The 141417-nt window shown below is 52.8% G+C and overlaps 1 protein-coding gene and 1 long non-coding RNA gene across 5 annotated transcripts; one reads left to right on the forward strand and one right to left on the reverse strand.

Annotated features, from left to right (window-relative positions):
• Positions 1 to 813: 813 nt before the first annotated feature.
• On the reverse strand, positions 814 to 52208 carry FOXP4 (forkhead box P4). Of its 4 annotated transcripts, none has more exons than XM_074332903.2 (17): positions 51696 to 52208; positions 34311 to 34539; positions 21731 to 21826; positions 15543 to 15665; positions 14966 to 15052; positions 13267 to 13414; positions 12910 to 13120; positions 12544 to 12648; positions 11674 to 11761; positions 10550 to 10633; positions 10231 to 10402; positions 10075 to 10151; positions 9217 to 9318; positions 5587 to 5708; positions 3998 to 4064; positions 3247 to 3416; positions 814 to 2736 (listed from the first exon to the last, which is right to left on the reverse strand). In XM_074332903.2, the coding sequence occupies exons 2-17, from the start codon at positions 34521 to 34523 to the stop codon at positions 2589 to 2591; spliced, it is 2013 nt and encodes a 670-aa protein (XP_074189004.2). In that variant the 5' UTR covers positions 34524 to 34539; positions 51696 to 52208; the 3' UTR covers positions 814 to 2588. The 4 variants fall into 4 exon arrangements, with proteins under 4 accessions (XP_074189004.2, XP_074189002.2, XP_074189003.2 ...); XM_074332901.2 differs by having other exon boundaries at positions 10231 to 10438; XM_074332902.2 differs by having other exon boundaries at positions 12910 to 13123; positions 51696 to 52207.
• Positions 52209 to 59890: 7682 nt separating this feature from the next.
• On the forward strand, positions 59891 to 71164 carry LOC109438805 (uncharacterized). Its single transcript, XR_016020323.1, has 4 exons — positions 59891 to 60453; positions 67648 to 67766; positions 68789 to 69819; positions 70309 to 71164. It is a non-coding gene; the product is annotated as an uncharacterized LOC109438805 (long non-coding RNA).
• The last annotated feature ends 70253 nt before the right edge of the window (positions 71165 to 141417 follow it).

A 141417-nucleotide genomic window follows, 5' to 3' on the forward strand; every position in this document is an offset into this window, starting at 1 on the left:
ATTGTGCTGGGGTCAGTACCCTAAACCCCCCATTGTTCAAGGGTCAACTGTACAGTACACACTTTCCTGGGCCTTGCTTGAGCATAGAGGCCTGGAGGCCCCTACCCTCAGAGGCGCCAGGACTCACCTTTGGTTTCAACAGCTTGGACAGACTCCTTTCCTTCTCTCCAACTATCCAGGTCCCCATGTCTGGGTTAGAATAACCCCTTTACTGGCCCTAAGCCCCAGTACCGACAGTACACACGTGGGCATGCATGCAGCCATCAACAGTCCTACCCGAGCAGCTCCATGCCATCCCACACATGCACGCACACACACCCCTAAGGTAGGAAGGTAGCCCCCACGGAGACATAGGTGATGGGCCCAGGGCATCTGGGAGAATGTCTCCAATGGGGGTGGCCAAGGTAAAAGTGCCCTGCAGCAGGACTCCTCATCTGGGGAGGCAAGCTACTCCCTGCTGAGAACGCGCGGCAGGACCTTGTATTTCAAACCCGGGCAGGAACTGGGGCAAGTTGTGACTTCGGGAGAAAACAGAATGATGGAGCGACCTGGCCTGAAAGAAAATACCAGAGAATGCCCAGGTGATGAATGGAAGAGGGGGACAGGGAGAGCAGAAGAAAGCCCTGGAGGTAAGCCTGGTGGCTGATGCTACCCCCTTCTTCTTACAAGCCCACACACTCAGCCCACTCACACTCGCATAAAGCACCCCTCCAGGGGCCCCCACTGTGCGGCTTGTGCCTCCTGCCCCCCAGCTCCCCAGAGAAATCTTTCCGCATTTAATCCCTCCCCCCTCACCTAGTGACAAACGCAGGGCCCGGTGTATAGAGGACGTTTAATATTTCTGTGCTGGTCAAACGGAACACAGGTGGGGAGTACACAGGGGAGGGGGCGAGGGCCCCCTGCCTCTCGGGAGGGGTGGCTTGTGAAGGGGTGTTATGTGGGGGTTTCTTGGGAAATAGTCCAAGGATTCTTCTCAGCAAAGGGGCCTGGCCTGGTGTGTCACGAGCACCCAGCACACCCAGGCCTTGGCCTCAAGTTGGGGTCCCCCATAGGGGGTCTGTGGAGAGGCTCACTTTGTCCAGCTTCTTTGCTGGAATCCACACTCCCAGCGTGATGGGGAATTGGTCCTAGAGAGGGGTCTGGAGAGCCCCCAGGAAGCAGCCCAGGGTTGGGAGTAGGGCTCACATGCCCACTGCCTGCGGGGATGTGGGAGCTGAGCCCACTCCTCTCCCTGCCCTGTTTCCTTCTCCCAGGCTGGGCAAGAGCAAAGAGGAGGCGAGCAGGGCCCCAGCCCCTACTGAGTCTCAGGGTCCTCAGGGTGCGGTGGAGAAGGGGTGGAGAGAGAGGGTCTTGGCCACCAACAGACACTGTAAACTTTGGTTTAAAACAATAACTTAAGTGGAGGGAGGGCTTCCAGCCTGGGGCGAGGGTAGGGAGCAGGAGCAGCGGGTGTAGGAGGCAATAAAGGAAAAAGCCAACAAAAAGTTTTGGTTTTTGCTTCCGGCATAAGAAAGGTCTTTGGTCATCCGTTTAACTGGGGGGACAGGGAAGGGAGGGTGAGGAGGACTGCAATAGGGGACCTATAGGCTGGGGGCGGGGGTCACCTGTTGGGTCACATCAGCCGCCAAATGAATCCCTCACCCGCCCCTCAAACCTGCTTTCAGCCTGGCCTTTATCCTTCTGTGACTGAGGCAGGCTGCTTCGGGCAGTCCTGGCACCACCTCTGCCCCACCTCTAGCCTCCAGGGTAGCTGGGCTCCCTTCAGTGGCTCCAGCTCCATTAGTCCGCCTAGCACAGACCTCTGTGGAGGGGGCGGGCACTGGGCCTCTTCCTGTGCTCCCTGGAGTTCAGGGCAGCCAGAGGGGCGTCCAGCAAATGGGGTGGAGGCCCAGTTCAGCCTGGGTCCCATCTTAGGTCGGGAGCAGGGCTGGAGCCGGGTGGCCCGGCTCCCATGGACACCACAGGGCACACAGCTTGTGCCACCCCAGCTGTGGATTTCGGGTGGGCACAGCGGCGGGGAATCCTTTCTTCTGGGGATGGTTGGAAACTTCAGTTCCTCCACCCAGGCCAGGGCAGGGGTAGGAGTCAAGGGTGGAGAATTATTTCTTCACAGTATGGAAAAGAAGGTGGAAGGAGCACAAATTAGGGAAGTGGGGCCTCTGGCCAGAAAAACACTGCCAGAGCCAGGTGCGAGGGGCCCTGGGTTTGAGAGGGGTGGCTTAGCCCCGCCTGCGGGTCTCCATGGCGCTGAGGGGCCCTGTAGGGGAGAGCTGGTGGGGGAGGAGGGCCCTGCTGCTGCTGGTGGCCTCGGAGGAGAGCGGGGTTCAGAAGTAGGGAGGGTCTGAGGAGGGGCCTAGGCCCTCGGTGTCCTCTGCTGGTCCCAGACCAGGGGTTGTGTCCCCTTGGGGGCGGAACCATCCCTGCCCCAAGCGTCTGTCAGTCTGGTCACATTGGGAGTTGATGGCCCAGCCCCCCCATCTGAGTCCTGGAAGTGCCTTGAGGTTTGGGCGGGGCTGTGGAGTGGGGGGTGTATGGGGCCTGGGTTCCAGGAGGGGTCTCACCCCTGCCCTGCCTGCCCCTAGAGGCCCTTAGGAGAGTTCCTCTCCTGGCAGCTCCTCCTCCAGGTCCCGGTCTTCCGCAGGCCCTGTGGTTCCGGGGTTGGGGGGCCCCAGGGCGGGGCCGGGCCGCCTGTCTTCCTCTGCCTCGGCTGGCTCCTCTTTCACCTGCACCTGGTGGCTGTGACAGAAGGGAACACATGGGCACCCTGGCGGCTTTTCCCTGTTCCCTTTGAACACTCATTCAGAATTCTGGGGCACAGCGGGGTGTCCACTGCTTGCTTCCCCAGGATCCCATCATCCCTAAGCCACTGGGGCCTATGTCTTAGGGAGATTGATCTCCCCCAGGGATCTCTTCAAAGGAAAGGGTGTGTTGGGATGGACAGAGATTGTCTTTGGTTGGGAAGAGAGAAGACAGAGAGGAGGGGAGATGAGAGAGAATGGAGGAAGGAGGAGGAAAACGAGAGGAGAAGGGAAACAAAAAGAAGGGGGAGAGAAGAGAAAAAGGCAGACAGGAGTGAGAAGAGAGACAGGAAGAGAAGATGTAGGGAGAAGTGGGGAGGTAAAGGCAGGAGGGGAGGACCAATGAGAAAGAAGAGGTGTTGGGGGTGACCAGATGGGGTCCCCCTGCAGTGCGATCTCCCTCCCTGGTCTATGGGCACTACGGGGGTCCATGCTGTGTGCTGCTCACCTGTACTGGGGTGGGGAGAGGCGAGGTGGGCTGCTACTGCCGTTGCTGGGGAGAGGCTCCCCGGGGGCGCCCACGTCATCATGGCTGAGGGGCAGGAGGCTGCTGGCAGAGCCAGGGTTCAGCATGCCAGGGCTGTTGAGGAGGGGGAAGCTGCTCTCGGCCAGGGCGGCCTGGAGGACACAGAGGCAGTCCTGTCAGGGGGGCTGCACCCAGTCAGGTGCTGTCCCTTCCCCACCCCTACAGAGCCTCCTGTGCGTCCTGTGTAGGTGCTGGCCCCAGGGGCCCATTTTTCTTGGCACCCCCCCCCCCGCCCCCGCTGCCACCCCCGAGCCCAGACTCAGCCTTCTGGAAAACCACAGCCCCTCCCAAGGCCAGGGTTCTGACCCAGACCTCCTCCCTCCCAGCTTTCCTGGGAATCGGGCCCTGATTTATCCCTTCCTAGGGGACAGAGGACTCCCAGATTGACAAGCCAGGGAAGGGGACCTGTTGGTTACGCCAACCTCTCTCCTCTCTGCCCTGTCATGCCCAAGCCTAGTACTGAAAGCACAGTCGCCCTCCCCAGCTGGGGTCAGGCTGAGGGTTGGGGTTTGGGCCTCCCAGAATAGTCCTTCCCCCTCCCCCTCCTCCTAAAGATGGGCCCTCTGCAGGGCGGGTGGGGGAAGGTCTCTTGTACGGGCCAGTTGTGTGTGGAAGGGAAATAAAGCGGAAGGGAAGGGGACTGGCTGGCGGGCTCTGAGCAAGGCCTGGTCACCTGGTAGCTGGCGTTAAGTGCTCCGTAGCTGAGGCCGGAGATCATGTTCTTCACAAGGGTGGGGCTCCTGGAAGAGAGAGAAGGCAGTTTGTTCGGTTCATTCATTGACTTACTCCTCACTCATGCCTGGACCCTGACAAAGGGGCGGCTTTGTGCCAAGGGTTGTCCTGGCACATTCTCCTGAGGAGCCAGGGCAGGGCTGGTCATCATCTGCTGAGCCTTGTGTGTGCCTCATCTTATTCAATCCTCACGCTGACCTGGCACGTCAGGTACCAGCAGCCCCCTTCCCAGGTGAGGTGCTGGGGCTCTGGTTCGCGTCCAACATCTCAGAGCTGGTTAACTGGGAATAGCAGCCCCTCCCAACGTGTCTTCACATTGTGCTGCTCCAGCACTTTCTCTCCAGTCCAGATTTCCCAATATTCAGCAAGATCCGAGCTACAGCCTTGACAGTCGCGTATTTGCAAAATCCACACTTTCTTGCCATCCCAATTTTGGGACATCTAATATGCTATGTGCTCAGCCAGTCACCACGTTTCATACCTAAGGCTTTTCTGCATAGGAAGGTGTTCTGGAGTTGGGTCAGGAAAAGCAATGGTTCAAGGCTGTTCCTCTTCCACAGGGATTACGCCCAGCTTATAGAGCGTCTCAGAGAGGTTAAGAAACTGATACAAGGTCACAGAGCTGGTGAGAAGGAATTTGAACCCAGGTCTTCTGATTCCAAGTTGGTAATGAGACATGATACCAAACGTAACTGGCATGTGGGAACACTTAGAAGGGGATGGCTTTCTGTCCCTTTTCCTGGTCCAGACCCTGCCCCAGTCCCCACAAATGCCTGAGGATGGAGAGGCTCTTATCTGGGGAGAGGGAATCTTTGACAGGAACTGGTAACCACAGAGCTATCCATCTAACTTGCCTCAGACTTCGTGCTCCCTTCCCTGAGGCCTCAGGGCCAAGAGGCACAGGCAAAGGGTGGTCTGTGTGTGGGGTGTTTGGGGCGAAGGGCACTGGTGCTGGGAGGGAAGCCCAAAAAGGAGGTTTTGACCCTCCTGCAGGTTCCTCAGTTTCCCCTGAAAATGCTGCGTGGTTAAGCAGAACACAAAAATTGGCAAGTCAGAGAACCAGCTCTGCCACAAATCTGCTCTGCCCTCCCTGCAGCCCCTGGCCCTCCGGGCCTCCTCTTCCTGTAAAATGAAGAGGTGGCGCCTGGGGATCTCAGAGGTTGGTTCATCCCATGATAAAATGGGGGAGAGTGGCCCTAGGGAAGGCAGCTCCTTCACCAATAACCACAATGGCTGGCATTTGCCCATGTCCCAGCTCTGGCCATGGCTACTTTGGGCCTCTGTCTCCTTCTAGTGCCAGGTCCCCTTCAGCTGTTTCCCTCTGTCAGGACAGAACAAGACATAAATGTCCTTTTTCCAATCTGTCACTTCCAGGTTCCAGTCTGCCTTGTGTCCCTCCACTCCTTTTCTCCCTGCCTCACCCCCAAAGTGGGAAGGATTTGGTGCACAGGAGTGCCCTGGAGAGGCAAGCGGGTGACCCGGCCCACATCCCGGTGGGTGCACCCCACCCAGGGCTGGCCCCACACCTACCCCGTCATCTTTGGCGGTCTCCGCTTCTGATACTCCCGCTCGTCCACAGTCCACACAGCACCTTTGACGTTCTCCACACGCACGAAGCACTTGTGCAGGCTGAGGTTGTGCCGCACGGCATTCTGGAGGTGCAGTGACAAGCGGCAGACGCTCAGAGGCAGCCTGCTCGGCCCCTCCTCTGCTCAGGTGAGCACACACAGGAAAGTCCCACCTTGTCCCACTTTCCCCCACCCAGGGACCAGCAGAGGAGGGGCCGGCCCTGAGAAGACCCTGCCACGGGGAATGGAAGGCCCTTCTCCAGCCCTTGGAGTCAGGGGCTCCCAGCACCTTCATCACTGACAGCCCATTTTATTATCTGCCCTCCTTCCTGCCACATTCTGGAGAACTCCATGTACCAACTACATGATATGTAGTTAGTAATACTTTGTTTTTCTATCATCATTAATCAGATGTGCAGCTGGTATTCAGGGCTTCTGATTGGCCTGAAGTCACACTCAGGCCTTGGGACTTCAGTGAGCCTGGGACACTTTATCTTAGGTGCTCATAGAATTCCCATCAAGCTTTGAAAAGTTTTGGGGATAACGCCGGAACTCACTGCAACCGCCCTCCACGTCTAGGAGTGTGGAAGCCATGGCTTTGAGCTGTGCCTCAGAACAGGCAGCTGAGAGCATGAGGTATACAGTAGAGGCCTAATACATACTTATTGAAATAAAGTGGGAGAAAGGAGAGCGTGGGCTTAGTAGCAGTAAGGCAGGAAGAGAAAAAAGAGGAAAAGTCACCTTGTCGCTCCCACCTCCTCCTGGCAGGATAACTGCAGGAATTGAGGCCATCTGGTTTGTAGGACATTTGGGTGAGGGTGGGGTGCGTGGCCCAATTCATGCCCCCAAGGAGCCTGAGCTAGGGCCCCAATCCCCTCCCTCCCCCCACCACGTCCCTCAGTCCTGTCCCTGCACTCGTCTCTCTAAGCTTCACCCACCCAGCTGTCCCTGTCCCTGTTACCTGTCCTCCCTCTGCCTCCCCCTTCTTGTCCCCATCTTGTCTCCTCTTTACATTTCTAAATGGGGAAGAAAGCAGGCAGGGCGGGCAGCCCGTGCCCCTAGAGATCCCCTCTCCCTCTCTCCCTTCCAACTCTTGCCACTTGCAACTGGCCCGATTTCATTACCAATTTTAATTTGCCTCTAATTAAATCCTGTGTATTTTTCCGACTCGCTTGCTAATCCACGAGGGAGGCGGGCGGCTGGAGTGGAATCTCTTGGAGCGATAATTACAAAGGGCCTAATCACGCCGGGGCTCCTGCCTCGGAATAAATTTGCCCGCATTACGGGGCTCCGATCCTCCGCTTTGCAAATGAGAATGACCCCAATTTCCGAGGATGGCCTCACCGGGGCTTTTTTCCCTCATTTCGAAGCCTGATTCGTGATGAGAGACTAATTCGTTACGCTGAAACATTAACGGCAATTTAAGGGGTCTGGCGGGGGCTTCGTAAACAAAAGGAAGGGCCCACAACACAGGCCCTGGAAGGGGATGGACAGGGGGAGGGCTAGTGAGGACCATCGGCTCGGCAGATGGCGGTTCTGTCCCCTGGATGAACAGCAGCTGGCCTGCCCCACACTGGCTCCGGACCCTTCTGCCCTCGTCTGGAGTGGACAGCATCTCAGGGTAGGGGCCAGAGGGGTGAAAGAGGAGAGAGGAAATAGTTGAGCAGAGGAAGGACTTCAATGGAAGATAAATGAGTGAAAAGCGGAGATCGGAGGGAAACAGTTCGGTGTAGACAAGGTGCATTTCCCAAGTAACATGAAAGAAGCTGCAAAACTCCTGAAGGTCAAAGGGGACCTCTAGCTGGGATGGAGTCTGCTATGGCACAGCGAGGGCACAGGCAGTGAACCCAAGTGCTGGAAGCGGCAGCAAAGCACTGCTAACTGGAAAGGCCACCCACTCAGTCATCCAGCCGGCTTCCCAGTGGGACTTAGGCTACGTGAGGGGAGATGAAGGTGAAGACCCCAGAGCCAGAGACACGCCACCGAGACGACCAAGGGTGGGCAACCAGTCGAAGGAGGCATGGAAGGCCAAGGGAGTGGGGCTGGGGGTGGCTTCATGACAATCACCAAGGGGTTTAAGGGGTTAAGTCACTTAAACCAGCTCCTCCTGATCTCAAGAAAGAAGAGTAAAAATTGCAGTGAGGTGGTATAGTTAAGTGAGAACAGGAAAGGAGGGTGGGTGGTGAATGGCACTCTGCCCCCCAGGAGACTGTCTTATGGACCTGAGGCTCTACAACGTCACCCCTAAAAGCAGAGGATTAATATGCAATATTAAAGTAAACATAAGATAACAATCGTAATGATCTATATAGGACTCCATTGTTTACAGGACTCTATTGTTTACAAAACCTGCTATCTAAACTGGCCTGGAGGTTGGAGACGGGACCAGGTGGCCCCAGGAAGGCCCTGCTGGCTCAGAGAGAGGGCAGGACTGTGGTTGGCAGGAAATGACATCACTCACAGCCAATCAGAGCAGCTGTCCCAGCCTCATAGCCTCTCCCCCAAGCTTTAGGAATTGGGCATGGGGATATAGAAGATCACGGAACAGTCTCTACTACTGCACTGAGCACACTCCCAGAGCAGAGAGGGCAGGGCCCCGTGCACACCTCACTGGGTCCTGGACTCTTGCGGGGAGGGGGCTTCAGTGACACTTGTTGAAACCTGGTGGGATGTGGGGGAAGTTAGCCTGTTTAACTGCAGTTTCTGCACTGGCCAGCAGGGGGACTCAAGAGCCAGGCTTCCAAGTAAGGTTCTGAGACAGGGACTCCTCAGGTGTCTAACGTTCCCCACTGGGCCCAACACTCCCTTCTCCTACCCCCACCTCCCAATTTTGATAACCACTTTCCCACTCCACTGCAAAGACCCTAATAGTTTCACCCATCAGACAGACAGATACACACAGGTGACATACAGACCATCTTGGCTATAGAGAAACAAATGGTTTAGCAACTCAGCCCACATATCTGTGTCCCATTTTTCTAGAGTCCCTCCCTTGCCTGCCTCTGGTCCCCCAGGAAAACTCTTATGGGATGAAGGCGTTGAAATGACTAATTGGATGGAGACAATTATCTTCCTGCCGCCGATGGCAGAGTTGGGGAGAGTGTGTGACTCCCTTGTTTGGGCCCCAGTGCCTCAGTCCATCCACATGTCTGGGCCTGCACCCCCCACCCCAACCCTGGGTTTCACAATGTGTGCCTTTAGTCAAGGTATCCAGACCCTTAGGGTCTCTGGTGAACGTAACCCAAGCCTCCCTACCAGGCTCAGGCATTCCAGCTCTTGGGGGCCCTACTTCACAGGGCTGGAGTCTTTGGGCGCCCATGAAGAAGCATTCGAGAGGGTGTCTTCCCAGAAAAGAAGGCAGCATGAGGCTAGAAGGCAGGGGTCTTTAAGAGGCACTTAATGAACATCCCATGGCCCCTGCAGAGGTGGGGGTGGAGGGGCACATGGCCCAGCCTGAGCTCCGGTGGGCAGGTGGGGCCATGTCTGCAGGACCACCTCTCCGAGAGGGATAATTGTTAGGCATCCTTAGTCTCAAAGGGATGTGACGTCCAAGTGTGACTGGGGCCCGGGGCTGGTGGGAGGCATGCCTCACCTTCCAGGTGGCAGTGTTTCTCCGGAAATAGGCGAACATCCTGGTGAACCAGTTGTAGATCTCGTTCAGGGTCAGCTGCCTGTCAGGAGTTTCCAGAATGGCCTGTGGGCAAGGAAGCAGCAAAGGGACCCTCAGCTTGGACCTCACAGGGTCCCAGGCCTGTGTTCTCTCCCCCAGGATCTCTCTCTTCTGCCTGGCCCCCAGCTCACCCCGTGAGCAGAGGAGACCCCTGCACATAAGCATGTGGATAAGGACCCGTGGTGCTTGCTGGTCCCGAGAAGGGCAGGCTGGTCACAGCCCAGTCAGAGACCAAGGGGAACACAAACCTCAAGGGCTATGTGCTTGTGCAAAGAGCACACGAATTTTTCTGGAGGAAAAACAGCTCCAAGGACCCGTACCCTAGAGTGGGAATGAAAGCAGTATTCTTAGGAGAGAGCTATGTCTAGGACGTGGGGGCTGTTAGGAATTTATCCAAATTTTGGCAAAGTCCCGGTCCCCACTTATGAGATGGTGTTTGGGTGTGTGGGAGACAGAAGGAGGCCAACTAACAGTGACCGTAAGTCTATTAGAAAATAGTCTCATGGGTGTGTGTGCACATGGAAATGAGAGAATGACGACACAGTGGGTATGAATAGCAAAAAGAAGTGTGTGTGCTCCCAGAGAAATGTCTGCGTGACCAGATGAAGCCTGTATGAGACCTACAGCTGAGCAGGGGCACTTCAGCGAGCAGGAGGGGACAACCGTGAGAGGGGAAGTTATGTTCCCTGTTCCAGGATCCTCCTGCAGGCTGGGACCCTGAGGCAGGGCTGCAGCCTGTGTGCCATTTCCCACACCCCTCTGGCTACCTTCCATGCTCACCTGGCGGATGAGGGAGGCGTAGGTGAAGGGGGGCCTGACGTCCGCATTCTTGTAAAACTCATGATTCTGGGCCAGCTCTGGGGGAGACAGGCAGATGAGGTAGCCATTTGGACGGCCCAGCTTGGGAAAAAATAATGCCCCTCCCACGGCCCTTACCTGAGGAGATGGGGGAGCAGAACTTGTCACTGCTCCTCCGGCGGGCGGGGCCCCCGCTGTGCAGGGAGGCAGAGCCCAGGCCTGGAGGCCTTAGAGGGGTGACAGGGGCTGCAGCCGAGGTGGGCGGGTGCACCAGGCCATCTGGGAACGAGTCTGCTGCGGAGATGGTCACCTTGGAGAATGAGGAGGAGCCGGGGACCGGGTTCAGCTGTGAGCAATGGGGAGGGCACTGAGACCAGCTGGGTGGGTGGGGGTCCGGAGGGTCCAGGGAGTTGTGGAGGGGTGGTGGGAGGGCCACAAGGAGGGGAGAGGCACTCACTGGCTGGCTGAAGGGCTTGGGCTCGGAGGGCCGCATGTGCAGGTGGGCCATCATGGCCTGCAGCCGCTCGCTCTCCTTGGCGAGCTGCAGAGAGGGTGGAGAGGCTGGACGTGAGCAGGGGCTGTGCCCGGAGGCAGCCAGGTCTTCTTCCTCTTCCATATCCCAGCAGACACCCCAGAAAGGCCCTATTCCCACCACCACATGCCCTCCAGCCTTGACATCCCAGTTCCCTCTGTCTCCTGCCCTCTGGCCCCTCACGTCAAGGTCAGGGCAGGGACTGCCTGCTCCGTGAAGCCCTCCCCACTTCTCCTTCAGGCTGTGTGTCCCAGGCTCAGCTTCGTCATGGTCAGGGGCCCTCTTTCTAACAGCACAACCTTTTCTCCCCATCAAGGGCAGAGGCTGTGGTTGAACAACACCCAAGTCCAGTGGCACTTGCGTGTAAGAAGGTCCTCAGGCACTCAATGGAGACACAGGAATAGATGAATGATTCAGTCACCCACATTCATCAATTCAAGAGATCTTTCACAACCACTGCCTCAAAGCAGGGCGCTCTGCTAGGTGCCAGAGGGCGGTGGGGAAATATCGACCAGCTGCCTGGCCGCCTCTCCTGAGGAGCCTCCTGAGTACTCTGTTACAGAGCTTAGACTCAGGAGCCAGACTGCCTAGGTTCTCCCTCCAGCTCTGCCACCTGCTAGCTGAGTGACCAGAACCAAGTTACTTCACCTCTCTGTGCCTGTTCTCTGTAAGATGGGGGATAGTAATAGTACCCACCACACAAGGTTGTTCAGAGGGCTACTTGAGTTACATATAGGTGAAGTATTTAGGACAGCACAAGTAAGTGCTCAGGGCATTAGCTATGAATATTATTTTTGTTGTTTGTATTAGCATGAGTCTCTTCTCTGGCCCTCTCAGCAGACACGACCCTGACCCTGGTTTACACCCTTCAAAGTCCAGCTGCCCTCACCTCAAAAGCATGGTAACTAGGCCCTAGAAAATACAAGATGCTGATTTTGGACCCTCTGGACCCCCACCCACCCAGCTGGTCTCAGACTCCCCACACCCCTGGGGCAGGGGCAGGGGATGCAGCCCTGGGGCACCTCCCCCTCTGCAGCCTCAGGCCACACCTGGATCTCCAGCTGCTGCACCACCTGCATCTGGACGCGGCACTGCGCGGTGCTCCGGTCATCCAGGGCGTGCTCTGTGTTGAGGTGTCTTTAGGGGGAGGAGGGGGCGGAGAAGAGAAAGTTGGGCCCGGCTTTCCTGCTGTTACCACCCTCCCACCCCATCCTCGAAGCCCACCCAAAGGCCTCGAAAGCAGACAGACCAAGAAATACAAAGAAGGGAAAGGGGAGGGTAAAAAGAAGAAAACAAAAAAAAACCGGGGCCAAGGAGGAAGCTGCGTTCTCGTCACCCTCCTTTGATGTCTTTGCTAAAAATCCCAGCTACAGAGAGATCTAATTGCAAATGAACTAATTAAGTAAACCTCTGACGAAGCGTGAAAACAATTTGTTTGACCCTGATGCTGCAAGGGTCTGAGAGACAGCAGAGTTAATCAGTCAGTGACAGAGCCTGGCACGGCTGTGGCAGCTGGCCGCCTGCTGCCAGCCGCCTGTCTGCCTCCCGCCCTGCCTGTCCACCAGCCAGGCCTGTCACTAGGCCATCACTCTTGGGGGCTGAGTCTGGGGGGAGGAGAATGTGGGGAGTCCTCTCCCTTCCCTCACACCCCCACCCCACTGGGCTGTGCATTCTGGGAATGGGGTGGGGAGGCTCCCGGTCTGGGGAATATATGCTGGGCAGGTGGGTAGGAGTGATGGGGAGTTGATTAGGGCAGAGAAGGAACTAGGTACCCGGGGGGCGGGAGACAGCAGGACAGCTGGTTGCTGAAGGCCCAAGAAGGGGCAAGCTAGGTGGCAGGCTGGGGGTGAGGGGCCCTGTGGAAAGGCTGCTGCTGGTAGGGAAGGCTGAGGGCAAAGGACAACGGGGGTGACACCTACTTGATAAACTGGCCCAGGTCTTCACACAGGGTCTCACAGCCAGGCCACTTGCACTCTCCGTGTCCATAGAGGGGGTGGGAGCCGGGTGTCTCCTCGTGGGAGGAGCTAGGAGGAGAGGGCGGTGGTAGTCAGGGAAGCTGAAGACCCCAGCAGCCCTGGGTCCAGCCCAGCCCAGGTTCCTGCAGATGCCGTTTCTGTCCCTAACACAGGTTTCCCAGAGGCCTAGCACCATTTGGTGTGCCCTGGGAGAGGTAAGCTTCACCCCACCCTCCCAGCCCCCACCATGTGTGTCATCCCTAGGGGCCCAGGTGTGCCCCTGGGCAGGTCTGCAGTGCCCCCACCCCCACCCCAGCCTGGGCCCCGTACCTGTCTCTCCGAGGTGTGAGCACAGTGGGCTGTCCATTGGGCAAGGTGTGGTGGGAGAGCGGGGGTGAGACTTTGGGGGGGGCGGCAAACGAGGTAGCGGTGGTGGCCGTGCCAGTGAGGTCCAGCCCCTCCTGCTTGACGCTGTCCTCGGCAGGCTGCCCGGGAGCACCCTCACCCTTCCACAGCTGAGGCAGGTCCGTGGGACACACGGCTGCTGTGGCGGAAAGAGGCGAGAGGCTGGCAGAGTCTCAGGAACGTAGGGGGCCTCCCCAACTCACCCCTGGGGCAGGAGTGTGCCAGCCCTTGGGCACAGTGAGGGCTGTGGGGCTGGGCTGGGGGGTGGGGGTAGCTACTCACCTTGTGGGAGGGTCTGGAGGGGCCCGGAGGCTTGGCTGGGCTGCAGGCTGACCAGCCCCTGTCTCTGCAGGTTGAGCAGGTGTTGCTGCTGTAGCTGTTGCATTTGTAGAAGCTGCTGCTGGAAGGCCAGCTGCTTATTCCCCAGTGCCTGGTGGGGGCCCCGAGGGGGTGGGCAGAGAGATGTGCCATCAGCCTCAGGTGTGCCATCTGGCCCCCACCCTGCAGTCACCCCTTCCCAGGGCCTCTCAGCCCCCGGAGCTGTCGGTGCAGTGTCCGAAGCTGCAGCTTCTCTGCTCCCGGCCCAGCTTCCATAGGGCTGCATGCCTCCTCGCAGTAAACACACGCATGCACGCACGCACGCGCGCAACACACAGCCAGACCCAGACACGCAGCACGACGCCTCCCGCCTCCCTGCTCCCGCCTCCCTCCTGCTGCTGCTTAGCGCCTGCTCTAGCTCCCCGCACCGCAGCTGTGCAGGCCTGGGAGGGGGGGAGCTCTCATCACAATGATCGATGAGCCTGTCAGACTCCGGGGGCCACTCCCGCCTGGCAGGCACCCTTCCCACATGCCCGGGGTGCCCCCCTTCTGCTCTGAGGAGGGGGCCTTCTCCCCTCCAGCTCCTCTCCTCTCTTTCTTAGATACAGAGAATCAAGGAGTCTGACGGGACTTTAAAAGATCAGCATCAGCGGGTCATCCCTGGCTCAGGGACAGTCACATCCATACTGCTGGGGGGCACTCACACTGTTCAGTCACTAGCTCTAGGTCGCACACATGCAAGCGTTCTCTTACTCTCTTGGTCCACCACCCCCCCGCGCCCCCACCCACTCCAGGAGTCAGTTCTTTACACAGGCACTGACAAGTCAGCCTGTCAGCAAGTCTCTTCTGAGCCCCAGGATCCAAGCCTGTCCTGGGTGCTCGGGAGTCAGGGACGTCTCTGCCTGCCTGCCTGCTTGCCCTGGGGGTGGGGTGGGTAGGGGCTAACTAGTCAATAAACCCAGCCTAGAGATAATGCAGAGAATGCAGCAATTACCAGACCCTTGTGGGGGAGGCTGAGGAGCTGGGGAATGACTGGGAAGAGGCAACTCAGAGCTTGGTTGTGGTTTGGCAAGCAGGAGGGAGGCACGTGTCTGGGACAAGAGGGACAGGGTAGCAGGGCCTGGTATGGAAGCTCAGGAGATACTGTGGCCCAGATGGGGCAGGTGGTGTAGGTTGGAGAGTTCTCTGGATAGGGCAGGGCTGATGACTGTCAGGGACAGAAGTTGGGGCAGCTGGGGGGCAGAGCAAGTGGTTTGCTGAGCAACTAAAAGGTTCTCAGGACCAGAGTGGAGGACTGAGGAGCTGGGTCACTAAGAGACAAGCAGGTAGGAAGAGCGCATGAGAGCGAGGCAGCTGGTTATGAGCGGGGACCATCCAACATTCATATACATGTCTACAGGCACGTGCACAGAGACAACACAGGGCTCCATCTTCTGGCTCTCATTAACCCAACAACACAAGGCAAGGAGAGGAGGTCTGAAGGGGGATGAGAGGAGATGGAGAAATGTGAGCCCCCACCGCCACCTCCTCCATGCTCCCTGTTCCCCTCCCTCAGCCTTTTCTTGGCTTTGCCACTACTCCCACAAGGCCATTCTCTCCGACCACCTTGGGACACCCCGGCTCTGGCCAGGTGATGGGACGGGGCCCTGCACGAGCCCCTTACCTCTTTGGGTTGCTGCTTCCCAGCCTGCTGTTGGGTGAGGAGCTGCAAATGGAGCTGCTCTTGCTGCTTCTTGTAATATTCCTGCAGCTGGGGGTGGGGGTGGCAGGAGGCAGGGATAGGAGTGGGAGTAGGTTACCTCTGGCAGCGGACTGCTCACCCCAAGCAACCCCAGCCCTGTGGTGACTGGGCTCTTGGATGCAGCAGTGGGGAGTCTTACTGGGCAGTGGGATGGAGGGCCCCACAGGGAGATGTGTGCTCTGAGAGGATGCCTGAACGGTCTGCACCAGGAAGGAGTGGAGAAGGGAGAGGGGAGTTACACTCTACACTTCCCAGCCCTCTTGGTAGGTCCCCTGATTAGGTCGAGATGCCAGGAGCCAGGGTGTTGTAGTACTTTGCCCTTCCCTGGGGTTCTGGAGATAGAGGTGGGGCCTCCGGGGAGTGTGAGGGGGCTGCTGTGGGAGAAGCCTGACCTCTGACCTCGCCCAGCTGCCCTGGAGGAACTAAATAGGCTGGGAGCTGGGAGGCCAGTGCCTACCACCACCACCCCCCTTCCCAGCTGCCCCAGGGCCAGACTCACCTGCTGGAGCATGAGTGCTTGCTGCTGCTGGAGCAAGGCCTGCAGCTGTGGGGGCGACAGGATCTGCTGCATCTGTTGTGGGGTAAGCATCTGCGGCGACATCATGGCCACTGACACGGGCACCTGTGGGATTCGGCCGTTAGCCTGCTGGCCTCGCCCCCACCCCAGGGAGGGCATGCACCCAAGGCCCCACCTACAATATGGCGGCGTGGCTCCAGAGTGGAGACTGCCGGGTTCAAATTCTGGCTCTGCCACCTACTAGCATGGTGTCTTTGGACAAGTGACTTGCCTCCCTGTTCTGTTTTCTTTTCTCTGACATGAAAGCAGCAACAGTGCCTACCTCTTAAGGTTGTCATGGGGACTAACGAGTTAATCCTTAGAACAGCATCCGGCATACAGCAAGTGCTCATAAGGCTGCCTATCGTTTGGGATGCGCTCTCTCAAGTACAGGAAGATTAGACTCTAGTGGCACCAGTTGGGAGAACCCTAGCAGCACGTCCAGCACACAGCAGGCACTCACTGTGTTTGCTCTGGTGGGGTCTTCCCATCCAGGAAGGCAGCAGCCAAGCCATTCCCAACTCTTGCTCTGTCTCTTCTGAGACAGTCTGTGAGGTGGGCCTGGCCAGGAAGGCAGCCTGCAGCCATGGGGAGGATTCAACACCGTGGGCAGGAGGCCCTGGACTTTGGCCCCGTCACATACACATCACATTCTGCAGCACACCTGTCCAGATGGCATACACAGAGGCCCAGAGAGCACTGAGCGGCCATCCTTCGTGGGTATGTGTGTAGGTACAGCTAAGTGGCCAGCAGGGTGGAGAGAGCCCCAGGCAGGGAGTTAGGAGGCAGGCTTCTCTTCCTAGCTCTGCACTGAACTCGCTGTGTGACCCCCAGCAAGTCACTTGCCCTCTCTGGAGTGTCAGTTTCCTCAACCATCAAAGAGAGAGAGGATTCTAAGAGATGGCTCCTTCCAGCTGGAACATGCAGGATTCTCAAAGTAGAACCGCTTTCTGTCCCCTGTCCTGGGTTTGACCTCCACAGGAGGCTCTGAGAATCTAGCTATAGGTAAAAGGTACAGGGAAAAGCAGTAACATCATTTTTTTCCCAGCCCCACCCCCCCTGAAATGCCCAGGCTTGTGCAGTCATAGCCAGGGAGGCCCAAGGCACAGCACTGTCTTATCCCCTTCTGGCAGGACAGGTGCCCTGACCGGGCTACCTGCCACTCCCACTACGCTGAGAGCACAGACTCTTCTCTCCTCTTCTTCTCACTCCCAGGCCCTAAGATGTGCCCAGCACACAGCAGGTACTCACTACGTTTGCTCCCCTGAGCTGAAATACCTTTCCCAGTGGATCGGAGGCCCCTCTGCCAGCCCTAGGGCATGGAGGGAGGGGTGCAGGGCGGCCCAGTCAGGGAGACATGTCCTGCAGGGACTTGTCTTGTGCAGGATGTGACAGGTTAGGTCCCCAGGGGACGCATGGCCCCTGTCATCTCCCCCCAACCCCATGGGTGGGGCAGCGGAGGAGGAGTTGGTTCCTTTTGGGATCCTTGGCAGAGGCAGGCCGCAGCCTCAAGCCGCCAATTAGGGAATCCCCAGGTAAAGGAGCAGTGAATCCAGGGACACGGGAAGTTCCACTGCCCCCAGCTCTTCTCACCCAGCTAGTGGCTGAGCCCAGCCCTGGGCTTTCCCCCTTCCCCTAGCGTCTCTGTGCCCACATCCCTGGGAGGGGCAACCCCTGGTTCTTTAGCCATGGACATCCCTGGGAAGGAAGGCTCCAAGGGGCCTCTGCAGAGGAGCCGGAAGCGGCAGGGTTGGGATTCAAGGCCAGGTCTGTGTCCTCCATGGTTCCTGGCGTTTCCACATCTCACAATGCCTGCCCCACCCTGGAGCAGGTCTTGAGAAGGGTTTCGGAGAGTGTGTGGACACTAAACCATCCAGGGAGCTGAAGAGTGGATGGGGCTGCAGATCCCAAAGGCCAACCGCCCTCTTTCCACTGTGTCGGAGGACACTCCGGAAAGCCAGGCTGCAAGGGTGTTCTGGTCCCTCTCAGAGGGACCTCGGGGACGGGGTGGGCAGTGGCACAGACCCACTCCCCCTGAAGAGAGAGCTGCCCGAGTCCTTTGTTGGGTAACCCAGGCAGGTGGGCTGCTCAACTGTCCTTTCTTTCCTCCTCCCGTGAGGATGCCCAGAGTGGGGGTACAGAGGTCAGAGCCCTGGATTTCTGACTCAGGTGACCTAAGTTCTTGTCCCCGACATTGACCATTCTTTGAAATCACCAAGCCTTACTTTCTCTATCTGCTCACCGGGGTTTGGCACACCTGCCTGCCCCACCTCACAGGGCAAAAGGCTGTGGATTATGTGCCAGGCAGTTGGCTGGCCCTTAATGAGTATGATCTCCCTGAATCTTCACAGCAACGCTGGGAGGAGGGTATCATCACTGTTACCATTTTACAGATGAGAAAACTGAGGCCTAGAAGTTAAACAATCTTCCCTACCCTCAAAGGGACAAGGGGAGAAGAGGTAAGTGAAAGTGATTTGTACGCCATTAAATTCTTTACAAATGTGTAACAACATACTTTTAAAAACATTTTGGATTTTCCTTTTCTCCTCTTTTCTAGTCTCCTCCTTTCCCTCTCCCTTCTCCACTGTTAGGTGCTCCAAGGGCCCCAGAGGGCACTGGGTGGCCAAGGTCACTTAGAAGAAAGGCAGTGGGCCTCCCACTCTCCACACAGCGAGAGCTACACCAGAGAGGCACTCAGCCCACAGCAGGTAAGACAGAGACCAGACACCCAGATCTTTCCAGGTACTAGGAGTGAGTCACTGCAAGTGGCATGCAAGAAAGGATGTGGCATTTCCTTCCTTGGGGCTTTCCTACTTGGAGGCAGGGGAATGGAGGAGATGACCTTGGAACACCTCCCTGGCCCCACTGTTCCAGCCAAGTGGCCAAACAGCTGGCTGGAGAGGCGGCTACAGAGGTAGATCTGGATGGATTCCCTTGTGTGTACTTGTCTCTAAGGTGGCCCTGTGGGGTCAATAAAGGTCAGCAAGGTGGCTGCCACATGCTGATCTCCTGGGCTGGCTGACCCATCTACTACCCCCAACGCCCCTTGGGGTTCCGAGCATTGAGCTGGAGCTCCCCTGGTGTCCCCACTGACCCCTCACCGGGCCGGGATGTGTTGGATGGACACTGCTGACTACTCAGCTCAGCAAAGCCCGCAGCTCACCACCTGGAGCGCGGCCAGGGCAGCCACATGCTCAGTAAGGGCTCGGCAGTGTGAGCTCTGGGCTAAACGCTGACAGCTGCCTCCAGGCCCTCCCCCAGGGGCCCTGCTCGGGCCTGGACCCCTCCATCCACCATGAATACAGTGTGCTGGGCTCCATGGCCGGACTGGGAACAGCGATGGTGCCCAACATAGAGGGAGCTTGTTTGGGGGCTGAGGATTGGGATGGATATAATTTGGTGCCAGTCAAGGACCTAAACTCAACCTCTGAAGTATGGGGTCTGGGGTCCCTGGACTAGGCCAGAGCTCAGTTTAGGTTAAACTCCCTGCATATCACCAGGAGTCCTTAGACTGCTGCTGGGCTGGAGCTACTACAGCAATAATGATCGTGGTGGGACACTAAGAAGAACTTCTAGAAATGCCAAAAGAGGAAGCCTCAGGGGGGCTAAGGAGATGAGACAAAGGCTGGGCAGAGCTAAGGGGTCTGGCCTTAGCACCCCTCTGCCTAAAGCCCCAGCTACTTGTGCCGTCTTCTGTAACTATCCCCTCCCTACCTGGGGTCCAGGCCTGAGCACAAACCAGGCAACCCCTAGGCTGCAGCTGGAGACCTAACACGGTTTTAGAAACTCTTCTGAAGCTGGCTCTATGGAAGGGATGGTGAACATGGCTGCGAGGTGAGTGGGCAGGCAATCCTACCTAGAGTTGGGGAGCAGAGTAGTGTCCTGTGGGGGCCACTGGGAAAGGGGCTGCCATTGATCTCCCTTCATTACCCATTTCACTTAAGCTCCAAATCAATAAAATGCACTTTTCTACTTGCTCTCCCGTATTCCCCATCAGCCTCGAGCTCACAGAAAAAGCTGTCTCTGGCCTTGGACCCCATTTGGGGACAGAACCCCACCTCCTTGGAGATTGTGAACTTGAAGGTGGGAATAAAAGGCAAGGAAGGTACCGAGGGTTCGAAGAGAAGAAAGGTCAACAGTCAGGGCTCCAGGCTCCTGGGGAAAAGTTCAGACGTGGCCCCAAAAACCCCCACCACTCTGAGCCCAGGGCTCTGTTCCTATGGACTGCTAGTGTTCTTCACTACTGTGCCAGGCACACAGCCAGTGAGAGTGCTGGAGCTAGTTGTTTGGGTTCAAATCCTGGCTCTGCCCCTTATTAGCTGTGTGACTTTGGACAAGTTACTTCACCTCTCTGGGCCTCAGTAGCCTCATCTGCAACATGAGGCTAATAATAGTATCTACCTTATAGGACTGTGAGGATAAAATGAGATGATATTTGTAAAGCACTTAGTGTCTGCCCCATGATAAGCACTCTGTAAATATCAATTGTTAGTTTAAGAAGTACTGATTGAGTCCTTATTGAAAGAGTGAATGAACGAATTATTGGGAGGTGGAGACAAGAAGAGTGAAAGCCTGAGAAAAGAATCATTTTATCCCTTCCTCCGACCTAAACCTCTGCCTCTCATTCTAGGCCATCCAGGGACCTCATTCGTTTTAGAGGAGGGCGTCTCCTAAGGCAGATGCCATAGCCTCTCTCCCTCGCGCATCACTTCAGACCTCCGACCCCTCACAGCCAGCCACAAAGTGCGTCCTGATGCCTGATCTCCGTCCCTCCAAGCCCCATCAAGCTCCTTTCTCACTCGGGGTCAAGCAGGCTCTTTCTGGGTTGGGGGCAACATTCCTGCTCCCCAGCCTACCTCTTAGGCTGGGGAAGGTTAAGAGCAGTAGCCTGAGGATCACTTTTCAGACCCAGGGAGTATGTGTGTGTGTGTGGGGGGGGGGTCCCTTTAATTCAAAGAGCCCCAGTCCTGACACCAAGTGGGTGTGAGAACTTTCTCTTCTTCCCATTAGTGGCTTCCCAGACTTTGTCCTCCCCTCCCCCACGCAGGCCACCACCCCTCTCAGCCCAACTCCCTCCCCTTGAGGGCTGTTTCATCAGGTTTGAGACTAAAGAGATGGCTACTATTAAGGCCCAACTAACTGATGGGCACCTTGAATTTCTTCAAAGTGCTTTCTGAACATAAGCTTGTTTTACATAAAAACTGGGTACTTCTCTGACACGCTGCACCCCATTCTGCCCTCTTCTTCACTTCCCTCAGCACCCAGCCCCCCAGACTCCAGAGCTGCATGCTCAGGATCGTGTTCAGCCTTCCTCCCTTAGATAAACTTCCTTTCAAAGCCCAGCTTAATCCTCTCCCCAATTTCAAGCCTCCCCACTGCTATGGTGGGGGGAAGCTAGGAAGTTTGGCTGCTGGGCCAAGGGGGAGGAGAGCAGGGAGGACAGCGGGCTCCGGAGCTGTGACCCACCCCGACTCAGACTCCAGATTCTCCCAAGTTCTTTGTGACACAAAAGGTAAACAGAAGGCCTGGCTTACTCCCGCCCACCCCCCACAGATCTCCCCTCCCCCAGCCAGCCAGATGGGCCAGCAGGCTGGGGGGAAGAGGGGGGGAAAGGGCAGATTGTGCAAAGGAAAACAAAAGAGACAGAGAGACATCAAGAGACAGGAAACACCAGGAGACAGAGAGAATTAGTGGGTGAGAGATAAGGGAGGGAAGCATGGTGACCTCAGCAACTGGGAGAGCCTGGGAGGGGAGTAGAGAGAGCGACAGGCGGGCTGACCACACGGGGATGGAGAAACAGAAACCTGAGAAGTGACCCTGAGGCCAAGGAAGAGGAAGCCAGCAGAGGGACAGAGACAGAGAGAGCCCAGCGTAGACTCAAACTTAGAGACAAAGAGGCCAAGCAGAGGAAGGCCTGAGGGATCAGGTGGAAATGAGAGAGAAAGTAGAAGTTTCTTCACCCCACCCCTGCACTGAGTGCATTTCTCTCTGGACAGCTGCCCATTTTCTGGTAGTGGGGAGGGGCCAGAGCAATTCTCCCACTGGCCCTTCCCCTCCCTTGGTTTGCTAAGCCCACCCTGCAACCAGGCCCCAGCCCAGCCAGCCCCCAACCTGCCAGGTGCCCTCCTCACCTGCACCGCAGAGGCTGCCTGCTTGCTGTCATTGTTCCCTGGGGAGCTCAGGCCAGAGGCCTGCTGTAGCAGGAACTGCCGGGCCACCTGGAGAGCCTGCAAGACAGGGTGAGTCAGTGGGCCTGTCCCAGCAACTGGGGGCTGCAAGGCAGAGCAGTGAGTGTGGACCCAGGATTCGGGGAGTTTGGGGCATTATAGGGGAGGAGATCAGGGTAAGGCAGAAGGTCTTGGGGGTGAGGCTCCTGGGGTCCACTTGGGCTTGGGGGTAAGGAGAAAGGTAGGAGCTGGTAGGGTTTGGGGAGTCCGAGCCTGTAGGGACTCACTCGAGACCTGGTGAGGTTTGCTGCGCTCCATGGGGTTAGCAAATGGAAGGGTCCGTGGTGAAACAAGGGGGTGGACTCAGGGCATTAATCATAGGTACTATCTGTCAAGCATCTATGTGTCAGGCAGGAAAAACTACCCTCTTCCCTTCAAGTTCTTCTGGCTGGACAAATAATCAAATTAACACAAGACTGATGAGCAGGAGAAAAACATGTAAAACTGAGTAACACCAATACTGCCTGCATACATGGGAGAGACCCAGGAACAGAGTAACTCGCCAAAATGGAGGAAGCCATCACTTAAATACTTCCTTTAGTTAAAGACAAAAGATGACTTTGGGAGTGTCGAGTAAGTTCCCGGAGGTGACTAGGAAAAGCACAGTAAGTAAGGGGAAGGTTGTTATGCAGATTTAAGCCCAAGCCTTCTCCAAGGATAGTGAAGGCAGGCCAGGTACAGTGAGGGAAGCACCCTTACAGATGGAGAGCTCCCTCACAAACGTAAATGTCTTTTACAAAGGGTACCTTCTGCTTGGTTTTCAGAGCTTCTCCCTGGTTTGCCCTTTCTTAAAATCAAACAGCCTACAATAATCAATACCCCAAAGCAACATGTTTTCGGGTGGCAAACTGTTCCCTGTCACAGGCAAGATCTCATTTCATCCTTTCCTGGGAGGCTGGGAGGTAGGGATTAGCAGCCCCATTTCACAGCTGAGGGAACGGTCTCCAGGAGGTTAAGTAACATGTCCAAGATCACACAGCCAGGTTTCAGAGGCAGGATTTGAGCCCAGGAAGCTGGGCTCCAAGGCCATGTGCCTTACTAGATGGTGGGTCTGGGGGCCAAGGGTACCCCTCACTCGGAATCCAGAATCCGAGCACACAGCTGGGGGGCGGGGGCGGGGCGGAGTCCCAGGGTCTGGGTGCTGGCTTTCTGAGTCCTGGGGGTCTAGGTGCAGGGCTCTGTGGCACTGGGGGAATGTCATCAAGTCCTGAAGGCGGTGTGTGAACTATCACTTGAGCTACACTGACCTTGGTGGTCTGGACTCGGATGTCATGGTGGCTGGGACGCGACTCTGAGCCGGGGTCACAGGAGTAAGACGTGTGTGGCATTTGAAGGAAGAGTGGGTTAGGGTTAGGGTAAGAGCAGGCTCTAGCCAGACAGGAGGCCTGGGAAGTGGGCGGATAGGCTGGGAGAGATGGCAAGGAGAGTGAGGGGTCAGGAAAGAAAGTAATTCTTCATAAGCTCAGCTAAGCCCTGCATCCCCCCCCACTCCAGGGCCAGTGGAGGGCTCAGAGGCAGGGGATGTGGAGACCTGTCCCCAATCCACATTCTAGGAGCACAAAACCTGCCTGCCTCCAGGTTCCTCACAGACCTCCTTGGGAGCCAGAAGAGTTGTGTCCAGGCCTTTGAAAGGGGCTCTGGCATCAGGCAGACACGGGTTTGAATCCCAGTAGGATTACCAAGCGGTGTGACGTTGGATTAGCTGTTCCATCTCTGCGTTTCAGTCTCCTGATCTGAAAAACGGTACACTACCCATTTCTGAAATACTAGGTGAATTAAAGGACCAATGTCTGGCACTTATATGGCGTTCATGAAGTGGCTGTCCCTTCTCTTCTCATACATCTCTCAACAGTTCTCCCCTTATCTCCTTCAGCCTCTCCCAACACAGCTTCCTGCCCAGTGCACCTATTAAATGGCTCGTGCCTGCCTGTGGCTCACCTGCCTTTGTCCACACACACCTGCTTGTCCCAGATGGACTTCTAACTCTCCTATGCCACCACAAGCACCATCAGACAACACCTTGTACGATGGAATACAGACACACTCAGACCCACTGCCCCTCAGCAAACACTCCGGAAGCATCCACTGTGTACCAAGAATATATACACCCCCCACTTCCCAGCCCTTTCCTCACCAGCATCGAGCAGCTGAGCCTCCTGAGGCGGAAACCTAGTTTACCTTAGAATGGTATCTAAACACACATGGTGCATCTATGGGGACATGTCCCCCAGCAAACCTGATGTTCAGCTGAACATGCTCCTCACCAGCCCCCCAGACCCTAGGCCTCCCCTACACCCCACTTTTCCCCTGGACCTCACACCCTGGAGCAGTGGCCTGGGGTTTCTTCTCTTCAAGATTCACTTCAGAAAGTAGAGTCTGACCTTTCCTGTGGAAAGGGGTGGCAGGGTGGGGAGAAGGGAGGTGGGCCAGGTGGTCATCAGAAAGGACCCCCGTCTGTCTGCTTGCTTTTAGCGACCTCCCTCCAGGTCTAATGACATGGGTTGGACAACTATTCTTTGTCTTCCAAAGGTGGAGGAGGATAGAGGGGTCAGAGGTCAGGGGGCAAGGTGAGGAAGAGGATGGCTCAGCAGAGCTGGCCAGCACAGGCCAAAGGGGACACTGGTCAGGGTGGGGAGGTAAAGCACTTAGTTCCCTGGTGAGGAGAGGGGAGCTGAAGGGAGGGGTTTCCAGGGGAAATTGGGGAGAGCCCCATGCAGTCTCCTGGTAGTGGCAGTGGCTGGGGAGTTGGATTTACTCCCCACTGACTCTCTTACTTTATGGTCCCCTGGAGCATGAAATTACAAGATTTACAGGGAAAAAATGACATGGGTTTGCAATCTTATTCCTGTGAGACCTCCCTGTGACAAGCCCTTCACTTCCCCTCCTCCCACTCTGAGCCTCTCCCCCCCCCCCACCCTCCCCTTTAGGCCAGATGAGAGAGTCAAGTAAGATCCTAGGCTGGGCCAGTCCCCTCTTCTTACTTCCCACACTTCCCCACTCACTCTTGCTTCATGTTTACTGAGCGCTTGCTGTGTGCCAGGGACCATACATGCCAGGTGCTAGGGATAGAGAGGGAAACCGCACATGGCCCTGCCGAGGGCTCACAGCTTGGGTGCTTTCATGACAATTGCCTGTTGCAGACTGAAATGGAGGTGGGCACCAGGTACCAGAGCCTAGAGAAGAGCCTCCCTACCTGTGGAAATCTGGGAAGGCCTCCCAGAGGAGGTGGCATTATTGACTGGGGTCCTGAAGGGGGAGTTCCCCAGGTGGATGAGGAGGGTAAGAGTGTTCCAGGCACAGCACCCCCAGAGGAGTGACACAGCCCAGAGAGTCCAGGGATCTTGAAACTATTCCCAGGGCAGAAAATTGAGTTGTGTGGGGGGTAGTCGTAGGGAAGGCTAGAGGAGTCCACAGGGGCTCTCAGGTCTTCAGAGTCTGAACTCCTCCAGGCACTTCATTTATTCTTTCTTTCCTTCATTCATTCATGGCCACCCATCACTCACAAGCCCTGCGCTTAGAGGAGATGGGGTGGTGACAGTAGATAACACAAGGTCATTTTGCGTAATCTGCTCACAGCCCAGCCTTGAACCCATTTAGGGTGATTTGGGTACCACCTAAAAATCACCCTGTAGGTGTCCCGGGGTGGAGATGATGGGGAGACCCTAGACTTGGGGTCCAAGCTCCCCTCCCAGGATGACCTGAACATGTCACTGAAAGCTCAGTGCACTGCAGTGCTGTTCTAGAATCCACTCCCCATCCCCATCATCTGTCCATACATCCAGACTCCCAGCCAGGGACGGCGCTCCGGGACCCGGGGGTCTCTCTGGCCCAGGATGCCTTCTTCTAGGTGGTCACCCAAGGAATCAGGTAGGTCTGAGGCTTCCTAACACCCCCCTTGAGGCACATCCAACCCCGTGAAGTACTAGGTGTCAGTGTCTACACTGGTGCTGGCACTGGACTGATGTCTCACTGGACTGCCCAGCTCCGAGGTGATGGCCCCGCACCCTGACAGATCCAGCCCCATTTGCTCTGATGACGCCAACCAGGCCATAGCCTCCTTGAAACACAGATGTCACATCTGTAAGCCCCCGCCCCAGCCACCCACACACAGCAAACACGCCCGGGAAAGTCACTTTAGTCTAGGCTGAACATAGGAGGCAGGAGCCTTTGGATAGTGCCTGGCAGTTTTCAAAGTGCTTCTATAAACATTTAGTTGAAGCTTGAGCTAAGCAGGGGAAGCGTCACTGTCTCCATTATACAGACAAGGAAACTGAGACCCAATGTCCCACGGCCTAGGAGTCCAGGCACGACTGACTGACTGCCCAGCCCCCTCCTCCCCAGAAGGGCCGCTGTGAACTCATGCACAGTCTGGTAAGGCCTGTGAATCTGCCTCCCAAGTCTTGTGTATCTTCGGTGGTCTGGGTGTGAAAGGAAGGTGAAGCTGGTTGAGGTGGGAGAAGACCAAGAAAGGAGTTTAGAAGAAAGGTGGGTTCAGTTTCCCTTCCCTAGGGGCCCACAGATACCCACATACAGCCTTGGGTGGGAAAAGGCATTTAGAATCCCACAGGGGGAGGCCACCCGGGAAAACCTGGGAGGAGGGAGGGGGAGGGAGGTAGTTCAGGGCAGACTGGAAAACTGAAAGCCCTTTGGCCTCTTAAACCTTATTTTATCCCTCCCTGCACCTCTTGGACTGAAATCCAAAGGCCCAGCTCTGTGGTTTGAAGAATAAGGTCTAGTTTTCCTCTAAGGGAAGCAGTACTGGTCTGTTCAGTGCACAGACCCTGGTCAAAGAGATCCGGATCCAAATCCTGGCTCCACCATATACTGAGTGACCTTGGGTGAGTCACTTCACCTCTCTGAGCCCCCGTTTGTTCCTCTGCAAAACAGGAATAACCCTGTGCTTCACTCGCAGGGTTGTTGAGAGGAGTCTGCAGGACAATGCACATGGAGGGCTTAGCACAGTGCCTGCAGGTCCCGGATGGATATTAACTATTGTCATTTAATTCAGTACTCTTTCACCCTCCCAAGCAGCTCCCGGTTATCTGTCCTATGACACCAAGAAGCACTGGCTAACCAAACCCTCTTCCAGCCTATACCCACCCCCATTCCCCCCCCAAGCCTAAGAACTCAGTCTTGCTAATGAAGCTGAACTCTCCTCCCCCCATCACCCATTCAGAAGTCATTAGCAGGATCTCCACAATTAGGAACAAATGGCTTATAACGGATGGCACCCAGGGAGGGTGGTTGGGATGGTAGGGAATAGGAATGGAGGGGAATGAAGCTGGAGCTTTGAGGGCAACAGGGAGCTGCTATGAAAAGAACAAGTCTTGGGTCGGTAAGGCCTGTCATCTCCAGTGAGACCACCCCCTCATTTCTGTTTGAGAATTCAGAGGGAGAGGCAGGCATCCTCTGTATGAAAGCCAGGTGCCGGCTGTTGACCTGCCCTTCCCCAGGCTGGAGGATTCCAGGTCTGTGCTGGGTCCCAGGCTTACTGTGTGCGGGCGTGCACGCACAGTGGAGGGGGGGCTGGGGGGGGACCTGGTTGGTGGTGCTCAGGGAGACAAGTTTGAAGGGCTGAGCTCTGAGAATGGAGAAGCAGACTCACACAGACCACAGGCCTGGTGAGCCAGCACTGTTACAGGGAATCCAGTCTAGTGTTTTCCAAACTGCTGGTCAAGATCTAATGCTGGGTCATATTGTCAACTGAGTCAAAAAAATAAGAAAAAATATATATATACATACACATATATTTTAAAAATTTAGAGTTACTGGGTAAACCTAAGTATCGTTTCACGAAACTGTGTGTGCCGGGGCTCCAGGTAAAGTATATTTCTTCCCGTAGAGCTCAAGCGGAAAGGTTTATGAAGAGCTGATCTGGTTCCCTTTATAGATGAGGAAACGGAGGGCCAGGGGCAGGGATGCCCAAAGTCGCAGTGGCAGAGCAGAAGCTGAGTCCCCGGAGCTTGACATGGGACTGTGCACAGGGAAGAGGAGCCAGGAGCTGGCCAGGCAGGATGGAGGAACCCCTAGAAACTTCTGGTTTAATTGGTGAGGAGCAGCCAAAATAAATAAACTCCAAACTTCTTTGTCTTCCTCTAACTAACTTTGGCAACATTGGGATCTAAATTGTCTTGATAATTTCAACTGGGGGCTGGCTAGATTTAGGGGAAGGGGCACTAGGAGGGTGTTTGGGAGTGCTGGCCCATCCCAAGCCTGAAAAGCACTCCCAGGAAAGCCCATCACCTGTTCCCCAGGGCCACAGTATGGCTTTCTGTTCATTTATCAATAATTCAGCAAGTGTTTATGAAGCCTCACGGCATCAGTGCTGTCCTAGACATTGGGGACACAGTGACGTGCTTTAACGGGGCTCACCATCTCATGAGATGAGGCAGACACTGAAACAAAGAGACAGCACGCTGTAAGATGGTGGCGAGCATTACGCAGTGGCTGGCCGACTGGCTACATGGGTTGTGTGGCCAGAGAAGGCCTCTCTGAGGAGACGTTTAGAATGAGGAAGCAACTCTTCCAGGAGAGTGTCCACGGTGGAGGAAAGAGCTGGTGCGAGAGCCCTGAGGTGGAATGGAATAAGCTTACAGGTGCATCATGAATGGCCAGTGCTGCCAATTGGCCTGAGAGGAAGTCCCAGAGGTGAGCAGGAGCCATGTCACACAGGGACAATGGTTTTTTTATTTCACTCTACAATTGAGGGAAGATTGCTGGAGGGTTTTAAGTAAGTGAATATAAGGAATTAAGGAAGTGATATAATCTCTGAGGGTAAATACCTAACTCACAGGTAGTAAACAGTAGGTGCCTAATAAGTACTTGAATTAAACATCTCTCCATCCACTCCTTCAATGCAACTCTGCTGGGGACCAGAGAGTGGAGGGAAGGGGCGCAGGGAGAAAGATCCGAGGTCAGTGGTCCCAACCGCTGAAGGTACTGACCATGGGGAGATCCAGGTTCTCCACCAGCCAGGCTTTGTCCTCCAGCAAAGAGACATAAAACAGAAACTACACAGAGAAGGGGGGCAAAGAGAGTGGGGGAGTTGAGACCATAAAACCCCCCGAAGTGATTCTACACCTTTCTCCCTTGGAAAAAAAAAAAAAGCTTTTTGGAAAAGGCTATAAATTTTTTTTACACCAACCTCGTAAAAATGACATTGGCGCATTCTCAAATTAGAACCATTAAAATGAAAACCAGCAACGCACAGATACAGACAGGCCCACGTGGGTGGGAGATGCACAGCCCGGGTGCACAGCCTGGTTTCAGGGCCATTTCAAGACCCCTTCCCTGCCAAGTGTCTTGGAAATGACTCCCCTCTGAAAGGAAAGGGCCTCTGCCCACCTCGTGATGAGAACAGACAAATGAACCCAACAGTACTGTAAAGTGAAAGGTCCTCCTGGGAGAAACTCCTTGGGTCTCTCCCTACTCTGTGGCCCCAATAAAACCCAGCAGGCTTCGCACCCAGGGTAGTACTTCCGGGGCAGCCTATTCAGCCCCTTTGGGTGTTGGGCCAAGACGAGCTTGGTGGGGGTGCTTGGAAAGGCAGGGAGCCTGGGGAGGAGCTAAAATAGTGTGTGCGGTGGAAGTGGTGGGGGTGGCTGTACACCTCCCTTGCTCTCTTACCTCCCAGACGCAGGCCACCCTATCTGCAGCGTTCTTGGGAAATGGTCTTAACAAGGTCTGGGTTCAGAGCCACTACCATCACACTAGCCTCTTCTGCAGGGGACTCTAAGTGTGGGATTTAGAGTGGGGGCTGTGGCATGCAATTCCCTTGCTCCGGATTCCCATGGGGCTTCTCAGAATAAAGGTGCTCCCCTAGAAAAAACACTAGCCACGGAGGGGTAGCTCTGGGATGCCGCCCTCCCTACTTTAACCCTTCACTTCTAAAGACTAAATCATTCAACCCCCACACCCCTTTCCTCCAGATCTCTCCTGTCCCTAAATTCCTAATCAGTAAGGGTAAGAATTCTGGCCTAAAAAGGGGGTGAGAGGGGAAAACAAAAAAAGCAGGGTTCTCAGAATTCCATATCCAAAGGGAAGGCTGGTGCTAGACTGGGCCTGCTCTTTTCCTAGTGCCAAGAAAGCAGTGGCCTGGAGACCCCTTCCCTCGCCCTGGGCCCTCTCCTCTACCTTCCCCTCCCCTCTTAGTGGAGTCCCCTCCTAGGGAAACTTCCCTTTTCGTTGGACTGGGAAGCAGACAAAGGAAATGGTAGCCTGAGTAACCCAGGAGGGGTACAAGAAAGGGGGGTAAGGCCCTCTCCCCTGACACATCCTCTCACAACCCAGCCCCACCACTCACCGGCCTCTTATTTCCAGGCACTACCCTAAGACTAAAGACAACTGTTGACAGAGTGTGTGAGGTAGGGGTGGGGGGTACGCTAATTCACCTTTGAGGCTTCCCCTTCCCACCCCATCCTGCTAAGTAGCTTGGGCAGAGGAGAGCCAGATGGGGGAGGAAAACAAAAATCTCTTCCATTCTTCTTTTGCCCCTCGCCCAACTCCCTGACACCCCCCCAATCTCTTTGGAGGGGGGTAAGTTAAAAGCCCATTAAAGTGCAGAGCCCTCCCCAACCCTTTTGAATCTCCTCACAGGATGTGAACAGGGTGGGATTTGGTCCCGGTTACCACAGCAACTGCAGTGGGAGTTCCCAGACGCTAGGCAACCCTCTCCTGACCCTTGCTGACCTGTCACCCCCACAACCAGAGGACAATAGGAGCGCGCTCTAGAGGCCCAGGATGCCTTTCAGCGCAGCGCCAGTAGCTCTGCCCACCCCCACCGGGCCGCTCAGCCCTCCAGGCCCCAAATCCAGTTCTCCTTGGCCAAAGCACCCAGTCTGGCCCCCAAGACCGCCCCAGGCTCAATATCTCCCAAAAGCTCATGAACACTTCCCCCCAGCCCTCACTGCCTCCCAACAGAGAGCCCAGAGGGTATTTATGCAGCCCCTGGGGAAACCCACACACTGGAAAAATTCTCATACAGGTAAAATCAGATTAGGATAAAACGTGAGGGCAACCTTCAAAGAAAAAAGGCTTCGGCCGGGAAATGTAGGAGGAGGGGCAATGAGGAAAGACTGCCTTGGTGAAGGAAGGGGATTGAGGGGCAGCTGGCATGTCTGCTGGGCCCAGGGTATTCTTTAACAGCAGCTGCGGAATCACCAACTCCAGCTGGCCAACAGGGTCGCTAGCGCAAAATAAGGTTCAACGTGTGTCTGCTGAATGAATACATACGCCAAGGCCTACCACACCCCCACACCTTCTTCTCAGGGTAGATTCTCCATGAGGGGCTGAGATTGGAGATTCAGTGAAAGCCCCAGGGACATAGTGAAGGTAGTGTGGCCCTGTCACTCACCAATAAGGGGGCTGGGAGGAGGGAGCAGGAAGTGGGGGCCTTGACTGCTACAACGGGGCAGCCAGCCAGGGACCCTCTCTCTATCAGAAGGGCCTGGCAGCCTTGCTATGTCACCCCCACCCCCACCCCCAGCCTCTGTTTAAACAAGCTCTGGCCTGCTGTTGCATGGAAACAGGCGCCTGCTCTTGTTCCAAAGTGACGTGGCTGCCCTCTTCAGCACTGTTTGTTTCAGCCTAAAGTCCTGTCACCGGTCTGACTTCTGACTCGCCCTGTTTATCTCTTTCTCTCCTCTGTCAACTCATTACTCCCAAAGGCCAAGCTTGCATTTCCAGGGCTTATTTACCCTGAGCAGAGGGACAGGGACCAACAGACAGATGGACAGAGGGGGAGGGGCTTGGAGACTCAAGAAGGCATAAGAGGATGGGAGCAGTGCGCAACCCGCAGCGTCCCCATCCCCCCACACACACACACACAACCTCCTTCTGGAGTGGCTACTTAGGGCCAGTGGGCAGTGCCGCTTGTGTGTGTTTTAAGAGCCCTTTTCAGTTGGAAATGGAGTGCACTCATTCACTCACCAACAGACGTTTATTTAGCACCTATTAGGTTCCAGGCCTTGCTCCCTCCATTTCCCACAGGGGCTGGTGTGAGCGTGGCAGGAGCAAAAGGGAGGCTGCGCTGAGCCCTGAACTAGGAACTGGGAGACCGGAAGTCTAGCTGTAGCCTTTACCATGTCACCTGGTCAAGTCAGTGCCACCTCTGGCTGCTCCCTCATCTGTGAAATGGGAATCATAATATCCACCTCCCAGGCGATTAAATGACACGGCATATGTGAAAGACCCAAAGCACCAAACGGACACAAGGTATTTGTTTGTTTGTCCTTGAAGGACTTCCTGGCTGGGACTGAGAAGGAGGAGACCACTGGGCCAGGCTCTTTTCTATAGTCGCTTTACCCCACAAATAGTCAGGAACATTTGTTGTTGGGAGAGCCAGAAAGTGTTATCCCTGAAGTTTGCCCTAAATCCTACTGATTTATATTGGGGGTGGAAGGATGGTCTACAGACTTGTTTCATTTTAATTAAAAACTTTGCAATTTTAATTTTGCAGGGTTCTTTTCATAGTTTGGAGCCAACAAAACCTTTTTTAAGTCTCAAGTATTTTCCTTGGCCCCGGGCACTAGGCCCATAGTGAGCCCAAATGGATAAAACAGCCCTCCGCCTGCCTCCAAAATCTCCACCCCAGTTTATTTGTGAAACAGATATAGGATTTTCCAGGACTTTGGGATATTCCCCAAAACAAACAGGAATAATTGGAACGTGGAATATAGATGGTAAGACACGGCCTGTGTGCAACGCAGAATGGAGAAACCTGATCAGGACAGACAGTTCTGCCTCTCCCCACCCCACACACCTCCCCAGTTATCCAGATATCTGTTTACTCTTCACTTTAAATAATTTTTAAAAGACACTTCCCAGTTTCAGTATTCCTCCCGCCCCATCCCCCACATTCAAAATTTTTCATTGCTCTGTTTGCATAGAGGTGTGGGAGGGGAAGTTGGCTATACAGAATGGGTGACCTTGGAGCCTTCTGGTGGGGTATGTTTTGTTATTGATAAAGGGCAGGATTTTGCCCTTTGACCTTCTGTCCCCAGTAGATGGCACAGAGGCTGTGAGTCTCTTTCCCAGAGATCTTGCTTAGGAAGGCTTGGGAGATGCCAGAAAACTCCCAAGGCCCTTCTCTCTGGGGAAAGGAGACAGGCCCTTTCCATTCAAATGTCCTCTATTCATAAGAGGAAGTAATTTTTAAAGTCTTCAGTTCTGTTCCTACCTGCATCGATCAGGCCGTGTATACAGGAGTTTCACACCCAAACCACATCTGATCCTAACAACCCTGTACTTCAGGCACCAAGCAGGCCAAGGTTCAGGAAGGCCCAGAGCTTGGCCAAGGTCACGCCACTGGCAAGGGGTAGGCTGGGACTTAACCCGGGTTTGTTCAATTCCTGCATTAGGGCTGGCTGACCAACTCAGTGCCAGGCTTCTGACTGTGCTGCATCTGACCTCTGGCTCCAGGGTGTGTGGTGGGAAAGGGGCCCCTGGGGGATAGAGTTGGGGGAAAAGCCCCAGGGTGAACCTGGGGAATAGCACGAGGGCAATGTGGGTAACACACATGGGTACACATGGGACGGTGGGGGCTGGCGGGAAGGCGCAGGCAGGACCTGACTTTTCCTCATTCCCAGTAGAACCCCTAAGGGCCAGTGCAACCAGGAGTAGTGATTCGAGGAGCAGAGAGTCAAATAAGAGAAGGAGAATCTTAAGGCCAGGGGGTGGCTGGGCCGGTTCTCCTGAACTTGTCAAGCATGATTCTCCCTGTTTCCCGGGAGGGGCCGGGACCTAGAGCTCCTGCTCTGTCATCACCCAACAAGGCTTCCCACCCTCGGGCCTCTCGATCCTCACAGAGCCTGGTCTTGAACTCTTGAACTCTGCATTTCAGGGTGGGAATGAAGGGGGGGAAAGGGAAGGTGGATGCAGACTGGAGTTCCCAGTCTGAGCCCCCAAAATGGAGGACTGCTTTTTGCCTCTGGCCTTTTCCCAGCTGCTCTGGCCCCTGGTGCCTAGAAGTTTAATCTCTTCACAGCTTGGGTGAGGGACCCAGGCAGAGATGAAGGGGCAGGGGGAATGTCTTACAATACAAATAAAGTGGAGGTACCCTCCACATGCACAGCCCCCCGCCCAGTGAACAAACTTCTAAAGCAGGGTCTTTCTCCCCCAATCCTGTTAACTTAGCCACTGTGCAGGAGAGCCCAGGTACTTGCCCACCCAAGATACACACCCTCGGACCTGCTGCCCAGGCGTCTGTCTGTCCTGGTGGGCACTGCTGATACTGTTCTAAGCTTCATGATCTCAGGACCCCGTGTCCCACTTCTTTCTCTTGAAAGCGCCGCTGTCCCAGAGTTAAGGTGGCCACTAGAATGGGAGGTCGCAGAGGGAGTAGCTGGAGACTGGACCTTCCCAAGAATGTGAAAGTGGTGCTGCTTGGCCAGGAGAGGTGGCGCCCAGGTGGCCAGGAAGGAGTGGGAAGAGGCCTGGCGTGCCCTTCCCCGGTTCCGGGTCGCCGGGGAGGGGCGCCAGCTCCTACCTGTTGCTGCTGGAAGTGCAGCAGATCCGCCGGGCTCATCTCGCCGTTACTGTCTGCGCCCGCTGCCGTGTCCCTGCCTGCGCCGCCTCCGGCAGTGCCCGCAGCCCCGGCCCCGCCGCCGCTGCTGCCATCGGCCTGCCCGGAGAGGCTGCCCACGCCGTTCTGACCAGACGGAGCTGACCTGATTGTCTCCGAGGCGGATTCCACCATCATGTCGCTCTAGCGGGACCTGGAGGGGGAGGAGAGACACAGGGGAGGGGCTGAGGCTCGAGGCTGGAAGGGCAGGGCGGGTTCTACGGGGGTGGGGGGGCAGCAACTGATGCCCCTCAACTCACCCCACACCACCACCAACTAACACTTCCCACCCCAGTCCTGGGGCGTCTCCTCAACTTCCTGGGGGCTGCTCCTGGGTCCCCTCTTGGGGTGCAGCCTCTGCCAATGTCACCCTCCCCATAGGCCCCCCCCTCCCCATTTCTAAGACTTGACTTCCAGAAGACCTCAGCTGAGGGGGGGGAATATGGTGATGATGCCTTCGCCCCGCCCCTCAGCCCCCTCAGTTTCCTAAACTTCTGGCCTCTTCCTCCAGACCTGGGCTGGGAAGAGGGGGGAGGGGCAGGGTCCTGCCAGACTCAAAAGCAGATGAGTTATTCAAGGGACTCACCATATCACAGCCCCCTTTACCACACAAACACCTGTATTGGCCTTTGTGTTTGTTCCCAAGTAGATAGGGAGTTCCCCCAGGGCAGGGGCCTCCTTCCAGTCTCCTTTCCCAGGGCACAGAAAGGTTCTAATCAATGTTTGTTCCACAGCAAAAAGGGCTGCAATTTGCCCAGCACCTACTGGGAGGCAGACCCAGCTTGGCAGAGCGATGCAGAGAAGGCAGCCATGGTCCCACTCCTCTGACCTTTCAATTCTAAAGCTGGCAGCCCTGGGTCGAGCCAAAAGTAGACACTCAATAATTACTGTCTCTCCAGGCACCATGATTCCTAATCACTAGAATTGCGAGAGTCATTATCATCCTGACTTGACAGATGGGAAAGCTGAGGGTCCAGGGAGTTAGGGAATTTACCCAGGCAAAGAGTCAAGGCCTTACTCCTGTGCCCTCCCCCCCACCACGACCCCAAATGCCTCTCAAGGAGTGGCAGGAACATCCCCAGAAAAATGGAACGGTATGTTTGGGATGGTCAAGGGTACTGAGGAGGAGGCCTGAGCGTCCTTCTACAGCTCATGGCGATTCCACTAGCTCAGGGGCTTGTACACACAGGCTGTGGTGCAGATGGGGAACTTGAATATGCAGAGCTGTTCTCAAAGTGTGGGGTGCCTCCAACTATCCTCAAAGCCCCTTGAGAGGAACAGGGATTTCTGTGAACAGGACACAGCTGGTACCCACCGCTGATCTTCAGCATGTCTTAACCTCCCTAAACCTCAGTTTCCTTGTCTATAGAAGTCATTAATCCCAGCCTCTTAAAGTCTTATGAGGAGTAAATAAAACAACACAAAGAAACCACCTGGAAGACTCCAATCAACCCCTTCTTCGCCTGCCCTATTTGTAAAGGTGAAGACTGAGGCTCAGAGAGGTCAAAGTCTTGGCTCAGGTCACACCGAGATTAAGGGGCAGAAGTCACTGGAGCAGCTAGCAGGCCCTGTGGAAGCCAACCAGCGTGCTTTCCTCCCTCCTTGAATCCCTTTTGGACTAAGCAGCCCCCCACAACCACGTGGTCTCCCTGACTCAAAAGGTGGGTGACGGCTTTGTGAGTAGCAGATTAGAGAAACTGCTGGAAGACACTGGATTATTTCCCTGATTCCTTCCCCAAGGTGGCAGCTCCCAAGGGCATCTCCCTCCTGACCCCAAATTCTCTTTCACAGCAGAACTCTCTTCACTCACTCTACTGGGCCACATGCTCTGTTTTGTCCCTGCTAGAATCACAGCAGGTTGGACTGAGGGTATAGAGGGGTGGGAGTGGGGGGACAGAGTTGCTAAGGATCCACGGGGATGCCACCAGTTCACACGTGTGCCATATTACTGCTTTTGTGGCCCCTCTCCGTGACTCTAGGTGTCTGTCCCAGTGGATCTGTGTGGCCTCCTTGTAGACTTGTATTATTAGCGCACCCCATGGTTGTGCATTTCTCTGTGTTCCCAAGGGCTTGTTCCCCCCACCCCAGCTGCCGCTTCCACTCCTGGGTTCTGAGAGGAGCTGGGCCAGGGGCAAGGGCGAGGTTGGGGGCGATGGTTCGGAAGAGATTGAGCACTCGGTCTCAGGCCTTAATGGCCATGTCAGCCGGAGGGCCAGTGGCTGCCAAATGATGGATGGGGTGGGCACCCTCCTCCACCCACCAGAGCACAGGGCTCTAGCCCCCCTTCCCCCAACCACGCAACCCATCCCTCCCAGCAGCTTACAGGACACCTTCCCCCACTCTGGCCTGGGCCCCAGCTACATGAGGGGGATGGGGAGACGGCAGGGGCCCACACTGCTCTCCCTCTCCCTCAACCCTGGCCCTGCTGAGGGTGGAGAGGAAAGCAGCTGCCCGCCCTGATTCCAAGTCTAGCTGCTCTGAGATCTGAGAACTGCTGGGCCCCAGGGGACAAAGACCAGAGCCTTAGGGGTGTGTGTGCACAGGAGAAAGGACAGAGAATCCAGCAGTTACTTTCCTGGAGTAAGGAAGAGTGCCCCTTTTCCAACACTCACACACACCGTAAAGTTGTAGATCACACAGCAAGTTTGGAGAACGGGAGAAAAAGGAGGGAGGATGCAAACAGAGGTGTCCCTTTCTTTACTGTTTTTTTACTGGGGGGGTACATAGTGACACCCAGTGAACAACATAATTGCCGCAGTGTGGCGTGTAATAACAGCTATTCAAGGGCTGGCCATTCATATTAAACAGGGTGAAGCAAGCCTCTCATTTGCATGCTTGAGATTATATGCATTTGAAAAGTCATTTCCGCAGGGTGTAAGAATGGCATTAATTCCCATGTGACACGCTCTGCCCCCTCCAGGGGCCTTCACCTCCTTCCGCGCTCCTGCTGGCCCACCAGCACCCACCCAATCCTGTATGGCGGGTGCTCCCAGGTCATCTCTGCACTCTTACCTCTGCCCTGGGACACCTGCCCTCTGAGGATGAGCCCACCAGAGACCTCACACCTCCTGCCACCTCTCAACAGGGTGTTGCAACAGCAATGGGGTGTTCTCTGCACTGTGGGCGAGCAGGCTCTGGGTGCCTGGGGCCCAGCCAGTGAGGGCTGGGGTGCTGGAGGCAGGCCTTCGTATTCAGTGCCCTGGCACTACAAGAGTGTGGGGTGTAGGGAAGGAAGTCAGTGTCCAGGAGAACCTGGACCCTGGCTAAAGGAGAAGGCAGGGCCTGGTGTCAGGCAACCTGAGCTCAGCCACAACCAGTTGTGAATCCTGTGCCTGCCTCCTTCTCTGGGCCCCAACTTCTTCACCTCTACATGGAGAGCTGGTCCTGAAGGTCTCTTCTGACTTGGAAGTTCCAGGAGTAAAATTCCCTGGTCCAGCATGTGGACGTGAAGCCACTGAGGGTCCCTCTGAGTCACAGCTGTGGTCCCTTTCCCAAAAGGCTCCATCCCAAGTAGACCTGAACTTCCTGCTCAGCTACTGGGGAGGAGCACCCTCCTCCCTGCACTCCCACCTACTGCCTCTCTACCCCTGTTTCTCCCCCAAGCACCATTTCTTCAGCAAAGAGCAGCTGAACACCAGCAGAAGGGAAGGTGAGAAGCACTGGGAATTAGTCCATCTGTTTTCAGGGCAAACTGTGGGACCTTGGGCAAGTCACAGTCCCTTGCCCAACTTACTGGATTGTTCTTTCTTCCTTTATACAACAGGTACGGGGGTGATTACAAGGTCTTTCTAGTATTTGCTAAACTGAGGCCTTCACCCCCTACCCTAGCCTTCCTAGACCCCTCTCTTACCACCTCTTGGGGGCAGTGGAGAGCAACTGAGTTGGAATTATTTTAGGCGATCTAGGATTTGTGTGGGGCTCCGATCCTGCCCTTAGGTAGGTCCTAGTCTCCTACCTCTCCAGGTTGGCCTTAGGGAGCCAAGGCACCTCAGAGGCCTGGGCCAGGCCCCGAAGCTCCTGCAGACCTCCTGCAGACGCCGCTGTCAGGAGGAAGGAAGGAAGCTGGGTCAAAGCCGCAGCCGCTTCTTCCGCTCAGGGGGAGTCTGCGGGGCCGCTGGGGGCTCCCACTTCCCCAGAGACTCCTGGCCCTTCTAAGAACCCTGGTGGGCGTTCAACAAGGGTCACATCGTAACTCGTCCAGGTCCGCCTTGTCACCTCCATGGCCGGAAGTGACGAGTTCTACCTACAGTGGGACCAAAGGGAAAACCCAGGACTAGGGTGCGTTCGCGGGAGAGAAAAAGGGATGGGGAGCCCTACACGTGGAGAAATCTTTGTGCCTTTTCCGCGGGCCCATATGGTGTAAGGAGTATTAATTACCATAGCTTTTTAATTAACAATAGCTTAATCTGAGCCTTAACATTTGCCACGACACCCTGCGACACCCTGCGCCTCGCCGCGAACCCGCGCCGCCCGCCCTGCCAACTCATCAATTAATTTTTATTGACGTTTTCTTCCCCAAACAGGCACAATACCAGGGTTTTCCAATTAACACCTCTGCGATCTCTAATTAGTGCAATTAACAGACTGATGGATGCCCGGAGTTTACCCGCGAGGGAGGGAGGGAACGGAGGAGGGAAGGGGCGGGGCAGCCCCCAGCGCGCTCTCGGGGCTCGTGTCCCGCAGGGGCGCCAGAGCCTGCGCACAGCTGGAGGGGGCGCACACTCAGCTCTTAGAGGGCCTGACCACAGGTAACCTGTACGTAGAGCAACAACGGTGGTTTGCGTTGACATAAAGAGACACCGTCTCCAGCCTTCCAGAAACCTATCATCTAGTTGTGGAGCTAGCTGAAAGCCTGAGAGAGACGAGAAGTTGGAAAACCTGGCATCTAGCCCCAGCTTTATCACCAACTTCCTGTGTGACTTGGGCCAAGTTCATTACCCCCTTTTCTCCTGTGAATAATGGGGAAAACTGGACTAGATGTAACTATTCACAATGTATACTATCAACTTCCAAAAATGATTGGGTAGCAGACCACAATAAAAGACAGACAAAGATTCTTAAAATATAAAATCATGGGGTAGTAGGAAGGGAGAATAAATGGACTAAAACCTTACTAAGCCAGAGGATCTCAAACTTGAGCGCATCAGAATCGCCTTGGCGGGCTTGTGAAAACAGACTGCTGAGCCCCCAGTTTGGAGTTTTTGATCCAGAAGGTAGGGGACGGGCCTGAGAATTGTCAGTTCTAAAAAGTTCCCAGGTGATGCTGCTGCTGCTCGTCCAAGACAGCAGAGCTCCAATGACAAGCAATGACTTCAGTTATGGGCTTCCTGGGGCCCAAACGAGATGATCCACCTCCAAGGCCACGCTTTCATTGAACGTGGGTCGTGGGTCGAGTGCCTGATTCAGCCAAGCACTGAGGAGCTACCTGCAGGAAACTGAAACGTGGTCCCTGACCTCTACAAATTTACAAAACTCGAAGAAGCCAGCGCTGAAGTGTCCTAAGTGCTTTGAGGGCAACTGGTAAAAATGGAAGTCCTGTTCCCCCTCCCTTTTTTCTGAGCAAATCTGGCATTTGTCTTTTTGAAAGTTGAGCCACTAGTAGTTTGCACCGTGAAGGAAGTCATTCTTCTCTCTCCTCCAATGGCTGACTAGAAGCATATTTCACCAACAATGACCCTTCATCCATTCATTGGTTCAACAAATATTTAAGCACAGTGTGCCAAGGCTTTGTGTATGCAGACCTGAACAGAACAGGACACAAGCCTTACTCTCCTGGAGCTTATGTTCCCATGAAGGGGGGCAGATGATAAATAAGGACACCAATAAATAGATAAGCTGAAATAAAATAAATTCTATCAAATGTGAGTACAGAGAACAAACAGGGGGCTCTAATTTTAAGGGAGAGGGACAGGGCAGGCCTTCTTTTTGAGGAAATGGCATTTGTGCTTAGAAATGAAGGGTGAGGAGGTATTGGCCAGGCAAAGTGTCCACTGAATGCAGGGGAAACAGCATATGCAAAGGCCATTATTTTACAAGAGGTCACCAGTTCCAGACTTTTCCAGAGCTAAAAGTCTTTGAAATGGGCACACTTCTAGATTACAGAAAAAGACACACATACAGGTGCCACTTGGAACAGAGCATGAAGACGCTTTGTATTTCCTTCTCTTTTGCTTTCTTCATAGCTATCCTGCGACCAGATCTTACTTGTGTCAAGGGATATAAAGCAGAGGGCTTTTCAGAGCAATGAGCATTGGCATTACAAGTAAGTGAAGGATGATTCCCAATCTGTCATCCAAAGGCCCAGGGATCCCCCCTCCTCCATTAAGCTCAGGCCCCAAAGGCCCACTGGCTTCAGGCTGCCAGGTAAAGGGAGGGCTCAGGCAGCACCCACTCATTTGCCATCCTTACTGCTGACTCTTCTCTCGTCTCTTATTACCTGTATAAGAGCACTGAGCACTGAGGTCAGCAGTCTGAAACTTGGGTTCCTTATTTGTCATATGGGCTAATATCAATAAACTTTTCAGGTTGCTATGGTATCAAATAAAACACACTATGTGATGAAAGCGTTCAGAGAGGGGCGATTACTATAATTGTGGGGGCCCAGAAGCTCCTGCTACAACCCAACTTTGAGTTGGCTATGGTTTAAAAATTGATCCCAGCCCTTGGCTCAGCACTTGAGGAAAATGAAGCAGGACCCAAGGGTTAGAATGTCTCAATAGCTCCAGAATGGATCCCCAAACCAGAGCTGGGTGACCAGTCACATAATACTGGGCTCCCTGAGCAGGCCAGTGGTATCTCACCCCAAGCAGATGGGACTCCCTGAGTTCCACAAAGTCTTATCCCTCTCCATCCCCTGCCCTCCTTGTACTTTGGGACTCTCCCTCCTGTGGGTCCAGCGGGCACCCTAAGCTTCCCTCGCTTCTCCCACTGCTGCCTGACATTTCCCCCAAATGACATTCTAGGAGCTACCTGCTCCAACTCTAGGGGCCGTCTAAGGCCTCTTCTTAGCCACAGAACTTCAGGGCCTGCGGAGCTTAATGCAAGTGGCAGGGTGAGGACACGCCTCTCTAAAAGGCATGTGCTGTTGATGCCAGGTTCTCTCCCAAATTTCAAATAACTGTATTTCCTAGTTATAAAAGTAAAAGACATCTTGGTAGAAAATTTTGGAAAAAAAAAAATTAGTACCCATCATTCTACCACCCAGAGAGCTAGCCTTGTGGATCCACCCCTTCCAGTCAGTCCACTTTCACTCTCTTTTGGCATACGAACATTTAAAAAGTGAAACTGGGGTCATAATCTGTACATGGTTTGAATTTTCCTATTTTTCCACTCATCACTTACTATCATAACCATTTCCACATGACATGAAATATTTTAAGCAACAGTTTTTAGTGGTCACATAGTTGCTCGAATGGGCTGCATGTTCCAGAGTTTATTTAGCCAATCCCCTAGAGGTGGACATCCAAATGGTTACCTATTTTTTCACTATGACGCTGCAATAAACACCCTTATGCAAACAGAATATGCTACATTTCTATTTGCTTAGGATATGTGTTTGGAAGACAGAAGTGCATCTTTTGAAGGCTCTTGATGCATTTATTCCCTAATTGATGTCATAAAATTTGTACCAATTTTTCCCTCCCTTCAGCAATGTGCCCGGGTCCCAGAAGACTCACAAACCCCTCAGCTTTTTAGCGATTTCCCTCGATTCTCATCTCCTTCTCCAGAAGATTCTCAGGTCTTGCATCAGGCATTCACAATCCAACACTACAGACCCTGTCAAACCTGGATGAGTTTATAAGGTACATAGGTGGGTGGTGTGCCTCTGCCTGAAATTCATACTGAGTACCGGGATCTGGGCATATAGAGGTGAATAAAACACACCCCTTGATTTTTAGGGGGCTTACAATCTGCTGGAGAAGAGAGACACCAGCAAACACAAGCATTAAAAAATTAAAAATACCCATACCTAGGCTCCACTCTGGAGCAATTAAATTGGAATCTCTGGGGAGTGGGAGCCAGGAGTGGATAATTTTAAAAGCTTTTCCAAGTATTTTAAACTTCAAGTATAGCCAGGATTGAGAACCTCTGTCTTACATAACATACACAACTTCATAAATGTTATTATGTTGAATAGACACTGGGGGGCTATGGGTGCCTAGAGGGGGTGGGGATGCTCTGGGAAGGCTTCCTGTAGGAGGTGCCTTCTGAGCTGAGTCATAAGGAAGTGAAGCTCAGGCAAACAATTTGTGAATATATTTTCTTAATACTAACCATTCCACTCACAGTCATTGGAAGTCCTTTCCCATACCGTGTGCCCTCCTCTCTTTTCCAGACAACCTGGTGCTCACTTTGACAAATGAAGAAGGAACCACGTTTTGAAGATACCCAGTGACTTGACAAGGTCACCTGGCTGTTAAGAGGCTGAACCAAACTGAAACCTGGGCTCTTCTGACTCTCAAACCAGTGCTCTTTCCCCCTCCACCCCATCCCAACCCACCTCTGAGGTGGTAAAGCCCAGAAGGTGGTCAGTCTGGAATTTCCCTGGAATCTGAACCTTCCTCACCACCACCACCCAGTTCACTTTTCACTGGCTCCAGCCGCAAAACGCTCTTACCAGGCCCGAGCAAGGTGGCCTCCCTCAACACTCCTTCCTAGCACCATGACCAAAAGGAAAAATTAACCATCAAAAAAAAAAAAGAGAACCAAAGATCCCACTCCATCTCATTAAGAAAGTAAACATAAGAGCCATCTAAGTGTCTAATTAAGCTTCTAATTAGTCCCTGCTTGTTACTAATGCAAATTAGATTACTCCGCTTAACTACAGCATGTCCACAACACCCTTGTTAATTGCGGCCTTTTGAAATTAAATTACTCCCTAATTAGCATATCAAAGCCATTGATTCGGAGCTGGGAAAGATGAGGGCAAGAGGAGGCAATGCCAAGTTTGGTTAATCAGAGATGGCTAATTAAATAGTGACGTCTTTTGTGGGGGGCCTGCTGGTCAAAGGATGGGGTTTAATCACCCATGGCCTGAGTGGCCATCTGGAGCCTGCTTCTGGTAGTGAGTGCCCTTGTCACCAGGGGGCTCCTGTGGGCACAGGAGGGGCTCCAGCCAGCCTGGGCCAGTGGTCTGGCCCTCCCTGGGGTCCTGGCTGCTCAGCCAGCCTGCCCCCTCACGGGTCCTGGCCCCTCCCTTTGTCTCTGAGATGATATCTAGGTGCGGCATTCACAGGGATCCTGAACCAACCCAGGGGACTCCAAAACACATCCACATTTAGGTATCAAGCATCAGCATCCTTCTACATTTTTCTCCCTGTTCCAAGATGAGTTGCAGACGGGTGACTTCTGCCCAGTTCTTCCCTAGTCCCAACCTGTGGTTCCATTCTTAGAAGGAAGTCTCCCCCATTCCCAACAAAAAGTTTGGGGGCAGGCTGGAGGGGCTATCCCTGGGTAGGGATGGGCTGGTTTCAGCCTGGAACAGTCCCCTAGAGACACAAAATCCTACAATTCTCTCCATGGTAAAAAGAAGGAAAAACAATTATCCACCACCATCAGTTCTTAAGCAGCTGTGTAGGAATTAGATTTAGGGCAGGGCGTCCTTAAAGGTCTTCTCTGAGCTCTTGTAGAGACCCCACACAGGACAGGTGAAATCTCCAGGATGGAGCTGCTAACCAAAATGACCTCAGGGCTAGGCCAGTCACCTAGGAGGCCAAGCGAGAAGTGGGGGGCACTCAATCACAGTCTGTCCTGACCACACAGAAATGTAGGCTCAGTGTTGACAGTGTTTCGATTTTACAAAAGAATCCAAGTGGGAATATTTATGTGAAATTCACTATTGTAATAAACTTTGTGTGGGTCAACAAAACTCATAAGGGAAGTAGTCAATTTGTGACCTCAGCCCTTATGGCCAGCATTCCTGAGAGGCAGGTTCCAGTTAGCTGTGTGACCCTGGACAAGTAACATTACCTCTCTGGGCTTGGGTCCCTCACCTGTCAAATGAGAATAATACATTTCACAACCAGAACAAGGAGGTATGTGAAACGGCACAGCACCGTTCCTCAGGTAGGGTCTGGTGACCACCTAGTTTGACTCTGTACCTGCCACAATCCCCTCCCAGGTTGGGATGTCTTCTAGAATCTTCCTCCTCCATCTTCCATGCAGGAGGCAGAGTCTGGCCTTTCAGATGTCCTTTAAAATGCTGAGGGCTTGCTTCTACAGATGCCTGACCTGGCTGCTGGGCAGCTACGTAGAAGATAGGTACCACACTCCTCTACCCTCTGCCCGGATCAGCCCTGGCAGGGGCAACAGCTACTAAATGCTTCTTCTAAAAACGATAGCACTTTCACAAAAATCCTAAAGGACTGACAGGTCCTTAGCCTGGTCTTGCAGTGTCCCACTTCCCCAGCTAGGGTGTGTGAGGGGGTGTGGGTGTGGGGGTGAGTGTGAGTGTGAGTGTGTGTGTGTGTGTGAGTGTGTGTGTGTAGGGTGAACTCTTTGGAGTCTGTCCCCAGCCCTCCCTCCTCCAGTCCTGCTCTCCAAGTTTCTCATCAGCAGCTCCTGCAGCACGCAGGGTCAGGGTCAGGGCCAAATTCCCAAAGGGCAATGTTTTGTTGATTTAAGGAGGGACCACACAGGGCCCAGGGGAGAGGAAGGAAGCCCCCCACAGCTCGGAAAGGGTGAATCCCAGGCAGTGCCCAGCCCATGGGTCTCCATCCAAACCAACTTGGCAAAGAGGCCCAGAGCAGTGGTTTTATATTAGAAAATAAGTGAAATTAAAAGCAAAGCAGAAAAAGAGAAATGGAGAGGGGGCCAGGCTGTCCTGGTATGAGGGGGACGGCAGAACGACAGTGCACAGGGGCCAAGCGGCAGCCTGCCTCGCTGAGCTCTCTCTACCAACGAGATTCAATTAATTGATAACAAGAGGCATCAAATTAATTTCTGGAGGATGTGAGATTCTGATGAAGGGAAATCTCATTGATGGTGATCAGGCAGGAGGGGTGGGGGAGCGCCCCTTTAATCAGGCTCCATGGCCTAATTGGGAAGGAGGAGACTTTCCTGGGCAGCAGGGTCCCCTGCCCCATGCCCCTTTTGTGATGGACCGCAAAGGCAGTGGGCTCTGGACGTGGTGGAACAAAAACGTAGTGCTCTGAGACGTTTGGGTCTCTTCGACTGAAGCCCAACCCTCGGCTGCCAGAAGGAGAGGCCAGGGAGGGCACAGTTAGGAAAATCGAGGCCCAGAGAGAAGCCTGTCATGCCCAAGGTCGCAGAGGGAATGATAAAGTTGGTACTTTATCCATGATAAAGTGCTTTTGGTGAGTCTGCGACCCAGACCCAGAAGTCATCCCCATGCTCGAGGAGGGCAGAAGGCGGTGTGAGAGACCCTCCTTGTGGCTAAAAGGCAGAGGCCACGCTCTCTGAGCCACCCCTCTAGCAGCGGTCCTTGGATCCCTGGCACCCGGCAGCGGAGTCGGCCTGCGCCCCGGCATTTTCTCAGGGCTCGCGGAGGGCCGCAGACCCCCAGCACGGCAGGCTGGGGCTCATGTCTCAGAGATCCAGGAGCGTCCTGCCATTCGCACTGATGCGCTCTCGGAGGCGCAGGGAGGCGCAGGGAGACGCAGGGAGACGCCGGCCAGGCTAGCAACACAGCGCGAGTGCGCTCAGCCGGGGGAGGACGGGTAGCCCTAACTCTCCCGGAAATGCCCGAGTCTTACTAAAGGAGGGATTCCCCGGAGTGGACCGACTCTCCACCCTCAATACAGACGACCTTCGCAAGTCCTCCGACTCCAATCCAGTGATGTGGAAGCCTCGAGAAACTAAGGAGCGTCTTGCCGCTCAGTGCTTTGCTCCCCAAGCGTTCACAGCAACCGCAACTCCCTCGGTCTCCTGCAAATGCCGACCTCCCGCCTCTCCCCAAAATTCTCCGCAGCCCCGCGGCGCCCTTTCTTTTTAGGGTGCGAATGCACATCTGTCCAAAGAACCCTTGAAGGAAAGGAAGTATACCGCTACCCTCTTTTGGACCAACTTCTTTCGGCCTGGGTCTCCTGGCAGTGTGGGCTCTGAGGCTGGGCAATCGAATCCAAGAGAGACTGCCCGGTTGAGGAAATAAGAACAGAAGCCCCCCACCCGCCAATGTCCCTTTATACAGCGTGGCCCTCCCGCGGGCTCTCCAGGGGCCAGAGCAGGTATTCTGCCTTGGCTTGGGAATGTTAGGACCAGCGTCTCCCTCCAGCAGCCAGTACCAATTCAAAAGATTAGCGCCGGGGCACTTGCTCCATTTCTGATTTTCCAAGTAGCAAGACCGCTGCCCCTTAGGAAACCTCTACACCTGGGCCCTCGCACAGCTGCTTCACACCCTAAGCTCTACAATATTTATGGGATGGACAGCAGGAGGAGTCTAGGTCTCCATTCCCTGAGCCACCCTGCCCTGAAGTCGCCATCACTGGTCTGTCCCTCCTTCACTGCGGTGGGAATTCTGGGTAACTTCTGCCCACTCACCCTGCCTACCTTGAACAAATGCCAGAGGGTCACACTCCACTTTGCTACTGTCTGAGGAAAATCCACACTCTCATTCCTCCGCCCCACCATTTGCATGGGAGCCCAGGTGCCATCAGAAACGCCAAGTGGGAGAGAAAATACCGTTCACCCCTGTCCCATAAGACCAATGGCCCCACTCACCCTCAGATCCCAGCTTGGGGGGCTCCAGATGGGCAGAGGATGGAGCTGCAGGAGGTGGACAGAGCCCCTGGGATTTGGGGCACAGGTCACACGGCTATGGCCAGGGCTGGGGAGAAGAAAGGTACAGGACTGCAGTGGAGCGAGGGGCAGCTCAGCAAGGAAAGACCCCTTGGGGGTCCTGGAATAGGGATCCAGGGGAGGAAAGGCCCAGGCCTAGGTGGTCCCTGGAGGCACAAGAAGAAAGCGTCACCTCCATGGCACAGTGCCCTGTCCAAACAGCTTTCGTGCTGAGAGTTCTTGATGTCTAGCTCAGGTGTGCCCTGAGCCCAGGCTCCACCGGGCCCACCCAGGGCCATCTGACACGCCCCCAGCATCAAGCAAGCTACAAGGTTTGGAGTGAAAAAAGGTTCCTGCCGTGCTCTCAGCATGGCTGCACTGGCAAGAGGGAAGGTGTGCATTTCCATGGAGAACCCGGTGAGACAATGCTGAAAGAGCTGCTTCAGGCTCAAGGAAGTTCCCTTTTTGCGCCTTAGACATGATCCATCCAGGCGTACGACCCAAACTGATCTAAGACTTATCTTCCACAGGCTGTGTAAGGTAGGGTTTCAAAGACTAGAAGTCTCCCGTTTGGAGAGGTGGTGCTGCCACTCGTTTTTCCTTCTCTGTTCTGGGGAAATATTGCTCCCATTTTTTTATTTGTTTCCATGAGCACCTTAGGAAGCTGGGGAGAGAGGGCACAACTGGACATTCTAGGGTCCTGGGCAGAAGAATGGCCCAACCCTGAGCTTGTCAAGGAGGGAGGGGGAAGTTGGTAGGTCCTCTCATCCCTTCCTTTCTTCCTCCACCCCCCCCCCCAGGAGAGACTCAAGCCCTGCTGGTTATAGTGGGAGGTAGAAGCCCCACATTTCAGTCCCTGCGCTAACACTAACTAGCTGTGTAACCTCAAACAAGTTGCTTCTCTCTGTGCTCCATCTTCCCACCCCATAAAATGGAGGTTAATACTTGAACATTTCCAGTATTCAGTCCAACCTGTGGCCTGGCAGTGCTGGGACTCTAATAGTAAAAGCCACTCCTTGGTCAGCATGTGCCAGGCGCTGTGCTACGTACTTTACATCTGCTCTCCTATTCAACTCCCACTCGGGCTCTAACTGGGTATTATTGACCTACTTTACACATAAGTAAACCGAGGTTCCAAGAGCTTAAGTTCCCCAGAGTCCCATCACTTCTGGCAAGTTCCAGAGCCTTTTCCATTCTGATCCGCATTCTGCCCTGGGGAGCCCCGAGTTCCGTCCCCTGGACTCCAGAGCTCTGGAACCCAGTCGGAGGAAGGCATTCGTCAGTGGAGCCTCGGAATCCTGTCACACATGCTACCTTTCCTGCCTTGGTCTAAGAAGCTGGGAGAGTTGTAAGATCATTAAGGGAAGCTGTGCAGAGCTCCCTGGATGGAAGAAATGATTATTTTGCACACTTTGGGTTAGTAGAAAAGTACAGACATTGTGCCTACTTGGGATGGGCATGGAAGGGCTTGCATGTCAGCTGGAGACAGGAAAACCAAGGCAGTGGGGCAGCGATGGGTTAGGATGTAGAGAAGGAGGGCACAGCTTCACCAGGTATGGCTTCTTGGGGAGATGACCCTTCCCTCCCCTTGCACCTCACACCTCTCCTCTAAAACAGACACCCGGCTCCCATCCTCGTTTCCCTATATGATCATCTGCCTCTCTTACTCTGACAGTGTGAGGTCCAGAGAGCAGACTCCAGCCTTCATTGCTTGGGCACTCCAATGCCCAGCCTGGGACCTGCCCAGACAGAGTAGGGGCTCAACAAACATTTGGGGAATTACTGGATCAAAGGAAGCTCCCCCCCAGCGCCCCTGCTTTCCTCCCCCCTGAGGAAGAGGTGTGTTTGGAGTAGAGGCCCAGCAGGATATGCACATTCCTGGCAAGAAGGGACCTACCTGCCAGCAGCCAGAAAGGAAGTTTCTGGCCAAAGGAGTAGGAAAGGAGGTGGGGTGGGGTGTCTAGGTGTAAGAAGGGCACCTACACAGAAAAAAAACAGGGGCAGATCCTTTTGCAAGTTAGGTCCAAACTGCCCTGCCCCCAGCATTTCCCAGCATTGCTGTCAGGCCTTTCTCTCCCCAGGGCTCAGGGGTTCCCCAACTCCCTAACTCCTGGGAAACCTGCCCAGGACTGGGAGAAGTATAGAAAACCCCACCCAGGGGCCCAGCACTTAGTGCTAGGAGAGAAAGTTCCTGTGGTCTTCCCCAACTTAGTGCCAAGGCAAGTCAGAGGGTCCAGGAGGAGAGATACAGATCTTGGTGGGGTCTTGGGTGTGTGGGGGGGGGCAGGAACACCCACAGTGCCACTTCCTTCCCATGCCACCTTGCCCCCTGACAAGAGTGGGAGTGACACCAGATGGGACACCAAGGCACAGCCCTGCCATTAAGAGGCTCAGATCTGGGGGTGTTGGACAAACAAGCTGTCCAGGTGCTCACAGCAGTCCCCAGCCCTCCCTCCAGTCCGCCAGGTGACAGAGAGCTCCAGAACCCCAGCAAGATAGTTTCTCCAGTAAAAAAAAGAAGTCTGCAGACTTCTCCTTCCCAGCAGTGGTCCAGGTTGGGCAGGGGTCGTCTGGGTCTGAGGCAGGGGCTGTCTGAGGCAAGTGGCTCCCGTTCCCCCAGCTGGGGTCTGCCAGCTTGGCCTTTCTGCCTCCAGCCCTCCGGTCCCTGTACCCACCCACTGGCTCACCAGGAGCATCAGGGGCTTGAAATGCCCAGCATGTACAGGGTTCAGTCCCCATTCTCCAAGGAAAGTGAGTTTCTGGGTTCAAATTCCCGGTGTTGTGGTCTCGGTTACCCACTGTGTTCCGCAGTGGGAATGGTTAGACTATCCCTTGGCTACAAGCTCTATAGCCGACCCTGTCTTGCTCCTTCATTCTGTGTGGGAGGAGGGGGCACCCCGCCCAGCCTCAGGCTCCAACCCTAGCTGCCCCTCAAGCTGCGCTCCTGTGGCCCTCAATCCCATACCCAACACAGTTCACTCTAGGACAATCCAGGCGTGTCCTTTAAAACCGGGGATGAAGAGGCTGAAGTTGAAGTAAAAACCCGCATTGGCCAAAATGCTCCTGGGCTTTCTTAGGAACCGCGGGGTGGGGAGGGCAGTTTCAGACTCAGGTTTGCTCCTCCCGGGGGGCCCCCCACCTCCAACCCCTGCTCCAGGATCCGCAGTCATCCTGCAGGGAGACCCGGCGCTGGGGTGCGATACACGCGGTGATCTCTATATACTCCTTAAACCCCAGGCGCCCAGCTAGGGAAGGAAATCGGCCAGGCAGGGGTTGCAAAAGACGGGGGAGGAAGGTTACTGCAATGGGACGAACCGGGCGCTCTACGGACTCAGGGTCTCCGCGATCCCATATCCTCTTTCCCCCAAACTAGAGAATTCGGGTGGGACGCAGGTGTGTGTTCATGAGGTCGCCCCAGCTGGAGAGAAGGAATCCGCAGCCATTAGGGCCTCTGCCTCAGAATCCGCGTCCCGCGAAATCACACGGCCCTTTGACGGGGAGGCCGGGACCCCAGGTCGCTGAGGGCGCCCCGCCTTCTAGCACCACAGGCTCTACCCCGGCTCAGCCCAAGTTAGTTTGTTTGGCTTTGAAGGGGAGCGCGAGGCTCGAGCGCCGCGGGGGTGACCGCGGGTCAGAGAGGTGTCTGTGGAGGGGCTGTCCGGAGGAAACACGGGAGTCCTCCATCTGGGAGGGGAAGTCCCGCTTGGTCACTCTAGGACACTCTTCCCAGGTGGCCTCCAAACCCTGCTGCTGTCCTCCCTTTCCCCTCTACACAGTGAGGCGGGGGGCTTTCCCCAAGTGGGGTGAATAAAGGTATCCGCCAGGTCAATCCCCCACTCCAGCACCTGGGCACAAAATCACAGGGACCCATTCCAGACGCTCTCAAGTCCCCAAGAAGTTTTCCGCTCTATCTCCGAGTTGAGCCGGTACGAGGGAAAGGGGTTGACTGGCCCCGGAACCTCCGACGTGCAACCCCAGCAAAACGAGTCACCCTCCTCATTCGAGGAGACGCGGTTGGTGGGACCGCGGCCCCCCCCCCCCCATCTGCCTCGGTGCGTCTCGGGGAGTCCTGGACAAAATGGGGTTGGGGAAACTCACTTCCCTCCCCAGCTCAGGAAAGTCTGGGCCGGGAAGTAGTCTTTGTCTGATTCGGGGAGGGCGGGGGTGTCGCGCCCCCTTACACCCCATTCCCAGCGGTCAGGCCGGGAGGGGGCGGGGCTCGGATTCTTGGGGAAGGGCGGGCCTCGGTAGCCTTTCCATTTCCCCCCCCCGGCCAACCTCCGGCGGCCCCCCCACCGCCGCCGCGCCGGGGCCCCCACCTGTTCCCAACGCAACTCGGGGCTGCGAGGGCCCAGGGCCGGGTGTCGCGGCTGCGCGGGGTCAGGGCGACGCAGCCGGCCCTAGCTGGAACAAAGTGCGCCGGCCTGGGCCCGGCTCCTCCCGGCGCGGCTCCCGCGGGCAGTTTGCAAACACAAAGTGAGCCAGTGAGCGGGCGAGAGAGTGCGCGAGCTCGGGAGTTGGTCTGGTCGCCGGCCCAGCCCCCACCCGCGTCCCCGGGCTCGGCCCGCCACCTACCTGTCCGGCCCGGCCGCTCCGTGCGGGCTCCGGCCCGTCAGCCCGCGCGGGGCATGGGGCTCGCTCGGGTCGCGCAGCCCGGGCCCGCCGCCGCCCGCTGGGGCTGCCCCTCCGCGCCGCCCAGCGCCGCGCAGCTCCGGGGCGTCCTCCCTCCGCGCCGCGCCGGCCGCCGCGCGCCCTAGCCCCGCCGGGGCATCGCACTTTGTGGGCAGCTCGGCTAGCTCCGGCTGTGCTCCTCCTTCCCGGTCCTCCCGCGACGCTGGTTCGCTCGCTCCGGCTCCGGGGCTCCGGGACCCCGGCGTCCCCGCCCCCGGCCCAGCCCTGGTTCCGGCCGGGGCTCCTCCCCGCCGCGCCGCCGCCGCCTGCGCCGCGCCCTCCTCGCAGGCTGGGGGGCTCCGTACGCGGGCCGCACAGTCCGGTCCGCAGGGGCGGCCGGCTCGGGACTCCGAGGGGCTGCGACTGAGCCCGGGCTGCGAGTGGCTGCGAGCCGGCGGCGCGCAGGCGGGGCGGGCGGAGGCGGGGAGGCGGGTGCAGGGGGAAGGAGGGAGCGCGCGGAGCCCGGGCGGAGGGAGGGAGCGATCGAGCGGGCGGCGGAGGGAGGGAGGGGAGACCAACTTCTAGCGCTACCATAATTCGCCTAAAGCAGGTGCAGCAACTTTCACCAGGCAAGGCGTTCGGCTAGGAGCTAGAGAAGACCACGTGGACCAAACTTTAGGGAAAGAGAAATGGGAACACGGGGAAAAGACGTGGGGGCTGAGTACCTGAAAAAGGGAGGAGGTGGAGAGATCAGATCCCAGCAATTCACCTTGGCCTCGCGAGTCCTATGGCGCGCTGTGCAAACCCCAGACCTCTAGAGTCTGGAGGTACGGCCAAGCCCTGCTCCCACACGGTTCACTGGTTCCCGGCGGGCTGCGCTCGGCGTGGGGAGTGGTTGGTGTCGGGCCCGGGCCCTTCCTTGCATCGCTCCTGCTCCCCACTGCGTGGGGGTTGGGGTGGGTTTTTGAACCGGGGAAGGGGAGGTAGGGAGGCTCCTTTTGGGCTTTGTGCGTGCACGGTCACCCCCGGAGCGCGCTGCCTCCCTCTCCGGAAGGGGAATTTCCCATGAAGTGCTCTGTGAACCCGTGAAGAAGGGGCCCAAAACCAGATCCACGCGGCCTAGCGAAGTGCAAAGTAGAGGCAATTATCCGGACAAATTAGACTGTAAACAAAACTCAACGTCTTTTGCCTGGGAGAACCGAAGGGATTGTGTTGGTGGTTTGGGTGTGTGTTTGGGTTGGGAGGGGGAAGTCCGGATGAGGAAGATCCCGGAGGGGTGGGGGTACTTTGCTAGTAGCAGATGTCCCGCTCAGAGACCCGTGGCAATCTGAGTAAGTCCTCCTTTCCACTCTCCATCCCCTTTCCCCAAACATCTCCCATCTGGCCCTGGGTGTTGCAGTGGGGAGAGGTGAGGGATGCCTTAGGGATGACCAAAGAATGCCCTTGACCATGGGAGGACCCTACTGTGGGGGTGGGGGCATAAAAACAGTGACTCTTGAAGCTCTCCGGGCCCAAATCACCTGAAACAGGTGAAGAGGGGCAGACACTTGCTGCTCCTGTGGAATGTGAGCTGGGAGTGCTTCAGGGATTGGTGCCCAGGGAGTGTCAGTGCTGTGGCCTGGTGAGAGAGGATTTCTTGTTACTCTAGGCCTTTCCAATGGGGCTTGGAAGAAAAGGGTCTCAATTGAGGAGGCTCCCTCTTGGGTTGTTCTCCATCACTTATTCCACTTCTTTTCTGTGAGTACAAATAGCCAGAAGTAGTTGTAACGTTAGTGATACCTGTCCAGGTCCAGAGCCTATGTATTTGCCCTCCTGGGTGGGCGTCACAGGCATATTTGGGTCTGGCTGGAGCTTTTCAGGTATCTAGGTGTTAAATTGTTGGGGGTGAGGGGGTAGGACTCTTAAGTGCCATTTATCTGGATACCATTCTTGGAAAGTGACCTTTCCACTGTAGCAATAGCAGTAGCAATAAAGAATAAAATAATAGCAGCTAACGTTGGAGTCATAGCACATGCCAGGCATAAGATTCATTTCTCTGCACAGTAACCCTGTAAGGTAGATAGTACTATTATCTCCATTTTATGGAGGCCGAAACTGAGGCACAGAAAGATGAAGACACGTTTTTAGACTTACACGGCTGGCTGGTAAGTGATGAAGCAGGATTGCAACCAGAGACACTTCAGTGAGGACGGGGGAAGGGCTTGTGGAGATCTTTAGCCTGCTTGTGGGTTCCCGAAGAGGGAGTACAGTTTGGGGGGAAGGAAGCCCTTGGTCTCGTGGTCTGATTTATTTTCTGTGGAGAGCCAGCCGCGGTAGGAGTGAGGGTGTGTGGACAGGCTAGGCCCAGGCCTGGAGTTGGCAGGTCCTTGTGTAAGCCCACCTGGGCCATGTTCTCCTTCCTGTCCTTCTTGCAGAGGCTTGGGGTGGGGTGAGAACTACAGGCTTTTGATTAAAAAGATGGGATTCTGTGGTGGTGGAATGAGGTGACTGCCAACGGGCTTCTCCAGCTCTTTTATGGCTGGCTGTCATAGCCACTGAGTCCTTTTCTAACGCCTGCCTGCAGTAACCCACTGAATCTCACACGTAGGCCTACTTGCCCAAAGGAATTTCCTGGGAAACGCTTTGGCTCTCATTTCTCTCATTACTCCTCATCTCTAGGCTAGCTCACTTCCCAGCACCCTGTGAGTCACCGTGGCTGGGGGTGGGGAACCCAAGGGAGGCAAAAGACCCTATCTTGTCTTCACCTAAAGGGTGAAGAAAACAAGGCCTCACCAAAGAAAGTTATAGAATAAACATCCTGAAATCAAAGCAGCTCGTCCAAAGGCCTTCCTTCTGAGGCAGGAGCTCTGTGAGCAGGTTCAAAAGAATAGCCCGTGGCTCCTGAGGCAGAGTGACAGGGAATTAGCAGGAGGGTCCCCTTTTTGTCCTTGTTCCTTCAAAGGGTCCAGGGCCGTGGGCTTTGGCTGTGGCAGGAACCAGAGCCATGGCCTGGCCCTACTAGAAGGCCATGGTTAAGAGCACAGAGGCTGGAGTGAAGCGGCCTAGGGTTGAACTTCAGCCTCTGCCACTTACCAGCTGTGTGAACTGGGCAAGTTACATGATGTCTGAGTCTCAGTTTCCTCATCCACAAAACGGAAGATGCATCCTAGGGTGGTTGGGAGGATAGCATGAAAAAGCATTGGCAAAGTCTTGCTCCATGACCTGGTCATCGAGTGCTTTCTATAAATGTTCATTTTCTCTTTTGTGAGCTCGTTTCCTCACTTGAAAAAATGAGGACTATCGACCTCACAAAACTTCGAATCATGCGTAAACTGCAGTTAATACTTTTATTAAATGCCTCCCGTGTTCCAGTCACTTGATTCATGTGCTATTCAGCATGGTAGCTTTTCTCATTTTGTAGGTGGGGAACTCAAGACTCAGAGAAGGTAAGCAACTCACCCTCTGTCACACAGCAAGGAGGTGGTACAGCAAGGACTTGCTCCCAGGTCTTCTTGCTCAGAAGCAGATGCTCTAACCCAAGGTTAGCTGCCTCCCTGCTGTGGAAAGGAAGCAGGCTAATGGGTGAGCTTGTTCTGAGTGCCAGGCCTCACACTTGGGGCTGTGTATGTTCAGAAACATTAATCTCCATATTCCTACAGTCCCAACACATCTATGCCCAAATATTTTGTTTCCATTCATCTGACTGCTTGCATCTTACTTTTTTCTCTCAAAACCTTTTTTTCAGTTATTAAAGAATAAAACTTTATCAGCATAATATAGCATAATATATCAGCATAATATAGGTTTATCAGCATAATATAGCAGCCCCACTCCTAAGTATATACCAATAAAAAAACATACACGTATGTATTCACCAAAAGACATAATACTTATGTATTCAAATACATGGTATTCAAATACATGAGCTAGGACTTGGCAATGAAAATGAACAAACCATTGCCACACATAGCAACATGGAGAAATCTCACAACCAGAGTGTTGAGCACAAAAGCCAGACGCCAGAGAACACACACAGTATGATTCCACAGTATGATTTCATTTATCTGGAATTCAAAAATTGGTCAAACCAATTGATGGTGGCTACTCTAAGTGGGGGAGAGACTGGGAAGGGCACGAGGGGCTTCCTGGGGGTCTGGAAATGCTCGTGTTTTTGGAATTTGGTCACATGGGTGTTTCACTTTGTGACAACTAATTGGGCTGTATGTGCATTTATGATTTGTGCACCTTTCTTTATGCTTAAAAATTAAAAAGTTTAAAAATGGTTGCTGGTCTTGTGGAGGTCTTTCCATATCCCTCCCTCTCATTCTCCATCTTTCCGTTCCAGATGTAGGCAGTTTCTCAAAGTTGGTAGGTAGCCTTCCCACGTAAGTTTTATATTCTTAATCATTTAGCATTGCTTGGGCATCTTGAAATTTTAAGTGAAAGGTATCCTTTTGCTCCTTGCTTTTCCTTTTTGTTGGTGGTGGTTTTTTTACTCAACTTCATGTTGCTGAGGTTAATTCAGGTTTGCTACATGTATCTCTAGTTCATTAATTGAAAAGGCTGCTGAGCTTGCCACTGTGTCAGTGTCCAGGTTTCTTTACCCAATCTCCCCTTGATGGACAGTTGGGTTGTTTCCCATGTTTGGCCATTGTGGTCACACTGCAATGGGTTGTGGGGTGAGGTGGGGGGCGCTTCCAGGGCTTTCTGTTTCACTCTCCTCCAGTGCCTCCTGCTAAGTCGAATTGTCCCCCCTCCCCCCTGTGGCTCCCCCACTCTAGAATCTTCTCCCCTCCCCACATCTTCCAGCTGTTCCTCCCCACCCTGCTTCCCAATCTTTCTGACTCAGAAAGACCCAGGTCTGTACTAGGTGGAGGTGGGGGAGGGGTAGAAAAGGGAAGCTTTTTCCCTTGCCACAAATGCCCCTGTTCCCCAAGATAAATGACGATTTAAACAAAGAAATATTTCATTAAAGGTTGATATCTTAATGAACTGTGCCAGGAACCTTCAAGGCACTCTTCAGACTCCCCCTTTTCAAGGGGGGCTCCTACTCCTGGGGGGAGGCTTATCAACTTACCATATTGCCCTGAGTAGAGGACCATGCAGTGTGGAGAACTGTCCCAGGGGGCTGTGGAGGGGAGGGCACCAAGACGGAGAGAGGGGCTGGATTGCCCTTCTTGGTACCAGGCCAGCTGGCTGCCCCCCAGCCCTGAGAGATGTTTGCAGGCCCCCCCTGCAGTCACTTTTAGGGACTCAGAGACTCAGGCCTTGTCCTCAGGCCTGTGGGCACAGGATTCCAAGATGATTGGTGGGAAATCAGTCATTAAGGATCAGGTAATGAACAAACACCTGACAAGCAGTGGACAATTTTCTATCAATTAGAACACGGTGTCTTTGGGTCAAATGAGATCCCCTCCACAGAGGGATTTCCATGCAGGGGGAGAGCAGGACATGCACACACAGGGATAAACAAGAGAGCAGACCCAGCACCCTTCCCCTCTCCCGTGCAGTGCACTGGCCAGTCACTGAGGGGATGCGCCGAGGGGCAAGGCAAGGAGAGGCCAAGGGGAGGTGTGTGTGTGTGAGGGAAGAACCCCTTCTCCCTCGATGTAGTTCTTTATCCTTCAAGAGATACCCCCTGTATTCCTCCCTTGCAAAGATGCTTGGATTTAAATCCCAAACCTGTCACTTTCAAACCTGAAATCCTAAAGCAAGAGGCTTAATCTCAGTTTCTTCAACTGCAGGATGGGGAGAAAGATGTAGGTCTGGCAGAGAGGTGGTAAGGAAAGGTATAACTTGCAGCATTCTTCTCAGTATAGGCGTTGGATAGATGGAAACTACCGTCCTTATTTCTTGATTACCCCAGCCCACTCCCCGCTCTTTCCCCTTCCTCTTTAGCACACCTGTTGAGGCTGTAATGTGTGGTTGGCTAGCTTTTATTTAATAAGCACCTAGTAACTTTAAATACATTGTATTGTTTGTTAACTGCTTAACCATTTATGCCTCATCTCTCCATCCAGATAATAAACTGTGGTCAGTGGCCCGCAATTTTAGTCATTTTGGGATTTCCTAGGGTACCCAGCGTCATGTGTTTTGCATAGTAAGTGCACAATAAATGCATGTTGATTTTATTTTATTATGATTTGATCAACTGGAGCAAAGTTAAAAAAAAATAGCCTGATGCCTCAGGGCAAGTTGGTGCACTGTAGGTATCAGTTGGGGCTGGTAGAACTAATGCCGTAACTGTATCTTTCAGTGGTTGGAGGGCAAGGCGGAGGACTTAGATAGAAAACAGAACAAGGTAGCACCTCCTCTCAGAGGTTTGTGCTCCCCATTCTTCTCATCACTCCTCCCTGCTTCTGTTCTGCTTGTCCCGTGGGGATGCCTTTAGAACTCTGTGCTTAGCAAGGGAATATTCCTTCCCCATGGAACCTTGAGGGCCTGGGGTTTGGGGTCTCAGCCACTGGCACTGGAGGGTGAGGTACAATGTGAAAAAGAAAAGTCAAAGTCAAGGTAGCCTCCCACTGGAAATAGCCACCACCTACTTATTAAGCATCTACTGTATACCAGACACTTTTTATATGCATCTCTGCTCCCCATGGGGGTACTAACGTTTTGTTTATTTGTTTTAAGAGAAGGCAGTGGCCTGAATGGCAGAGTCAATGAATGTAGGGTGGACATAAGGGGAGATGAGAATCGTTGTAAGTCCCTTATCATGTGCAGCGTCTGGCTGGGTCCAGGAGTGGGCCTCACACGTTTTCCTGGGGCTTCCACACACAAGTGTGTCCACGTCACATTCCAAGCCTGGCCTGGACTTCAGCACCCACCTCCACCCCGGTTCTCCTGCACCCTTTCTCCTTTCTGTCCTCTGCTCCCCTCTGTGCTTCACAGCTCCAGTCCCAGAGATCTCCCTCCTGTTTGCTAGGCAGCAGGAAATCCCTGAGCCAGGACTCTGAGGCTGGATCTTGATTAGAGCAGAAATATCGTGCATCAGGCACTGTGTTAACCACTCTTCATGCATGACCTCATTTCACCTCCCAACAGCCCTCTGAGATGATACACCAGATGCTTTTGGTGCCCTGTCCGTATGCCCTCACCCTGACCACTCATACCCCTGAGGCTTCTCATCGCCAGCGCCTGCCTGGCCCTCCCTGAGGGCAGCCTCTGGGCTCCAGTGCCCACTTTGCCACTGTGTGGGAGGCCAGAAGTACTAGGGAATTAACATCTTTTGGGCAGGCCCGCCACCCATGATGGATGTGAATCGGTGTATGAATACCCTCATTCCTTCACCCCTCTGGGGGGTAACTGTGAGGTGTGTGTTCTCTGTGCACTCCCAGGGCTTCCCCGGCAGGGCTGAGCCCACCCTAGTAGCTGGCTGGATCATACACTTTATTGCCTCCCTTCCCTTCCTTATCTTACTCCCCCACTTCTCTCCTGGGGTTTCTTAAATCAACCATATGGACTAAATAGTTGTCTCAGGGCTGCCTCAGGGGGAATCCAGCCTAAGTCAGGTGGGTACTGCTATTATCCTCGTTTTACAAATGACAAGACCAAAGCTCCCAGAAGCTGAAACTCACACACAATCCCACAGTTACATAAGCGAAAAGCCGGTGTTCATAGCTGACACTCCACTCTACTGTATCTACACATCACTCTACCATATGGCTTCTTGAGGACCCTTCCCCCTGCCTCAGGACGTCTGGTTCAAGTCCATTCCTCTTGCTCTTGCCTTGAGAGGTTAGAGGTGAGGAGCAGGGTGGGTCAGACACAACTGACTGGAAGAGGGGAGTGTTTCCAGGCCACCCAGCCCTCCCTGCCTCCCTGTGAGTCACTGGCGGGCAGTCAGAGCCAGTCCCTGGGTCGCAGGCAGAAAGAGAAGTGATGAACACTTACAGGGCTGGACATAGAACAAATGGAAAAAAGTGAAAGCCACTTGGAGTGCTGGAAAAGGAGAGGACTAAGCCAGAGGTACAAGGAGAGGGCAGGCTGGGAGCTGAGGAATCGTTCTAAGCCTTTGTGTTATTCAAGGGACCGTGACAGGACTTCCCTGGACACAACAGCCCCTATAAAAGCAGGAGGAACCAAGGTGAGAGATAGGAACACGTTTCTTAATAGTGAGGTCTGCTCAGCCTGACAACATAGGAAGTCCCCTGCTAAGAACCTCAAGGCCAGGGGAGAAATTGGCCTGCCTCTTTTATGAGTAGAAGTGGGCACCGTGCGTGGGGCAGGGAATGACCTGATCCCCTCAAAGACGAAAGTTACAGAGAGAACATCTTGAAATTTTCTACTTGTTTGATTTTCATGACACCTTTGTCTTAGCGTAGGTTCTCCCAGAAGCAGACTCCGAGGAAAGGATTCCAGCGCGCAAGTCGTTTATTTGGGAAGCTGTCCCAGGAAATACCAGTAGGGGAGTGGGAAAGTGAGAAGGAAGGGCAGGAAGCCAATCCAGGGAGTGTCATCATGCAAGTTATGCTGCCACGTGAGCAAGAGGGGCCCAGAGCTGCTGGGAAACTCCGGAAGATGTATGGGACAGGCCTCCAGTCGTCCATACCACGGGACAAGGAAGCTGGGGTATTTATCCACCAACTCCCTCTTGGTCATTGGTTGAGGGCTGCTTCCAGGCACATTAACTCTCCAGTACTTCCGACTTGCCCTGAGCTGGCGCCAAGAGTGTTTCCACCGCCAGGAAAAACCCTCAGGCAAAGAGCAGGTGTTGGCAGTAAGGAAGCTTCTCCGTCTAGAGGTAAGTGCCGAGAGACACGGGCTGGGCGCCAGCACCTGCCACACTCTGCCCTTCTCTTCCCCTTCTTGACTTTTCCTTTCTGTGTGCCTTTGTGGGTTCATGTCATCTCCCACTGTTCTCTCTTAAATGCTTGGTGTTCTCAAGGCTTCTGCCTTGAGCCATGGCCCCCACAAACTACATGTCCTCTTGGACAATCCCATCTACTTTCATGGTTTTAGCCACCAAGTGTGAGTTGGCGATTCCAAGTACTGTCCCTCACTTGGACTTGCTCCCACCCCCATATGTGTGAACCTTCAGGGATGGCATACTCAGCATATCCCAGACCCAAATCAACACCGGCATCCAAAAACATGCCCTACCTCTACACCACTTCCCCTTGGTGGCCTCATGATCCAGTCACTCTAGAAACTAGGAATCACCCCCTTGATTCTCCCTATCCCTTCTCTACACGGTCACCAAGTCCTGTGGACGTGGCTTCCAAAATATTTCTGGGTCATTTCCTCCTCTCCACCCCTACTCCCATCTAGACCGTCATCGTCTTCCAGCTGGGTATTCCAATAGCCTCCTCACTGCCTTCCCACTTCCAACCTGATCTCCTCCCTACACTTCCCTCCAGGCCATCCTCCATGGTGGTCAAAAAGGTCCGTTGAAACTGCCAACCTGAACCCGTCATGCCTTGCTCCAAACCCATTTCCTCAGGGCCAAATTCAAGCACCTTGGCCTGGTGCACAGGGCATAAGGAGTTTTTTCTTGAACCTCCCATCCCATCCCTGGCCACTCCCAGTTCTGCCACTTGGGACTTGTGACAGACAGGTGCGGTGTTGTTTTCCTCTCCTGCTGTCTGTTTGGAATAGTTCTCCTTCCCCTCGCTTTCGGCTGACTCTAAGACCCAGTTTAGATGACACCTTCCCTGGGACGTTTTCCTTGAATGCCCCGAGCTGGATTAGACACTCTTCTTTTGTGCTTTTGTATCTGTGTATGTGTTAGAAAATTCACTTCAAATGGCTTAAATAACAATGGGAATTTGATTGGCTTGTGTAACTGAATAATCAAGTGGTAGAGCTCCCTGCAGGTGATGTGTGACCCAGGGGCTTAATGCCGTTGGATTCTCTCGCATTGCTAGCTCCACCTTTCCCTGGGTGGGCTTCATTCTCAGAGTCCTTGGAGGGAGTCCTGTCAGAGTCAGACTCACATCCTGCCTAGTTCAGTCCAGGGAACTGGTGAAGCAAAGGCTGGCTTGTTGGGACCTGATGAGAAATTTACTTGCCCTTCTCCAAAACAATCCAAATCGCCAAGGGCTGAGAGTGTTCTACTTCAGGGGTTGGCAAAGTATGACCAACTCGTTGCTGTAGTGACAGCCCTGTAGTGGAGGCAGACACCAGCACACTTTTTCTGTAACGGGACAGACAGTAAATATTTTAGGCTTTGCAGGCCAAAGCAACATTGAGGATATTATGCAGGAACTTACATAACAAGGGAGAAAACAAATTTCCCCCAAATTTTTATGGGTGGGATTCCAGTTATAATAATAATCGAGTAGCTTTTTGTAATACAGATCTACTGAGAAGCACAAGATGGGGGAGGAAGATACATTTTGTCTAACTGGGTTTCAACGTTCATGCTCCCTTATCAACACATCGGTGACAAATGCTCATCGGTAAAAATCATTCTTAGCTCACAGCTCAAACAAAAACAGGCAGGACAGGGCTTGGGGGACCATCGTTTGCAGACCCCTGAATGAAATCAAACCATTACAGAGCTAAAGGACGAAACTGTGGGAAGTTGGGAATGGAGAGAGCAAACCACTCTGATGGTGGAAATGTTATGGATACCACAGGTGTTGATATGTGGGGCTCCCTTTGTGATGTGCCGTTCAGAGTCGGGCTGGGGGGGCATTTTATCAAGCATTTCTTTATAAGACAAATTCATGTTCATTAGGTCCCCTAATCCTGACACCATCCCTATAAAGCAGGCAGGGCGAGGGTGGTTGTACCCTTTTCACAGAGGGGAAACCGAGGCTCAGAGAGAAATGGCTGTCTGAGGTTTCACACTAAGACCTCTTTGGGACACTTTTGAGGGTTCTAAGACATGAGCCTTGGGACCTGTACGTTGTTGAGTAATTGAACTGTTGTGTCCCCTGGTTGGGGGGCAAAGGCTGGTCCAGCAGGAGGACAGGCTGGCCTGGACATGGCCGGGAGGCTAGGCTGTAGCTGGCTCTGTGACATCCAATGGCTCACTAGGATGGAGCTGGTCAACACAGGTGCTCAGTTCTGTTTCCAGAATCTCTGGGCTTAAGTCTATCTCCCTTATATCTCCCCATGCAGGACAGGTAATACCATCTCAGTAGCCCTAAACGAGAGAAAAATCGGGCTTCAGAGAAGTACGCCCAGGACCACAAACAAGGAGTCTGAGCCCGCCCCTTACTGCCTCCAGCCTCCGGGCCTAGCCTCGGTGGGGTCCCTGATGAGCACTACAGGTTCTTAGGGCCAGGTGGGGTTTAAACCTCGATGCTGGGATGACCCCTGGGTGGGGACAGGCTTAGGCAGCCCTGCACAGGACCTTCTCAGTCGTCCTTCAGGGCTGACGGCCTCAGGCGAGGCTGCAAGGTCAGGGCAGGGGCAGGGGTGTGCAGAGGCAGCCAGAGGTGAAGAGTGGTTGCCGGGTTCCTTTCCAGGATGATATTTAGAAACGAAGAGAGAGTGTGCCAGACACACACATGCACACCTTCCCTGGTCTCACACACATAGGTACACACTCCCATAGTCAGACAGTCACACCCACACCCATCTTCACTACCAGGCTCTCGCACCCACATGCACGTCCCCATGGTTTCCCACAATCCCAAGCTCATACAACATGGTCCCACGCATCGGTGTTAGTTTCCTGGGGCTGCCATGGCAAAGTACCACACACCAGGTGGCTGAAAACAGCAGTGCTTTATTGTCTCACACTTTTGGAGAAGTCCAAAATCCAGGTGCCGTCTCAGACTTGTAGGGAAGGATCCTTCTTTACCTCTTACTAGCTTCTCGCGAGTTTCCGATCGCCCTATGTGTTCCTTGGCTTACAGATGCATTACTCCAATCTCTGCTTCTGTCTTCACAGGGATCTGTGTCTCTGTGTCTTCACATGAATATCGCTTATTAGGACACTCGTCATGTTGCATAGGGCACCCTATTTCAGTATGTCCTCAACTTAACTGATTGCATCTGCTATGACCCTATTTCCAAATAAGATCACATTCTGAGGTTCTGGGGTTAGGACTTCAGCATACCTTTTTTAGGGGACACGATTCAACCCATAACCATACCTTATGGCTATACAACCTCCCATGTCCTTCGCACACGCCCACAGTCACGCTTACCTCTGCCTACCACCAGGATCCCACGTACACGCACACATACGCACACACACACACCCATACGTACAGACACTCACATACTCCATGCTATCCCATACACGCACTGCCCCTCAGCCTCCCCGTCTTATAGATAATCACACACCCCCACAGTCACCCTCCTTCACGTGCCCTCCTGCTCCTGTCCCATTCCCCACACCTCCCCTTGGCCACACTCAGAGGCCTCCCCTCCGGGGTCATGCTCCGAGACCTGGCGCATTCTCAGCCTCACACTTGGCTCATAGCTTTCACATCCTCTCCCTCCCACACAGTCTCTCCCGTTCTGACTCCTTCTCCATCCAGCCATCCGATCTCCAACCAGCCACCGCTCTAGGCAGGGAGTTGTCACCAGGCCCCTGGGCCCCACCCCAGCCAGGGCACCACGTGGATAGCCCCTTGCTGTCTGGAATCAGGTGTTCCCACAGCCTTCTCCATCTCAGACTCCCACTCTTCCCTCTCAGGAGCAGACAGACAGACAGACAGACAGACACATGCACACACACTCTCACCCCCACACCGCCCCTCCAGCAGCCCCACGGCAGCAGTCTGTTCCTCATTATGGGCCAATGTGCCTGTTTACTCACCCAGCTGGAGATGGTTAGAGAGTGATAAATAATGAAAGAGAAAACAGGCTTTTCCCCTCTGCGGCTTCTATTTATGTAACATGTGTCACAGCTCACTCACAGACTTTGTTTCGGAGCTGGTTGCAGGAAATAGTTTATTTTTTCCGGACGGTGGCTTGGGGGGCGGGGTGGGGGGCCTGGGGTTCAGGTTTCTGGTCTCACGCCCAAGGGAGTTTCGGGATCCGGACCCCAGAGACCTCCTCCTGGTCCTTCCCCTCCCCACCTTCCCTGACACCCCAGACAGACATCAGGGCCCAAGGCTGCCTTAGAACGGGGTTCTCTGACTCCAGCAATTTGGAAGGAGTTGGAGTGGTTGGGGTTCCCTCCCAGCTGCCTCTGAAACCCCCCCAAACAGATGGGTTTGTTTTAAGAGCCAAACAGCTTGAGGGTAGGACTCCCTGAGATGAGGCAGTGGGACGAGAGGCTTCCTAGGTAGCCTGCACCTGTTAGCAGGGAGGGTCCAAAGGGATTCATTCTATAAAAGATGAATATAAAGATCCAGGCCTTGTATCCACTCAGCACTTTAATGTCCGTGGTCTCTCTGAAGCCTCACAGTTTTCAACTGCTGGTTCCCAGGTGAGGTCATTGAGGGGCAGGCATGGGGAGGGGACTTGCCATGGTCTCCTCAACGGGTTGTAAAGAGCCAGGACTTCAAACTCATACATCCCACTGCCCTGTCTTGAAGGGGCACCTCCCTTGGTAGAAATCTGGCCCAAGTAACTTATGCTACGGCAGGTGGGAGTAGTTACAAGGGTGTGGGGGCTGGAATGCGGGGGAATGTGCGTTGTCAGAGATCTGAGACATGCCCCCCTCCCACTCTTTCTCCAAATAAGAAGGCAGCCATCTTTTGGGGGATGCTCCAGGGAGGGAAGAAGCAGCAGAAAGCGGGCCTGCTTCCCAAACCTCAGTGCCAAAAGGTTCTTGGGAAGTTTGAAAGCAACCTGCCCCTACCTGAGCCTGTCTCTGATCTCCAGGGCAGGGTGACCATGCCTTGCCTGACGTGGAGCCCCTTGCATGTCTCAGGCCCCCGACAGGAGAAACCCAGGGCACCCACCCCAGGAATGCAGAGTCCACTGTAGAAGGTGGACGAGGAAGCCCCCCAACTCCTGCAGACTGGCGGAGTGGTGTGCGTACAGGTACCGGGGAATCAGTCCTATCCGGTGGCCTCAGGGCTTCTCCCAAGATGATCCCCTGGGTGCGGGGAGAAGTAGCCACATTCCCCAGACAAGAACTTTAAAGCTGAGCATCTGGGATCTTGGATACTATAATACCTTTTCATTTAGTCTGGGAGCCCTTGTGGCTCTGAGGGGTCCCAGGAGAGATGGGCCATGAGAGGGGGCTCTAGGAGCACCCCTTCGTGGGTTTCCAGGAGCCTCTGCATCCCTGGCTCCTTGGCAGGGTGGGAGTGTGGGGAAGGGAGGGCTGGCCAGAGCCCACTGCCCTCGTATTTGTTCAGGCTGCAACATGGAGACCCACAGCAGTTTCACAGGGGCCTGGCCCAGGACAACACCCCCTCCCCACTGATACTCGCCTGCACACACCTATGCCTTCAAGTGACTCCCCGCATGCAGCGCCTTTCAGGAGGACCTGAAGCTCTGGACTCTAATGTCCCCTGTGGATGGTGACATGAATAGTAAAATTCATACTAAACCCCAAGGGCTCTGCACACCTCGTCCCTAAACTTCATGTGGATCCTGCAAGGAAACTTTTATTAAACCTACCCACCCCCAACCTTGTAAGTGAGAAAAATGGGGCTCAGAAAAGGCTGCGTGATTGGCCCGAGGCCACACAGCTACTGCATGGCAGAGAGCTGGGTTGGGATTCAGACCCATCTCACGCCAAGCTCACACTTCACCCCTTTCACCAGGCTGCCTTTCCTGTTTCTCTCCCAACACCCAGCATCCGTAGATGTTCAGGAAGTCGACTGGTTAATGTGTACATATGGGTTTTCTTTCATATACATTCGGTGCAGGCCCCAGCTGCCCTTTTCCATACCCACCCTGAGCTTGAGCTCCAGGCAGACTCAGAACATCACAGACCCCTCTGCGTTCTCCACAGTCAGGAACAGCGACCACCTGAATTTCCTGGGCTCCAGCCTCAGTTTCCCTCTGTCTCTCAGGCCCAAACACCTGAGTAAGGCTCCCCTTGCTTTGAGGAGCCCAATAGCACTGGCTGGACTCCGGCTCCAGGTCTGACCCTCACTCTGGAAGCCTCTGGGGTCCAGCCACTTCCATCCTCTGCTCTTCCTCCAAAATGTCAGGCCTGGCACTGCCGCCCTGCAGCTCCCTCTCCCTGTGGCCCCCTGAGAGCCGAGGCTTTGCTTGAGGGCAGTGAGTGAAGCCGGCTGTAACAGAGAAACCTCGGGCTCCTCTTTAGAAGTCCCCTGAGAAGGCAGATCTGAGGAAAGGCTGCTGAGAAGGCGCCTGCAGCAATGTCAGCTTGAGAACAACCCGGCTGACAGGATGCTGAGCGGGGATTAAGGTCGGGATCAGGGAAGCTGGGGAAATGAAGGCACGTTCCCTGCTCCCCTCGCTGCCACTGCTGCTGCTGAGTTTGTCTTGTGTTTGTTCTCGCTCTGGGAAAGTGGACGGGGAGGGAAGTGGGCAGGGATGAGGCAGAGAGGTGGGGAGAAGGCCAGGGGAGAGGTAGAGAAAGGCAAGCAGCAGGGTGGAGGGCAGAGGAGAGGAGAGAGTGCCAGGCCTCTGGTTCTCAGGACTCTTGCAAGGCAGGCAGCCGCCTGGGGCCCTCGGCTGGGACGGTTCCCTAGTGACTATCCCCAGTCATCCACGGGGCAGCCAGCCGGCCCCCCCATGACCTCTCCCTGAATCGCAGAGCCTGTCCTGAGTGTCGGTGGCACGACCAGTGAGGACAAATTGACTAGGCCAAAGTGGCAGATGGGACAGACCTTCCAGAAAGAGGACAAGCCGATTTCTACCTGCCTTCAAATGCAAGGCCCCCGTTCTGGGGAAATGCCATCACCGAGACCTGCCTCATCATTGGACTGTCACCAGAGCCCAGGCAAATGGGCGAGAGTTCCAGGTCATCTAGTGCAGCAAAATTCTAGTGAATCCTTAGTTCCTTGTCACTAGTGTGGTGGTTAAGAGCGTGACCTCTTGTCTCAGACCGCCTGGGTTCAAATTCTAACTCTGCCACCGATTTCTGTGTGACCTTGAGCAGGTAAGCGAACCTCGCAATGCCTCAGTGGGAGAAAACAGTGGCACCCCATCCTGAGGTTGTGGAGAAGACGAAAGGAGCGAACACACGAGAAGTACGTGGAGCCGGGCCTGCCACGGAGGGTGTGTGCAATGAGAGTGGTTTTATTTATTATCAAGGGCAGAGTGAAGGAATAATAGTGGCAACTAGTGGCAACATAAAGTTAATCATCTGAAAGCTTTCTGGAGGACGGGAGTGTGGAATCTGATTTTGGAGGCTGAGGTTTGGCAGAGGTGCGGGAGTGAATTTCAGGTATGAGGCAAGCTCCCGTGTGCCAGGTGAGTATGGGGCTTGACAGGGGCAGAGGATTTAAGGAGGTATCTGATGCGAGATGGAAAGGATACTTTCCTGGGAGCCCTACTCCCAGCTAGTCTTTCTCCAAAGTTCCTGCTCTAACTAGGGGTAACATGACTACTCTCTCCCAGTCCTGCCAAAGGCAAGCCAAGGGAGCAAAGACCATGAAAAGATGCTTTTCATCATGGTGACCTACCCAGAATGGAACTTATTCCAGAAATCCAAGCGATTCATAGAGGCTTCTCGAACTCCTGGGTCCTCTGGACCTGGTGAGGGACAAGGCAGCAGAGAAAGGTACACAGACTACAAACCTGGCAGCAGATGGTTCCTGGGGCTGGGCTCCATCCAGCTCAGCCACTGACCAGCTGTGTGACTTGGAGCAAATCAACTAGCATTGCTAGGCCTCAGTTGCCTGGTCTGTGAAAGGGGATAAAGATTGACACAGGAGTCAAGGAGAGTGGTTCCTGGTCTCCAGGGCTGCCTGCTGCAGGGCTTGCCACCCTGGCCACACAGCCCCTCCTGGAGGTCCCCAGCCCTTCATCCTATTTCTGGACACCATGGCCACAGGCTGAAGGTGGGGGGAGTGTCTGGGTGAGAGTGAGAGCCTCAGAAGGGGTACTGGTTATTGAGGAGAGGGTCTGCTGAGTGATGTCTGGGGGAAAGCACCTAGGCCCGAGAAGAAGGGGGGGGCAGCTAGTCTTCTCAGATGTGTGTGGGGATTTTACCTCTAGGAGACTGGTTTCTGGAGAAGCTAGTTTCAAAAACACCTTTTCTTTCCCCTGTCAATCAAAATGATGTCTATTTATTATAGAAAATACAGAAAAGCATCAAAAAAGGAGATAAAGTTCCGCCATGATGCCACCACTCAGAGACAGCTATGCTAAGATGTTACTGTATCTTCTAATTTTTTAAATCACATTCCTCCCACACTGATTCACACACTTATGCATTTATACACATATAGGTAACTTTTATTACAGCATAATAACTTAATGGACATAGAGTTCAAGAAACTTAGAAACAGGATCATGGAAATATAAATACATTACTATTTCGTAAACGTTTTGTTTCATTAAACAAAATACTGAGAACCTTTACCCCAGGTCATTACATGTTCTTCTCCGACGTAATTTGAAGTGACTGTAGAGTGCTCCATCTTCTGGGTGTGTTGCAAGGCATATAATGTTATCAGTCCTCAATTGTTGGTCATCCTGATTGTTTCTAGATGTTTGCTATTATAAACAACACTGCCACAAACATCCTTGCAGAGAAATCTTTGAGGGGGCAGCTAACTTTGCAATTGTTTGTGTATATGTCTGTCTACTCCCAGCCCAGAGCGTGAGGCTTTCTAGGGCAGGCTCTTTGTCTGATTCACTAACTTGGCTCCTGGCTCACTGTAGATATGCAGTAATTTTTGAATTGCATTGTATTTCTAGAGGCCATGCTCTGGGCTGAGGAAATGGAATGGTGGGCTCATCAGGAAGGAGCCCACCTTCCCTGCTAAAACACTCAGGGTTCTATGTCCCACTGCCAACTCTGTTGGGCCTGCCATCTTCTCCTAGGAACAAAACATTTCCAAGCCCAGGGCCAGAGGCCATCCTGGAATCACATGGAAATGCCTCCCTGTATCTCTTACCTTCCTGGGCAAACCAAACAGTGCCGCCCCCTGCCAGGACCCCCATTCTGACTCATTTAAGTTCTTTTGTTGTGTCTTCAAGCTGAAGGCCCAGCCAACAGAGACCTGTTAGCTGCTCATTACTGCTGAAGCCATGGTATGGCAGCCCCCTCTCTGGCCCCTGTTTCTGACAGCACAGCCCACTGGACCTGAGAAGTCCCCACATGGTACACTTCAGCCTGCCCCCTGCTTTGCTTGCCACTTCCTATGGCACCAAGGAGCCTTTGTCTCTTTCTCCTGGGGGCTCTAGTCAGATGCTGTCATTCTTCTTGAAGAGAGATTTGTAGAATTTGGATTTTGGAGCTGAGACCCAGTTCCCAGGTTTTCAATGGGTCAGAGAGAGAGAGAGACAGAGAGAGACAAAACTCGAGAGGTAAAACTTACTAATTTAGTTTTTCTCCTCAATCATCCATGCTCCTAACCTCCTGCAAATTTTCTTCTTTCTTTTTATCTTTCCCCCTCTTCTTTCTCTCCTTTCCTCCTCCTCCTCTCTCTCTCTCTCTCTCTCTCTCTCTCTCTCTCTCTCTCTCTCTCTCTCTCTCTCTCTCTCTCCTCTCTTCTCTCTTTCAGCTCTGACACACTCTCCCACCCTCCTGTCCTCATTTCTCCTCCTCTCCCCTTCTTTTTTAAGTTTTTTTTTTCTTTTAACTTTCAAGGTCATTCCGGACTCCTGAAGCCGCCAGTCCCTCAGTGAGACGCGAGCGCCACTGGCGTCCGTGGCCTCTGTTTCCGTGGCAACCCAGTAACCATTAATTTTCAATTAAAGGAGACAAAAAGCTCGATGACAGCTCCAGGTCTGCTGAAGATGTCAAGAATCTGTATTAATATACAGCAAGAGAGCATAATTGTGTGTCCATCTTCCAGAGCAGCGAAAAATGGAGGGATAATTACCAGCTCGAAAGCCACTCTGTAATTTAGTTCTTACTGTCACCACAGCCCTACACATTAGCATAAATTAAAAGCAGAGTTTATTGTTATCAAAGTGCATTGATATCGCCAGACCCGCTTTCTTCCTTTTAACTGTTTGTCGTGGATGAGTGACTCCCCAACTCTCACCAGGGTCTCCCTGGGAAGGGGACAAGTGCAAGTGCAGAGGCTACTGGGGTGTGATGCTAGATCTGCAAGGTCTTGGCCATTTCTGCCATCTTCCCTTGGGGTGGGTGGGGGACAAGGCTCAGGGCGCTGCCCCTCTGAAGGGGTCTGGGGATGGTGGGGGCGCCAGGGGGCTTTGATACTAATTCACCTCTCCTGTGTGAGTGCTTTGTTTCGCCCAAGAGCCCTCCAGCTCTTTCCAGAGGGGCCTGCTGTCCATCTCAGGGTCCCCCTTCAGTGCCTAGTATAGTACAGGGCAGGTGATGGGCGGTCAACGCCTACCTGTTAAACAAAGGAATGAAGGTCCAGGGCTCTCCTCTCATGGGGTGGATTTCAGCAGGGGGCCTTCTTGCTTTTCCAGCTCAGAATGGAGATGCTCCTGGCTCTGGCCCAGTTCCTGCTTAGTCAGTTCCTGCTCAGCTGCCAGTGTGGCCTCTCTGAATCCCCCCTCCCTTGCTGCTGGCCCATCCACCACCACAACCACCACCTCCCCCCCTGCCTGGTTTCTGCCACCCTGCAGACGCACCTCGCACCTCTGAGTAGAGTGGTTGGAGCTCCTCGAAGTGTCTCGCTGCCAGGGTGCCAGGGACAACAACAGAAATTATGAATTTCCGTGAATGGGGGATGCGGGGTTTTCTTGCCTTCTATCCAGACAGAGCTGTCCTTCAGAGGGGAATTTAGTGTAATTACCCTTAAGGGAGCGATCCTTACACAGTCAGTCACAACACTGACCTCCTGGCTGAGATCTGACAGCAAAATTACAGGCTGTGTACTCAACAGAAGGGGCATCCTCCTTTTGGGGGGTGGGGGGGGGGAGGAGGGAAGGAAGGAGGAGGGGGGAAGGAGATGCAGAGGCTTTGAAAAGAAAAGTGCTGGCTTCCAGCTGCCAGGCGAGGCATGTGTCTGTGGGGCAGGAAGAAGGTGCCCAGAGATGCCCTAGCATTTCAGCTTGCTCATGAGGACGGGTTGAGGCACAGTTGGGCCCTTTAAATCTTTGAGCCATGGTCTGTGATCTTAGCTAGAGTTAATCTTACCGTAGGTAGGGTTTGGAAGACACTAGGAACTATTTGATAAACTACTCAGGCATGTTTCCCCAAACAGATCTATCTGTCCCTGGGTCTCTCTCCCAAGTGCCTGGAATTTCACCATTCCTTATAATTTTGAGTTAATACCCTAGACCTTGTTTAACTGTCCCTGGGTTACCTGGCAAGACTCGCATGCTAATCTGTGACCCTTCCAAATTTAGCACGGACTTATCTGTCAGTTGTACTGGCCTGTCACGTGGCAGAACCCTAAGGACACAGGTCAGGCAAGTTTTTACAAGGTAATGGAGAAAGTCTGGAGTGTGGACAGATCTCCATGGGCTGTGGAGCCTGGGAAGGAATGGAAGTAGATCCCCAAATCTCACTGCTGGGAGGGACCCCAAAAACAATTGGTCAAACTCCTTCCAGAGCAAGGGTTCCCTCTGCTCAACCTATATCCAAAATCCAGCTGCCTCTGCTCACTTGACCCCTATCAGCAGGAGTTCAGGAGCTCTAAAGAGGTCCATCTTGCTGCTAAACACCACTGATTACTGGAAAATGCCTCCCAAGTGGAGTGAAAAAACGGTTTCCCTGACATTCCTACCTTCCCTTTGGATCCCAGGAACAAATGTAAACTTTTTCTAGTGGTTCACCTTTCAGCTACCTGAAGACCATGCTCAGCTGTTTAACATCTTCTCCTTCAGTCTGGGACCTGGTGGGCCTATCACGGTTCCACTTACCCTTCCATGGAAGAGCTGGAAAGGAGATGGAAAGGACAAGGGAGGGCCTGGAACACAAATCCAACATTTACTGAGCATCTACTATGTTCTAGGCACAAACACCCCCCATGCTACTTTTATCTTCCCAAACATCCGGTGAGGGGAGGAAATATTATTCCCATTTTCTGATAGAGGAAAGAAAGAGCCAGGAAGCTGCAAATCACTTGCCCCGATGACCTGGGAGACCCTTGATCCCAGCCAAGGGCATTGCCCCCAGACCTCTCAGGCACTGAGAGCTGTGTCATTGGTCTGCTTGTCTCCTCACCTTCAAAGTGCTTTGCTCCAGAGATGCCATCTGTCCTCTCTACTTGGCAGGAGGAAGGAATTCCAGGGGAAACCCACTCAAGTCCTGCTTCCTCCCTGAAAGCTCCCCTGCCCTCAGTAATTGCTTCAATAGCAATGACAGCATCAGCTATTACTTCTGACCACAGGACCATGCTCCAGGCTCATACTATGTGCATAACATAGGGCATTTCATTCAGGACCCCTCTGCCCTCAGAGATCTGTAGCTCCTTCAGAAAACGTCTTCTCAGTGGGGCCAAACCTCACCATCGTTTCCCGGTTTCCTTGTACGCTGTTCTATTTCTCTCCGTAGCTCCTATCACCTAATGTAGTGTATAATTTACTTATTATCATGCTCATTGTCTATTTCCCTCCGCTTTAGGCTCCAAAAGGGCACAGTTTGTTTATTTTGTTTTCTGTGATATCCCAAGCACTTAGAACAATATCTGGTATACAGCAGGTGCTCAATGCGTATTTGCAAATGGAAGAAAAAGCAGTTAAAACCCTTTGAAGCAGGCGAGATATTTTCACAACAGAGAGGACCTAGGGTTCTAGCCAGATTAGGTGGCTTGTCCAAGGTCACAAAGCTGGCAATATCCAGATGCAAGCCCTCATTCATTTTGCGCTGCTGAGTATGGAGCCAATGTGGGGGGTGAGGACTGGGGGGGGGGGGGGCTGAGCCAGGCCCTTGTTCTGAATGTTGAGTTGGGGGCTGAGGCAGCCTGCTTCCTGGGGGATTTCTGCCTGCACACCAACCAGCTCATCCTTCTGAGTATTTATCCCCTCCCTACAGGGTGAGGAAGTCTCCTCCTTCCTGCAGCAACTTTCAGGCCCCTACCTTTCCCACCCCCAGCCAGGGAGGGGCCTGCAGGTGCAGTCCAGTTCGCTTCCCTCCCCTGAGGACCCGGTCCCTGCCTGGGCTAGAGTCCACACCCAGGGCCCCGGGCGCCCCTGGGAGGCCCGCACCCTGGACTCTGAGAGGCTCCTTTCCCTTAGATGTGAATCCGGGCCTCAGAGTGCCCACACAGAACATACATCTTAAACAAACACTTCTCCTTGCTGTTTATCTCCCTGGCCTTTAAACAAACTCTTTCAAAGGTTTCTGCTGATAGGAGAGATTTACTGAAAACCATTCCTTGCTTAAAAGCCCAAGGTTTAGGCTGCTGGGGTGGGGGTAGTGGGGGGCCTTCAAGCCTGGGGTTTCTCTGCCTCGGGACCAAATGTTTATCCTCCAGGCCTTGATAGAGGAGCAACACAGACTGATCTTTATGGAAAAGAAAATAAGAAAAGCAGGAAAGGGGAGGGTGGAGGCTGGGGGAGAAGTTTGGTTCCATGAGGTCTTGGCCAGGCCCATGTGGTAGCGCCCACTGCACAGCAGCCCCAGGGGTGGGTGCAGAAGTGGAGAAGGGTGTGGCTCCCTTGAACTTTGGACCGAAGGCCCTTAGGCAGGTGAGCGTCTTCTTGGCCCCCACACCCTGGACAGAGGCCAGAGTGGGCCTCTCCCAGCTGGTGGGGGGAGGGCAGGGCAGCAGTCATGTGACTGTATTTACTCCTGCTTTTGACCAACATTTAGGAAGTACCTAGTGTAGGCCAGGACTTGGGGTGCAGAGTTGAGTAATTGTTCACGTTTATCTCAGCATTTCTGTGGGTCTGGGACTGTTCTAAATCTCGGGCATGTATCAGCTCATTTAATACAACCACCCCAGAAGTAGATTCTAGAATTGTTTCAGTTTTGCAGATGGGGAAATCAAGGCACGGGTTGATGACTGGGCCACACCCCAGAGGTTTTGGTTTAATTGGGATGCAGACTGGGCATGACCTTCTAAACTGCAGCCTAGGAGGAGGGCCGCTGCTGTCGGGATTGACACTGTTGCCACCTGCTCACCCTCCCAGTAATATAGTCTGCCATCAATACTAAGGTGCACACATCGCTGAAACCTGAGCTGTGTCTCAATCCGTTCTTAATGGGACGTAAAATAATGGTGCTTCTTATCATCTTAAGTTCAAGGAAATACAACAGTACCCCCTTATCCGAAGGGCATATGTTCCCAGACCCCGAGTGGATGCCTGAAACTACAGATAGTACCGAATCCTACATATTATATACTATGTTTTTTTCGAATACATACATACCTATGATAAAGTTTAATTTATAAATTAGGCATCATAAGAGATTAAAAATAGTCACTAATAATAAAATAGAACAATTATAACCGTATAGTAAAAGTTATGTGAATGTGTCTCTCTCTCTCTCTCTCTCTCTTTCTCTCTCTCTCTCTCTCTCTCTTTCTCTCTCTCTCTCTCATAACTGAGACAGCTACTAAGTGACTAACAGGCTGGTAAAGAATATAGCGTGGAGACACTGGACAAAGGCATAATTCATGTTGTGGGCAAGAGAGAGCAGGACATCTCAAGATTTCATCACACTACTCAGAATGACACATAATTTAAAACTTATGAATTGTTTATTTCTGGAAAATTCCATTTTAATTTTTGGACTTTGGTGGATCACGGGTAACCGAACCTGTGGAAAGCGAACCCACGGATAAGGCAGGGACTACTGTACAGTAACAGAGAACTAGCTTCTGCCACCTGTGGGGTCTGGGCTGGGTGGTTTGCATACATCATCTCATGTAACCCACCTCCCAAAGCTTTGAGATAGGTCAAGTGAGCACCTGTGCTGAGAACACTGAGGCCCTGAGAATTTAGTAACTTGCCCAAGACCACCCAGTTCATAGGAGGTGGAGGCAGGATTTGAACCCACAATGAAATGGCCAAATACTTCTTCCTGACCCTTGAAGGGTGCTTTATACTTTCCGAGTTGTCTTCATTCTTAGTTTGTCCACTGAGGAAGACACTGAAATACAGAAAGCTTCAGTGACCTGTTCTAAGTTACACACCGGACTTTTCAACCTATGAACGTGAAAGACTTGTAGGAGGTTTTCCTGTTTTTGTTTTAACCTACCTGGGCTTTTGTAGATAGAAAAGTCTGCTTGTAAGAGGAGACTAGGGCCAGGGAAGTGGGCCAGGGCAGAAGATTCTGACAGTGTGGGCTGTGCTTGGTCCGTGTGCTGGAGCCCAGGCCTGCCTGCCCTGGGACCTCCAGAGGGCAGAGGCCCTTGGCGGGAGCAGATGTCATTGCAAAGACGCTCCTGACTGCAGTCTGTGCTTTGTTTGTGAACTGAAGAGGCTGTGGTGGCAGGTGGGGAAGGGAGCGGAAGGTAGGTAGGAATTTCCACTCCTAGGGCCCAGAGCTCAGGCCGGAAGCCACTGCCCCTCCTCCATGTTTACACTCAGCAGGCCACAACCCTCACGATGGCACAGACTGTCACCCCTCCCTCGCACCCCCCTGCTCTGTGCCAAATACCTTTCCCCTCACCCTGAAAGCACCTTTCAGCACCTGGGCCCTGAGCTGGGCTCAGCTTCCAGGGAGGAAAAGGGGAGAGTGTGAGGAGGAGGCTAGGGGTGCGGTGAGGTAAGGTGGGGGAGTGGGAGGTAGTCCAGGCTAGGACAAAGTTACGGGAGTGATTGTCTTGCACTTGTCACCTTTCTTTCTTTCTTCCTTCTTTTCTTTCTTTCTTTCTTTCTTTCTTTCTTTCTTTCTTTCTTTCTTTCTTTCTTTCTTTCTTTCTCTATCTCTCTCTTTCTCTCTCTCTCTCTCTCTCTCTCTCTCTCTCTCTCTCTCTCTCTCTCTCTCTCCCTTTCTTTCTTTCTTTCTTTCTTTCTTTCTTTCTTTCTTTCTTTCTTTCTTTCTTTCTTTCTTTCTTTTTTCTTTCAATATAGTGATAACCGGTTTCTAAAACCTTTCCTTCCCCCCAGCTACTCTGCTCCAACAAACTTCATCCACACCAAGGTAAACATGACGGATAGCTTCTAAAATGACCCTTCCAAGAGAGAAGTGCATTTTGGCAATGGCCTCTTTGTTTGTTTGTCCATTCATTCTTTGATTCACTCAACAATTTTGGTTGGCATTCCTGGGGACCCTCCACCCCAGTCAGCACATCACTAAGCCGTTTGGTGGGCTGCTGTCCAGGGGTGGCTGTTGCCGGTAATGACACCTGCGTTGCCTTTACAACATGTACATACAGTGGCAGCAGTCCAAGCTCTTTTTCACAATTCAGTGAAAGGAAAGTCCATTCATCCTCATGAAAAAAGTTTGAGGGACTTTGCCTTAGATGAAAAGGGTGATGCTTTAATGGTGGATTTGGGGGTATCAACTGATCAGTTTATTCTAGTTTGGCCATGGGGCTGAGGTCCTAGGGCAGTTGGGCAGGACATCAGGCCTTGGGTGGAACTTCCAAAGGGGAACATTGGCAATCAGGGTTTTGGATTAGTTTCTCTGTCTTTCTCAGGAGGGAAGGGCTGACTGTGAGCCATTAGGAGAAGACTCTGAGCTCAGAGCTAAAAGGAACCCAAGGAATCACCTAGTCAGTAGTTTACAAAGGGTAGAGTGGCTGAAAAGCAGTACAGCCTTTGAATAAACTGAATTTACATTAAAACCCAAAATAGAAAAGAGCTAAGAGTTGTAGCCCTGGTTGAAGTGGGAGGGGGAGGTGGAAGGGGCTGGACCCTGCTTACTCTGCTCCCCCACTCAGCCCCTGAATTGGTCCAAAGCGCTCCTGTGGAATTCCAAATCTATTTCAGTGGCCCATTTTACAGATTAGGAAACAGAGTCAGAACATGACAGAGAGGATGGTAGTCCTTAGGGCCCTCCGCCCTCCCATTATCTGCTTTTGGTTTATGTTCATTTTTTGGAGTCATGATGGACTTGACCTGCAAAATCCTACCCACCCTTTAGCGTCAGCTCAAATGCCACTTCCTCCCACAGGGCTTCCCCAGGTCTCTCTTCCAGTTCTGGCCCCACCTCCACCCTCTTTGTTGTCCCTAGAGCTCCCTGCTTTTGCACCTCTCTTAGGATCAACTATTCTTGCAGTTCTGCTCTTCTGAAAGCAGGTCTTTTGCCTCCTCCCTGGACTGTTGGGCTCTCTGAGGTCAAAGGTGTCTTTTTGTTCTGCAGGCATCCAGCCCATGAGTACGTGCATAATCAAGCTGTTGACATGTTTTGGGGGGTGTATGTGAGATGCTTTGCCCATCGGGAGGGACTCTGACTACTGGACAGCCCTAGTTCTCATCAGCTCAGCTGGGGAGGGCGTTGAGTTTGATTAGCAGTTATTTGGAGACCTGAAGTAAGGAGGGGGAAGGGACACAGCCCTCATTGCCTGGGGAAGGGGCCCTTCTGCCCTGAACTGGCCCCTCCATCAATTCTGGAAGATGGAGAGCAGAAAAGCAGGTAAGGGAAGAGAAGTCAGAGCCTCCACACCTCCCACATCACTATTTTCCTCTTCTCTGGCATTTTAAGAGCTCAGACTCAAACCCTTCAAGGGCTTTTGAAACAATTAGATTTGCAAGTGCCCAGCGCTCGGTCTAATTGCTTAAAAGCCACTTCAGGCTCCAACTGACCCAGAGTAAAGCGGGTGGGGTGGGCAGGGGGGAGGGGAGACCCGAGACACTCTGTCGCCCTATTTGCCCTATTTCCCAAGCCTTTCTTGGTGACCAAGGCCAGGGCCAGAGGTGATGCCAAAAAGAGGCCTTCAGTTACCCCCAGATGGCAGAGCCACTGTCATCTCGCTGTCCTTGCCCCTAGGGAATCCCTTACATCTAACCTTCTCTCATACACCTCCTCTTGCAAATCCCAGCATCCTCAGGGGTGGTCTGAGCAAGTGCATCCACCACCAGTTTTCAGAGTTAGAAAGTGACTAACCCAAGGTAAGCAGGTCCAGACGTGTCAGAAGGCAAGCCTTGAAGTATCTGACTCAAAGATACTGCTATCCCTCTGGAATCTTCTGCGATTGTGGCATGAGGGGCTTTTGCAATCTCAAAGTCAGTTTCACCTCTCCATGCCTTCCTGATGACTCTTTCCCCAAATTCTGGTTTCTGCAAAAAATTCTCTCTGGCCCAGGACCGTGCAATGCTCCAAATCAGGTGGAGTCAACACTTTCCTGAAGCATTCTAGCCCCTCCATAATTGAGCCCCACCTCACCTTAGCCCCAGCCCAACTCTGCGCCCTGTGTGCTGTGCACTTGCCCTCCACTCTTCACCATCCAAATGCAGACCCCGAGTGAGGTGCCCAGTACCAGGCTAGGCAGAGGGGACACTGGGATGAATAAACAATAAACCATGGGTCTGGCTCTCAGAGTGACACGTTCTAGTTGGAACATAGAAACATAAACAGATTTATTAATTTCTTTGCCAAATATTTGTTGAGCACCTACAATATGCCAGATGCTGTTTCAGGCTCTAGGGACTTTGAGGGGAACAAAACAGACAAAGTCCCCACTCTCATGGAACTTATATAGTTGAAGGAGAAACAGGCGGTGATGCTTAAGCAAAGGGATGTATAATCAGCCAGGTGGAGCTGAGTGAGTGAAGGGAAACAACGCAGGGAGGAAGAGTAGGGTCTTGGAGGTGAGGATATTGTAGCAGAGACCTGAGCGAAGGAAGGAAATAGCCTGTGCAAAGGTCCTGAGGTGCCTAGAGACAGGGCTAGGCTGTTGACAAGAAAAGATTGCTGGAAGTTTGATCACAGGTCTGAATCTTAAATGAGGACGAATTGGTCCAGACAGGAAATGGGAGATGGGCCAGAGCAGACAGCAAGAACTGGGTGAGTGCCTCACATGGTGCAGGCAGCTGGGATCAGCATAAATAGGCCCGAGCATCATTTAGAGGCAGGGAATGGGAGGGGCTGGGTTTGGAGAGGTTGGAGGCCCATCCAGACACCAAGGGCCAGGAGCCAAGTTGAAGAGTTTGGGCTTTCTTCAGCGGGCATCGGGGAGCCACAGAAGGTATCAAGCCTGCCTTCATCTGACCCAATCTGTGCTGGAGAAAGATCATTTTGGCTGTGGAGAAGGGGGTGGGGCAGGCCTGGGGGCTGAGAGGCCAGTTAGGAGGCTGTCGTAGGGACTCGGTGACAGATGAGAGTGGCCTGGACCACAGGAACTGTGACGGGGCTCAGAGAAGGGTTTAGACGGGAAAGTCACCAGTATATTAAAACGTTGGCTGATTGGATAAAAAGGAGCAGACAACAGAAGGACTGAAGCGTGGCCCACGTTCATCTCCAGTACCTCTACACTGGGTACGAGGGGCCCCCGACTTAGGGCGCTCCTCTCGGCCCCCTCCCAGGGCAAGGGCTGTGTAGAGTCCACGAGAAGTCACCTTCCTTCCAGATCATTCTCCAGATACCCAGGGACCTGGAATTCTCGTGTGCACATCCTGTGCAGGCCACCTCCCCAGGTCCACCCTCGGTGCCTGTGTCACTTCACCCTGAGATGAGTGCAGGGGACGTGCACAGAACTTGTGTGTGCAGACGGAGGGGTCCACATATGTGCTCCTGAAGCTTCCATGGTTGAAGGGGAAGGTGGGCTGCGAAGGGAAGGGAGGTGGGCTGGGGGCAGGGGCTGGGGAAGCAGAGAGGCACTTTCTCCTTGTGCTGTCCTGTGCAGAACTCCAAGAAGCCTGAGAACTCTACATTTGAACCTGGCCTTCTAGGTCTTTAGGAGGTATATGTGTCAGCATTGGAGACTAGAACATATTTTATTTAACAGTTTGTTAACTTGATTTATAACTTTTAAATATTTAGACATATGGAATGTGGGCCTCCATTTGTACTTTTGCCCGGTCCAGGAGGGGTGAGTGGAAAACTTCCCAGGGCTAGGATTATGTCTTATTTGCCTAGTTCACTCTCCCTGCCCCCAGCCCCATCCCTGGGCCCCCGGGGCCTTGGTAATTTCCACCAAACTGGACAGAAAATCACATCCCAGTCTGCTAGTGAGAAATGTAGACTTCATGTGGCCCCGGGGGAAAGGTTGGTCAGGCAACTGCAGAGGACTTTGGATGGCATAGCCTGGGCAGGGGCTGGGGACGAAGCAGACCTTGGCCCAGGGGGTCAGGAGAAGAGACCCCAGTCTCTTTAGGATTGAGTTTAAGATTGAGTGACGGGGGCTGCTTGTTTAGCCCTCAGTGCTTCAGTCCCCTCCTTGTGGGACTAGATAATGATGATAATCCCGAATTACCCCTACCTCACAGGCCACTGGGGGGAGATGCAGTGAGTGTCTGGCATGTAGAAGGTACCATAAAACATTTGTTACTACTATCACATAAAGTGGCCCTTTGAGGGAATTTTAAGCCCAGCTAAGGGGCAGCTCCAGGGAAATCAAGGAAGGAGTCCCAGTTGGTTTTGGTGCCAGATTTTTCTCTTCCCACTTTCAGAGTTTCCTGTGGGGGCCCACTCAGTAATCAGGCTGTCCCTCCCCCGAGACCACCTCCAGGGCTGTCTGATGTTTTGGGTGACTCCCGTGTTCTCTGTCTTTTCAAGCTCCACCTTCTACATCCTCTCATTTCTTGGAAGCCTTGCCAAGCAACTCACCTGAGGCTCCTGCCCAAAGGAAGGTATCAGTGGATGAGGATGGGCCCTCAGTACATGATCTCATTCAGTCTTTGTAATAATCCCAGGAGCACTGTTCCAGGGGCTATTATCACATGAAAACACTGGAGCAGAGAGCGGTTAAGTCACTTGTCCAGGATTTCTCAGTGGGTAAGTTACGGAGCCAGAACTAGAACACAGGAATGTACGGCTCTTTTCCCCAAGAGGAATCTAGCCTTCGTTAGAGCCTGTGACACGCCTGCTTAATGGAGTTGAGACCTGCTAGAGATGGGACGCTCCCCCAAAGGAGCCACTTCCAAGGGGGCATTGCAGACACTTAGCAGGATGATGGTGGGTTGACATTCTGGTTTGTGGGGGAGAGGAGGTCTTTTGGTTTCCTTCAGATTATAGCTGAGGACTTTCTGGGCAAAAACAAACAAACGAACCAAACAACCCTCTCTTTTCAAGGGGCCTGGGCTATGAGTGGGTCTGGAAAGGGAGGTACGTTGTGTGTTGGAAATTCTGAGGCAGAGCTTTTTTTGGCAGTGTGGGTTCCAGTTGGAGGGGATTCTACTGAAGGGGACAAGTGGCTGCTCCTTCCCCACCCCAACCCTGTCTCAGCCCCACAGCCTATCGCTACTGTGACAATGTGGGCTTCTTGGAAAGCTGCCCATCTTGAACAACAAAACCCTACGAAATGATACTCAGTCATCATTTCTTTGTTGAGTGGAGACAGAGATATTTGATTCTGCCCCCGCCTTCTAGAGCTTACCATCTCATAGGAAGATGGACACACACACTAGGGAAACATCATGTAGAAAAAAACATCAGCTGACGTCTGCCTTCTGGCTCTGATGTGAAGTCACTGTCTGACCATGGGCAAGTGAGTTGCTTAGTCTTTCTGACTCTGGTTTCTCATTCATAAAACGAGAACGTTAGGATTGATTACTGGGTTAAATCTTGTTTTTCCTCTTAACAATGGGATCTGTATTTCTCATGAAATCCAACCCAGAACTTGGCCGCAAAAAATAGGGTTGCTTGGCTTCTGAGAGGTGGGGCGCCCACTTCTCTGTCTTCCTCTTCTTTTCAGATAATTTTTAAGGGCAGCTCTAAGTGTCTCTGATTGTAAGACCTGAACCACATAGGGAAACCTGAAGACCCACCTCATGGAGGAAGTCAAGATGGACTTGCGGACTAGAAGGATTTTGATACGCAGGGGACGGGGAGGGCATCAGGCAGGAGACAGGATGTGAGAAAAGATGCAGCGGCAGGGACCACGGACGCAAGGTCTAAGCCAGCAGAGTCAGTCTGAGTGGGATGGTGGAGCCCTGTAGGAGAGAAGGCGGAAAGGACCTAAGAAAGGGGTTCCTAGGTGGTGTCTATGGGAACTTCTAGGGATAAAGATTATTTCTGGAACAGCTGGGAACACAAGTCCAGGCTCCTTCCTACAGAAAGCTTGCTGTGAGGGGACGAGGGAAGGAACCAGCATTAAGGAAATAGTATTTATCATAGTGTTCATGTCAGCGTTGTTTTGAGGGTAAAATGAGTTACTATATAGAAAGTCCCAGAACAGTATCAGGCACACAAGGAATGCTGGGTGAGCTTTTGTTAAATGCATTCAGACCGGTGGGGAGTCTGTGGTTATCAAAGTTGTGTGTCCTTGGCTTCTGTCCTCGCATGGGCAGTGATGGCTTAGGGTTTCACTGGCCTCCGTGCTCAGCAAGCAGCGTGGTTATGAGCTGTGTATGTACGTGTGTGGGGCGTGTTGCTGCAGGTGTCCTCCGGCCCCTCCCTAACGCACGCAAGCTTTCCTCCCTCCACCCTCCTCTGCTGCTGGTGTACTCCTGCCATCCCACCCTCCGGAGCTCCTGACTTCCTTCCCACCCCCCTGCTTTGAGCCCACACCTTGCTCTCAGCCTCCTCCCTTCCCTCTCCCTGAGCCCCTGGCCCTCCCAGTCCGCCATAAATCTGGAACTCTGGAGTGTGTGTGTATGTGTGTGTGTAGGGGGGCTGTGGTGGAAAAGCAGCAAACCATACCAACCTCAGCTAATGAAAAACAGTGATAAATCTCTGTCTATCAGGTTTGTTGTGAGCACAAACATTGCCAAACAAGGGCCCAGATGGCCTGCAGGCCCTCCTCCCGTCGGTCTGCACAGCTTTAAATGGAAATGGTTGCTTTACACATCTATTTACTACTTGGAAATAAAAGGACGATTGAGTCCAAGGGTGCTTGGCCAGGAAGCAGGGGGTAGGTCAGGTGGGAACCCTCTGCACCCCAAACCTGAGCAGGACTCTCTGGCCAGTCCCCCTACCCTGGTCCAGGAGATAGCTCAAGGTGAGCCCTGACAGAAAGGCTGGTTGGGGGAGGGGAAGGGAAGAGGCCACCCCCCTCACCCCCACCCCTTCCTCAGGGCTGATATTCAGGCCTCAACAGCCCACCCTCAACCTGCTCCAATTCCAGACCCGTATCCCTAGGCAGCCAGACCCAGCTCCTCCCTGTTATTTTCCAAGTTCTTCACCTACTGCCCAGAACTTTCCCTCTTTCCCATCAGGCCAGTTAAAGCCTACCTTATCCTTCAAGCCCAAGTCAAGCCCCACCTCCCTCAGGAAGTCTCCCCACCCCTGTCATAGTTGTGTGTGCTTCTTGGCTTCTGTCCTAGCATGGGTAGCGCAGGCTTAGGATTTCACTGGTCTCTGTGCTCAACAAGGTGATATCACCTCCCTGGGCTCCATTTCTGCAGCATTGGCCCTGGGAACCCAGTGTGGTCATAAAGAGAAGCTGCTTCAGAGGTGAACAGGTCTGGGTGCACAGTCTACCTACTACTAAGCCGAGGGACCTGGGGCAGGTTATTCTGTCAGCCTCAGTTTCTTGCTCTGTAAAATAGGTATAATTATGGGATTGTCGTGAGGTTTAATGAAATGAGTATAAAATGTGCTCAGCAGAGTGGAGGGCACAGTCTCAGAGCTCTGTGCAGTCAGCATTTATTATGGGTGCCACCCAGTCATGACTGGGCAGCACGCTTCTCCATGCCCTGTCTTCACACAGAGATGTGTGTGTGTGTGTGTGTGTGTGTGTGCGCGCGCGTGTGTGTAGGGGCTTTGGAAGAGGGTTTGTCCTAGTTTAGGTCCCCTGAAAACAGATTCTGAGACAAGAACTTGAGTGCAGGTAGTTTATTTGGAAGGTGGTCCCTGGAAGCTGGAGGGAGGGCATGGGGAAGTGAGCTAGGAAGGGAAGGAGATCAGCCAATGAAGGGTTGTTAATGAGGGAGGCACATTCCGGCAATGGGAGCTTGCTGGAGAACTGTGAGGACACATCCTAGAATTGTCCCATTTAGTGCAGAGGCAGCCAGGGTATTTATGCACCCACTGCTGTCCCTCATTTGTGAGGGTTATCCCTGGGGCCCTAAACCCCTGGCACTTCCAAGCTACCCGCAGGCTGAGTAAAGCTCCCGTGGGCCCAGCACTAGAGAAACCACACAGGTGGGAACTAGATAGCCTACTCGGGTGCACAATTCCAGGCTCACTGTCCCCTTGCCATCACAGCAGCAGATGAACTACGAGGCTGGCCTAGGGGATAGGGAGTGAGGCATCAATAGCATCCTGTGCTGAATTCTTCACTTTTCCAGCCCTACAGCTTCAGCACAGTTTTCCACATAGTAGGCACACCATCATTTGTGGCCAGACCAAAGGAGGTTTGGACTTAGAGCTGGGAAAACCTGGACTCTCCCCACAGTTTGAACTCATTGTGTGATGCTGAGCAAGACACATGGCCACTCTGGGCCTCATGTTCTCCTGTAAAATCGGGATATTGCCACCTTCTCTGCTTATCCCATAGCCCTGTCATGAGAAGTTGGAGCACCCCTTTGGGGGGGGGGGGTTGCTCAGAACAGGTAAGGTGTGATGATGGGGTTTGGGGAGGTTCCCCTATCCAGTCATCATCCAAGCGAGAAGTGCCCAGTGGCACGCTACGCTAGTCACATACATTCTGTGGTCAGAACACAAAGGTGTGTGCCCCTAGCCCTACTGGGATGCTTCCCACCTCTTCCTGTCCTGTGACAACTCCAAACGTAAAGGATCAAGAAAGAAAAGGCCAAAGGGCTTCAAACTGCTGACTCCTCAGTGGAAAGAATCCCAAAGGGATCCAAGGGAATCCAGAGGGATGCACTGTGGTTCCTTATTTCTAGGTCAGCAGTGGGGTTTCCAAGGGCTGGTGAGTGTAGAAACCATTTAAGACAGAAATTCTTAACTAGAGGGTCTTGCAATGGCTAGGATGCCCATGGATAAGCTTTAGGAGTCCCTAAATCCCTGGAAAATACATGTAAAATTGAATGTGTGAGTATATGTGGGCACGTGAACTGCTCTAAGGTGGTGATCTGGAGCTTCCAGCATATTCTCAAAGGAATCTGTGATGGAAGAAAAGTAGATTTGCTCTACCCCCAACCTCCCATCTCAAAAAGGAGGGTACTGAGGCCAAGAGAGGGCATGATGTAGTCACTATTCCCCGGGGAGGAAGGGGGTGCTGAGGTCTGTTTCATGGAAAACAAGAACAAGAAAAAAACCAGACCAAAACTGGAAAGAAAAGAAACTTCCTGTTCCAGGGAAGCTTGGGGGCATTGACAGGCCTCAGTTTCCAGACGAGGAAGTGGAAATAAATGATAATAACGCTTACCTCTCTAAGGCGTGGTGAAGATAAAAGGCAACCAAGTGGGTGGAAATGACTTATAAGAAGGAAAGCTGTACACGAATTCTAGTAATGATCATTAGAGCAGAGGCCCAATGGATACTTGTTTTGCCGCTGAGAAGAAATTGTGTACCACTTGGATACCAATTACCCAATTTTGGGCAACTGTGAAATTTTCCTGCAGGCCCTGGCAGCCTGATGTCAGAGTAAGAGATTTGGTTTTGGAGGCAAATCTCAATCTATACCTTAGTTCCGCCACGTGTGGATGTGTGTGACCTTGGACAAATCACTTAACCTCTCTGGGTATCAAGTTGTCCATCTGCAAAGTGAGGACACATACCTACCTGTTGGGGACATTATGAGGACTTGATGAGTTAGTGCAAATGAAAATACCTATAAAGGTGACTGGCTCATAGTAAGTGCTCATTAAACATTAGCTATTGTGTTCCTGTTCCTTGACAGTTGGAATCTTTGGATAGTTTATGTTCACTATGAACACTCTGTCTCCCCCACATCTGTCTTCTTCACTCATACAACATGCCTGCCTTGTTTACAGTTGCACTTTCCATGACTGGCACACAATGTGCAACAGATATTTGTTAAATGAATGAATGGAAGAGGGAAAGCATCTTTTTAAGGATAGGAAGGAACTCTGACAATGTGAGAACACTCATCCGTCTGGATCAGCCCCAAGAGGGGCCCGGAGCTGTGCCAAGAGTCCTATTGAGGGTCAAGAGCGTTAACCTCTGGTTCTGGCTCTGCCACTTAACTGCTGAGCAACCTCTGCCAACTGGATGGTCCTCTCTGGGCCTCTGTGTGCTTCCTCCAAAGCGTGAGAACCTGAGATTCCAGGGCTTCCCCCTTAGAGGCTGGACTCCAAGGTGCTCTGACCAGCTGGGGAATGTGGGATTTCGGGATAATTCAGCCACTTAATGAAGAGGAAGGAGAAATGGAAGAGGATAAAGCCAGGGGAGGGAAGCAGTCTGGAAGAAAAGTCAACACTTTCTTGGCGCTCAGCAGCTGCGAGTGGGGGTAGGTTTGGGGAAAGCCACGCTGGGCCAGCGCGCCTAGCGGCTGCGAGCGCCCCGGGAGCGTGTCTCCTGGGCAGCATGTGCGCCAAGGCCTCGGCTTGCCCCTCCCTTGCTTGTGCTCCTCGCCAGTTCCCGCCGCCACTGACTTTCTGACTTCTTAACTTGTCAGCAAATCCCAGAGTTAAAAATGCACACGCACCCCGGCCAGCCGCCAGCAGGGCCGTCTGGCCGCGGCTCCAGATGTGGGGCCACCGCGCGGGCCGCCGGCCCCGCCGCGCAGACTAAACAATCGGCCTTGGCCGTGAGCGCAGCGCAATTCCAGATGCCGCGTCCCTCGCGCTGCGCGCTAATTGGGCCGCGGGCGCGAGGCTCTGTCAGCGCCGGCAAGGCCCTGCCGGGCGGCCTCGGCCCGAGTCAGTCCTTTGAATTACCTAGGGCGGGGTCGGGGTGGGGAGACTGGAGAATGGGGAGGGGGGCAGGAAGAAAGACAGAGACTCATAGACAGGGACACACTAAAGAGGCAGACCGAAAGGGACAGAGACATTCTCAAAAAAGACAGCTCCAGAGACAAAGGGAGAACCAGAAACATTGAGCTATATTCTGACTTAGAAGGAGACAGATGGAAAAGAGTGAGAGACACACACTGAGAGGTGGAGAGACAGAAAAACAGAGGCAGGGCCGACCGGCCCGAGAATAGAATCGAGAAAGGTACAGACTAGAAGTACACGCGGAAAGGGAACCCACCCTTGAGACCCACAAGTTTACCGTCGGGTCGCTGCTGCGCTCCGAGTGTCCACCCCTCTTGTTTTACAGAACCTCCTTCTCACATTCTCACTTTTTGTAATTCTTCCTAGACCCCGGCGAAACTGGGGACTGGGCCCGCCTGCGACCTAATCCTGGCCGTGAGGAGCCTGGGTAACTGCCCGGAGGAAGAGTCCTCGCCCCCAAAGCAACCTGAGCCTTCGAGAGTTCGTTCTCAAACCTGGTTTCTTGACTTGGACGCTGCGGGTGGGTGCGGGATGGGGCTCTGCGGGGCGGTTGCCTCGAGGCAGGGGGAAGCCCCGAATGACTCCTGAGGGGGAGGGGGCCCTCCTCCACCAGGCAGCCACCCCGGAGGCACCCTCCTTTCCCTGGCGCCCTGGGGCCTCCTCAGCCCCAGAGACAGGGGGATGTCGAGGCCCAGGGCAGGGAAGCCCACCGGGGACCACCCGGGGGAGCAACCCCCAGCCTCGGGTTCCGCCCCCACCGGGAGGCCCGGGCGCCCCGCGGGTGAGCTCTGAGGGCAGTGCGGCGGCCCGGCGGCTCTTGGCGGCCCCTCTCTGACAATCTTTCCTTTGTTTGTTTTCTTAAATCTGGGAGGCCCGAATTCCTGCCGGATTCCGTAGGTTTCACTCAGGAAGGAGGCGCCCCCACCCCGCCCCCTCTCACGTCGGGCCCGGCTGCGGGGGGAATGGCAGGTTCTTCCCGGAGGCCCGCGGCGCGCAGCCCGGCGGCCCAGGCAGGGCGAACGGGCGCCGGGCGCGGCGGAGAGTCCCGGGCTCCCTGCCCGCGCGCCACCCCGCAGCCCCGCCGGAGGGCCACCGGCAGCCTCCACGGAGGAAAAAAAAAAAATCAAACCAGCAAAGTTTTAAGACACAAAGAGCAGCCCTCCCTCCACCCCAACCTTATTCCACACCCCTCCACCTCTCACACCATATATATATGTATAAAATTTTTTTGGTCTCCGAACTTGGGCCTCATTAATTTCCAAAAAAAATTTCCCCCAATAAAAGGCAAACATGGAAAGAAAAACAAACTATTAGAAAATAGAGGAGGGAGGAAATGTTATTTAAAAGGTTAGCAGACCGCATCATTTTCCAATGATATTATATACTCCCAGCAGTATCCAAAATATATATGGGCCCTGGGCCAAGAATGTAAAAAAAAAAAAAAAAATTGAAAACCCCTCACTTAGACACAACATCTGGACCTGGGAGCGAACAAACCCCCCATTTATCACACTTAATCCTCCAATGAAGCAATCGACAGTTGACTTCTGTTTTGCTAATTTAGCTGCTTTCAAGCGCCGGCCCAGTCCAGACCAGGAATTAAGTGTCACTTGTGGAGGGCCTGCCCTGCCCCCACTGGTCTTCACTCCCTCCCGCGCCCGGGCCCTCGGACCGGGAAAAACGACCATTAAAGAAGAAAGAAACTTTTTATGAATTCCTTTTACCCCCGCCCACGTGGGTCAATGAAAATCTCGACTCTGACCTTCCTCTGAGCCCTGGTCCAGCACCCTGACACCCACTTCCTTGGTGACACGCCCCCACCCTCCAGCTGCCTCCCCCCTCAAACTCTCAAACTCGCAGATCAACGGGCATCAGCCAGCACAAATGCCAGCAGTTCCCAGCAGTCACCCTGCTCACCAGCGTCTCCTCGGATTGACCGGGTACTGCCAGCCTCGTGCCTGGCACTGGAGCAGGACCTGGCAGCTTGATTCTCAGGCCTGGAGAACAAAGCTGAGGGAGAGTCGTGGTGATTGGTAGCCGGCAGCCTCCATTGCCTTGGAAGTGGATGGGAGGCAGGAGGTCCCAAAGTGGAGGCCCTGGGCCAGCAGTGTCCGTAGACAATGGGATCTTGTGAGGACGTAAGCCGTAAACTGGAGAGAGAATAAACCAGGGACAGTGTATCATTTGAGGATTAGTCAATAAATCCCTGGGACCCTAGCCCAGTGGGGCTGCTGCCAGAGCCTTGGCTGGCTGGGAGTACAAACTTCCTTCCTCAGTAACCTTCCTTCCCCTCACCATAGGTCTCCGTGGGTCTCTCTCTTCTCACTTCTCTCTGTCCATCTCTTAGTCTCCATGGCTTTAGGACATGGAGACTCCTGGACTTTGGAGCCCAAGACATAGCCATTTGTTGTGCCCTCCTCTGTTTCTGGGGGCAGTTGTACAAGGGAGCAGTGACGACTGAAGACTTAGGGTACTTTCCTCAGGCACCAACTCCAGCCTGCCCTCTCCTCTTCACCTGATCCAGCTCACCCCAGCCCACTGAACCCCAGTCATCTGCAGGCTCTCATGGCAGCCTGGCTGGGCCTCCAAATTCTTGGGGAGAAATCCTCAATCCAGATGCAGTCCCAAACCTTCTGAGCCCACAGTCCAGGGCCCACAGACGTCTCCTACCTGGAGCATCCTCCATATGTAGGCTGTATTCATTCCAATAGGCATTTATGAATACCTACTGTGTGTCAGGAGGTGGAGTTCGTTAAGACTCCTTGTCTGGGGGGCTGACGCTTCTCGTGGGTCTTATTATCTGTTTGAACGGATGTTATACAAGTATTACCCAGCTATGCTATTTCAAAAAGCAGTCACTGAGCACCTGTCATGTGCTAGGCTCTGGGGTTTCAGAGCTGGTGAAAGACCATTCCTGTCCTTAAACTTGCCAGAGAGACAGAAATGCCGACCGTTAATTCTAAGACAATGCAGAAAATAAGGGTTCAAGTGAACTCTTTCATAAAAGCTTCAGGATGTGCCCCGAGAAGGGACTGCTTACCCTGGCCGGATGGAAGGAGGGGTGTGACGGGCCCTAGGGTGCTGGTGGTGGGCCTCATTGCTCTAGCTGTTGAAGTTCAACTGGGGGCAGTACTGCCTAGTGGTTAAGAGCAAGGGCTCTGAAGCCAGAGCTTCAACTTCCTGCTCTGCCACATCAGCTGTGGGACCTCAGGCTTCTTAAACTCTATGAACCTTGGTTTCATCCTCTGAAAAGTGGGACGAACAATAGTAACTGGTCTGTGACGATCCAAGGGGACTGCACAGGACAGGCAGCTGGCATATGGTGAGCTCTGAATGAATGACCACTTTAACTGCCTGTCTTCCGAAGGATAGTGAAAGACCACCTTGTAGCCTGCCTGGCACCTTCCCCTGCCCCTCTCCTGAACCCGACCATCTGGCACACTGCTGGGCACCCAGAATAAGTGGTAGAATAAGGGGATGGGTAAAATAGAGAACCTGTCATACCTTGGCTCAGGTGACACTAGGTAGACAATGCCGTGCGTGCATGGTGGGTGGTAAGCCTAAATGTGCAGTCTCCTCCCTCTGCTACCCAGCCACTGGCTGGGTGAGCCATGATGGCTGTTCTTATTGTTCTCACACTTCCAGAAGCCAAATAAAGCAGGATCGCCTGAAACCCCCTTTCCCTGCTCAGCAGAAAGTCAAGAAAGGTCTTCTGACCTAGAACCACTGTTCTGTGATTGGTTTGGGTTGAGTCCTGACTTGCTGTGTGTCCTTGGGCAAGACATGTCCCCTCTCTGAGCCTTGGACGCCTCATAGGTAAAATGAGTGGGTTGGACTGGATGCTCTCCAAGCTCTGCTGCAGCCTTTGCTTCTCCTTTGAGCTGGGGGAAATTCATCTCCCTTTCTGGAGCCTGCTCATCTGAGAGTGTGGTTTTCTGCTCTCCTATTTCTCATCTGCCTCCTGGCTGTTTTCTGTGGCATCCCCTCTTTCCCCCTTCTTGCTCTGCTTGGCTATCTTCTCCTTCCCTCTCCTCTTCTTCCTCTGCCACAGTCCGTAGTGAACTGCGTAGTGAACTCATGCTTGACTTCTTCCCCAGGCTTCCCCTCCCACCTCTACCTGGCTTCTTGACCCCAAAACAGAACCTGGGCCTGAGGAACCAAGCCTCTCCATCTGTCCTCTTGGCTGGAATTTTGTCCCTAAAGGCCTTGGTGGCGCCCTGACCCTTGACTTCTGACTTCTGAGGGAGTGGGAGAATTGCATCCCAGCTAGACCAAGAGAATGCCTAATATGGGTCTTCTGTCCCCAGAGACTGGCAGTTTCTGTATTCCCACGCTGCCCCCACCCCCAACCCCAATCCCCTGGCTCAGGGAAAGGGGGCAGGAAAGGAAGCCTTTTCTAAGTCTAGCTGACATTCAGCCCCCAACTCACCTCCTTCTCCATGCCATCTCCCACTTTGGAGCCTGGGAGAAACCCTTCCTTCACAGAGGGCAATGTGCCTAAAGGTTATTATTGCCACCAAGAAACAACTTATTATTGTCAGGAACCATTTTTGGAGAACCTACTGTGTGCCAGGTACTGCGCTATGAGCCAAGAGGAGGTGTTGTGTTGGTGTAGAAGGGAGTGGGGTAGGACAAAGGCTGGGGGGAGTCCCCAGGGAGGGCCCCTGCTGCCAAGCCTCAGCCCGTGGGCAGAGGGTTTGGCAATGCCTGTGCGTGGGCTCAGTTGGAGTGGCAACTGAGATGGAGCCAGGTCCTGGAGGCAGGTAAACAGGATGCTGTGTGCTGGGTGTGATAGAAGAGGAGGGGGCCATGGGGGTTGGGAGTGGGTATAATGGGCCATTGTATGCTCTGGACTCACTGTCACTCCTGGACTCTGGGCTCCCCCTTCCTGTCCATAAGCCTCCCACTGGGCTGGACAAATATCAAGATATATGGAAGATGAATTTAGTCATCTGCTTTTGGCCCCCTCTGCTCTTGCCTAGACTACAATGGACCAAGATGGTGTGTTGGAAGCTGGCTGACCCAGGCCTTGTTTTTTTGCCCCAGCCAGGAGGGAATAAGAAGAGAGCATGTGGTTGACAGAGACCTAACCAAGTCTGGTGACTGGGCCACTCGCTAGCTGTGTCTGTCCTTGGGAAAGTCACATAACTGCTCTAAACCTCACTTTACTCATCTGTAAAATGGCCTAAGTGTGACCCTTGCTCGGTCTATGTCACAGTGTTGTGTGGTGTTGGAACAGAGCCTTAGACACTGTCAAGGGCTATATACAGGGCAAAGCTGACTGCTTTTGCTTCTATTGTGACTGCGCTGCATGACCTCTTCTGCCTGACAGCACCCCTTCTTGGGGCAAGAGTAGGGAGAATTGAGGACTACCCATGTGTAACCTTATTGAGAGACCTAAGGACAAAAATCAGAATTCAAATTCTCAGAGTATTCGGCCAGCCAACCTTCATTCATTCACTGTTCATTCATTTAATAAATCTTTTTTGAGCTGCCTCTTTATGCTAAGCACTTCGAGGCCCTGGGCCTTCAGAGATGAACAAGGTCTGTCTCCTGCCCCCAGGGAACTCCTGGTCAGATAGGGGAGGCTGAAACACACACACATACACACACACAGCATTAACATATAATAATAACAGCTAATAGTTACTGAATGTTTGCTATGTGCCAGGAATGGTTTAAGCACTTTATATGCATTCGTTCATATAATCATTCCCATTTTGAAGATGAGGAAACTGAAGCCCAGGGAAGGTGAGTCACTTGCACAAAGTCACACAGCTAGCAAATAATGGAACCCAGATTTGACCCTGGGCAGTCTGTTTAGAGCCTGGGCTCTTAGCCAGTACATAGTAAATACTGCATACATGAACCTACACAAACAAGGGCAGAAGAATTGTGAAGATTGCGTTGAGCCTCTGAAGGAAGAGAAAAGGAGAGGAAAGATTGATTATTGGCTAGCTTCCACAAGGGCGGGACAAGGTGAAACAGGCTTGACCTGCAGTTGGAAAGACTTGGAACGTCTCAGAGAAAGGGGTTCCTGGGATGTGTTTCCAAGGCAAAAGGCTGAGTCAGTCTTCCTTGAAGACTGCAGAGAGCCCTCTGATTGAGACAAATTCCTTGGCGTTCCTCTGTTTGTTGTCCTCTCCAACCCAAAAACTCGGTGAGGGAGAGCCCTCAGGAGCCTCCTGGGAGAAGAAATGTGACACCCATGCCACATATATATTGAGCTTCTACAATCCCAAAGCCTGGTGGGCTCCTTTTTCTTTTGCCTACAGGTGGTGGTGAGCTGGGAGGAATTAAGTAGGACTGAATGTTCAGGCAGTACTGCTTAGGGAACAAATGATGGAAACTCACCTTCAAGTAGTTTAAGCCAAAGGAAGGGATTTATTCACTCAACTAACCAAGAACGACAGGCGTGCACAATGGAGTGGGAGCGGGGGCACAGTTTAGAGATTTCCATGCTTCAAAAGATAGCATTTCTCTCATGCATTCTTTCTTGATCTCACTCATATCTTGCCTGTGTTTTTTGGTGTGTGATAGACTCATCCACCCCCACCCCCCCTACTGGGAGTAGGGAGGGGAAGGGAGGTCAGAGCTTCTCAACTGCTGGAGGACAGAGAGAGGTGGGTAGAAGAGCATAGCAACAGACAAACTCATGCTCCTGTCTTAGAGGAAAGAGATCATCTGTCACTCCCAACACTCTGCTTATAAAATCCTAGGGGAGGACTTCTGTTGGCCCAGCTTGGGTCATGTGCCCACCTCTTAGACAAATCAAGTAGCTAGGAAAATGGTGTGCAATGATTGGTTAAGCCTGGCTCATGTGCCCACTCTGAGGCCAGAGGGGCAGGGAATTGTGATTGGCAGCCCCACAGAATCTCATGGATTGGGGGAACAGCCATTCAGTGAGGGAGAAGGGTGTGATCACCAAAAGTGGACAAGGCAAACAGCCAATGCTCCCCACACAGGGGACAGAGAAAGCAATAAAATAAATGGCACACCTTCTTGGAGCTTCACATTTAGTCCAAGATTTTTTGGGGAAAGTTTTTAATGACATTTAAAAACACTATTTTTATTTATAACACCCGTAGCTGTATTATGGAATAAAATTCAAAGTTTAGATAGACTTCTAAGATACAACAGAAGATATCAAAAAAGTTTGGGGCTTACAGGAAGTTGTTTCCCTTATTCAATGCCCTCCCACCTCTTGTATATTTTTTCAAGCTTCCCTGATGGCAAGGATGGGGATGGGATGAAGACGGGGTTGGAAATTTGAGGTGTGCTAGGAAAGAAATAACATGGATTTTGGAGCCAGAGAGGTGTGGTTTAAAATTTTGCTCCGCCATTTTCTAGCAGTAGGCTCTTAGGAAAATCACGTCCTCTGTCTGAGCCAGTTTGTCCTATGAAATGGGTGCAAGGATGCCTACTGGGAGAGGGGTGGTGACGGAGTAAGTGACCTAATACTGAAGCCCCCAGACTAGTGGCGGTCTCTAGGGAAGACACTTTGTAAATGTCAGCTCTCGCTTTCCTCCTTCCATGTCTGCAGGCTCCTTAGGCAAGCTCTAGCAAGCCAGAACCCTGGGAGCACGGAACGGGGTCCCACACATGGCTCCTTGCTAAACCTGTGCCCCTCCTGACAGAAGCCTCATGACGCTCCCCTCTTTGGGAGCTGTAACCATAGACATGAGTATGGTGATAACTGGCTTTGCCACCTTGTAGATACTGAATAGGCAATTCATCCTTTGCTAGTGACGACACAACATCACCCACCAAGGGGGAATTTATTGTCCCATGTTCCCAAAGCCCTTTGCACTAACTTCTCTTGCAGTTCATATCACCGAGCCCTGCACTGATGCATTTGCTTGTTTATATGTCTCTTGCTGCCACCAGTTTGTGAATTAATTCTTAGAGACAAGAATTATTTCCTCTATTCCTGTATATCCAGTGCCAACACAGAAGCTGGCATGGGGTAGGGACCCAGTGATTGTTCTGTTGTTTACTGAAGGAATAAATAGATAGACCTGCGTCCTGGGTCGCTTTCTGTCCAAGTAACAACAGTTACCACCGCAGTTTATTGAGCCATTAAAATGACTCAGGCATGTATCAAGAGCTCTTTCACTTGTTCTTTCTTATAATCCTTAAAACAACCCCATGTCACAGAGACTATAACTTGCATCCATTTTAAAGGTGAGAAACTGAAGCTCGAGGGTTAAGGAACTTGCCCTTGGTCACCCAGCCTGAAAGTGGTGGCATTGGAATGCAAATCCAATTCTGTCAGATGTCAAAGTCAGGGAAATAAACCTCCACCTGCTTCTGTCTTGCCTCAGGTTTCCCTGAGGTGCACAGAGAAGAGGGCTGTGGTACAGAGAAACCCCCTCAAATGAAGCTGAGATGGGGGGGTCCACTAGAGAGAGAAAGGGCTGGTGATTAGGCAGGCTGCTGGGTGGGGCTGGGAGAGGGGGAGAAGGAGGGGGGAGTCTTGGGGACTGGAGGTCATGGGGAAGTTCAAGGGGACTTGGGGTCTGGGGAGACTGAGCAGTGGTCAAGTACAGTAGGAGGCCGTGTCAGGGCAAGGTCTCCCCTGTGGAACTGGCTGGGGCAGGGAGTCAGCCCCTTCAGGTTGTTTTCTAGCTGGATTGGGGGGTGTTTAATATTAATAGTAATGACTGTGGCGGGAAGATAATAGACCTCCGTCAGATTAGAAGGGGGTAAGCGCTTATCTCTGGCTGCTGAAGACACACGTCTTTCACCTGCTCCTTTAATATCCCCCCCTCTTTCATTCTACCGCCCACCCCCTCCCACCAGCCTAGAACAAAAGGGGTATTATGGGCCAGGGGTGTTTTCAGGCTGCAGCCAAGGAGACCTCCCCTTCCCCCCTTCTCCCCCCTCCCCAGTTTGAATGAGTCTTTTTCCTCCCATAAGAGATTAGCTTCCTTTGACAAGGCAGTGAACTTTGGGAGGGGTGAGTGGGGGTCTCCTCTGGGAGCCTCCAAAGTGCAGCCCTAACAAATGCTGCTGGAGAGAGACCCCAGAGACAGCTCTGAAGACAGACACACGGAGCCAGCGGCAGATAGACAGATAGACACACAGACATAGACACAGAGCAGGAAAGGCATCGAGGTGGAGTTAGACTCAGAGACATGGGGAGCCACACACACACACACACACACACACACACACACGGACGTACACACACAAATGTACACGCATGCATACACACACATCACACATGCACACACACATTTCAGGATGTTGGGAAAAGGGAGGTGATACAGAGGGAGGAGAGAGAGGGAGAGAGACACATCCACAAAGAACAAAGAGACAGAGAAACACATATATACACACTTGTCACCAGACAGACTGACTCAGAAAGAGACAAAAGCAGAAAGAGAGATGGAGGGACAGAAGACATAAAGATGGAGACTCCAAAGAGACAAACGAAGAAGAGGAGAAGAAAGGAAATGCAGGGAGAAAAAGGAAGAGAAGAAGGTGAAATTGGTAAGAAGTAGGAAAAAAAAAGGAGACTTAGAAGGAAAATTACAGGAAGGCTGTGGGGCCCTTGATCTTCCTGGGGCTGGCTCTGCTCACCCTGGCCTTGGTCCCCTTGGGAGTCAAGCAGCTCCTGAGTAGGTGTTTTCATAGCTTGAGGGGATTAGGGATGGAGATGGGGCATGGGTGGAGGGGAAGACATGGACCAGAGAGACAGACTGCTGGGCCAGCCCAGAGGTAAACGTTGGACAAAAATGCCAGATGGAAATGTGAATTTCCCTAATAAAGTATCTCCCAGCCTCTGGAGGGATTGCCGGATGGACATGAGCAGGTGTGGAGATAATGGGTGGGTGGTGGGGACAAAGCTCTGAGGAGCTTCTTTTTGGGGTCATCTAGATAGAGGATCCATCACTTCTGCTGGTGGCAAGATGGAAAAAGGAGAAAAGCCAAGGGCCACTTCCGTCATTATCACAATTCCCAGCCTCATTCCCATGTTGGAGAAATCCAATGGCATAGTAAGTGAGGGAGCTGGATTGTTATATCACAACAGCCCAGGGTTCAAATCCCTGCTCTGCCACTAGGTGACTTTCGGTAAAGTATGAGTACATCTTTGCCTCACTTTCCCCATCTGCAGAATGGGAATAACAACAGTATCTCCCTCAAGAGTGGTTGTAAGGCTCAAATTAAGGAAAGGTATTTAGCCCTAACAGAGACCCAGAGTAAAGACTAGCATCTATTGGCTTCTTATGTACTATTTACAACATCTTTCAAGTATTATCCCATTTAAGTCTCAGAACAATGCTTCCAAGATCTAACTGAAGAACATTGTGAATCACAGACTATGCAATGGTGGAGCCATGATTGAACCTAGACAGCTGAGGCTTATTCACACTGGGTGCCATCTTTATTAATGAGACACACAGTCCCTGTCTCCACCATCCAGAAGGAGCTCCAGAGCCTTTTCAGGAGGAAAAGTTGAGTTTTACATATGGAAAGGGGCCTGTGCTTCTTGCTGGTGGAAGAGCTCGCCAGGCGGAGGTATGCTGGTAAGTGTTCAACAGCTGGCTCTCCAGGAGGAAAAAAGGGCTCACCAATTGCCAGGGTGTAAATGCTCCCACCCATTGCAGCCTGTAAGCTACAAGGTGACGTTCACTGAGGGGCGTCGGGAAGAGATGTCTGCAATCTGTTCTGGCAAGCCCGTGTGAACTGGCTCCCCCTCATCCCTGAGTAAGTGGGGCCCAAGGTGCCACTGCAGAGAGAAGATGGCTTTGCTATATATACCCTTTCCCTCTGGGAGCTTCCAGCCTCATTCGGAAAAGAATGAGGGACCCACACTCAGTGCCAATGCCAGGGGTTGTACAGTTGATTCCAAACCAAGGGTACATGCTATGGAGTTTGTGCAAGTTCAGAAGTGGGAAGGGAGTGTTGGGGGCGGGGCTTGCTGTGGGGGCGTCTGCCTTGTGTATCCCTCTGTCCTCTGCAGCTGGGAACTCCTAGAGGACAGGGACCAACTCTTGTCCTCCCCCCATCTTTGGTCAGTCCCTGCAACCCCTTGTCTTTCCAAATGTCCAGAACACCCCTCTAGGTGCTGTGAACTCCTAGTGTGCGGCAAAAATAGTACTGGGGGAGGGGTGGCACCAAAGGCCTGTGGCCCCCCTCCTCTGGGGCCCTCAAGTGCCTTCTGTGAAACCAAATACTCCCCCCAATTGCCCACCCGGACACCTGACTCCCTCCTGGGGCCCACTCAGGGCACAAGCTGCGTTTCCTGTCTGGGTCTTGGTAACCCCCTGAAATCCCGGCCTCCCTCCGGATCCCTTCCAAATGCTTATTAAGCCGTTTGCAAATCCAGGGCTGAACTGAGCGGCGTTGAGTTTAATAAAGCAGAAGACAGATGCCATCCATCACGGGGCCGGGTGGGGCACGGTGAGCCGATGGACTCACACCCTTCTGGCTGCTTCTAGGTCAGCCTGCCGCACATCTGAAGAGACTCCTCTCCTGCCCACCCTGGCCGCGTTCCCTGTTCAGGACCACCTCCTGGTCGCATGTGGCTACCCTTTAGGTCACATTCCTGCCATGGATCCCGCTGGGGGGACCACTGGCTCATTGTGGACAGAGAGGGTCTGGGAATCAAAAGAGAGGTCAGCCCAACCCCTGCATTCCACATGGGTATCTGTAACAGGCAGATGGGTGGACCCAAAACTTCGGTCATCAAGATAAATAATATTTTGATGTCATATTTTTAAAAACTCAAAATTCATGCAAAAAAAAAAATCCATAGGAACAAATACCACAATTTTAAATACAGACAGGATCGGTCTTATTGGTTGCCCTTGTTGCCCCAGTCTCCAATAAGACTCACTGAGACACTGAGAGCAGCCACCTCAAATTTAGTGGGTTCAAAAGCAAATTCCTGATCTGCCCCTGAACCTGCTCCTTCTGCAGTTTTCTCACTTCAGGAAAGGCAACTCTATCCATCCAGTCGCTCAGGCCAAAAACACTGGAGTCATACTTGATTGCTCTCTTTCTCTCACACCCCACACCCAACTCAGGAAATCAGGTTGGCTCTAATTTCAAAATACATCCAGAATCCAACCACTTCTCACCACATCCACTGCCGCCCCTCTCGTCCCATGTCACCCTCTGTTCAGATTCCCCCCATGGCTCCCACTGCACTGGGAGTAAAAACCACGTCTTTGCAATCACCCTGGGCCCTGTGTTATCTGCCCCCTTCCCTTCGCTGATTCTCTCCCTTGCTCCCTGTACTCTGGACACAGTAGCCAGCTAAGCACAGTCCTGCCTCAGGACCTTTGCACTTGCTGGCCCTCTTACCCCAGATGTCCACGTGGCTCCTTCCCTCATCTCTTCGGGGGTCTGCTCAAACATCAGCTTGCCACTACACCTAAAAAGGCCTATTTCCACCCTCTATGGTGCTCTCTATGCCGCTTGCCCTGTTTCCTCTCCCTCTCTCTCTCTCTCTCTCTCTCTCTCTCTTTCTAGGGCAGAATTTGTCTCTAATGCCTTTGTGACCCTAGTGCCTGGCAGTAGAGACACAGTTAACGCTGTCTGCTAGCCCCACCACTGAACAGAATACTTTCCACTGAAAATGCTTCCTCCTGCCTATCTGCCAATCTCTGATCCTGATCTGTTCCAAGCCCTGCAAAAGGCACCTCCTCCAGGAAGCCTGGCTCATGGCCAAGGGTGTGTGGACCCAAGTCAGAACTATGGTGATCTATGAAGCGTTCTGAACAGGAACCCAAAGCCCTGGGATTCAGCCCTGCTGTGGGCCCAACTCTGTGTGTCCTTGCATAAGTCACTTCTCTCTGGACCTCCATTCCCTCTTTAGAAAACAGTGTGGACCAATTTCATTCTAGCTCTGACCTTTTAAGATTTTAAAGTCTTTCCTGACAGCCTAACGTGGTCAGACTGTCTGGGCTCTGGGCTCCAGTCTTGGTACTACCACTTTCTAGATGGGCCAATCAGATGCTCTAGGATTCTTTCGTTGCATCTGTAAAATGGGAACAATCATGATCCTTATCTCAGGATTGTCGTGAAAATTAATTGAGAGGACGAGTGAATTCATGTACAATGACTCCAAAGGCATCTAAAATACTCTATAAAATGGTAGCGGGTTTCATCTCCATTAGTAGTAGAATAATTGTGGAGAATTCTAGAAGGTTATAATTGGCTTTTTGTATTTTACCAAATACATATATTTATAAATAACAGCAGCAGCAAACTTTTTACCGCCGGGAAATAAAATGGCTGACCAGGGGCCAAGGGAAGCCTGTTCTCAGGGCCTTGCCTCTGGGCTGTCCTGGTTTCTCTCATCCCAGCCTCACATCCCAGCCAACCTGTTGGTGGCCTACACCTTCCTCCAAGGGGCTCCCAGACCTTTATCCTCTGCACCCCAGCCTCCTCCTTCCTGAAGAGCCTGGACCCAGCCCTCCCCACCCATGTCCCCTGGGCCCAGGCTCCTGATCCCACCAAGACCCAGGCCTGGGCTGCAGTTCTCCTTTCACACCCAGACGCAGGAGCCAGGCGCGGGAGCCCTGACTGGGGCTGGGCTGGGGGCCAGCTCCACATCTGGCATCGATTACCAACGGTGGCTGTGGAGTGGACTCCTCTGCCTGCCACTCACCTATCTGCCAGGGTGACAGAGGAGATGGGAAAAAGGTTTTCACAGCTGGAATAAATTGAAGGGAAGTGGAGGGGGAGGGTCAAAAAGAGACAAAAAACAACATTGAACTCAAGATGGAAGAAAGACAGTATTAGAGGAGGTAATGAAGAAAATATGTATGTGTGCCTGTGTGTGTGTGCACATGTGTGTCTGGGATAAGCGTGAGTGTGTGTGTGTGTGTGTGTGTGTGTGTGTGTGTGTGAGCCAGGGTATTTATTTAGTGTTATTTAGTATTTTATTTATTTGGGGGGACTACCCACTCCTACTAAAGACTGAGCAGGATCCCTATTTGTGGTCTCTCAGTAATAGAAGGAAAGGGGGACTGAGAAGGGGGTGCAGGGGGGAAGAGGGGAAAGAGGGCAGGGGAAGGACAAACACAGAGGTACATTCTGAGTAGGCAAGGAAGGGAGCAACAGAAAAAGAAGGGAACAGTGGAAAAATATGGCCCTTGGAAGAGAGGAGAAGAAAAAAAGCGGTCTGGCCCAGAACACACCGTGGCCTCGCCCCTAGCTCACTGTCTGGTCCCTTGGACCTGGGCCCCAGGAGCTGTGTTCCTGTGCTAGTGACAGCCGGGGCCAGGCCTCCTTCCCCTCCGCCTCCCCCTCCCCTCCCCCACCTGCTGACCCCACACAGCTCCCCTAACCCACCCTCCCTCTAAGCCACCCACACCTCGGAGTCCAGGCCTCAGGAATTCTCCTCCTTCCCCATCTGCTCCCCATTGACACTGAGGGAGCTTTCAATTGCCCGCTCATTAGTCACCAAGATATTTCCCCTGGACCAATCCCCCCACTGGTCTACCTTCAATCAGCCAGGGCCAAAGGGGTCCCAACCTCCCACTAGGACCCTGTTTGCAGCGAACTGTTCTGTAATAACCTGTTAGAATGCAGAGGAGCTGGCTGGCTGGGGAACTTGGCCTGGGAGCTAGTGGCCCCCACTAGCATTTCAATGGAGGAGGCACTTGGGAGGCCCCTCAAAGTGTATGTGAGGGGCTAGGGGCCGGTGGCCCACTGTGAGCGGCCCACTTTAGGCAGCTAACACCCCTTCATAATATTATCCCTGTTGAGTCCATAAAAGCCCCCTCTAGCGTTACAGCATTTGAGAGACTATTAAGTTTTAAGGCCTTGGACCTCCGGGGAGGAGGCACGTTGACGGGAGTTTTGTGGACTCTGGGTTTATGTGGCAGTCAGGAGGGAGACTGACTGGGGCTGAGCATGAGGGCAAAGACCTTAGACAGTGGTGGTCAAGGGCAGGAGAGGGACCTGGGGCCAGCACAGGGCCCAAGATCCCTCTCTCTCCTGGTCAGTGGCCCTCAAACTGTGGAAGACCGTAGGACTAGTGGGGCTGGATGAATAGGGAGGAAAAAGGGGCTTTTCCCCATGGGACTAGGCGGGGTGAGGGGCTCTGGGTCTTAATAAAGGACATTCTGTCTCCTATCATCCCCCGGGCCAGTGTGGTCGCTCAGAGTTGTCCCACTCTCGGCCTCCTCGTCTGGCATCTACCGTGGGACGATGTGACAGCTATACTCCCTTCAGGCTTTGTTGTCACCTCTCCTCTGGAGGCTGGGTCTTGGCACCCTCCCCACCTGTCCTGAGCCCCTCTGCACACTCAGGCCAAACGCATGAGAACACTCAGAATCCCCATCAGAGGCAGCCCAGGCAGGTGGAGAGGTCCTGCCTGGAAGCACAAAATCTGTGTTTGAATCGAAGCCCTGCTACTTTCGAGCCACGTGACCTTGGTGCTGTTCTTTGGGCCTCGGGTTTCCTACCCGTTACCTGAGGGGGCTGGACTAGATAACTCCGAACCATGCAGCAACGCTCTGAGACTAATTTCATTACTTTGTAGGCGAGGGAGGAAATATTAGATTCAAGTGAAAACTTAGGACATTTACAATAATGGCTTACATATCTGAGCGCTTCTTAGGTACTAGGCATTTTACCTGTGTTCTCCTTCACAGCGACCCTCTCCTATAGCAAGCACGCATTCCCATTTTGCCAGTGAGGAAAGCGAGGAGATGAAGTGCTCAGCTCAGTGTGGGCCTGTCGCTCCACCCTCTTCAGTCCATGGCGTGGCCCTGATTACCTTGTGCAGGAGAACTAGGGTACACACGGTGGAAAAAGTACAGTCCTAATCCCCTCGTCATTCTTGACATACACGTTCTCTTGGCCAACCACTCTGAGCCTCAGTTTTCTCTTCTGTGAATTGGGAACACTAATGATTCTAATGGTCCCCACCTCACTGGCTACTTGGGGAGGAGAAACAAACAATAGGCACTTAGCCATGGGCAGCCATACAGAGGGCTCCTTGCATGTTTGTTATTACTGCCATTGTCACTTGCAATCTCACAGGTTGCAAGATCGCTTCTCCAGCCAGCTCAGGAGGAAAACCACCCCGAGAGACTCCTCGTAGAGGAGTCAGTGCAGGGCGGTCTGGAGATGAACAGAGGCTAGCTAACCCTGTCACCAGTTCTCCACCTGCCTCTCTTTTCCTAAGGCCTGCAATTTGGAGATAATAGTAGTAATACCACATCACATTTGTAGAACGCTCTCTTTAGCATTTTAATTCAATTCTGCAAATATTTACAGTGTGCCGACCACGTGAAGAATCTTCACATCGATTACCTTCTCCTAATTGGCAAACCCCTCTCCTTGGCCCTGGCACACACATGTATCCACACACAAACCCATGCATACATTTATGCACAGGTACATACATACACAGCTGCACACAAATGTAAGCACAGGCGCATATGCACACAAGCTCATGCATGTGGACAAACACACAGGGCTGCTGCTTGCCCTCTTGCACCTCCCTCCGACTTCATGTACGCGTATGTTTTGCTGTTAACTTAGGGAGTTCACCTGAAACCCTACAACTCTAAGCTGGCTGGGACCCTGACTTCCAAGTCACCCTGCAGAGGCCTCTCCTCATGGAGTCATAGAACGGCACTGAGCTGGGTGATTAGCACCTGGGCTGGGGAGTTAGCGAGCCCCAGTTCCAATCCCTGCTCTGCCACGTGGCAGTTTTGTGTCTCTGGACAAGTTGCTTAACCTTTTTGTGCCTCAGCTTTCTTGTCTGTAAAATGGGGATGACGACAGTAGCCACCTCGTAGGGTCATCGTGGGGATTACGCAGGACAGCACACCTGACAGTGTCTGATATACACTGACGAGGGTGGTGCTGGCATGATGTGCAGACTGGTCTTGTGCGGAGAGAATTCCCCACATGATGACGTCTGTGCATCACTGTGAGGGCTCCCAGCTAAAATACCTTTTCCCTCAGCCATCCATGATCAATGTTGCGATCAGTACTTTTATCCCCTATTTCACTATCCCTGGAATTCAGTAGCTTAGCGTCTTCATGCGAATGAGTTTAGCAGATCCCTTACCATTTGACTCTAGTTATGGGAAGATTCCTCCCTCCCTTTCTTCAGGAAATATTTGTGGTTCACTTCCTTTGTGTGCTGGGTACCAAAGGCACATCAGTGAATAAGACACAGAACCTGCTCCCGGGAAGCTCCCTGTCTAGAGGGGAAAACACACCATGTCAGTCAGTGAGGATAGCTGTGATGGCGGTAAGTACAGGAGTAGAGGGAAGCTTCTAGAAGTTGGAGGGGAATGACTCTGGGAGGAAAAAAGTGTTCAGGCTCACTAGAGGGAGGTCACGGTGGATATTCTGGGCTGAAGGGTGGAGGGGGGTTCAGCTGGGTTTTGCAGATAGAACAATGCTGGTGGTGGTCGTGGGCACGGTCCTGAGGCCACAGCCATGGCGGGGACAGACTGCCACTATTCCGGGGTTTTCCAGAGGCCTCTCTGCTGCCCTGCATTTGTGGTTCCTCCACGCCAGTGCCTCCACTCCATCCTGGAATAGACTGCTCTACCAGAAATGGTGGATCTACACCTACTCCATGACCCGGGCAATTCTACTCCTAGGGATATACCCAAAGAAAAACGAGAATCTTGTCCACAAAAAGACTTGTACGAAAAATGTTCATAGCAGCGCTGTTAGTAATAGCCGAAACACTGGAAACAACCCAAAATGTCCACCAACAGGAAAACGGATTAAACTGTGGTAAATTCATACAATGGAATATGCATTACAATAAAAATAAACTAACTACTGCTACATGCAGCAACATGGATGAATCTCCAAGACATTATGCTGAGTGAAATAAACCAGACACAGAAGAGAACGAACCGTGTGATTCCATTTATATAATGTACAAAGACAGGCAAGACTAATCTGTGGTGATAAGGGGCCCAAAAAAATGTTTGCCTGGAGGAAGGAGGGTTGGCTGGAAAGGGGCACCCAGGGAACTTTCTGGGATTATGGAACTGTTCTTTACCTTGATAACAGAGACACATTTGACAAAACTCATCAACTGTACACTGAAGACCTGTGCATTTTTTACTCAATGAAAATTATACCCCAATAAAATAAAATGCAAAAACCAACAAACAAAAAACTTAAGACCATTGTCTCCCCTCCTCCGCCACCAGCCTAGCTTGGGCCCTCCTCACAGGGCTGGGACTGTGGACTGGTCTCTCAGCTGTCAGTCATCTGCAGCCTGCCTCACGGCTATCCCCATTCTGTACCCAGGAGCAGATCTGGCTTTCTACATCAGCTGTAGAGGAAAGCAAGAAGCTCTAGGCCTGGAGCCCAAGGATCCCTGTTTAAATCTCAGCTCCATCTGTTTCCAACTGTGTCATTTGGTTGAGCCACATCACTTCTCTGATCTCCTCTTGTCATCTAAAAAGTGGGATCACAGCACCTCCTCCAGAGGATTGCTGGGAAGATGAAAATGGCAGGATGTCTATGGAAGAGCTTCAGAAACTGAGGAATTCAGCAACCATGGGGTTGCTCTTTCCACTCAACTGCTTAGGAACTTTCAATGGCTATTGTATAGCAGCTGAGACAGATTGTCACTGGTCCTGATTCTTTGCTACTGGTAATAGGATTCTATACCCACACACAGTTTGTCACGGACTCTACTTTCCCGCCACATTGATGGTGGGCTTGGTCATGTGACTGGCTTCCACCAGCAGCATGTCGGTGAATGTGACCAGAGCACAGGATTAAAAATGTCTGTGCTGTTTGGCTTGGTCTCTTGTGCTGCTGTGGTTGCCATGCTGGTCCAAGGAGAATGTGGAGTAACCTTGAGCCCAACCCACAGTCTGTAAGAAAAACAAAGGCTTGTTGTTGTAAACTGTGGAGTGCTCACATGATTGGCTGGGGAGCATTGCTGTGGTAATGGCTGACTAACACTGCCTCAAGGGCATCTCCCAGAAGGTCTTCATTCACCTACCTCTCCAGCCCCATTTCCAACAACTCAGCTCCAGCCAAACCAGTCCTTTCGACATCCCATGAAACTCAGCATTCCCTCTCACTCCCACTTGCCTATCTGAATGTGTTGTTTTTCCATCTCTATTCTTCCTCTTTCCTGAATGCCAGAGTTTTTCTCCTTTCACTTCTACCAGCCAGACCTGTCCTTCAAAAGTACGACCTCCCCTTGGAGGCTTCCCTTCACTGCCCATCCCCACCCACCCCACCCCACTGCAACTCCTGCTGAGCTCCTGCCGCCCTTTATGAGATGCTGAGCACACTTTGACCAACAGCACCATTGGCTTAATCTTTCCAAATGCATATCGATGTCCTTCATCTGTCTGTGGCTTAGGAGTTTTATGGTAAGCATGGGATTGTGCTTGGGAAATACCTGTTAAATGAATGAAGAGATAATCAACAATAGCCCCCTGTGTAACTTGCCCTAAAACAACCAACTTCCTTGAAATGGTGATTTGCAAGTCTAGCTTCAGGTCCAATCTAGAAGTTAATGATTGGTGTGGAGAAAAGCGCTATGAGAGAGGACATGAGAGAGAGTACATATCTGCCTCATCGGGTCAAGGCGAAGGGTGATATTCTAACTCTAATCCCTTCTCTGTTCTTATCGGATTTCTTTCCCAATCTGTGTCTATCTCACTGAATGGCTAAGTGGTAATGACTTTCCAGACTGTAAACCATCAGCCCACAGCTAGAATCTAAATTGTCTTGCTTATCTCGGTTTTCATCTTAGTGTGGGGACCCAGCTCTTTGCATTTGTTGCTCAATAAATGTTTAATATCTGAAGGAATGAGTGACATGCTCTTTTAAAGTTTGATTGGGAAATGATTATTATATTTGGCAGTTTTGGGCCCATGCTTCCTGAGTTGAGAAAACTTTAAAAACTCCAATACCAGTTATTTTGGGTTTGGGGTGATAAAGGCAAAGAGATCACCCTTTGGAAAGTTAAGGGGCCACCTGGCAGATCTCTGCTGTCTGAAGGGGCCTTCCAAGGCATGGAGGTGTTTGTTAGAAAGCCCCTCTTCAGAAATTCCCCCTATAGTCACACATCCACACAATGACAAAAATATTGGGTTAAAAAGCCCCTCTTTTAATGTTGCTGAATCCAAGACCAGAAAGAACCCAAGCGGCACTCAGGGAGTTAGGAGAGTAGCTTTATTACGCCCCGGGGTGGGGGTGGGGGTGGGGGCTCAGCGGGATCCTTCCCAAAAGAGTGAGCCCCTAGCAAGGTTTTGAGCAGGTTTTTATGGGTTGGGGACTTTCTTGAGTCGGGGAAGGGGTAGGTGTGTCTGGTGATTGGCTCAAGGTGTGGCTTTGAGGGGGTTATGCGGAAGTGGGCTGGGGCTTAGGCTGAGGACCTCTTTCTCCACTTGGGCCACCATTTTAGGTTGGTTCCACGTGGCAGGGAACCATTTTAAGGTCAGTTTCCCCATCGTTAAAACTCAGACACTGCTTTGAGGTGATCCATCACTCAAACAAGCTCAAGGACTTGATTGGGTGATATTCCAGGCAACAGGCAGAGGAGAAGAACATTTGCTCAAGGTCAAGCTCCCAGAACTGGGCTGGTAGCAGAGGGGGAGCTCCAATCCAGGTCTAGAGAAAGGCTGGGGAGGGGAAATTGAAAGGGGTAGGTTTCAAGACAAAGGTTCTTCATTCTGCACTTTTATCTAAGACCCTGGGGCATAGAGAGGCCCAGAATGGAGGGGTGGATTATCTTGAGCCTCCCTGTAGATCCCTAGGCCTGAAATCTCCTCCTGGAGGAGGGAAGGAGTAAGTGCTGGTGGAATCTTAGGTGGGAGAGATCTGCTTCCCTCCGAGGCTTGGCTGTTGTCGCGAGCACCTGAAAGAGCAGTCGCCACATTTTCAGTCTTTTCCTGAAAGTCAAGGGGACATGAACGTCTCCGTAGGGCCCTATGTCCCTGCGTGGTACTCGTGACATGAGTGGGGAACAAAGTCCCAGCACACAGGTTCAGATAGAGTGAGTAACACACCTTTATTTGGGAGCCAATGTCCCTCCAGAGGCTAATGCTCTGGTAAGCACAGAGGGTTATACAGAATAGAATAGAATTTAATCATGAACCAAGTCCCAGAGTCAATCAGGATGGAGAAGGTCCCTGGTCCGGGAGAGACAACTGGGCCCACAATGGGTCTGAGGCGAGCTGGTCTTGCAAGGAAGAACTTCAGAGAGTCCCAGAGTGTCGCGGCTTCCACCTCACAGAGGGTCTTGGCCGGAGTCCCCAGTCAGACTACTCACGGCCTTGCTCTGGAGTCCTGCCTTTGTCCGCTTTTTCTTGGACTTGTTTACTTCTTAGGTGATAACCAGAAGTTGTTTGCCAGGAGTTGTTTACCTCTCAGGTGATAACCAGAAGTTGTTTTGGTGAATGTGTTTATCACTCAATTTTGTTATGCTCAGTTTCCCACAAAAACATTTTTCACTTCACTCTTATCAGTCTCACACATGTGCGGCCATATTCCTAGCTCGCATCCCTACTAGTAAACAACTTGTTTTGCAAACCTCAATCCAACATGTATATTTTATGTGCTCTACACAGCTGTGAATACCCTGTAGGGTGGGGATGAGGAAGAAGGAGTCCTGAAAATGCGTCCAGGAGAGGAGTGTGGGGGAAATGAGGCCTGTATCCATATCACTGTGCCTCCAGCCCATTCTTAAGGGAAGGCCCAGGCCCCCCAGGGCACAGTGGTAGGGGGGCCAGCATTAAGCTTCCTGGGTGGGATGCGACTGGGCAGAGATAAAGAGGAGGAGGCAAAGGTGGAATTAAGGAGTCATAACTCCCAGAGCGATTGGGTGCTCTGTGGGGCCCACCTGAGCCCCACATCTTCAGGATTTATACAGTTGCTCTGCCTCCTTGGGGCCCTGCCTCCTAACTCAGTCATGGGATTATTTATTCCTGCTAGTGTCAGCTGAGAGGGCTGAAATCAACTCCAGCTCACCCAGAGCACAGAAGGGAGAAAATGGGCTGGGGACAGGCCAGAGCACAGCGCATGCGTGCAGACAGACAGACACACATACACAGGCCAGAATGGCCCGTGACCCCACCCCCCTCAGCCATAATACAAGCCTGCAAGCCCCACTTGCCCAGTCACAGCAGTGCCTAGGGAATTGTGGAGGTTATTTTAAGGTTGTTTCCATGTCCTTATCTCTCCCGCCCCCTTCCAACAAACAGTCAGACAGAAAAACAAACATGCCAGTGGCCTGGACTGTTCTCACGGAGAGAACAGATTCCCCCTTCCCCCACCCCCAGACTCTTCCCAACCAAATTCCTCCAGACAGGGCCCCTGCTTCTGTTCATCTCATCCAAAAGGGATAACCCTGCTGTCTATTCTGAAAGCTGTTTCCCCCAATTGCTCTTTCTTCCTGTTTTCCAAAAATGCATTGGCAGGGCCCTAAATAGGACAGGATGGGGCACTTGCTGGCCAGGTGAGTCCCGGCACTTCCTGGCTGAGCCCTCCATCCTGGCCATTTGGGTCAGAGATCCCAAGTGGACTGTTTTATCTTGTTGCAGGGTAATTGTGGCCTCTGTAGGAGGCCCTCCCAGAAACACTCCATTTCAGTCTCTGTAGGGAAGGAAACATTACCAAGAGTTGGAAGAGTTAAAGCAGGATATAAGGGGTCCATAAGGGGAGGGATCTTCTGGGTGTGACAGGCCCAGCTCAGGGTGGGGGACTTGCAGAAACAGAACTGTAAGATCATTTAGTCAACAAATGCTTACTCAGAGGTTATTTCACGGACCGCAGAATAACAGGTGAACCCAGACAGCCTGGTCTGGACTTCAGGGAGCTTAATTCTAGTTGGAGGAGAGAAAGAAAGCCAGGGGGTGTGGCTAGAGCAGAGAGGAGGCCAGAGGGAGATGAGACCAAGATGGAGAGGTAGGGCCCAGGGCACAGTGGGCCTTGCAGGCTCCGAACGATTCAGATTTTATTCTGAACAAAATGGGAAAGAAAGGAGAGAGGATCCCTGGAGTCCACAATCTTGCAGAGGGAGGAAGGGAACACTTGAAAGGTCTCCTTATGAGCTGGGGTTCTGTGAGGAATGCAGAGTCCCACTTAGGGGTTGGGGGGCAGGGGTTTCAAAGGAAGCCAGTAGGCCTGGCCAGGCCTCTCCCTTTCCCCCTCCCCGCTTCTCTTCTCTGTTTACTGACACTCCTCCTCCTTCCTGCTCTTCAGTTCCTACCTTCTTTCTATACTCCCCTTCTGGCCTTCCAGGTGCCTGGCAATCTCCGCCTCCCCATCTGACTTAAGAGTTCTGGATCTGGGCTTTTGGGCCCTGTGGTCAGCCTCACAGCAAAGGCAGCCCCAAGCGCAATCAAGACCTGACCCAAAGCCTCATGGGCCAGCAGAGCCCTGGTTTGAGGAGAGGAGCTCTCCCCGCCTGGTACCCCTGCACCTGTACCTCACCCCACCCCACCCCCGTCACTCACCAGTCCCTTCAGCCCACAGCTCCTCCTTTATGCCCAGTGCAGGTTGGACATTTTCAAGACGGAGAATCCTGAGCTGCAAGAGAGACCAAAGACTCAGTAGACAATCAATCACTCCATCGACCAATTAACCAGAGCAGCAGAGACAAAGCGCCATCTGAGAGTTTCACTAATTTGGAGAATTTGTGGATGTTTAATCAAAATGGAAACTCTGCCTTGATCTGGGGGGGTAAAAATGTCCTACAGGCAACCATTTGGTGGCTTTTGTGTTTTCGGTGGGGAAGGAGCAGGAGTCAGGGATTTGTAGCTTGATTGTCTGGGGTAGTGGCTACTGAATGAGTGGGAAGTTGGGGGGCATCTCTGTCTTCTCCCTCATCCATAACTCTCTTCTTCCAATCCAAATGGTGTGTGTCTGGGGGAAGAAGTGCAGTTAGCGGACCAGGCTTTATGTGTTGGTGTCTTAGTTTCAGCTCAGTGCCTGGAGGACCCCAGGAGCTCTTCAGAGGGTAAGGGAAGTCCCACTCTGCTCCAGTTCCAATACTCCATCCCTGAAGGACTAGAGCAGGAGGGGATAGTGAGGTAATCGCAGTAGCTCTGGGCCCAGTAATTCCCAAAAGTAACCAGCGTCTGAAGGCAGAGCAGGGACCCAAGTGTCCGAGGGCACCACCCTGAGCCTTTCTTTGACCCACTCCACAGGGGACCACCTCTACTGTCCTGAACAAAGCTGGAGGCGTTGGCACCTCTATAAAAGCGCTCTGAAGAAGCCCCACGGGGTTTTCATGCCGCCCTGCCTCCTGGGTCCAGAGTGAAATGCGTGGCCCTGTCCCCCTTCTGAGCTCAGGGTCTTTGCAAATTCTCAAAGGGCCGGTTGTTTGCGGATGCAGTTTGCATCTCTGTTGGATTTGAGGGTAATCAGAGGCACTTGCCTGGAACCCACGCATACACACACCACACACGCCCATTCTTCCCGGCCTGGGCCGAATGGACAGTCCCTCCTCTCCTTCTCCCCCCCCCCCCCCCCCCGCTGCCGTGAACACTCGCTTCATGTTTTTCAGACGGTCCCTCTCCTTCCGCGGAATGATTAATCTCGCAGGTTCAGCAACTCGCCGGCCGGCTTTGGCGCCTCAGAGACCGCGGGTCATTCCCCCTTCGCGTGGCTCACGGCCCCGGCCTTGAACTTCCCGGGCCCAGGGCCCACCCCGCACGCTCACGCTGTCCTGCCGGGCTTTGCACTCGGCGTGCGGGCTCCCTGCTCCTCTACACCCGCCGCAGTACGAGTGGCCGGGCCTTGATTGTTCCCTAAGAGGCCGACGCTGCGTGGCGCTCGGAACCCCTAGATGGTCCAGGTCAGACAGGGAGGGCGGCTCCTCTCGCCCAAACTCAGGTAGGGAGATCGCGGGGAGACAGGCCCTGGCAGAGTGAAGAGGAGATGTAGGACAGACTGAAAAGCTTGGCCCTGTCTGCCTTCTGAGCTCAGTCAGTGTCTGTAAATTCTCAAAGGTGAAGGGTGTTTGTGGATGCAGTTTGCATCTCTGTTGGAGCTGAGGGTTCTCAGAGGTACTTGCCCGGAACCCACGCGTGTACACACACACACACACACACACACACACGCACGCACACACCCAGGTCACTGCTAACTCTTGGCGATCTCTTTTCTCTTCCTCACGTGACGCCTAATGTCACCTTTCTTCGCAGCTCTTTCCCCTGTACCCTCCCCGCTTCCCACCTCCCTCGCTGTCAGCGCCTACTGCTTTCTTTGTCTGTCTGTCTGTCTCCCCATCTCTCTCGCTCACTCGGGGTGTTTATTTAATTGTTTTCCTGAGCTCCGCGCGAGGCTCTCCTGCCGTCAAACTCTGCCATCCCCACTCTGCCTGTGTAATTTAAAGCTGTAGTTAAATTATGACTTCTCCGGACCTGTTGTGGCACCTCCGCCTCAGCCTAATTAAATGATCACATCCATTCTGAAGGCAGCTCTCTTCTCCCCTCCAACGTTAATTACAACATAAGAGGCTTTAATGGCCCGCCTCACCTCCAGCTCCTGGAAAGAAAGGTCAGGCGATTAATTTTCGTCATTAATCTTTTCCCAATGTGGACACTGTGCTGTCACCGGAGCCTATTAAACCCCTTTTGTCCCCCCTTCCAGGCTCCCTCGCCCCTCACCCCCTCCTCCCTGAGTGACTGCAGAGAAGGAAAATATTTAAGAATCACTTTGTCTCTCTGGCTTTTTTTTTTTCTTTTTCTGGAGACAGCTTCTCCTCGGGGGTCTTGGGGGTGGGATAAGTGTGTGGGGGGCACCAAGTTCGTTTCCCTGCGACGTCAGGCAGCACCTCTGAAGGCCGTTCATGTCTAAAATGTTATGAATCCAGGAGTCAGGCTGAGGAGCAGAGAGGCTGGATCTGTGGCATTCCATCACTCCTGGGAGGGGGCAGGGCCCGCCCCCCCTGTGTGGAGGGACAGACGAGGACAAGGCTGTCACTTGTCTATCCTTCACTTGGAACCCAATAATAAAAAATAAGGAATGTGTTGACACCTAGGGTTTTGTGGTCTAGGATAGACAATTTTTTTCTGCGTCGGTCTAGATTCCTTCCTCATCACCTTCCACCTTTCCTTTCCTCCTTCGACCCTCACCCTGTAACTTCAGCCCCTTCCATGGGGATAAGCTAGATTTCTGCAGCTGCAGAGGGCTGAGCAATGGCCGCTTCCTCTGGGGAAGCGGATTCCAGACCCATCTCTCCGGAACTGGGTGTCCTCCAGGGTTCATGGCAGTCTTGGGCTCAGAGGGACAGGAATGAGTGGGGAGGAGCAGCAGAGTGGGCTAGCAGATAGGGACGGGCGACAGGAAGGCGGAGAGGGCAGGTGGGGGAGAGGGGGCTGAGGAGGCTGGGAGGGTGTGCTTTCCTACCCCCTCTTCCCCAATTCCAGCAGCAGGCCAAAAAGGGGTGTGGAGTATGAATTCGTTCTCTGCAGACAGCGTTCCTGCCAATCCCAGAATTTATTTGATTTAAAATTCTAATCCAGAAGAAAAGTCCACAGGAAGTGGAGGAGATGAGGCTTGGCCACGAGGTGCTGAGAACTGGCAGAAACATGAGGGGTGCAGGTGTGAGACATGCCAAAGACACAGGCTCAGCTCACAGGCTGGCCCTGCCACAGCTCTCTGTCCCATGAGGGAGAGTGCAAGGGACCAGGCAAATGGGGTGATGATTAGAAAGTGACAAAATTGCCAAGGTGGGTTTGCATGGAGGGTGAGAGCCCAAGCACCTGAACTCATGAGCCCAGACAGGCAATACTCTCCAGGCCTTCAGAGTCAATGCTCAGAACACACGTGCCATACCCTGCCCTGTGCAGCACTCCCTGACATATTTATATCATCTGTCCAAGGAGACCAAGCCACACACACTCTCCATGTCTGAGGAGAGTCAAGGATCCCCTGGGGTGGCTTGGAACAGAGACCCATCACCTCAGTGAAAGCTGGATTAGCCAACCCTCAAAGCTCAGAAACCCAGAGCTGCAGTGATTTCTTGAGCTTCCAGCCCTAGGTAGAAAGATGCTAAGTGGGGGGTGGGTGGGGGATGTTGTCGAAACCCCAAGACTCTCCAGCGAGGAGAAAAGGGCAGCCTTGCCACAGCATTCACTGACCCTGAGTGCCTAATGATGGGAACCCACCCAAACTTGTGTGAGGCCTTCCAGTTCCTCATGGAGACAGGGAATCCAGTTTGCAAAAGGGACTCTGAAGACCTCACCAGGGACCAGAATTGTCTTGCGTCTAGCAAGGCTGGTTCTGCCCAAGTCACTGGCTTTTAGAAAGAAGAAAGTTCTAGGGAACTCGAGAAAGGTTGACCAGGACCCAGGAGGCTTGGGTTCCTCTGGCAGAGGCCTTATTTCTAGGAAAGTGTCCTCTCTTCCCTCCACTTCCCCAAACCTGGCTCCTATTGGCATCTGCCACAAGGAGGGCACCCCTATCTCCCTGTGGCCCGGGATCAAAGCTCCCCATCCAGATTCAGCCTGGTGCCCCCCCTCCCCTAACTCTACCCCAAGGACATTGGGGACATCACGTCCACAGAGCCCTGCACAGCCGGATAATAATAATTAATAACCATTAGGAACAATAAGGAGAATACCAGTGCCCAGTCAGCCCAATGTGCAGCCTCGGCTTTTTTCTTTCTTCCTTTTTTTTTTTTTTTACTTTAATGAAAACAATGATTTGACTTTGAAGAAAGTGACTTTTTTAAAGTGAAAGCTGGATTGAGTTCCTCATCCACCCCTCCCCCTCCTGCCGTCCCCCTTCCCTTCTGAGCTCCTCCTCCCAACCTGCCCCCCCCATTTTTCTCTCTCCCTTTTTTCTTTTTCTTTTAATACTCTGCGTTCTATCATGCAAATCCCCTTTCAAATTATGAGAGTATTAGAGCCATCAACGGTAATGTCACCGCCACAAAATGAGAGTGGGGACTTAAGCACCTAACGAACAATGAAATGTGCGAGCCCTGGGACAGGACAATTAAGAACTGGGCTTAGCCAGCCAGGGAAATTTATTGCTATCAAATCCATATTTCTATTTTCCCCCTGAACAGTAACCTATTTGAATATGATTAAAGGGTTTCATTACGGCAGAGAGAAAGGCCCGTGTCCCACGGTTCCTGGTGAGCTCACAAACAGGCTGGAGCTGGGGTGCCCCAGTGAGGAGATGGGTAGGAGACCGTGGGGGGCAAGGTCATGGGGAACCCAGGGTTCCAGAGATGGAAGAGTAGGGGCCTGGCTCCCTGTATAGATGGCTCTGGTGGAGGAAGCGATTGACTAGAAATGAGGTCTGAAGGTCTCTGATTCTAGTCTTTGCAGAAGGTGCCAGAAGGTTCATTAGCAAATGGGGAGATTGAGGCACAAAGCAGTGGAGCAACTTAGTGAAGGCCACTCAAATTAGGCCACTCAAAGCCGGCACTAGTCTCCCTCCCTGGTACCCTATCTCCCCCTCCCCTGCCCCTCCTCCCCTCTTCCCTTTCTTTTTTCCATCACACGTTGTCCCCCCACCCCACCCCACCCCAGTGTTAAATGCTATAAAGATACACTAGAAACACGAGAAGCCATCCCGGCCAGGGAAGATTTACAGTCTGGGTGAGGCGATGAGACCAGACAGAGGAGGCCGAGAGCAGCTGGAGATCGTGGACGCTGAATGTCAGGATGAGCGGTGCCAAGTCCTGAAACGGAGCAAGTCCTACAGGGGTTCAGGATGGGTTCAGAGGGGCCGGTGCGGGCTGGAGTAGCTGCAAAGCTCTGCTGTAACACAAACAGATGGCAGACTTTTCTCCCCAAGAAGCCTGCACATTATCACGCTGCTCTGTGGCGGAAACTGAATAAGATCCGGCCGTTGCCCCATCCTGCTTTCTCAGCTGCACCTAAACCAATAACGCTCAGATAATGACACCAATAATACGCACCGCTCCCGTGCCTTTGTGTATCACTTTAGGTGTAAAGAGCTTTCACACCCCTGTTCTCATGAAATCCTCCAAACGACACTTGAAAGGGGGCAGGGCTGATGAGTAAGATTCAGAGAGCTTAAATAATTTGTCCAAAGTCACACAGGTAATAAATGACAGAGCTGGAATTTGAACCCAGGTCGGTCTGACTCTAAAAACCATGCTCACACATGTGTGATTTCTATGGGGGCCGGGGCGGGGGGGGGGGGGGGGCTGCTGCTGCATACACTCTGGACCAGCAAGCTGCTCCCCACTCCCCACTTGTGGCAGCTTCTTTCTTGCTGGAAGCCCCGAAGAAAAGAATAGGTGGCCAAGCCAGACAGATCAGCTGTATCAACCCTGGCAGTTGGGAGGTGACAGATGTCGTGTGAGATCAACCTCACGTACAGTGCAGACTCACACCAGCAAAGGGAGAATCATACAAGATGGGAAATAACTAAGTGCTAAATTGTGTGATCCTGAGCTGAGAGGAAGCCATGGTAGGCCTTGACATGGCTGGATCTGGAGGCAGAGCCCTAGCCTTCCAGATGGGCCCTGGACCTGAGGGAGAGGCCCGGGAAGGGGTGGCCAGCAGGGTTTGAGGATCTGAGAAGGGACACGGGCTGAGTGGCGTGATTAGAGTGGAGGGCGGGATTTGAGCTCCTCTAGACTGTTGGCCTTCTGTCTCACTCCTCTGACATTTACCCTTCACCCCTCTTCCAGAGACTGCAGTCTTGTACTCTGGGAAGCTGGACAAAGCGGCATTACTAACACTTGGATCTACCCTGTGTCATCTGGGGCCCACTCTCTGCCAATATACACTGGCCTGGTGCAACTGGGCCTCACCGGGGCGAGGGGGGACGGCATGTGAAGTGTTGACCAAGGCTGAGAAGCTTCCTTCTGGTACCTGACAGCGCCATTCTGAGCTCTCCTTCCCCTCTTTCTCTGTCCATCTTGTAGTCACGTCCCCTGTCTGTACCCCTCTCCCTTCTCCCATTATGCTTTTCAGCGTCTGCTTCTTTCCGTCACTCCTTCACCATCCCCGCATCTATTCGTTCCACAAACACGTGCTGGGATATAGGAATGTTTTCCACAGCGTCCTTGTCTCAAAGGAGCTCATCATCTATTAGAGAAATGGGCATGCACACAGCAAAGAATAATGACCAGAGGATCGAGGGATGGGTTCCAACTGGGCACAGCCACCCTCTAAGGTTGGCAGGGCGGGTATTGTCCCCATTTGAGAGGTGAGCCAGAGAGGCTCAGAGTGCAACTGGATAGCCCAAGGTGGTGGCCAGTGTGGGAAAAAAAAAACTAACCCGGCTACCTGACAAACTATTTGGCATTTCTGTCCCTCCTTCCTTCCTTCCAACCCTTTCTTCCCTAAAATCGCCTAAGCTCAATATTCAGTCTTGGTGGCTGTTCATCTACCCACCCAAGGGTGTTGGTTACAATGATAAGCTTATTTACTGACCAAGCAGAATGGAGGCTGGTCTTAGCAATGGAGCAGAGTCCTGAGGCCCCCTGCTGGGCCGGGTGCTAATGTTTAGTTGCTGAATCTTGGGGAGGTCCAGCAAATTCCACAGCAGTTGCTAGGATGGTGGGGAGTGGGGCATTTATTGGATTAGGAGCAACGACTATTTACTAACCAGTAGGGAAATTTTAACCAGTACAGACCCACTAGTACATGCCACCTAACTATCAACATTAAATCCCTCCATCCGTCCATCCATCCATCCATGAACCCCATTCATCCATAAACCCATTCCACTCAACCCCATCCACTAGTGTGCTCTGAACACTGTAGGGGAGCAGCTATGAAGTAGAAGACAGGCTTTGTTTCCTTTAGCAGATTCCACTTGATTTGGGAAGCCAGGATAGACCCACCTAAATGTTCAACAGCCAAAGAGGTGTCCCAGGGCAGCGTGGGATGGGCTGCTTAGTGCCTCAAGGATTCAGAGCAAAGATCATGTGTGTGGAGGAGGCTCAGAGGCTGCCAGAGCAGCACAAGCCTTTGAGCTGGAGTTTTGAGCAGATGAGGATAAATCTCCCTGTTTCTCCTTGGCCCAGCCTCCTGGGGGCGTCACATGCTTCTTCTCCATCCTCAGGTCTGAATATTAGTTTGCTGTGTGCCTGCGTGTGCTCGGTCTGCCTCAGAAGCTAGAGAGCAGGGCCCAGAGAGGCTACTCTGCTCGCTCCCACCCTGACCTCTCTCTCTGGCAGGCACGTTGTCTCCTGTAGGGAAGGAACCAGCCTGCAGTTGGGTTCCCAGCTCTCCCGCTCTCCCCACCCCACCCCCTTTTCTTCCAGGGGCTGTCAGTTTAATGGACAGGTGTTTAATTCCAGCCTGCCAGGCGCCTGGAAATGCCAGCATCACTGCACATCAGTTTGCGGAGTTTGCTCTTAAAAGAACAGTGAGAAGCTGAACTCTGCTATCTACAGCTCGGCCCTCTCTCTTTGTCTCCAATCTCATCGGACAAATGTAGTTCTACTTTTCCCACTGATGTTTTCCAGCGGGGCAGCTGAGCTCAGGGAGACTGGCAGAGGAGGTGAAGAGCCTCTCCAAATGCCTCCAATGGAGATCAGGTTCCCAAGTTCAGGGTGTCATCAATTATGTCCCTGGCACGCGCTGGGCCTGCTTTTTAACTATTAAAATCATGTAATAGCTGAAGCACACTGCTCTTGAAGCCCCAGGGCAGAGAGGCAGCTGTCAGATTCTCCAGCCAGAACAAGCTGCTTCTCTCCTCTGCACCAGCCCTGCTCAGGCACGAGCCAGGAAATGCAGGCTCACCTCTGGCCTGGGGGACGCATGGAGGCAGCCTGGAGAATCTGCCATGGAGTCCTGGAATCCCGGACATGGGGGTTGGAACGTGGTGTGGAGTTCACTGTGTAATGCTACCACCAGCAGGACTTGTCACCCAGCTACTCAGTCAGTGTCAGAGCTGGGGGTTAGGGACATGCCAGAGGCTGGACAGGAGGACCCATCTTTGGGGGTTAGGAATGAAATTTGAGGAATTGGGTCAGAAGTGGGGGCCTCTGGGGTGTATCAACTGCAGCCAGAGGACAGAGCTGGGCAGCCCAGCTCAGGCAGCAAAGGAACTTGGGAGGCATCTCAGAGCCCTGTTGGGCTCTCCCTGGCACACAGCTTCCTTTTTGGCTCACCTATGCCCACTGCCCTCCTGCTCACTTATTGGTTGCTTTTTGCTCTGACACCTCCTACCTGTCCCCCCCACCAGACCTCCACCCACCCACATACCCCAACGAAGCATCACGGTTCCTAACGAAACAGAACCACTACCAGATGAAATATATTACTATTAAATACTTAATTCTTCTAGTGAGCAGAGAGCAGGCAGTATGAATACGATTATTAAAGAAAATTACTTTGGCTGATCAGATATTTCTGCATACTAATTTCTGACCCCTCTTCCCTCACTCCCGCTTCTCATCCCTCAGAGACCAGGACAGATAAAATTCCATCACAAATAGCTGATTATCGAGGCTTGCATTAAAAATCACATTTCCCCCCTGTCTCTCTCTCTTGTGCCTTCTCTATGCTGATGTCCTTGCTGAAGAAAGGGTGTCCCCAGCCAGTGGCAACTGCTAGGCAATATCTAGGGAGACCATATTCCTTCCTTCTCTTCTCTACATTTTCTCCAATATTAGCAGAGCGACTATTCCAACCAGTTCCCTAAATGGGCAGAAGACCCCGCAAGCACAAGGGACTCTGCTCTCAGCTCCTCAAACATCTCATCATAGCTTCTTGCTCCAGTGTTTTATGCTTACGAGCATGGTGGGGCTGCCCACCAACCAAGATGGCTGACTTCGCACCAAGTGGGTATGTCAGCCTGTTAAAAAGGAACAGGCCTTTTAACGAGGGCCCCACCCCAAAATGTAGGGACTTCCTAACTTCGGAGCTTTTGACTGGCCAAGCTTTAGGCCTGTTTGTAAACACCTGGGAAATACAGAGTGAGGGAATTCATTCACTCACCCATTAAAGTCAACAAACTTTCATGTGTGTAGAGATGTATATATGTATCTCCAATGTCTAACTCAAAATTACACTTAAACTTTCTATGCCTTGGTTTTCCCATCTGCAAAATGGGGATAATCGCAGTACCTACTTCATATGATTGTTGTACGAATTGAGTGAATATATAAAAAACACTTAGAACATTATCTGGCCCTTAAGAAGCACTATGTAAGTGTTACCTATCATTACTTTTATTGTTACTATTATTAGTATTGGTATATTGGTATTGATATAATTTTTAAAACGTGCTCCCCACCTGCTCATGAATGACTCCTTACAATTCCTCCATCAGAGGGAGTTTTTCTAGGCTTCTTTCCTCGATTCCCACCTGGCTTACCTAGGTTCTCAGTGCCTCCCAGATCCCCTTCATAATGACCCCTCGACCTCAATCTGAGCCCCCAGCCTCAGTTCAGGCCACTGATGCCAGAGCAATTACCAGGGTTCTGGCAATTAGGAGAGTGTGCTAAAAATACACTCATTTCCCACAATCCCATAAGCCTTCAATTCACCTGCTTTTGTAAAAAGATGCTTCCTTCGGTGTCACGGGTAGAAGGTATAATTACAGCCTGGGAATGTTAATTCCCTTGCCCCTGATATGTGGATCACCGCTCTATGGGGTTCCCTTCCTCCTCGGAGCCTTGGGAGGGGAGATGGGCAGGCAGCCCGAAGAGAGTCAGGGTGGGAGGCGATGCCACACTTGGAGGCCTGCAGGACCAGCCCTTAAACCAGGACATGCTGGTGCGACCAGTGGAGCTGGATGAGGCCTGGAGGGTATTCCCTCTCATTCCTGGCTACCCCCAGATAGCCTTTGCGGGGCTGGGGCTGGAGAGGGGTAGACACCACAGACAGAGGCCCTGACAACCTGGGGGGAAGTGGGAACCCTGAGTTCTGGTGGCCCGTCTGCCTCCCTGTTCCTACCATGTACCCATCATTCTATGCTCAACACAACAGCCAGAGGGATCCTTGTAAAAACTAAGAGAACGTTCCCCATCTCACTCAGAATCATCACCGTAGCCTCAAGGCCCTACCCGTCCCCTCTCCCTGCTATATTTTCCTCTGCAGCTCTCAGTGGAAACTACTGTTGTATATATTTTACTTCTTTGTTTTGTTTCAGTGTACGTATATCCCTCCCTAGGACATAAACTCCATGAAGACAAGGACCTTCATTAGTTTTGTTCATTGCTTTGTTCCCAGGGCTCAGACAGTGCTAGGTACTGAGTAGGCACCCCGTAAGAGTTTGTGAATGAATGTGACTCTTCGGGAAGGATTTCCAAGCAGTTGGAAGAGTGAATGCAATACACAGAGGCACAGGAGGGCCCCGTGCATTTGGGACACGAGTGATTGTGCATGCTTGGTGCACAGGATGTTCGTGGAAAAGAAGAGATGAGAGCAAGGCTGGCATGGCATTTCTACAGAGAGGGCACAGAGGAGGGAGGTGACATGATTAGATTTGTGTTTCTGGAAGATCCTGGAGGCTGGTGGGGAGCGGATTACAGCTGAGCAAGACTGGAGGCAGGAAGACCAGGGAGGAGGCTGCAGAGGCGTGCAGGAGAGAGAGGACGAAGTCTTGGTTCAAAGCACAGTGATACAGATGGAAGTGAGTTCCTAAGGGACATGTCGGGGGACTGGGGTGAGAAGCAAGGTGACAGGCCTCCTCCCCATTCTCTAAAACAGGTCTTTCTGCTCCCAGACCCCAGCCAAGCTGCCCCTAACTCCATCCCTGGGAGCCCCCGCCCTGACCTCTGGCCCCATCTAGATTCTACCCCTCCTTCACAGCTCAACCCAAGCCCTGTCTCTGCCTCTGAGTCCGGTGTATCACACTGATGTTCTCTGAATGACTGGTGTTCCTCATATGCCTCTCTTGTCATTGCCCGTCCCCACCTGTCATGTAAACATTTCATGAGCGCTTCCCTAGTGAGCTTCCTGAGGATTGCGGCATTCCGATGGCAAGCCTAACAGAATTGCACAGTGGTTTAGAGCCTGGGACTTTTACCTCGTGTTCTCTCTCTTTTTTTTTTTTTAAACTGACACTCTTTTTTTTTTTTTTTTTTAAGATTTTATTGGGGAAGAAGAACAGGACTTTATTGGGGAACAGTGTGTATTTCTGGGACTTTTTCCAAGTCAAGTTGTTGTCCTTTCAACCTTAGTTGTGGAGGGCGCAGCTCAGCTCCAGGTCCAGTTGCCGTTGTTAGTTGCAGGGGGAACAGGCCACCATCCCTTGTGGGAGTCGAACCGGCAACCTTCTGGTTGAGAGCCCACTGGCCCATGTGGGAATCGAACCAGCAGCCTTCTGTGTTAGGAGCATGGAGCTCCAACTGCCTGAGCCACCGGGGTGGTCCCTTACCTCGTGCTCTCTTGCATTTAAATCCTGAGTCTCCCAGTTAGTAGTTCATGGACTTTAGGTAAGTTACTTCCCCATAGGTAAAATGGGAATAAAAATATCACCACCTCACAGGATTGTTTGAGGATTCACTGAGCTGATGTATGTGGATGTAGCAAGATGTAAAATGTGTCTCTACACTCCCCTCGTACCCTGTCCTTCTGCATTGCAATTCACATACTGTGTATATGTAGCCAACTGCATCATGACGGCTGATTCTCTATCTTCCCCACCAGACTGTGAGCACCGTGAGGGCAGGAGCCAGCATAGCCCAGCACAGCCCCTTGACAGAGTCATAGCTGTTAAATAAACATGTGCTGAATGAATGGACTGTGGGATTATTAAACACTTAACGTGTTGAATTCAACTGAAACAGATGCCAAAGAGGAGAGAATGCTAGCCAAATTGACCATGGTTCTTCCCAGGAATTCCAGTATCCTGTGGGAGCTCAGGCAGTGTGGACTGCCCTAGAAGCCAGCGGGCAGAGTGACCTGGAAGAGGCAGGTGGGCTGGTCTGTTCCATCACACTCTTTCCTAGAAGGGAGAGATGGAGGTCAGAGCTCGGGCTCAGCCTAAGACAGGGAGGGTGCAGCCTACAGAGTGACCTAAGTGTGGAGGGAGGTGGCTACCTTGCTCTCACCTCAACTCTGAATGGAGGATTCTGGACTCAGAGGCAGGGGTGGGGCTTGGCCTGCTGGGCCCTCTGGGAAGCTGGCAGGCCTGAGCCACTGTGGAGCTCTAGTCCCAAAGCTGTATATACACAGGGCTGGGAATGTTTATTTTTCCTTGTTGACTTTCTCCAAATAAACCCCTGGCCAGCAGAAAGGGGCTCCCAGCAGCAGCTGTTTACCCAGTGTTTGTGATAAAGAGCCTTCTCCATAGCAACAGGTGGCGATGTGCAACTCCCTGAAAACATGTAGGGCCTTGCAACAGGACTGTGTGTACTCAAAGGGGGAGAAAAAGAGGCAGAAGAAAGAAGGAAGGAAGGAAGGAAGGGAGGAAGGAAGGGAGGAAGGAAGGAAGGGAGGAAGGAAAAAAGGGAGGGAGGGAGGGAAGGAAGAAGGGAGGGAGGGAAGAAATCAGGCCAGGAGACTGGGGACTAGGAAGTGAACAGAAGGGGAGACTGGGAAGCAAGCCCCAAAAGGAGTTTAGAGGGTTCTGTCCTCAGGGAGGTTTCTGCTGAGAGTTCCTAGTGGGCTCAGAGGAAGGAAAGGCCGCCCAGTGATACGCAGGGACGTGTGTACCCTGCTGGCTGTGGGGTAGCTGTGAGTAGGCGTGGCCTCCACAGGAGCCACTCATTGGGCTCGTGTGCCCTAGGCAAAGCGTGAGTCTAGGTAACTGTGTATTTACGTTACTGTGTATGTGTGTGCCTGCTCTGGGAAGGGAGGATGGACTCATTTTTCAGGGCTGCCTTATTACCGCACACTTGGTGGCTTAGAACAACAGGAATTGATTCTCTTACAGTTCTAGAGACTAGAAGTCCAAGATCAAGGTTGGATATAGGGCCCACCTTAACCCAGTATGACCTCCCCTTAACCCGATTACAGGTGCAAAGGCCCTCTTCCCCAACGAAGTCATCTTCACAGGTACCAGGGGTTAGGACTTGAACATATCTTATTGGAGAACACAAGTACCTATGACGCGGGAAATCTGCATGAGGGCAGGGATGGCCATCACTAAAGCTTGGGTAATGAACCCATACACAAGACTCTTAGAAAGCAGACAGCTCCTTCATACCCTTGCCATTTCTTCTCCTAAAACAGAATGGGGTGATGGATCTGGGTGAGAGAGGGGCCCCATTGTCTCATCTGGGTGAAGTCCTCAGGCAGTGGGAGAGGAGGATGCTTGAGGCATCATGCATGGTGCCCGTGTCCATGTCCCAAATCCTACTTGTGTGACTTTGGTCAAGTTACTTCTTCCCTTCGTGCCTCTGTTTCCTCATCTGTCCCAATAATCCCCACCTCAGAGCTGTGAGACTCATAAAGCTCTTGACACAATGCCTAGCACATAGCAGGCACTCCTCAAAGCATGGGCGTTTTTGTTGCTTTTCATGGGCCTTGGCTTTTCCATCAGGAATGTATGGAAATGCACTTGGGAAGACCACACTGAGGTGGTGCCCACGCCTGCAGACAGCAGTCTCTGTTCCAGAAGTCGGCGCTGTGACCCAGGCAGCAAGGGGGGCATGATTCGACGTGGGCACGGCCGTGGTGGAGTCTGTCCCAGAGACCTGGTGTGGGCAAAGGCGTCAGCAGGGTCTTCCAGCTAGACACAGGCCCCTGCCTAATCAGACAGATGCACACCTGTGCTGTCTTCCAGTTCAGCGAGTGTGTTCACCTGAGAAAACTCAGGCCAGCACCTGAGTCAGTTCAATCATCCAGCTGCTGAAGTGTGTGAGGGAGATGGTGACCAGGGTGAAAACACACACACAGACATACGCACACCTCAAAGACACATACATACACACCTCACACACATACACACACACCCCACACATACTTCACAAACACACACAGCTCACAGACACACACAGCTCACAGACACACCTCACAGACTTCCTCCCAGAGATTGTCACAGACAAAGATTTCAACCCCATGGAAACACATCCCGTGGGTACCAAGGGTCCACCCCCAAATGTATTAGTTCATGCACAAATCTTTCTTGAACACCTACTATGCTCTAGGCAATGTTCTGTCACTGGAGAAACAGCAGGGGACAAAGCATGAAGATTACATTTTAATTAGGGAGACAGTAAGAAACATGAATAAGGAAATCCTATCATGTATTAGAAAGAATGTAGTGCCACAGAGGAACACGAAGGAGGAATAGGAGCATGAGGAGGCTGCACCTTCAAACGCGTCCTCTGCTCCTTTCTGGGGTTCCCTTTCCCCCCCAATGCCAGGCCATGAGCCAGAGCCCTGTAGGGTTGGGTCCCGCCGCTCTCCCCTGCCTGAGGTGGGCCTGGACTCTGGCCAGAGTCCGACATTTGCCTGGTGGCTCCTGGCGTGGCTAATGGGGTGTGGCCTCTGTCACAGTCCCAGCAGCTGGTGTCCCTTGGCAGGGTGGGCTGCCGCTCCCCCGAGAGCTGTTGCTCTCCAACTACAGCGTGTCATCCTCCTCATTGCTATTCTAATCCTCATTACAGGGAAATGTCCTCACACTGAAACACAACAACTACGCAGCGCTGTTACACAGCCCTGTGGGGAGACAGGGCATTTTTCTGGAGCTGCTGGAGAAAACAGTCAGAGCAACATGGGGAGAAAGAGTTGCTGGGGAGGGGAGGGGGCGGGGGTGTCAACATCCTTCCAGATGTCAACTTGTTCTCCCCTCTGTCCTCCCAGCTCCTATTATCATCCTGACCAATAAGAATCCAGCTAATTGTTTACTCCAGGCCTGTACCTGCTACCAACTAATCCAGGAGCACTTCAGAACCAGCCCTGCCCTTCGCTTCATTTATCTTTGCAGCCAGGCACCTACAACAGTGCCAGGTGCACAGTAGGTGCTCCATAATGCTACTTGAAGGAGTAAGGGAAAGCAGGGCAAAAGAGGGGCAAAAATAAATGCTGAACTGGGTGGGGGAGAAGCATGACCATAGCCCTTGGCCCCTGGGTGGGGCTGTAGGACACAGGAAGGAGGAGAGAGAGATGAGGAGTTTCCTATTTCCCGACCCAGGGATCTGTGCCCCTCTGGAATCGTGGTCCTGGAAGTCCCACCCTCCCAGTTATTCCTTGGTGCTAAACATGACCTCCTTGCTCACAGTGTTCTCATTTAAAGGGCAAATGTACTCCTTGTGAAAGATCATGTATTGGGTAACCACTAGTGTGCTGTTGAAGGACCTTGGTTAATTCCTTGAACTTTTCCAGGCCTCACTGTCCTTGTCTGTAAAATGGGGCTATTACACACTCCGACCTCGGGGTTGTTGTGAAGATTAAATGAGAGACTCTTTGTAAAGCACTGAGTATGGAGCCCGGCACACAAGGGCTGCTCAGCAAATGGCAGATTGCGTCGGTGTGTGAATCAGATGTATTTCTCTGACAGGACGCCTCCCTGGGGTGGGGCAGGAGGAAGGAACATTTTGATTGACTGATTGTCTTCCCCAGGGCCAGCCAGCCTTGGCATTGCTGAAGAGACTGAAGCAAGAGAGAGTATACAAGGGATTTAGAAATGCAGCTGGCTGGGGGGGCTCAGGCCCCTGGGAACAGGGAACTCAGAGACGAGAAATAGGGCCAGCTTTGGGGGACCTGCGTTGGGGAGAGGTGTGACTGGGAGGGAGAAGTGGGTAGGTGAGGAACGGGGGGCCTGGCATTTTTGCTTCCAGCCCTGAGCGATGAGCACAGGGGAGACAGCTAGAGAACAGAGCCCTCAGAAAGTTTCCAGCACATTCCTGCTAAAATTAGCCCTGTCTTGCGTATGCAACTCTATATTTAAACCAGCGGCCTGTCAGAGTCACTGTGCTGTGTTGCCGGCACACGCCAGTGGGTTTGGGGCCCAGTGCAGAGGCAGGGGTGCAGGCGGCAGCCTGGGGCATAGGCAAGATGCCCAGCGAATGGGACGAGGCCATTGCTCACCCACACCTGCTTGTGCAGAGTTGCATGGGGGGCGTGCATGAGTGTGTGGCACATGCGTGTTACTCCTAAGCAGTGTGTGAGGCTCCCTGCCATTTGTCCTGGCCTCAGGGGACAAAACCCCAGCAGGACAGACAGACGCAAACACCATCACAGATGCAGGCACATGCAGAAGGGATGGGGCAGGCAGGTGGAAAGAATAGTCTGAGAGAAAAGGAGAAAGAGGCCAGTGAGCAAAGGACAGGGATGGTGGCAGAATGAATGAGCATATGTTGAGGGGACAGAGGGAGGGAGGTAGACAGCTCTAGACAGCCTGATACTGGGCGGGTGGGCGGTGCATCCTGCACTTGGGCTGACCTCCTAATCCAGGGGACTGTGTGTGTGTGTGTGTGTGTGGGGGGGGGGTCACAATGGGGACTCAGCCTCTTCTAACCACCAAGCCCCCACCTCCCCACTCAGAGGGTGAGGGGAGCCCAAGCTGCGCTCTCCTTCCCCACCTGCCACCCAGCCTTCTCCAGGGAGAGCGCTGGCTGATAAGAAGCCGGTTTTACCTGAGGCCTGGAACATTAACTTTGACACTGCAAAGGGGATATTTTATTACGCAGGAATATTTCTGCATGTCTTCAGAGAGCTTCTCGCTCAACCCCCACCCCCAGCAGCAAGCCTCTTTAGACAATTAAAACCGAGTCTCCGGTGAACCCTGCTGATCCTCCCGGCTACAGGCCCCAAGGAGGGGATTTATATGTGCAGAGGGGTTTTGTATGCGGGCGAGTGTCTCTTGCATCCTGTGTGGCTTGATTGCTCACCTTTGCCCCACCATTTGTGTTGCGCATGTATGCACGCGAGGGGCAGACGAGGTGAACTCATGAGGCTTCCCACCAGGCCCTTCCTTTCTCCAGCCCCAGTCTCCTCTGATTGTAGACCTGCTAAGAGCCCCAGAAAGCAATCAGTCCCCTCTTAGCCAACAGACGGAACCACTGAGTCTCGAAGAAGGGGTGTGATTAGTCCAGGGTCACACAGGGAGCTCGCCACTCATCTGGGCCTGAATCCCTGGTTCCACGCTTTTCCGTGTATTCTTTGCCTTCTGCTGAACTGAGTCCCCACCATCCTTAGCGTGTGCCAGGCTTGGATGTCACCTTCTCCCTGAGACCAGCTCTGGTTTTCCGGGTAGGGCGGCCAACGGTCCAGTTTTCCTGTGACCGTCCTAGTTTTGGCACTGAATGTTCCGCATCCAAGCCAGGATGGTTGGTCATCCTATTTCCAGGTCAAAACAATTCCCACGTTTCTGTGCTCCCAGAAATATCCAACGATACAGCTCACATTTATTGACCCTTTCTACTGTTGACCTACGTAACTGATGCAGATTCCTTAATTTAATCCTTGTAATAACCCTCTGACATAGACACTGTTATTCCCATTTTACAGAGGGAAAATGTGAGGCACAGAGTGGTAAAAAGGCAAGCCCGGTTGAGGACAGAGCCAGGGTTTAAACCTGCACACTCCGGCCCCAAAGGCAGGGCTCTTAGCCACTGGACTATCCTATCCTCTCTTGGAGGGCTCCTCCTGTGATTGGTGCATAAGGCTGGCTTCTTACTCAACCAAACTCTCAGCAGAGCGAAGCCCAGGTCTCCTTAACCCCAGTGTCCAGTACGGTGCCAGGCGCATGATACTAAGCTACGTTTTGCTGACTGAATCCATGCCTGGCCTGTCCTCCTCAGCTGGCACTAATTCCTTCCCTTTGTCCCCTACTCCGGGCCTCTGGCCTTCTGAGCCATCTCCCTTGCTCCTACGTGTTGTTTTTTTGGCTCCTAGGTCCTCTAATCCAGATTCTTGAAAGAAACGACTTTTCCTGTGAACCAGCAAAGGTCAAAAGAAATCCATGCATATGTTCTGAGAGGTTCCAGACCGAGTGTTTGGCCTGAGGCCGCCGCAGACCCTCTCTCTGCAGGTTCCAAGTTGGGAGCGCCCGGACTCCAGAAGCTGGACCTTGTCGGTGGCCTGTGGCTTCGGGGGCCTCTGCTCTAGCCACCCTGCTCCCGTGCAGATGTGATCCCCACAGAGGGGTTTGGGTGGTACAACTCTTGCGGTTTACTCTGTTTCCAGAAACCCTTAAGTGAAATTACAGCTTTAATTAAATACAGCTGGCTGTACGTTATACTCCATATAATTATCGTGTTATTATTATTATCACTTAGACAAAAGTTCAAACCAAGTTTATTGTAAATACTGTTTGACAGAAACAACTGGAAGAGCTGAGGGCTATTGGCCTGCCTGAGTGACAGAGAAGAGTGGCCGTTGCTGCTCTGTAGGCAAAGGAGAGAAAGGGCCTTTGGGGGGATGCGGGTGTGTATGGGGGTACCTGGGAAGAGAGAGCCCTGGGACAAGGTCAGGCTAAGTAACCATGTGACTTTGGGCGAGTCTCTGTCCCATCTCTAGGCCTCAGGTCCCTTCTCTGGGATAGAGAAGTTTCATTTATCTCATAACTGTTGATTCAGACCTACTATGTGTCCGGCACTGTTCTGGGACCTGGAGTTCAGTGGTCAACCAACCAAAGAAGATCCATACCCTCATGGACCTTACATTCTTGTGGAAGGGAGAGAGACAGACAGTAAATGAATGCAGAAATAAATGTGTACTATCATATCAAGTAGCAACGAGTAACCCGAGGAAAAATAAAGCAGGGAAGGGCAGAGAAAGGGATATTAGAAAAACTGGAGGTATTAGTTCAAGAAAGCCCCCCCTCCCAAAGGGGTGCCATTTGATCATGAACCTGAATGAAGCGAGGGAGTGAACTGTGAGAGAATAAAGGGGAAAGGCACTCCCAGCAGAGGGAACAGCAGGAGCAAGGCCCTGAGCCAGGAGCCTATTTGGCAAGTTCAAGTAGTGACGAGGGGAGCAGGGTACTGGGAGCAGAGGAAGAGAAGAACAAAAGAGGTCAGAGAGAGAGCGGGGCACGTAAGGCCTGGTAGGCCTTAGCGAGGACTTTGGATTTTATTCAAAATGTGAGGGGAAGCCTCAGCGGGGAGGTTCTTGCTGGAGTCTTTCATGGGGTTCAGTCAGGTTGCAGCTGGGACTGGGGTTATCTGAAGTCTGAATTGGGTGGGATGTCCAGGCCACGTTTTTCACTCTCATGTGTGGCATCTCAACTGCATGCTTGGCCAAGCGTCTCTCTCTCTCTCTTTGTGGCTGCTTCATGTGGCTAGCCTGGGCTTTCTCACAGCATGGTGAGGTAGCTGGACTTCTTAGATGGTGCCTGACAGTCAAGAGGCCCAGGCAGAAACGCTTTTTCTGGTCTAACCTTGGAAATCACACGGTGTCACTTTTGCCACATTCTATTGGTTACCCTGGGCTGACCCGGATTTAATACGAGAGGGGTCTACACAAGAGTATGCGTGTGGGGAAGCATGGTTAATTGAGAGGCCATCTTTAGAGATAAGCTGTCAGAGAAAAAAAGAAAAGCCACAGAAATAATTATAGCTGCTATTCATTGAGTGCTTTCTATGGAACAGGCACTGTTTTGGTTTCCATATTTTAATTCAGGTCATCTTCATATCAACCTTAAGAGGTGGGTACTATTAACCCTATTTTACAGATGGGGATACTGAGGCACAGAGTGGTTAAGCATCTTGCCCAACATCACAGAGCTAGTGAGTGGCGAGCTGGGATTGAACCCAGGCTGTCCCGCTCAGAGTCTTTGCTTCACCAGACTCAAGCTTCCTTGGCAGCCTAGAGAGAACACCCCAAAACAGCTGGAGACAGAGGGACCGTCCTGGTCTCTCCAATTTCCCTTGCCCAGGGCATGGCAAATGTCTTATTGGTTTGCAGAAATGCACAGCAGAAGAGGAACTTTTCCAAGTGTGGAAGGAGAAGGCTTTTTGAGTCTGCTGCCCAAATACACCCATGGCCCTTGCAACTGGTATATATAATCACAGACCCATTACAGTTTTGAACTGGAAGGAATCTTCAACATTAAGCCCAAATCACAGGGTATAGAGACACAGGAACTGTGGCCTAGAGAGAGGTGGGGATTCGCTTGAGATCATCAGTTACCCTGCAACACATCGGGGAGACCTGTAGCCCAGATTTCCCCCCATCACCACACACAGAGTCCTCACTGAGGTCTGGGCAGAGTGGAAACTATACATAGAGGACAGGGCTGGAGTGATGGCCCAGCATCCTGTGCTCCAGTCTTGGCCAGATGGTGTGCATAGCCGTGTGTGACCATTGTCAGAGCACTGAGCTGGAGAGGTTGGGCACGAGTTTAGGTTCTAGCAAGGGGAGAAAGGGCTCTGTAATACGGTGATAGCACAGTGCACCAGGAATCAGAGGAACTTAACCTTGTGACCCTGAGGACCCATTCAATCCCTCAGAATCACATAGTGAAACGGGCCCCAGCCCCAGCCACAAGGGGCGCTGTGGTGCCCAATGTTGCCTATTTCAGAAAAAGAAGGGACCTCTGAAGATGAGCAGGTAGGAGCAAGGACTAAAAAGGGTTGGGGTCTAGCATTTCAGAATCCTCGAGTTTCTGGAAGGACTGGGTCGCTGGCCGGCTAAGTCCAGAATGTGGAACCCAAACTCCCGATGAGGGGTGGTGTTGGACTTGGATGGACCAGCCGTTTTCTTCTGAGGTCTCAAACCTGTGGCTGTCTGGGTTTGGGGCGGGAGCGGGGTGGGGCCGATTGTCCCTGGAGGCCAAGTGTTGGCCCTGGGCCTGCTTCTCCTCCTTCCCCGGAGTCACCCAGCCTGTCACCTGGCTCAGAGCGGAGCAGTGGAACAGGTTGCTAACTTCTGCTGACACTGGCAGGGGCAGCCGCTCCCAGCCTGATACCTCATGGCAGCCACACTTGCACAAATCTTTAATTGTTTAGTTTCAAGAATTGTGTTTTGACCGCGAGGGGATTTTGGCTGGAGCTCAAGAAGTGATAATGATATTTCGCTGCCAAGACGTCTCCTTGGCTCTCTGTGTGTTAATGTGCACTTTCAAGACGCTCCAATTAACTACATCAGCTCTCAGGGAGAGAAAGGGAGAGGGAGAGGAAGCAGGCAGGAGAGAGAAGAGGAAACGGGCCATTCGACTCATAGAAGGCAGACAGGTCCCCCCTCCACCATTTATTAGCAAACAAGTTCTTAAGATAAGCTCCAAGTTGAAGGGAGGAGGGAGACATTGGATAAAGCTGAGAGAGGCCCTGAAGTCAGTGCCCCAGCCCAACCAGAGGCTCTCCAGGCCTGGAGCTCTCCTAAGGGCAGGACTGCTTCATTTGCCCCCCACCACGTCCCGTGTGGTCTCCCCCGCCATCCATTTCCTTCACACATGCCAGCCTTTGCCTACATATGTTCAGTTTCCCCGTTATTCAGAGGAAGAAGATGCAGACTCTGATCTAACCCTAACCCCAGCCTGTCACCGTTCTGACTTCCTCCATTCTCGCTTCCCCTACTCTCCCTCACTCCTCCAGCCACACTAGTCTCTGCTGGTCCTCAACGGAACACACAGGTCTGAGGTATGTGGGGCATACATACACACAGAGACTATGTGTTTGCTGTTCCCTCTGCTCAGAATGCTCTTTACCAAGATATCTGCTTGGCTTGCTTCCCTACCTCCTCGAGGTTTTGACACAAATGTCACCTTCTCAGTCAGGCCATGTTAAAAATTGCAATATATGCCTTGTCACTCCCTATCCTCCTTCCCAGCTTTGTCGCGATAGCATTTACCACCATCGAACATGGAATTTATCCATTTTTAAATTTTGTTATCTGCCCCCACCACCTCCGGGGCATGTAACCTCGGAGGGGGCAGTTTTGTGTTTTGCTCACTGTTATCTATCTCCAGCAAGTAGAGTGGTGCCTGGCCTGGGGAAGGTGCTCAGTTAGTATTTGTTGCTGATAATGGCATGAATGAGCTCTGTACTAGCCATGATGCTTGTCCCAACACAGTTCCCTCCTCTGAATCCTAACTCCAACTCTATGTCCACTCCTATGTGAGGTCTGCTTCTGCACTAACCCTACCTCCCCCGCCACACACACTAGTTCTTTACCCTCAAACCTCACTCTTACTCTCTTACCCTTGATTCAACTGCAGCTCTAGGCCTGCCCTTCACCTCCGCTCTTATCCTTGCCCTCACCAACCAGCTCTTGACCCCTTCCTGCATCCAGTCAGCTCCTTCCCCATTAAATGTCTTCTGCCCTTCCTGGAAGCTTCCAGCTCCTGTGTGCTGTGAGATCCCACTCCACCCTGGGCCTTGAAGCAGGGCCTTCCACTGAAATTCCAGCAGCGGCCACACTGCTGACCCTCCAGGTGAAACCCCCAAGAGGGGACAGACTCCTGCCCTCCGTTACTTGGTCAAGGCCACACTCCCAGGCCTCCTCAGTTGCTCATAGAGCAGTGGAGGACTCTGGGCAGGAAGGAATGCCTTCCACACAGTGTCAGGCTGGGAGTGGCTGTGGGAGGCTCCTCCTGGGTTATTTTACTTTCCCCCAGGGGTGACAGGAGGAACAGAAGGAGGAGGGCTCTCTAACTCAAGCACCAAAATTACTTTTCCACGTGCTGAGGTGTGAGCTCGCAACAGCCTCCCCCATCCCGGCTCACACACATACTTACAGGGGGCTCATGCTCAGAAGCATCTAGAATCACATACTCCAAAGCTGTGGTGCATGTGAAAGCAAAGGCTTCCTCTAAAGCAACATCTGCCTCACAGAGACACCCACCTCCAAAGTGAGGGAAGGGAAGGGGGCAGCTGGCGGGGCGCGGTGGGGGGGGCTGCGGGGGCAGAGACTGCCCAGTCCAGTAGGAATGGGGGAGGGCTGAGACTCCAGTGAAACTGACTGGTCAGAATCCTCTTCCCCCCTCCCCCCTCCTCTTCCCCTGCTTCTTCCCCTCCCCCTCTCCTCCTTTTGCCCCTCCTCCTCCTCCCATTGCCTTCCACCCTCGTCCAGTATCCATCAGGCCTCCGAGGGAGGGTCAGCTCTGCCGGCTCAAGTTACATGAAGTTGAAGACAGGAAGATTTAGCGAGGGAGCCGGGCGCAGCACAGTGTGCTGTTTGTCCGCCTTTGAAACCAGAGGCCGAGTGGCGGGGTGGGGAGCGGAGCGGGCGGGAGGCCGCGGACACTCGGGTGAATTATCGCTCCGTTCGGGTTCTGACTTCCAAGACTCTGGCCGCCCTCCCCCGGCCCCAGCTCCTGTTTCTCCAGGTGCTGGGGTGTTTTCCTACGTGTTAATTTGCCCCAGTTGACGCGTCCATTCTTAGCCCCGGCCCCCCAAGGGGAGACCAGCCCGCCCTGGGGTTGGTCAGGGGCTGGTCAAGGAGACTGGGGGTGGAGAGACCCTGGAGGTGCGGGCCAAGCCTCGCTCTAGGCCGAGCGAGACAATAGCTAGGGTGGGAGGTGTGTGTTTGCCGAGGGTGGATGTTAGCTCATAGACCTTACGTCGTTCTTGCCAGACTCCACACCTCCCAACGCGCAGTCCCAAAGAGGTCCTGATGGGCCTGCGCACTCACAGCGCCCCCACTGGCCCCTCAGTCCTACCTAGCCACCTCCTCCGGGAAGCTGGCTAGGGTTTCCCCTCCCTGGAAAAGAGCCCTGTGGAAAATGTCTGTGAGGTGAGGTGCATTTGGCCTCCTAGACATCTTGTCTCTCTGTCTTAACTATGACATCATGAGGTCAGTTTAGATTTTACCTTTATGATTTTTAGAGACATTTTAGAGACAGGGAAACAGGCTCTGAGAGGCTAGATTACTTGCCTGAGGCCACCCAGCTACTAAGAAGCAAAGTCAGGATTTGAACTGAGTTTTTCTGAGTCCAGTGTCCACGTTTGCCCGCATGCATGTGGGAAGAGGGTGTCTGAAGAGGAAGGAGAGGGGAGCCCGGAGCCAGTGTTAGGGTGGACTGGTACCCCCCCACCCCCCAGGCAGGGCAGGGGCCTAGCAGCAGGAAAAGCTCTCAGAGATGCCAGGAACCAGCCTGCCCTGGCCCTTTGGTCTGAGCCGCTCCTCTCCCGGACTAGGCTGGGACTGGGGTCTGAAGTTGGGGCAAGTCTGCCACCAGCCCCAACTGAACCTTAGGGTGGCCCCTGTGGGCGTGCCCATACCTCCTACTGTCCCTAACCTATAGGCCTGAGGTCCAAGGGGGGGGGGGGACAATTCCTATCAGACCTGGGAGCTGAGACTTCGGCTTAGAGAGGGGTTTGTTCTGCTCACTGCAAAACGCTGGCAGTACAAAGGGTCTCGAAGGGGGCGGTGACATTTCTCCTTACAGTTGTCCCTTTTGGGGCCCTATTCCCCTTGACCAGAGCCCCTCCTCATCTGTCAGACAGTGGGGCCAGGCTTCCCCACCCTGGGCTTGTCACGCCTGACATTACTGTACCCTCCTGTCCCCCCCATTCCTGGCCACAGAGCCCCCCTCACTTCACCGTCTCTCCCAGAGGTAAATAGAATCACCTCCATTCAACCTGCCCCTCCTCTTCTCACCTCAGCTCATCGGCCTCAACTCAAGCTGACCCTGTGCCCCTCCAGTGGGTTGTGGGGGATTGTGGGCAGGTGGGTCAAAGAGTGGGAATGGTCACCTCCCTCCCCTGCCCAAGGGGACATTTCAAACCTCCTCAGCAGAGCTGTGCTATAGGTAAGGAGACAGAGACATTCAAAAGTTGGGGTGCTTAAACCTCCCCATGAACCTCTCTGTCCATCATTTTCCTTTCCTCACCCCCTCCTTTCACGTGATCCCTGAAGCCAGAGCTGTTCCTATCCAAAACTAAACCCCCTATCCCGCACACACCATCAACTTTGATCTTACTCTCCCAGAATTTCTTAACTTTTAGAGTCCTGTTTACTTACCTCCTGCCGCTGGTGGAACCCCAGGGCAGAAGGGCAAGATGGGGTGTCAAGGGTGGGGTGAGCATGCTACAGGGAGGGAGGGCTTAAAAACCTTCTCACAGCCCCACCAGCTAACTTGGCACACTTGAAGAGAATCAGACTGCTCTGGATTAGAATCCAACTTTAGCACTCACTAGTGTGGTCTTGGGCAAATTATTGAGCCTCTTAGAGCCATGTCTTTTCATTTGGCAAAGAGTCTAATCTATCCTCTGGAGTTGGTTATGAGGGCTAGGCACCCCCGGCACATAGTAGGTGCTTTATGAATGATGCTTTCTTCCAGCAGGCTTGTTGGTGAGTGAGTGCCTGTGTGTGCGTGGGGTGAGGGTGTGCCTGGGGAGAGCAGAGGGAGAGAGAAGACCGTTGGCTAAATGGGAGGCAGCCTAGAGCAAGCTCAGAGAAACCCTTGGTGCTGAGGCCTTGGAAGAACTCTGGAAATGTTCGGCTGGATCAAGGTGATAACTAAACGGTCACCATCTTTACTGAGTTCTAGCGGTTGCCTTGGCCGTGAGTCAGGCATGATGGAGGGTAGAGATCCAATATAGAATTTTTGAGCACCTTTGATGTGCCAAGGCCATGGTGCTTACATTTTACTGGAGTGACGTGGACAAAAAGAAAGTCAATGGACACATAAAACAGTTGCAGAAGAACTGCAAGAAAATTAACAAGGGGCTAAGAGGGGTGGTAACTCAAGAACATGGCATGGAGGTGGAAGCCTCAGGATGAACAGGAATTGGGGAACAACACCCCAGGTAGAAGGGATGGAGGTGCGGGGTAAGGGGGCAGGAAAGAGCTTAGCCTGCTTGAAGAACTGAAGAAAGAAAGGGAGGGAGGGAGGGAGGGAAGACGGAAGGAAGGAAGGAAGGAAGGAAGGAAGGAAGGAAGGAAGGAAGGAAAAAAGAAAAAAAGAAAAAGAAAAAGAAGTGGTGAGGTGAGTGCAGGGAATGAAGGGAGTGTGGTGGAGATACAGTGGGAGACGTGAGCAAAACGCTGCGCTGTGTACTTAGGACGCTGTTGGCCATGGTGAGATGTGAGATTTTCTTGTCAGGGCAGTTGAGGGTCATTCGAAAGAGAAGAGGAACACCACCTGATTAATGCTCCAAGATTATCCCTGCTACTCTGAGAGGAAAGGATGGGTGAGGATTAGGGTGGGAGCAGGGGTGGGGGGCGATGGAGGCTGAGCTGAGGTCAGTTGGAGGGGAGACGGACTGGCCTTGGGTGGTAGCAGTGAAAGTGGCGAGAAAGGATGGATTTGAGCAAGCAGGACCGGCTGATGGGCTGGAGAGGAGGGGTGAGGGTGAAGAGAAGGGAGAAATCAAAGGGGCAATGCTAAGCTTTGGTCTTGAGTGTTTGGGTGGGTGGGAACAGCATTTCCTGAGTGGGAAACCTGAGCGAGGAGGTGTAGGGAGGAAGAGCAGAACCCTGTTTTGGTTCTATTACATCTGAGTTGTCTGTGAGGATGGGAGGGGAACAGTTGGAGAAATGAATTGGGAGGGAAAGTTAGGGCTGGAGGAAACATTTTAGGGCCTTAAGCAATAGAGAGTCTGTAAATCCTGGAGGATCCTGGAGGAGACCCCCTGGGGAAAATGTGTACATAGAAGAGAAACGGGGTCCGGTCTGGGCAAGGAGGAAGCCCACCATTTAGAGGTAGAGAGAGGCCAGCAAAAGCAAGCGCAGAGTGGCCCAGCCTGTGAGGTCGGAGGGGGCAAGGAGAGGGGTGATGGGGGATTCCGGAGAGAAGGAAGTTTCAAGGGGAAGGTACCTCCATCTTATCAAGTGCTGCTGAACAGTAGAGGAAGTTAAGAGCAGAAAAATGACTGTGAGTCTTGGCCACGGGGCGAGGGTTTTGGCAGAATGTGCTAGTGAGTGAGGACCAATTGCTGTGGCCTCCAGCAGGGACAGCGGGAGGGAAGGCTCACTCTATATGAGGCTGTTGGGAAGATGGCCTGTGGCGAGGCTCCTGGAAAGAGGAAAGTAGAGAGAGGTACCCTCTCCCCACTGCTTCCTTGGCATGTCCAAATCCTGCAGCACCAACCAATCCAGTTGTGGCAGAAACTGCTAGTAGTTGACCCCAATATCTATTTTCATCCTCTTCCGTAGTAATGTAATCATCAATTCTTTCCTTGCACATCTTCCCACTCAGAATAAAGACTACATTTCCCAGTCTCCTCTGCAGCTCAGCATGGCCATGAGACAGGATTCTGGCCCATGATATGTTGATGAAAGTATGTGGGGCTTCCAGGAAATCTTCTTAAATGGGAGGAAAATCTTTCTTTGAGGTTCCTATTTGGTGCTAACTGGAATGAAAGTGTGATGGCTGGAGCTTCAGCAGCTCTTTTGAATCATGAAGTGGAAGCTATGTACTGAGGAAGACAGAGGAGTAGAATAGAAGGAACCTGGATCTCTAATGACTTTGTGAACTCATCTGCCTGACTCCAAGCTTCCTACGATATACATGGGATTTCTATATGTGTGAGAGACATAAACTTTTTTCTTTTATAAGCAATGGTTATCTTGGATTGTTTGACACTTGCAAAAACCTAATCCTAACTGATAATGCTGGCAAAACAGAGATTGCCTGGGAGCAGAGGGAACAGATGATCGCAGCATCCTTTCTCTTGAGCTTTTAGAAATGTGTGGCCTTGACAGTAAAGAGCAGGGCTGAGACATTCAGTTCCTCAGAAAATGGTTTTCCAGGTCTTAGGAACCGGCCCTGGAGGTTGATGACCAAAAGATTTGCTCAGCCAGAACTCTGAGGAGGGCACCAAGTATGCTGGTTATCTTGTTTGTGCCTCACCCCCAGCCCAGTCTGCTCTCTACCCTTCTCTGCCCTGCTCTGTCTCGTTTCCTATTGGGTTTAGGCAATGGAAATAGACAGAAGGGGTTGAGGGTGGGAGGAGAGACTCAGCCCCATGACTTCGGTGTGGTTGCATCTCTCCAAGACTGCAGCTCCAGCAAGGCAGCTCCTCCTCCATGGCTGCAGCCTTCATGGACTCAGACAGCACTTTTGCTCCCCTAACCCCTCAGACCTAAGGTGGTAACGGCATCCCGTGTGGCTAGTCTCTGGGTCTCAACATTCCTACTTCCTCCCCTTCACTCTGTAAAGATTCCTTTCTTTACATCTCTTCATTTGCACCAACTGGGACTGAATCTGGTTTCTTGTTGGGACCCTGTCTAATACAGCACCTTCTATTCAGGCCACGAAGAAACCCCTGGGCAGAGGCAGACCCAAGGAAGAGAAAGAGAGATGGCAAGCGGGGCAGAAACAGACAGGACAAAATAGGGGCAGAAGGCTAGCAACAAAGATCAAAAAGGTAAGAACAGTGGTAGACAGAGACAGAGCAGATAGAAATGGAGATGGATGGCGAGGAGGAAGGAGACAGGCGTCGAGGGAGGGGCAGACAGACAGATGAGGCGATCAGAGGCAGGGAAGCACAGAAAGGCAGCAGGAAAAGGGCTGATACCAAGAGGTAAGAACGACAAAGGATGGGACAGATTCTCAAGCAGACAGAGACTGGAAATGGGCAGAGAGAGGGATAATGGGAAATAACAGCCAGAGGTTCAGTGACAGAAGTATTCCTGGGGAACTCAACATACCCTGTTTCCCTGAAAATAAGACCTAGCCGGACGGTCAGCTCTAATGCGTCTCTTGGAGCAAAGATTAATATTAAGAACTGATATTATATTATACATGGTATCATATTATATTATATTATATTATATTATATTATTATTATATTATATTCCTGGTCTTAAAATAAGACTGGGTCTTATATTAATTTTTGCTCCAAAAGATGCATTAGAGCTGATGGTCCAGCTAGGTCTAATTTTCTGGGAAGCACGGTGGAAAGGAGAAGACAAAACCCCCAGCACATTCATTTAATTAAAAGATCTCAGCCCTAAACCAAAGCTTCCCCTGTCTCTAGCCCTTGGCTGCGGACCCTTTGGTGTCCCTTCTCCATACAGTGGCCAGTGTGTCTTTTTCTGACCACCAGTTGAGACTAGAGCCTTCTTCAGTGGGACCACGTATATCAACAGGGGCCCAATTCCCGGGGCATTTAATGCAGAATCAACAAGGGATGCAAATTCCAGATGCTGAGTGGAAAGCTGTTAGCATATGGGCCTGAAAGGGAAGGGGTGCTGGAGCTATAAGCGAGGCTGCCCCAAGGACCAGGGCCTTCAGTGGGGGAACATGGTCATTGCCAAACCTGAACACCAGAGAAGACACTTTGGAACAAACACCCCCACTTCTCTCTTGAATCCTCCAACCTTCTGCTGTGCCTCCATTGGCCAAAGCCAATGGGAAGCCAGAGGACAGAGATATAAGTGATGCGGAGGACAGAGAGCTGAGGGGTCAGCCTCTGGATGCAGAGGAAGGGGGAGAAGGTTGGAGAGTGAATGGGGACGGCAAATGGAGGCCACTTAGCACCCTAGATCCCCTCTTCCTAGGGTGCGTTCTGAAAGGGCCAGCTCTGCCTGTTAGAAGCCGTGTGCTCAGAGATGGTCTATGGTTCTCTTAGCCTCAGTTTCCTCATCTGTAAACTCAGGGTGAGAATAACGTCCACTTCCTAGGACTGTATGAGAAGGAGTAACCTGAGACTGTATCTGCGGAAATGCCTGGCACAGTGGCTGCCACACTGCAGCTCTTGGGCACAGCTGGTGGGGGCAGCTTTTCCTTCGCGGGTGCTGAGCACCCCAGATGGGGAAGGCTGCAATGTGCACCGCTCTGAGAAGATGCTGCATCCTCAGGCTGGCTGTGAACAGAGGCGCAGGACACCTACAGAGCAGCGCTCAGACTCAGAAGGGATGGGAAGACCCAGTTGGAGGAGGGAGCAGATACCGGGCCATGTGAGAGGAATCAGAACAGCTGCTAGAGAGCTGATTGGGACTGCGCTTGCTTTATTATTCTCATTTTTTCCTCCAGACGTCTCAAACATATACTAAAGCAGACAGAATAGTATAAAGAGCCCTTATGTATCCCATCACCCAGCCTCCACAATGAGCAATTCATGGCCAGTCTTGTCCCATCTCTCCCCACATTATTTGGAAGCAAACTGCAGACATATCATTTCAGCCATAATATATCATATGTATCTCAAAAAGATAACGACTCTTTTAAAAATAACTTCAATACCATTATCAAGTAAAAAAACTTAAAATGAAGTCTTTGACACCAGTACCAACCTAGCACCCAGATCTAGGTTCCCAGTACCATGCTCCAGTAAAACAAAAACCAGGGCGCCGTGGAGACATGGCTGATT

The sequence above is a fragment of the Rhinolophus sinicus genome, chromosome 2, assembly GCF_057876585.1.
Source record: "Rhinolophus sinicus isolate RSI-liver-muscle chromosome 2, RSI-T2T, whole genome shotgun sequence".
NCBI classification, from domain to species: domain Eukaryota; kingdom Metazoa; phylum Chordata; class Mammalia; order Chiroptera; family Rhinolophidae; genus Rhinolophus; species Rhinolophus sinicus.

Coding starts and splice junctions, on each gene's coding strand:
- FOXP4 (XM_074332900.2), bottom strand. CDS start 34,523: ATGATGGTGGAATCCGCCTCGGAGACAATCAGGTCAGCTCCGTCTGGT. Junction 13,415..14,965: donor GGAAGCAGCAACCCAAAGAG/GTAAGGGGCTCG, acceptor GGCCCCCACCAG/GCACTGGGGAATAAGCAGCT. Junction 9,319..10,074: donor ACGCCTCCCTCATCCGCCAG/GTGAGCATGGAA, acceptor CCTTGCCCACAG/GCCATTCTGGAAACTCCTGA.